The following is a 137,675-nucleotide window of genomic DNA, read 5'->3' on the forward strand; positions in this document are numbered from 1 at the left end:
TAGACTAAGCTTTAGCTTAGATTTGCTATCCATACATGTTTGTACACATACAAGATATCTTGAAACAATTACCTTCATATTATTAGTACTAGTAAAAAAAAAAAAGACATTTCATATTCTTAAGTTTTAAAAAATTAAAATAAAATAAAATAAAGATAATTGAATAGGTCATTGTCCATAGTTATCAAAATAAACATGAGAGGAGATTTTTTATTCTTTAACAATTGAAAGGTGTAATAATACACTAATAAATGAAGACAAAAAAAATAATTATACAATCTATTATTATTATATATTTTTTATATTAAGTGTAGATTAGTATTCCATGTTACTTTAGTTCCGCTACATCAAACATGGTGTTAGTTCTATTCTTTCTTCCCGAAACTCAATTTTTTATTTTTATTTTTTATTGTTCACTTTCCTCCGCGCGAATCACATGTGCAATAGTCCTTCAAACTTTGCTTCCACTTCTCAACATAACCACCACGTACTCTAGACTCTAGTTGGACTAGTTAATTCTTTTTAAATAAGAGAATTTTAAATACGAATCTTGTGCTAGTATTAGATAACTAACAATTAAAGTAATAGTTAATTGATAAACTTAATTAAAATTATTGTGTTGACTTTTTAGTTAAACTGAAGAATGATTAAGGATTGTATATATCTAACTCATATTTAATACAACAACCAAATTATGAGAGTTAGTTCTTTAAAGTTTAAAGCTTACTAGGCAGAAGAGGCTTATTTGAAGGAATCAAATTTATGTGCGGCATTTGTTTTATTCAACTAATTAAAAAGAAAACGAAGAGGGCTCAAATTGGCAATTGCGTGCTTGGATAACCTTTACATAAATCATTAAGAAATGCTAACATGTGTCTTTAAGATATTAATTAAAGAAATAAAAGTAAATTTACGATTAAAAACATAACAACACACTCCCATATGTTTTTAACGTAATTTTGAATTAAAAATTTGTATATAGTGATTACTCAAAGTGTTATAAAGACACCATTAACAAAATTCATTTTTTTTCATTAAATTAGTAATAAATTACATTTTTCCCTAACGATATTTATATTACCCTTCTTTCTTTTTGTTTTAAAATATACACTTCTTGTGTATTACATGAGTTTTTTTTTTAATTATAAATGATTTTGTTTTTAGTTTTTGTTCTCACAGTGATTCTTAATCCGATTAGCAAACAATTTTTAATATTTATTTTCAATGTTGTAACCATAGATGGTAAAATAAATATTTTAAACGAAATCTAAAAGACAATATTAAATATATTTAAAATAATATAATTTCCAAAATTAATTGTTGATGATACATAATATTTGTGTATATATATATATATCATAAAAAGCTGGAATTATAATTATTTACTATTATTAAGAGACTTATTATACTAAAAAGTATTAAAGTATAAGTAATTTTTATTTTACAAAAAGAAAAAAAATAAGAACAAGTAATTTACTCTTAAATAATTAAGAAATGTTGTGACGTGTTTCTGTGGGCACTAGTACTGACGCTTACCATTTTAGACTTTTAGGAAGTTAGCATGTGTCCTCTTAAGTCTTAACCGTCTTAGACTGGGCTTTTCCTATTATGCTTCATCGGATTCATAGCAAGGACCGTAAACACAATTTTCCCATTTCTTAATTCACTCTTAATTAGTTCAAGTAGAGAGTTTTATCGAACATAATAACTTAAGTAGAAATACCTATATATATTTTCCGATCACAAACTACCATTAAACTAGTTTAGTTTTACAAATAAATAACCAAATTCATGTGATTGTTAATTGATTAAAATATTAGTCATTAAACTCTTCTTTTATTGTAATCAATTTCAAAAAAGCAAGTGAAGTTTTACGGAGCAATCCTCGTTGAGATCTTGCATGCTTGCATAGCACTAGCCAAAACGAAGTAAGCAAAAAAACAGCACAAGTTGACCTTATCACCATGCACATGCTCACTGATGTTAAAGGAGTCATGAACATTACATACAAAATTAGTACATCCTGTTGAGTTGTACACTGAAATAGTCATCTGCAACTATACCATACCCCAAAACAAATCCACCGTCTCATTTCTTTTCCTATATTTCATTTAGCAATAGTAAAGTATACCATTAACCATTGAATATATTCCAAATCAAAAAGAATACTCTTCAGCCACTACACCATCAAGTTCCATTTTATCAACGACTTTGATCTTTCATTTGGTTAGATTTTCCATCACTCCATTGAGGCCGCAATGAGATTCTGTTACTAGCTACACCCCTACCTTGTCCCCGACCAAAAGGCAGTGTCTCATATTGTGAACCTTGATGATAATTAGGAGCATTTGTTGACTTATTCATGTAACCAGCAGCATTATTGTGTGGTTGAAATTGAGAACTGCCACCGTGCCTCGGCGAATGATTAGACTCTGATATTCTGAAATGTCTAAACTTATCCACTAAGTGCTGTGGTCTCGTGTCTCTTGTAGTAGTGACTTGATAAGAACCTGCATCCTTATGTTGTTCATGAAAAGGAGACAAGGGTGTTGTCTCATTTGCCATCGAATCAATTCTTTTCCCTCTACCTGAACCCCCCCATCCAACACCAGCTTCTTTGTAAATCAAGGGAGGTGCATTTGATGAAAAGCTTTTTGCATGTTGGCTAGTTGCATTTGAGGAGAACCTTGAAGCACCACTCTTGCTTTCACTTCTCCACTTCTCTTGACTTTGCGTCCTGAATTATCAAATTGGTAAATAAAATTCATGTTTGGAAACCCATTGAGAAATAAGAAAAAGACGAAATTTAGATTCAAGTAATGTGCATTGACATTTAATAGAATCTTTATTACAAATTATGAAGGAGAAACTCCAAATTTTGATTGGAGAATAATACTGACGCATTTATATCTAAGTTTTATCTATAAAAATGGACAGTGGTGTTTGACATGTAAAAGTTATAACTACAAGCTTCTCGATAAACGTGAAACCACATCTGGAATTTTGAACCAAACACGCTATAAGAATTTATAAACAAAACGGAAGAGTACCTCTCAAAGCGACTAAAATATTTCTGACGTTCATGCCAGAGTTCTGTTTCCATTATGTCACCTTCAGAGATGCTCTACAAAAATTTTGGAATGATTTTCAAGAACGAATTATGATACGGACAGTTAACGTAGTTTTCTTGATCAGAAACTTGTTTAAAGAAGCAACTGAGTTTTACCTTCTCTGGAAGGTTCACACCTGATAGTAAGCGAGGAATGTGATTAGTACTGGGGGGAAGCTCATAATACACACATCTGAAACACAAACCGATATCAAAGTTATAGGAAATTGTCTAAAGTTGAATGCTGATTATGAAAGTGATGCTAGTTTCATACAAGACTCGTTCTTCTTTGTTGTCAAAAATTTCCATCCCCAAACAGGTCTTCTCAACAAACTCGTGGCAAAGACTCACCACACCTCCGATGCCGTCACTGCTAAGACTAAAAAGTATAAGAACACAAAATAAAAGAAACAATTATTTAGCCACAACCATCCATCATTGACCAACCTTATTCTTGTATCTAATTTGCTCGTTAGAGAAAGAGAGCCAACTTTCTCTGCTAATTTGCTAGTGCTTCTAACAAACAAGCTATCAGCTTTGACAGAATTTCTCATGGCTTCATTTTCCTATTGAAGCACAGTTGGAGATTTAGAGGACATGCAGAAAACATTGACAATTCAAGTATTCAAAATATTTGTACGGTGTGCTAGGTACTAAGTAATTCATACTGATAATTCGTTTTTGAGCTCTCTGGTTTCAGCCACAAGCCGTTTATCATCTATCCATGGAAGCTTGCAGACTCCCTTGAATGAAAGACACAATTTGTTTCCATCAGTATATATTGTACTGCATTGAACAACAAAAAAGCATGCAATAATTACAAGAGATTTGAGTAAAATAACCTGCCACAAGAAGCGCTTTCCTTCGATGTCGACTTCAAAATCTACAAAACCAAAAATAGAGTAACTGGAAAACGAGTACATAGAACCAAAAATTGAATAAAATACTGCAAACAAGATAAAACAACTTACCTTTAGGATAAAAGTCAAGAATTCTGGACTGCTCATCTAGCATCAATTGCGCATAGGCTTTTGGAAGTGCATGAGCACTGCACAGGAGTAAAATCAGATAATTTATCATGGTGAAAGAAACCTATAGTGAATTCAAAGTTTAAGGTATAAAATGGGTTGTAAAATAGAAGAACATAAGAAAGTTACCTTGCTGGGGGCAGAACACTTAAAAGTTGATTAAATGGTAAGAATGGGACACCTTTTTCAAATTTTACTCTCACCTGACCCATACCCTTTAAGTCCGAAGCAAATGGACCATAGTGGAATGGATAAAACCTGTATATTGCAGTGTTCATGTCACATTTTATATACTTCTTTAGTTAATATATTACACATAAGAATTCAAGCTAGATATTCAATGATATTGGCTTACCATGTCCATGAAGCAACTCCTGAAAAATAGTACTGAAGAACCCACACCAATCCTTCCGTGTACTTCTGGACCTACAATTAAATGACAATCTATCACCAACACCAATGAAAGTTGACTAGCAAAAAGTACTCTGCTAGTGCAACTTAATTGAGAAGGGAAAAGAACAAAATCCAACAAGACAGCAGTTGGTAAAGTTGAGAGAAAACACATACTATTTCTTTCTTTTTGCACTCAATGTCAGCAGGGCCCTCTACAGAAAACTTTTCTTTATAATATCTTTCTTTGTAGCCAGGTGTTCCCAATTTTATCTGAAATGAATGGTAACAACACTTACTAATTACTAATCAACTATTCAATTTTAAAGTAAGAACTCATTTCCATTGATCACAGAAAAATGTCAAATTAATAAAATAAGCAAAGAATTAAAAATGGCTTTTTTGGGCAATAGTATGAGCTCAATTTTCATGTGCAGTGTCAGTAATGTATAAAGATTTACACACTGTTTACCAATAAAAAATCACGTTATGAGTGATTTTTAAAGCAATTATTATAAAAATCAACAAACTTACCAAACATATCAATCTGTAATTGGATTACTTTGAGTGCATTCTAATTAATTTTCATGGTGTATACCTTGTCGATTAGGAAATCCCCACTCTTAAACAAGTCAGATTTTTCTCTGATACATTTCTTCAATTCATCTTTTAAATCCTTGGTGTTCTGCTCAATCTGACAGAGCAAAAAGATTATTAACAATTCAGCATCATTAAGCTCCATCAAAACAAGTTGCTGCAAAAATTCACTAATCAAAGATGTCAACAAAGTAAAAAATATACAAGTGTAGACAAATTGATTGACAAAGAACCAACTTACCTCGGCACATGTAGCTGAAACATTATTGACCAAGCCAGACAAATATTTTGAATTTGGTGCCTTCTTAATCAGAAGAGTACAATCAGAGGTATTTTCATCGTCAAGATCTGAGTGGAATCTTGCATTATTTTCTTCCTGCTTCTGGATGGCAATCAGGTAAATCCATGAGTCCAATACCTCTGTAAAATATGAATGTATATTTTAATTTTTCAAATATATTTCAACTTACAGCTTCCTCATAATCTTGAATAAGCCTTCGCACTTTTCGTTCTCGTATTTCAGATCTTTTCTTAAAAATTTTCTCTTCATAAGAACCAACCATAAGTATAAATTTTTCAACTCTTGATAGCTTCATAAAGGCAGCATTTTTCTCTCCAATCTGCTTTCATAACAAAGGCACGGAAGGGTTACTCATAAAATAGATTACCAAATCAAATTGATAGAATATAGGGGTGAAAAAAAAAACAGATAAATACATGAATAAGACAGTAAAAGTGATACCCTGCTCATGTCCACAAGATATCCTCCAAGTTTATTGAATTCTTTCTTGTAAACAGTCATTAGCAAATCAATAGCCCCCTGACAAAATTTAGCCAAACAAATAAGGATAGCTGACCATGCATTTTATTTTATATTCAACATATCTAACAAAAAAATTCTTAATGACCTCATGAACTTCCAAAGATGGCATGTGCGGCAGAAAATCATTTCCAGCAAAAAAGCACATGAAGATGAAGTCATCAATTATCCTCTCCAACTCAATGCTGCAATTTTTGGGAGGATCTTCTATCTTCATGTCTAACTCAAGATACTCCCTCAATAACCAAATATGCAAAAACTGCAGATAGATAAAATTATAAGACTCATGATATCAACAACAAAGTTGTAGTTGTAGAAAATAAATCAGTTATTATACCTTGAAAGGCTTGGTAGCATCTTTTTGGTGTTGCTGCTGCGGAGAGACATCCTGTAAAAGCCCAGAACGTGAGGAGTTGATTTCTATACAAAAGTAAAGTAGTAAATTTCAAATCGGTAGCTATTGCTACATATTTAAATTAAAATATCACTTTATTACACGGTTCAGTGTATTTGGTTTTTCTAGTTAAGCTATACAAGATTATATTTATATCTTGTCAAATTCACCTCTCTTAATATTGAAAAGTGGGGCTCATGAGTTGCCATTGCAAGCATTATGAGATCAGCATCCTGCATTCCAATTTCAAAAGTTGTTCTATAAATTGAACATCAGAAGAAACAAGAACTCTGTCAAATCAACTTTATTTTTAATTATGATATACTTACGTTGCCATATATGCAGTGGCTGGTATTTGGATCATATTCCTCTAGACTACGCTGTTTGCGAATGAATTGCATAATCTTATGTTCCCCTTCCCCGGGAACATTAGCATCAGAGAGAATTACCTAAGTTCAAATTATCAAATTCAAGAAGGAAAAAATATTTACAACATAGCAATGATTTACAATACCAAATATAGAGTGAATGAAGCCACTTCAGGCACGCATGTCATACCATAATATTCCTCCATAACGAGTTGCTGCTTATCCTTGTAGAGATATAGCTTTTAATGGCATTTGAGAGTTCATGCATGAACTCAGTGCCCGGTGTTATAATATTTGAATCTGACACTTCAGATTCTTGTTTAGGAAGAACTTCCTTCCCTTCCATTTGGAATTGTTTCTTCAATCTCTCCTCCTCAGCTTCCTATAAATACAAGGGGAAAATAAATTAAAAAATTAAAGGCCTTAATTATATCATGATAATTATAATGACAAGGGCAAAGAGATAACATTACTAGACCACTTTTAATAAATGAAAAAAGAGAGATTAAAGAAAAGGATGAGTAATAACTTACTTGAATTTCATTGTCTTTAGCAGCTTGAAAACGCCTTGATCTTTGTTGGTTCATTTTCGCACGTGGGGCAACTCCGTCTATGTAAGAGAAACACAGACCCTCATTATTTGAACTAATCATTAAACAACAATCAAAGATATTGAGGCACTAACTAGCTATCTCAACATGGTTGGGCTGGTTTCACCTCTAGCACGTTTCAGATATGATTTTAAGAAGCTAAAAGTTATAGCTTCCTGTTGAGGAGGAGGGGGTTCCCACACATATACACATGTCTCCACAATGGTGAGATATTGTCCGCTTTAGGCATAAGCCTTCACGGTTTTGTTTTTGAACATCACTCAAAAGGTCTCTTTACCAATGAAAACAATTGTGTATATATAAACCCACGTACATCCTCTTGTTTGAACGATGTAGGACTTTACTTGCATCTCAATACTTCCACTGTCCAAACATAATTCCTTACACATGTAGAAGAAGGGTTTCTAAACATGCTACTCATACTATACTAGTAGTAAATATGCAATGAGAAAGCAACCAAAGCCATATTTGAGACAAAGTCGGTTTGGATATAAATTTAAAAGTATTTTTAAGAATTTCTCTTAAAAAAAAGACTATTTATTTTTCAGAGGGAAACTTTTAAAAACTTTTCTTTATCAAAATAAGCTTAACATTAATACACTTGCTAAGGCATTAAACTCAAGAAATAAAAAGTACAAAGCGGGGTTAATGATGAGTTAATAATGTAAGTCTCGTGTCTAACCAATAGCCATGTAAAGGAGCTTCCCAGGCCTAACAGAATCAACAAGCCGATCAACGTAGTCAAACACATTCTTGAACACATCTTCGAACGTTCTTGGAGGAACAATCTGAAAGACATAACACACTTCAGAAATAAAGCAGACTAAGCTTGCATGTTAGGGAAAGAAAAACAATAGAAAAGCCAATGGAAGAACGAAAAATACGTGACTGAGAGCAAACGAAAAGTGAGAAACTAACGTTGGCATGATCATCAGGGTGAAAGCAAGGGTGGATGATGGCGTTCATGTCAAGATACAAGTTATCAAAATTGAGTGAAAGGTTTTGCATGGTGGGGTCCACGTCTTGCACCACCTTCGGATATTTCTCAACCAACCATCTATAGAACGCAGGCACACCCATAACTCAGTGTTTCCAAGTTTCTGATGATTCAAAATCAAATCCCTTTCAGTTAGTGAAAATGGCATGCCCTTTTGATGAATCACTGTTGCACTAAACTTTCTAAATATGCTATAATCTTCCGAAACTTGATTCAAAGACAACGTTCTCAACAGTCAATAAAAGCCATGGAGATTTATAAAAATAAGCAACAATAAAAACAAAACAGATATGTTATAGAACAAGAAGATCAATGATATGAAAAAAAATATCGATGGTAGATACCTGAGTCGCAGTGAGAGGAAAAGTGAGCTATCTACGAAGTTAAGTAGCTTAAACAAGAAGTTAAGTGAGAAAACGAAGAGTTATGAAGGGAGGGTAAAACAGTATTTTCAAACCGAAATTAAAGTAATCATTAGTTGAGCTCACGCTGTACTTAATTACCATCTTCGAGAAAACAAATCATTAAGAACCACTAAATGTTTTTCTAAAAATAGAAAATTAAATAATAATACGGTGCCATTTTTATAATTTAGGGTTATACAACACTTTTTTTTATAATTTTTTTTAGTATTTAATCAAGATCTTTTAATATATAAAAACATGTGACATTCTATTAAAATAATAATTATTTATGATTTTATTAAAATTTGATGATATTTGATTAATAAAATATGTTTTATTTAAAAATATTAAATTTTTAATAAATTTTTTCTAATGATAAATTTTGTAAAAGTTTTTAATAAAATATATATATAATTTATTCATTAAGCAATCTCACAATAAGTCTTGAGATTTTATATGATTTTTCTTTTTTTTTTTCTCTCTCCTTATTCTTCTTTCCTACCTTTTTCGCTTCTTTATCTATTTTGCTTTCCCACTTCTCTTCTCTGTGTCTTTTTTTCTTCTCCTGTTTATGTTCATTTATCTCTTTTTATTCTTTTATTATTTTCTATTTTTCTCTTATTTTTTAATTTATCAAAATTGATGTATTAATATTTTTTAATTCATTATAAGAAATATTACATATAGTGACATAAAAAAAGTGTCACTACAGATATATTTCTATTTGACATATAGTTACACACAATTTTAATGTTGATTTTGAATGAGATTTAACAATATATTTTATATGTTATTATAACCTATACTTACTTTTTAATAATATACCAACGTATATTATAGTTATTGTATGAATAAAAGTAATTTTTAGTGACATATATAATGTCACTATAGGGTATGTGTTACTATATGATAATTTTCATGTAGTGATTATTAAATATTTAATTAATATTTATTTTCAATAAAGTTAAATATTGAAAATTTAAATTTGTAAACATATAAGAAAAAATAATTTTGTAAAAATAAGTATTTAAAACTTACAAAATTTGAATCAAATTGTCCAATCAAAATAATTAAAATTTCAACTGTATCAACTTTCGAATTTTCTCATCTAAATATAACATAGGAAATTTTTTTAAGTAATTTATAAAATTAGTGTGCCCATCTTTCGAAAAGATAAAGATAAATCATCGTGTATGAATATTAGAATAAAAGCTTACTTATTTAAGTTATATGTGATATTAACTTGAATATAGTTAATATATATATATATATATATAACTTAAAAATTTAATAATTTTACATATAATTTGAAAGAAATATATATTTTTTTTTACCAAATAGCCCTAATACTTTTTCCTTTAATTTTTTATTAACACAAATTGATTTGACTGACCCCTTGATTGGGTCAAATAGACTCAAAATTTTTTGGGACTTAAAAATAAAAAGTCTAATTTAGCTCAATTTAGTGTGCCAACAAGTCAACTTATAGGTAGAGTTAATTTTGATAATTTGACTAGTTAATTAATATTATAAATTTAAATTTATTGTTCAAATTCAACTACATGAACAAAAAAAAAATCAATACATGAAAGATTATATGTAGAAAAATAAATTTAGGAGGATATAAAGTTTGAATTAATTGTTTATTGAAAGATTGAAAAATTGTATTAATTTTATTTTTCTTTATTTAAATCTTATCATTTATGTTATTTTTTATTAATTGTATTATTTTTTATAAAAAAAATATATTTCCTTTTGAAATCTCATAAGATCCTTTTAAATCATATAAATTCTTACAATATAAAAACATTAAAATTCATATTATAAATTCTTTATTATAAGAATTTATTAAAAAATATCTTAAAACTAATTGCATTTCTACAAAGTCTTTTAAAAATGTTTTAAAAGTCAATATTTTCACAAAGTTTTTTAAAATTCAATAGACATTTTCATGCTAAAATAGTCTTATGAAATATCATTCCAATACAACTCATCTAATCATAAAAACATATTGTACATCAATTTGAATCCATATAAAGAAGTATTGATACATATTTGACAAATATACAAATTGTCATAGGTAATAAAAAGGACATAAGTCTGTGAGGCCCCATACTCTTTTGTTTTCTCCTCCGAACCCTCACTCACTTTCTTTGTCTATCCACTCAAAACTCTCTTCTCCTCAATCTTTTTTGGCTGATCATTTTCACTTGGAATCAAGGTGCTGATACCAGTGCTGGACTCAGCTGAGCCGTACGGAGTTCTCTTCAAGCTCAATCCTCTTCTTCTTCATCATTCTCTTCATCCCGAAGCTCGGAACCGTTGAACCGAGGTAAGGGAAGTTAGCTTTCTTGCTGTGTTTTGGTTGAAATGGGGTTGAGAACTCATTGAGTTGTTAAGAGTGTTGGATTTGTTGGCTGATTTTGGGTGTAACATGGAGTTCTTGGGGTTGTTGGGAGTTATGAGGGAAATTGGGGATTTTCTCATTCTGTTGTTGCATGTGTAAAAAGGTAGCATTTTTGGACTATTGGATGGAAATGTGATAACTTGAACTGATTGCATGTGGAGTTTTCTGATTTTTTTTGCAAATTCTTGAAGAGTTTTCGAAAATATGAGGTTTGCTGCTGAACTCGCGTTGGGCGCAGTTCTTCCCGCCGGGCGCGTGGCCATTTGAAGGCAGCATTTAGGCAAACTCGCCGGGCGCAAAGATGTGTGCGCCGGGCGTGCTTGAAAATGTTAGCCTCTGGATGGCCCATGCCGGGTGAGGGTTGAACCGCGCTGGTCGCGATGTCAGTTGTGACTTGTTTTTGGGCTTCTGGCATGGCGCTGAGCGGGATTTTGGCCACGCTGGGCGCGGGGACTCCTTGGAGTCTCTGCCATGGGAGGCGCCAGGCGCAATTCAAATTGCGCTGGGCGCAAGACCAAGGGAGGTTTCTGCCTGGCATGCGCTGGGCGCAATTATTTATTGCGCCAAGCGCGTGAGCGCTTTGGGTTCTCTGGTTGAGTCCCGCCGGGCGCGGGTATGCTTGCACCGGGCGCGCTGGCCCCCTGGTGCTCTCTGGTTGTACTGCGCTGGGCGCAACCATGAGTACGCCGGGCGCATAGCTGATAATTCCTTATATGTTGTATCATGTTGTTTTATGCTGAGTTGAATTGAGAGGGATGAATATGATGTGATGACTAGTAGATAATGCTGTTGCTGATGTTGAGTTGTATCAGTTGTATATGTTGAGCTTAGGAGAGCTGAAAAAGAGTTTTGATGATCACAACAGCCGGAGACAACAAGTGTGCAACAACAACATTGAACACAAAAACAAAGTCAAGAAAGTTCAAGAAAAATGTTTTGAAGTATAGCTATGTAATAGTGTTTAGGAAATAAAGTGTTAAAAGAATTGTTATATTTGTGCTTGTGTGTGTGCTTTGTGCATTAAGCAAATCTTGTCTAAAATCAAGTAGGGAGTAGATGATGATGAGTTGAGAACATTGGAAAATTATTTTGAGACTTAAAATGAAGTTTTAAGAACTGACTCAAAATAATCGATTATTGTTAAATATAATCGATTATTTCAGCAAATGGGTTAAGTGGAATGCCTTGCTGTAATAATCGATTATTTGCCAAAATAATCGATTATTTCAGAAACAACTCTATGGAATAATCGATTATCCAGCTAAATAATCGATTAAATTGTTCTTGGTTGATTTCCAGAAATCTGAAGAACAAAATAATCGATTATTCTTTAAAATAATCGATTATCTGGGTTTGAACTTTTATAAATAGACTTGAACTATTTTGAAACATAAGACAATTGAGTGAGAACTGATAATCAACTTCTAAAAGCACTTTAGAGAGTCTGTGTGACATCTTGGAAAGGTTTCTTTGTGAAATTCCAAGAAGAAAAACAGTTGTGAAAGAACTTGTGAAAATTATCATCATCATCATACTCTTGAAAGAGAAGGACAAAGAATTGTTCAAGAATTCCAGGTGAATTCGTTTCATTTTTGTTTCTTTGTGAATCTTTGTGGAAAATCTTGAGAAGGGTTTCTCAAGTGATTAAGGTTCTTGTAGTGGGATCTACAAGGGGTACTTTCTTGGGGTCAAGAAAGTGATTATCTTTTAGTAGTGAAGTATATGCATGCGTGTTTGCTTGTAAACCTTCTTGCTTAAAGATATTGGAAAAATCTTAATCAGGTGGTGATTAAGGACTGGATGTAGGTCACATGTGGAGTGGCTGAACCAGTATAAAAGACTTGTGCAATCTTCTTCAACCTTATCTCTTGTTTTGTAATTTCTTGATTGAGTTTTAAAGAAGATAAAATTTGATTAACAAGTGAATGTAATTCTTGATGTTTTAAATCTGTAAATTGAACATTGTTGATGAACCTCATGATGTTGTAATCAAGTTAGCATATTGCATTCATATTATCATAACAAGTCTTGAGAAGTGCTTCAAGTGAGAATTCTGTCATAGAAAAGTTTGTAATTGAAAGTGAAGATCCAAAAACTCTGATAAATTTTTAAAGGGTCATTGAATCCAATTCACCCCCCTCTTGGATTTGGCCATTCTTTTCTAACAGTATATTGTTGAAAGTTGTGTTGAGTTGTATGTTGATATTTGATGTTGTAGGTCGCAAGGCTGAGTTGTTGTAGGTCGCAAGGCTGAGTTGTTGTAGGAGATCTCCGAGTTGATGTGCGTGACGACGCATTGTATGCTTATGGATGATTATGCTGTAAGAATTGACGGGATGCATATTGATGAAGTGTTGATAATTGTAGTTGTTCTCATTACTTAAATCTTCCTATATGTGGTTTCTTTTTATGCTAGCTTACCCTCTTATTGTTTCCATGTGGTTGGACTGCAATGATCATACTGTGTATGGGAGCAGAGCAGGGATAGGTGGTGTATCTGTAGCTGGCAGGTGGAGCTGACTCCTTTTGATGCTTTGTTTGTTTCAGCCACTTGGCATAGTGGCTTCGGATGTATTTTTGTGTTGTACACCCTAACTCTAGTCGGATTGGGACCTTTGTATATATTTATATTCTAGATCCTATATTTATATACTCGTTCTATTCTGTCTAGTGTTTCCAGTGCGCTGTGGTCGTGAGTGTAGTGGCCAGCCAAGTCGTTACACTTTAGTGGTATCAGAGCAGGTCGAGTCTAGTGGACACTCTTTGGGGGTGGTTCCTTTAGGCTTTTGTTGTGTTAACTCTGTGTTGTGCTGTCTTGTTGTGTCGTTTGTTGTGCTGATTGATGTGATGAATTGTTGTGTTATTAATTGTTGTTGGGTTAAGTGATAGTATACTGAAGATGTTGTTATTTTTTATAGACGATGACTAGAACCAACGAACAGATAGCCCGTGCCATAGAGATGATGGCTATGGCTATGCAGCAGCAAAATGCTTTTTTTGCTAGGATGAAAGCTGAAAGAGCTGTAGCTGGTGCAGCGAGGCCCACGGGATCATAGGAGAGCCGGGACCTAGCTGAGTTCCGGAAGTGTCATCCTCCACAGTTTACGGGAGATGCAGATCCAGAGGTAGCTGACCGCTGGATATGTGAGTTAGAGAAGATTTTTGCCGTTCTGGGATGTTCCCCAGAGAAGAGGTTGGCATATGCAGTGTATATGCTTGTGGAAGAGGTCGAGCATTGGTGGAGGGGCGCATATCAGATGCTTGTGGCGAGAGGAGTTACAGTTGATTGGGATTGCTTTCGGATGGTGTTCATGGAGAAGTATTTCCCGGAGAGCGTGAGGCACGCCAAGGAGGCTGAGTTCATGTGGTTACACCAGGGAGGCCTATCTGTATCGGAGTATGCGATGAGGTTCGAGCACTTGGCTCATTTTTATTCACAGGCTATTTCTGAGGCCTGGAAGTGCAAAAAGTTTGCCGAGGGTCTGAAGTATGAGTTGAAGAAGGTGGTGGTGCTTATGGCCATCACCGAGTTTCCAATCTTAGTAGAGAAGGCAAAGATTGTGGAGAGGTTAGAAGGGGGTAACCGTGTGATCAGAGCTGCTGAGGGACCAGCTGGGTCCAAGAGAGGAAGTGAAAGTCAGAGGAAGCCGTATGATAGGCCCCAGCCCAGCAAGGGGGTCCTGTCATTAGGCAACCTGCTGAGACTACCAGAGGAGGAGGACAGGGTGGAGGTGCTGCCCTTAGGTGTTACAGGTGTGGTGGATCCCATTTGATCAGGGATTGTCCACACACTGAGAGTAGATGTTTCAGATGTCAGCAGATGGGCCATGTGTCTTTTAACTGTCCCACCAGGAGTAGACCGGAGAGGAGTACTCAGAGGAGTGATGCGCATAGAGCTGATACCCAGAGGAGTAGTGTGCAGAGGACTGAGACTCAGAGGGGTGACAGACCCACTACAGCTGGTAGGGTATTCGCTTTGACGGGTGCTGAGGCTTCGACTTCTTCTGACCTAATGAAAGGGAAGGGCAAGGCTGCTGGTAAGGATGTGATGCTTTTGTTTGATTCTGGGGCTTCCCATTCTTTTATTTCCTATGCCTGTGTTGCTATGTTGGGAGTGTCTGTGTGTGATTTGGGGTTGAGACTGCTAGTGTCGACGCCCGCTTCTGCTTTAGTAGTCGCTTCTGAACTGTGTGTTGGCTGCCCTATTGTTGTGAATGAGAAGAAGTACAAGGTAAACTTGATTTGTTTGCCTTTGGTTGATATTGACATAATCTTAGGGATGAATTGGTTATCTGCCAATCGTATCCTTATAGATTGTGCCAATAGACGGTTGATCTTTCCACAGGAGGAAGATGAGTTATTGATTTCAGCTAGCCAAGCTGAATCATGGTTGAGGGATGGAGCAGAGTGTTATCTTCTACTTGCTATGATGAGTGTGGAGATTGAGAGGGTCATTTCTGAGATAGATGTGGTGAGAGACTTTGCTGAAGTGTTCCCTGATGAGATGCCTGGGTTGCCTCCTGTTAGGGAGATGAAGTTTAGCATTGATCTGGTTCCAAGTGCGGGACCAGTGTCGGTGGCTCCCTATAGGATGGCGCCTGCCGAGCTGATTGAGTTGAAGGGTCAGTTGGAGGACCTATTGGAGAAGCAATTGGTGCGGCCGAGCGTTTCGTCGTGGGGTGCTCCTGTGCTATTGGTGAAGAAGAAGGATGGGGGTAGTCGACTTTGTGTGGATTACCGGCAGTTGAATAAGTTGACCATTAAGAACAAATTTCCTCTTCCCCGGATAGATGACTTGATGGATCAGTTGAGGGGAGCATCAGTGTTTTCTAAGATCGATTTGAGGTCGGGCTATCACCAGATGAGGGTGAAGGAGGGTGACATACCGAAGACTGTTTTCAGGACTAGGTATGGTCACTATGAGTATGTCGTGATGCCGTTTGGTGTGACCAATGCCCCTGCAGTGTTCATGGATTACATGAACAGGATCTTCCGGCCGTTCTTGGATAAATTCGTGGTGGTGTTCATTGATGATTGTAGACACCCAATTTCGTCCGGGGGCACACAAACAAGGAAATGGACCTCTGTTGTGAAGGAAAGGAGCTCCCGAAGCATGGAAACAACAAGAGATGACAGCCCAGAACGGGCTGTTCCAAGACCAGAACGAGCTGTTCCCAAAAACGGAACGGGCCGTTCCAAAACAAGTTGATATATGCAAGATTTGAACCCAAAACGGGTCGTTCCGCTTTTGGAACGGGCCGTTCCAGGTTCTTATTTTACCTATAATAAACTTGCCCAGAACGGGACGTTCTAAAACTGGAACGGGTCGTTCCCCTGGTTTGGAACGGGCCGTTCCACATTTAGAACGGGACGTTCCAGTGTCTTATTTTACCCATAACGGATTAGCCCAGAACGGGCCGTTCCGAATCTGGAACGGGCCGTTCTGGTCCCCTTCTGATTCCTATAAATAGGAGCCTTGGGCACAGTTTTCCGGGCGGCCAAAGAAATTTCGAATAAGACTCCTTTGAGCACGAAAATTCTCTATCTCTCTCCCTTCTATTATATTTTTTGAGATTTGTGTCGCATCTCTATATTCTCTCTCCCTCCTATTGTATTTCTTGAGATTTGTGAGGCATACTGTAGTGTGAAAGGTCGCCACAAAGCACCTTTTCCATATTTGAAGATTCAATAAAGCTTGTTCAAGAGGTATTTCAGCTAATCTTATTCTCTTCCTTTTATTTCTTATCTTTATCTCTTTTTTTGTTATAATAAACGTCATAATGTAGATATTTTAGGGTTAATCGCTTAATTTATATTTTAAGCATGATTTATATTTTAAGCATATAAATAAATATTAATAAAAGGGATTCAATATTTAATTTATTAATTCTTATAATGTTAACTTCATCATAGGGTACCAATTGAGGGCGTTGTAGGGGTGCTTAATACCTTCCCTACACGTAACCAACCCCCGAACCCAATTCTGGTTATCAAGGCCATAGTTGGATTTTCAAAAAAACCTTTACTTTTTCCAATGTTTTGAGTAAAATATTGGTGGCGACTCCATGAACCTATTTTCAAAAACCATTAATTAAGGAGTAGTCTGGTGTCCGGGCATTCCTTAATTAATGAGACTTTTAAAAGGATGTCTAAACCATACGTCGCAAGATCGGAAATTTTTGGGTTGCGACAATGATATCTTGATTTATTCAAGAACCCGGGAAGAGCATGGAGAGCACTTGAAGATGGTGCTGGAGATTTTTGAAGGCGAAGCAGCTATATGCTAAACTTTCAAAATGTGAGTTCTGGTTGGATGAAGTGAAGTTCTTGGGCCACGTGATTTCAGCTGAGGGGATTGCTGTTGATCCGGCTAAGGTGGAGTCGGTGTTGCAGTGGGAGCGTCCGAGGACTGTCACTGATATTCGAAGCTTTGTGGGTTTGGCGGGCTACTGTTGTCGGTTCATTGAAGGATTCTCTAAGATAGTAGCACCTCTGACCCAGCTGACGAGGAAGGAGCAGCCATTCATTTGGACAGATGCCTGCGAGCGGAGTTTTCAGGAGTTGAAGAGAAGGTTGACTACTTCTCCTGTGATGGTGTTGCCGGATTCTGGTGAGCCCTTTGATGTGTATTGTGATGCTTCTCACCAGGGTTTTGGGTGTGTGCTGATGCAACACGGGAAAGTGGTGGCCTATGCTTCAAGGCAACTGAAGAACCATGAGAGGAATCACTACAAGAAAACTTGTCTTTAGAGACAAAATTTTTAGTCTCTAAATTAATAAAATTAGTTACTAAATCAATAAGTGACTAAATTAGATACCAACTATAGAAAGTAGCTAAATCACTAGTTGCTAATTTTAGCTACTAATCTAAAGTCTGATTTAAAAACTAATTTAATGACTAATTTTTTTATGACCAATTTTGCGACTAATTTTATAATGACCAACTTAGTAACTTATTCTATAATGACCAATTTATTGACCAATTTTTAATGACCATCTCATTGACCAATTTTATAGCAACTATTTTAACTACCAATATTATAGTAACCAATTTAAATACCAATTTTGATAACAACTAATTTAGTAACCTATTTTATAAATGACTAACTTAGCAACTTATTTTATAATAATCAACTTAGTGACTGATATAATAACTAATTCTAAAATAACCATTTTAGTGACCAAATTTTAAAATAATTGAATTAGTGACCCATTTTTCAATGACTCAAAGTGACTGATATAATATTAAAAAAAAAGTAGTCGCTAAAATTTTTCCTTATTCATCTTTCTTATTTATGCCATTTTCTTTCATATTTATTATCTTCTTTATTCAAATTCACCACATACCTAACTTCAATTATTTTTCTACTAAAACATAATAATTATTTAAGTATAATATTAATTATTTATTTACTTCACATATTTATTCTATGTTAAACTATTATGCAAAAAGTCATCATACACTATATAATAACATGAAAATTAAGTAATTAAATTTTTTAATTTTTTAAAACTACACATAATATCCACCAAACATACAATCCTCACTATCTATTTGAGAATGCGATGTTTAAGACGATAACCATCTAGCATTCGAACAACAATAGTAATTGTTTCATTACATAAAGATGGTTCCTTAGAAAGCCTAACTTCTTTCTTGTCAAGCATTTTCCCCATTTCCTGCAATCATGAGGCACACAAAATTCAGTACAAGAATTTGAATAGTCATACAGCAATAAGAGTCATGCACCCACACAATGGACACAACAAGCTTCCCTGTTTCTTCATTAAATTCATAGTTTGTGGCGTCACGAGGAAATATTCCTATGGGTAGATCGAATTCCTTTAGCAACTCCGTTAATGGCTTTTGCATCTTCCCTGTGAAGCAATTGTTTAGAGTTAGAGAGTAATAGTAATAAAAAAGGGGGGAGTGACTGTGATTGAGGGGTATCTTATTTATTTTGATTTGATTTGCTAATGGGAGGTGTGAGATGAGAATAACTGGGGAAAGCAATGGGTGGAGAAGAATGCATAAATCATCTTTGAGAGGACATAGCAGATTTCTAAGATTCATAAAAGTGAGATGCTAGTAAATTCAATGTGTAATTTGTATGTACTAAAGATCAAATATAAATATCCTACTTCCACTTGCATTGCCTAAGGAATGATCAAATATTAAAATTCAAAAGATTTATTGTACAAGATCACTTGGTCATGACGATGCATACCTTACAATGCATGTTTTTACATTAATTCTATTTCAGATTTCAGAATGTTATATAAAGTCTTCTCAGTGTATCCAATTGTTCTTCAGAAAAGAACTGCAAATATATATTTTCCTATTTACAAGACTTACCCCTGCCTGCACCCTCAACTAATATATGTAAAGTTATAAACACAGTTGACAGTGATTCATATCTCAAAATACTAAATTTCCAAATGTTAGTCCAATCCACTCATCATGGAGGATTAGATCTCTTAAATTCTGGTCAAATGAAAATCAATTACATATAAGATTGGTTCAAATATGTATTAATGGCCTTGGCTATAATGCAAGGATTTTGAAATTTCAACACACTTATTTATTAGGGATTGATTTAAATTAAAAGAAACCCCCGACTACAGCACATATTTCATAGCGTATATTTGTACAAATGTTTGAGCAATACATATAAATATTGTAGATACAAACCTTTTAATTTGTTGACCAGCCATTTGGTTCCCCCTTCAATACTAGTTGACAGTGACTAATCAACAATGGCAAAGTTGTTAATATAAACATAAGCAATGAAATGTCTTCTCAACATTTGTTGTAATCTATCGAAAACATTACAACCCCAAGATGCACAAATGAATAAAGTGATTTATTTCATTAGCATGAGCATAAATCATTCTTGAGCATTGCAGTAAAGAGAAATGAACACCAGACAACACCAAAACTAACTTGTAAGCATGAATTGAGATAATTACATACTTTCTGTTAACAGTAACATATTGAATCATGAAATGATCAAAGTAACTCTAATATTTATAAAAAGGCCAAGTAAAATGCATAATAAATGAAATTACGCGTTGATAAAGTAACCAGCATCTGAGAGGCATTTCACTCTAGCCCCTGTAGGTAATAAAGCTCGGAATCGATCATAATGTAGTACTGAAGTTAATCCTCCAGCTGAACATCCAGAGATAATAGCATGTGGTTACAAGTTCTGGTGAGTGAAGGAAAAAACAATAAAAACAGTGGCACATCATCAATGTCTCTTACATTTTGAGCATTTTTCATTCCTTTTGCTAGTAAATCCTCCATGACAGCAGCGAAAATCCTTGCTCCTCTGAAGTGCATCTTCCTTACCTGATTTACACATCAAAATATTAAAGTTTAATCAGAAAGACTAATGAGTAATACTAATAACAAATATTTTAAATTTAGATTTCGAAATTCCTATGAACTTTGCTAAACTTACTGGATTCAACTCCTATCCCTTAATCTTCTTCGTCCCAGAAAGTGAGGCTTATGGAGGACGCTTGCGTGGCGTTCTTCTTGACGGAGAGGCGGGTCCACGCCACCACCTTGCCGGAGGGGAGGTGTTTGAGTTCGACAGCCGCGGCCACCACACCGATGAGGCTGACAGAGTTGCAGAGCTCCTTCTTCCACAGAATCTCCGAGGGTTTGGGGTATGTCGTTGTCATCGAGCACTTCAATTTCACGTTCCCTTTAATGAACACTCCACTCAACTCCACTCACCACCCAACAACGGCCTCCATCAAAAAACCTGTCTTCATGAACACTCCACACGTGGATAAGAAAAAATCGTGGAGGCTCTTCGTCTCCACACGTAAATGTTTCATTTTTTTTATTTTTTTTTTTAAATTTACTTTTATTAATTATTATTAAGTAGTTCTTAAAATCTATTTCTTGCGTGGCATATATTTGATACTTTAAGTGTTTCTAATTTAAATATTATATACATAATATTAATATTTTAATTTTTATTAATTTTAATTATATACTTAAATAATTTCTAAAATAACTTAACAGTAATTACAAAAGTAATCTTTATTATTTCTAAAATAAATTAGTATTAATTAAAAGAATCAGTTCTATATTATATTTCTATCATAGATCGATATATTGGTATCTAATATAGCATAATTAGATACTAAAAAAGTATTTAAAATGAGTTAATAGTGACTAAAAAATTAATTATTATTTACTTGTGTATTTTAATTAGAGATCAAATATTTTTGTGTCAAATAATTTAACGGTGACTAAAATATTAGTTTCTTGTTATATTTTTATTAGAGACTAATACATTAGTTTCTAATATAGAACAATTAGATACTAAAAAATATGGTATCTAAATTAAGTTAATGGTGACCAAAATAGTCCCTCTCTAGTAATATTTAAATTAGAAACTGGGAAATTTAGTCTCTAATTTTAGTGCATCTTGAGACTAAAATATTGGTTTTTAAAGTGTTTTAATAGTGACAAAAAATTTTGTCTCAAATAATATTTTAATTAAAGACTAAAAAAGTTGTATCTAATTAAATAAATAATATTTTTTAAACTATTAGTTACTAAAAATTTAGTCTCTAAATACATTAACAATATTAATGACAATAGAGATTAAATTAGGGACCAACTATAATCAATTTGGTCTCTAAATAAGTCTTTATTTAATGAATTTCTTGTAGTGAATTATCCCACTCATGACTTGGAGTTGGCAGCTGTTGTTTTTGCCTTGAAGATATGGCGACACTATTTGTATGGTGCTCGGTTCAGCGTCTTTAGTGATCATAAGAGTCTGAAGTATCTGTTTGATCAGAAGGAGCTGAACATGAGGCAGAGACGGTGGATAGAGTTTCTGAAGGACTATGATTTCTAGTTGATGTATCATCCTGGTAAAGTCAATGTTGTGGCAGACGCACTGAGTAGGAAATCCATCCATAGGTCGAGTATGATGGTGAGGGAGTTGGAACTGATTGAGAAATTCAGAGACTTGAACCTCAGTGTGGAGTTAGCTCAGGATCACATTAGTTGTGGGACAGTCACCATAACTAATGAGTTCTTGAGGCAGGTTGGACTTAAGCAGTTGCAAGATGTTGAGTTGGTGAAGCTTCTTGGTTTGCTGGGTACCGAGAAAGCTGTTGGTTTCGAATTGGGAGAAGATGGAATCTTGAGGTTCATGGGCAGAGTCTGCCTACCACAGGATGTTGAGCTGAAGAAAGCTGTGATGGAGGAAGGCCACAAGAGTAGACTTAGCATACATCCGGGTATGACTAAGATGTACCAAGACCTCATGAAGACTTTATGGTGGCCGGGCATGAAGAGGGAGATAGCTGAGTATGTGGCGGCCTGTCTGACTTGTCAGAAGGCAAAGGTGGAGCACCAGAAGCCGAGTGGGTTGATGCAGCAGATTGAGATTCCAGAGTGGAAGTGGGATAACATTACTATGGATTTCATTGTGGGGTTGCCTAGGTCAGCTAGGAATAGTGATGTTATCTCGGTAGTTGTTGATTGGTTGACCAAGTGTGCACATTTCTTGCCTGTCAACATCAAGTGGTCCTTGGAGAAGCTGACACAGTTGTATGTGAGGGAGATAGTACGTCTGCATGGGGTACCTTCCAGTATTATTTCTGATAGAGATCCAAGGTTCACTTCCAGATTTTGGCAGAGTCTACACCAAGCCTTAGGCACGAAGTTGAAGTTGAGCTCTGCTTATCATCCACAGACGGATGGTCAGTCAGAAAGGACAATCCAATCCTTGGAAGATCTGCTTAGGGCTTGTGTGTTAGACCACTTGGGTAACTAGGAGGAGGTTCTACTGTTGGTTGAGTTCACCTACAACAACAATTTTCATGCTAGCATTGGGATGACACTATTTGAAGCGTTGTATCGCAGAAAATGTAGGACTCCTCTGTGCTGGTATCAGGATGGTGAGTCAGTGGTGGTAGGTCCGGAGCTAATCTTACAGACCACGAAGAAAGTGAAGATGATTTAGGAAAGGATGAAGACTGCTCAGAGTAGGCAGATGTTGTATGCTGACAAGAGGCGGAAGCCTTTGGAGTTTGCCGAAGGAGAGCATGTGTTTCTGAAGGTGACTCCGACTTGTGGTGTGGGTAGAGCACTGAAGGCAAGGAAGTTGACACCGAGGTTCGTGGGTCCCTATCAGATCATGCAGCGTGTGGGTCCGGTTGCTTATCAGTTGGCCTTGCCACTGTCTCTTTCAAACCTGCACGATGTGTTTCATGTCTCCCAGCTGAGGAAGTACGTTTATGACCCGAGTCATGTGGTGGAGCTAGATGATGTGCAGGTGAAGGAGAACCTGACTTTTGAGAAGTTGCCGGTAACTGTAACTGATCGAAAACTAAAGGAGCTGAGGGGCAAGTCTATTGCTCTGGTAAAAGTATTGTGGGATGCAGCTACTGGTGAGGCTACTTGGGAGGTGGAGCAGTAGTTCAGGGAGTGTTACCCGTCTCTTTTCCCAAGTAAGTCTATTTTCGGGGACGAAAACTTTTGTTGTTGGGGAGGTTGTGAGGCCCCATACTCTTTTGTTTTCTCCTCCGAACCCTCACTCACTTTCTTTGTCTATCCACTCAAAACTCTATTCTCCTCAATCTTCTTTGGCTGATCATTTTCACTTGGAATCAAGGTACTAATACCAGTGCTAGACTCAGCTGAGCCGTACGGAGTTCTCTTCAAGCTCATTCCTCTTCTTCTTCATCATTCTCTTCCTCCCGAAGCTCGGAACCGTTGAACCGAGGTAAGGGAAGTTAGCTTTCTTGCTGTGTTTTGGTTGAAATGGGGTTGAGAACTCATTAAGTTGTTAAGAGTGTTGGATTTGTTGGCTGATTTGGGTGTAACATGGAGTTTTTGGGGTTGTTGGGAGTTATGAGGGAAATTGGGGATTTTCTCTTTCTGTTGTTGCATGTGTAAAAAGGTAGCATTTTTGGACTATTGGATGGAAATGTGATAATTTGAACCGATTGCATGTGGAGTTTTCTGATTTTTTTTACAGATTCTTGAAGAGATTTCGAAAATATGAGGTTTGCTGCTGAACTCGCGCTGGGCGCAGTTCTTCGCGCCGGGCGCGTGGCCATTTGAAGGCAGCATTTAGGCAAACTCGTCGGGCGCAAAGATGTGTGCGCCGGGTGTGCCTGAAAATGTTAGCCTCTAGATGGCCCACGCCGGGCGAGGGTTGAACCGCGCTGGGCACGATGTCAGTTGTGACTTGTTTTTGGGCTTCTGGCATGGCACTGAGCGGGATTTTGGACGCGTTGGGCGCGGGGACTCCTCGGAGTCTCTGCCATGGGAGGCGCCAAGCGCAATTCAAATTGCGTTGGGCGCAAGACCAAAGGAGGTTTCTGCCTGGCATGTGCTGGGCGCAATTATTTATTGCGCCAAGCACGTGAGAGCTTTGGGTTCTCTGGTTGAGTCCCGCCGGGCGCGGGTATGCTTGCGCCGGGCGTGCTGGCCCCCTGGTGCTCTCTGGTTGTACTGCGCTGGGCGCAACCATGAGTGTGTCGGGCGCATAGCTGATAATTCCTTATATGCTGTATCATGTTGTTTTATGCTGAGTTGAATTGAGAGGGATGAATATGATGTGATGACTAGTAGATAATGTTGTTGCTGATGTTGAGTTGTATCAGTTGTATATTGTTGAAAGTTGTGTTGAGTTGTATGTTGATATTTGATGTTGTAGGCCGCAAGGCTGAGTTGTTGTAGGTCGTAAGGCTGAGTTGTTGTAGGCCGAAAGGCTGAGTTGTTGTAGGAGATCTCCGAGTTGATGTGCGTGACGACGCATTGTATGCTTATGGATGATTATGCTGTAAGAATTGACGGGATGCATATTGATGAAGTGTTGATAATTGTAGTTGTTCTTATTACTCAAATCTTCCTATATGTGGTTTCTTTTTATGCTAGCTTACCCTTTTGTTGTTTCCATGTGGTTGGACTGCAATGATCATATTGTGTATGGGAGCAGAGCAGGGATAGGTGGTGTATCTGTAGCTGGCAGGTGGAGCTGACTCCTTTTGATGCTTTGTTTGTTTCAGCCACTTGGCATAGTGGCTTTGGATGTATTTTTGTGTTGTACACCCTAACTCTAGTCGGATTGGGACCTTTGTATATATTTATATTCTAGATCCTATATTTATATACTTGTTCTATTCTGTCTAGTATTTCCAGTGCGCTGTGGTCGTGAGTGTAGTGGCCAGTCGGGTCGTTACAAAGTCCAAGTATCAACTCCACATGAACTTAAGTTTTATAGTTGTTTAAACAATTGTTAATAAAAAAAATTTAAATTGTTAAAAATCAAATACAAAAATTCATAGAAAAATATGTAACAAAGAAAATAAGAATTTGAATTTATATAATGATAATAGCAGTCAAATATTGATTTCATTAAGCTTTCATATGTAAATCCTTTCTAATTTTCATTCAACATTGTAATTATACAATTAATTTGACAGTTCACAATTATATTTAAGCCTTAATTTTTTAAGTGATAAATTTTATGTTGTTTGAGAGAAATTTCAATTCCTTGATAATTTTTGTTAAACAATCCTACATAGTTAAGGACCAAAAGTCGACTGATAAGGTTTATTATAATTTCTCGATAAAAAAACGTTATCAGATTTTTACTTAAATCGTGATTCAAAATGAACTTCCCAACCTCAATTAAAATTATAAAATCATGCATTGACCAAAGCATACATTAAGAACAAAGTAAAAGCGATTATCTACATAAAACAATATATTGAATGAGAATAGAAAATATTACACAAGTACAAAAACTATATCAAACTCCAATAGTAGAGAACTTAGTCATTTATAACTAAGGATTACAAAATAAAAGAAGAGCCTTTGAGTGGTCTATAATTACAGTTGTGTTTGTAAAAGTAAGAATGGATATAGAGGCCTCCTAGAGATTTTATTTTTATAATATTTTTTAATGGGCTTTTAGGTTATATATGCTAACTAAAAGCGCTCATGTGCCTCGCTCTGAGTGAGCATATTCATGATCTAATGATGTTCTTTGTTGTTGCTCATTTTAAGCGATGATTTGGTTGTTTTAAATGAATTTTGCTGGCTTAGATCGGTCTTTTATGTGGCTCGAAGCTATGATTCTCCTTTGAAATTTGAAGCTTTCAAAATATTTCTCCCTGTGTTACATCTCAACAAAGAAAAACATTAAAAATACCTAATATTTAAAAAATTAAATCCTATAATTGAAATTAGCTATTGACTAAGTACTTTGTGATTAAAAATGAGATTTATAAGCATAAAATATACTAATGATTACCTAAATTGAATAAAATATGTATGCATATTTGGAAATTATCAAGTATTAAACAATTTTTTATATTTTTTTTAAGTTATATACATGATTTATTCATTAAGAACTTATAATTCGATGGTTGGATTATTAAAATTCATTATAGACTATGAGTTATTAAGTAAAATAACTCCATCAAGAGTTACTCTTAGAGTAAGTAAATCCTTCCCCACATGGGTTATGCAATATCCATGACCAAATAATTAGGATTTTGCTTAGGGGTGTCGACAATGTGATTTGATTTTTGATTGAAAAGTCACTCGAACCAAATAAGAAAATTAGTATAGTATGATTTGAGTCAGTTTAAATGTAATATCAAATTTAAGTCAAACTAAATCAATTTTTTATAATTTGATTTTTTTATTTTAAAATATGTTATTAAGTATTAAAAATATGTTATTAAAAAAATCAAAATATTTATCAATTCAATGTAATGTTTTCACTATTTAGAGCATTGCTAAAAATTTTGTCGGTAAAGTCATTAATAATCAATATTAAAATTTGTTTTTCACGCATCAAATTTCATAAATGGATAATTGCAATTTACATAAAATAATTAAAATAGTTAATGAACTTAAAAGTAAAATAACCATTAAACTTAAGGTAAAAAATAATAAATGAAATTAAAGTAAAATAGTCATATATTGTCATACAATACATATTACTTATTGTTGGCCAATAAACTTAAAGTGAAATAGTGATTAAAAAAGATGAATGATCTACTTACTTTTACTTATACTTACTACACTTAATATAGACGGTTTTGATGAAAAACTTGTGAAAAAGGTTGATCTTCCTAATGAGGATGGTACGACGGAATTGTCAAATGAGTGGGAGGATGTCTTCATGGCCTCTACCATCTTAGGCTGGGAATTTCATCATTAGGTAAGGTGTAGATACTTTAACACATAGGATGTTGAGGGTAGATCCTCCAACTATGACATTGTATGAGGTGGTTGTGTTTACTAACAAATATTTCATGTTTAGTGATTTGACGTGTTTATTACTTTCGAACTTAGTCGAGGGTTCCACGAAGCCTCTTTTGTTGATTGCTTGGTTTGTGAATCCTAGTAGGGGTGTTGTTGTATGACTTGATGTTGTCTTCGGGCAATTACATCCAAAGGAAAGTGTTCCAATATAAGATGTCGGTCAAGCTACCTTAATTTACGAGGGTTTTTTGTACTTCCCAATTGGAGATTTGAACTAAGATGATCGTGGTATCGTTGTGATTTGGATGCATGGCCAGGAAATCGTTGTCAATAAAAGTATTGAGAGGTAGTGATCTAGGTGACTTACCCTATGTTGTGGTGGTACTGTGGTGGCAACTTACCGTCGTACATGTTATTGCTAGCAGCAATTCTACCAACTCATTATGCATTAGCATATTAACCATCTCCTAAAGGGAGTTTTAGGAATGGTATTGTCGCCAACATCGGTTATCCTCTTTTTTCATATGTACGATGGTTGTTCGGCGTTATATGGCAAGATGGGTGGAGTTGTAACAATTTGAGGTCATCTTTTACAATCGTGTCAAGGTTGTTGATTGTCATGGAGATCCTTAGTGCATCACTATCCATAATGTGATTCTAGTGAGAGATTGTGTGTGATTGGGGGATTGTTTCACTCTAGACCCTATAATGGGGCCAAATGTTCTTACCAAAATTTGTAAGTGCTCTAATGATGAGGTTGTCGTCTTGATTACTCCAATATTTGTGCTAGTGGTAGACATCTACAAAGATACTCTGATGCTCAAGTTAGAGGGATGTCTAGGTTAAAAATGAAATTGTGATAGAATGATACTTGATGTCTATATATGTGTGATTGATCTTATCTTTAGGTTTTTGATAATGTTGTATGATATCTTGGAAATATTGTTATTGATTGGAGGAGATAGTGCTTTTGATAAGTGAAGATATTATGGTAGGTGCTTGATTACCATTTTTTAGAAAATATTCATGTCAAGATATCCTATTAATCGCATGAGATTTTACTTTATGATGAGGCATTGGAGTAATCTCACAATATTATTAATACATATTTATAATTATATATAATTACATTTATTTATTTATAATTATTTATAAATAAAATTAAGCATGTATTTATGTATATAATTAAGCACAAATTCAAAGAAAGCATGCATATAATATTATTTATGCTATATACAATGTTCACTATAGTGACAAGACCTGGATTGGGTATAAATTGTTGGTGAAACACTGAAACAAGTGACAATGAAAGGAGGCAGGGCAGGTATTGCATTTAAAGGGAATGAAGAGTGCTTCAAAGTTCCAACCTCCACCATGGAACCAAAGACCTACCAGACCTTCAAGTTGGTGGAACCAGTTAATTCATCTTTCCTTTTAGAATCTCCTCAACTTACTTTTCATAAAGGTAAAAGATACCAACATCAATACTCCATCTCATGCATTTAATCATCTCTGTCTTAACGAATTGCTTACAAGTCTTTCCTAATGCCATGTGGTCCCGTCATAGGAAAAAAACAAAAGTTTTATCTTCAATCGTTTTTTCCAGAAAATATTATAAGATCACGAAATTAATGCATGTATTCTTAGATGTAGATTAAATTTATTTTTAAATGTTGGCTAAACCTTGATTTTAGAGTGCTTATGGGTTGATGAACACTCCTACTTAGTCTTGAGGTATTTTTAATAAAATTTCTCTAATAATCATATCTTATGATTTTTCGACTCGCATCTAGAGCAACAATACTTCTGTATATTGAAAGTGTTTATATATATACATTGATTCAAGATATTTGCTTTTACAGACAGCATAGTAAACAAAACGATATTTGGCTTTACTATGAATAGATGATGGAATCAATCGATAACAATAGCAAGAGAAAAAAAAAACAGCTAGACACGTGTTGTCGTTCTAGAATTAAATACGAGGTTATGGAATGTGAGATCAAATTTTATGCGTGTTGCGTAAACAGAAGACATGATCCTAAAGCTATGGGAGCATTGATGAAACTAATTCATGAAATCACAATTAAATATGTCAGAAAAATGGGTACCCCGTTGTTTTATTTTCAATGAAATTCTAATTGTGACACTTACGCGCCACATGATTAGTCTCAAGGTTCCTCTACTACTACTGGTTATTGACAAAAGAAAAAAAAAAGTTTATCTAGAAAACTTGGGTCAGACAAAACAAATAAATAAAATCGTATGGGCAAAGGATCCAAGATGCGATCTCCAAGACCAAAAGAGAAACCATGGTCAAGTGCACATATAGACAAATTATACCAAATTTCCATGGATTTCAAGTCAATTTAATTTATTTGTTTGTGAGCTCTACTCTAAAATTCTGAATTGAATAATTTTAGATTCGATTTTTATGTGTATTAAAATAATATTTGATTAGCAAAAATTATATTTTATAAATATAGATTTTAAAAATATTATTATATTATTCTATTTAATTAAAATTTGGAGAAAATTTAAAAATCCACATTAATTGATTAACTCTCATGACAGACTCAGCCTCCAAACGATAGGCAAACTTATAGGTCGTATTTTTGCCCTAAATATATAGAACTACACACATTGAGGAATAATCCATAAAAGCAACAAGTGAAAAATAAAAATTAAAGCTCCAACAATAAATACGGTCCGAAAACATGCATTAAAAGAACATAACTACCAAAATTTCAACATGAATCCATCCACCGAACCTTCCCTTTCATTCTCAAATTTATTACACCATTTTCCATGAAAGGTCCCCCCCTCCATGAAAAAAAGATTTATACATAACTAAGTCCATGGATATAGATTATTTCAAGATCAAAACACGTAGTAAAGTTTTATTTATTTTTTAAAAGTAAAAATTTAATTACGTGTTAAGTAAAAATTGACTAAAAATATAAGAGAAATACTTACCACATTCTTCTTACCATTGTTTTTCTAACACTCACTTCATTATAAGTTTAAATTTATTAAAAAGAATCACAAATTTGATAAATTTTACATCTCTTTCAGTGAAAAGTTTATTACACAGACTAGAATTATCATATAAATGTTCATAATCTTACAAATCACGACATTATATATATTTAAGTTTTTAATTTAATTATAAAAAATAATAATGCTACTTAATTATATATATCATTTGAAAACTAGTTAAAATTATATAATACAAGAGTAACTAACAACAAGATCTAATAATTTTTTCTCTTATCAAGATTCTACATTTAATAATGAATTTACTAAAATTTATTATTTTTAATAAATTTTGGTTAGTAATAATTTTTTAAAAAAAAATTAGATAAAATGTTAGTCATCATTCGTCAAAATATAGATACATGATTACCTAGACCATATAATAATATTTTCGACAATAATAAATGAAAATTCCCCTAGAATAACAAATTGACATAAAAGTTAATCATCCAATTAAACTCCCCTAAAAAATACTATTAAATACAAAACTAACAACAGAAGAAAAGAAAAGAAAAAAAAGACAAAAGAGTTGCGAAGAAGAGAAGCACGATGGAGCTAGCAAGAGGAGCAAAACCTAGACATCGACACTGCAACTCTGCAAGAGCTGAAGCTTGAGCGGCGCAGCCACGACCCCGACGGCGGTGGCGCGGTCTCCGTCGAGGCTGATGAAGGCGGGGCAGTTAACATAAAGATGGTAGCGTCCGGAGACCCAAGAGCCGACCTTCCACTTGAGGGCGCCGGTGAGCCTGACGTTGAGCATGAGGGCGGCGGCGCGCTGGTCCTGGCGGAGGGCTTCGAGGAGGAAGGGCGCGACGGGGACGGCGGCGGCGTAGAGGAAGGGGGACCAGAGGGTGAAGTCGTGGTGGCCCTGGTAGGCGTCGGGGAGGGCGGTGGGGAGGGAGATCTGCTGGCTCCGGTAGGCGGCGTGGAGGCGGAGGTGTTGGTAGTAGACGCCGATGCGGGCGTTGGGGTTGTGGCTGGAGAGGGTCACTTGCATGGTGAGGGAGAGCGTGTTGGGCGTGGCACTGGAGAGGTTGAAGCTGTAGAGGGTCGCGTCTTGGAGGATGACGTGGGGCTTCGTGGGCCTGAGGATCAGGAAGATGAGGAGGATCGTCAGGAGGATCACCACCAGGAAGGAGGTGCCGCCGATCAGAATCAGCCGCAGCACGTGCCGGCGCTCCGCCTCGTGGTGCCCGCATTCCTTGATGGACATGGTTGGAGGGTATGAGTGAGTCAGGAAGTGGAGTGTGTACGTATATATGCAAGGATGAACTATGATAATGCAAAATCTTTCTACGTGTTGCTTCTCTTCTACACCTTGAAAAAGAAAATGAAATAGTAACAGAAAAACAAGTATAATATAATGTCTCATAAAAAAAAAAATCCAAATTTAGAATATAAAATTTAAACCTAACTCAATCCTATATAATTTATAAGACAAGGGTCACTCTTCGCTTAGAATAGTAAAAAATAATATATCTAGATAGATCTGATATTATTTTAAAATAGTAAAATTGAGTCTAATTCAATTTTATAAAATTAATTTTTAAAATAAAGATTACTTCATTTATATATTCTTTAATATTATGTTAGTATAGTAATTTTGTATCTAACTTTATACAGTAATAATTACTCTTCATTTATATAATCAATGTTGGGTTCATTTATTTGATTTTTTTTTTGTTTCGTTTTATTTTAGTTTTAATTTCCATATTAGCGGTGTGAATTCAATTAAGTAGGTTACAGGATCACATGTTTTCTATGGCATAAATTAATGACAATGTCAATTATATATATTAATGTAGGTATTACCTATGCTAGAAGCCTCGCAGATTTGGGAAGTATGGTTAAATTGTTATGAAGTTGAATTAACTAAAATGAGTTGCAGTTGCACAGTACGTCCTTTACTGTTGAAACATTAATGGGTAAATGGTTGTCGATCCTTGTCTGTGGCATGGTATGATATATTATATAAGGCAGTTAGATGGTTTCATTAACTATTATACTACTATATGTTAAGTTGATGTTAATTAGTACAGGACTACAGGTACTGTAGTTAGAAATTTCGAGAACAGTGAAGAAGATTGCTACTTGCTACCTAGACTTCGGAAAAGACGAGACACCATTCGTCACTTGATATCAACTATTCAGTCGGTGATCTAATTAATTGTAATTTGTAAGAAGACAATTTTTATGATCTAAATTTGGGTTTCCCTGAAATCGATTTTTACTATAAATGCAGAAAATTTAATTTGAGATGAGGTATTTATCTATTTAGTATCTATAAATTCTTGAGAGAAGTTATTTCGTGTTCGATAAAGATATTCTTCGGTAATAAATAAAAAAGAAAAACCTTGCAATATAAGGAAAATAAGATCTGCTAGATAATAGACTAGAGTGCAAATAGATCCGGATTTTCTGACTTTAAAATATCAAAGTTATAGTAACTTAACGCATCTCAATCGTTGGATTTGTAATAATAGATCAGATTATAACACGTGTACAAAATATATTTTAATTTAAATGTACACGTGTCACATTCTAATCTATTATTACAAATCTAATGGTTTAAATATGTAAAGTTTCCCTCAAAAACTGAGGGATCTATTTCCGAGTGCAAATGCAGATTTTCATTGTTTCATTTTGCAGAAGAAGTCAGAAAAGTGAATGCTTGTTTTGATAATTCCACAACCTTATGCCAAGGAGTGATGAGGATATCATGTGCCTTTTAATTTTTCTAAGAGTTCGAGGTCAAATCAAATTCAAATAAAAAATAATGAAATTGTGACAGGGAGAAGAAAACACATCAACAAAACAGCACGCACTTGTCTTTATGACAATACTTTCTAACATGATGTTACTATTTAATTATGGCGTTACATGTTCAGAGCATTTATTATAGCGTGGAACGCGCGTTTTATTTATTTAAAAATTAAGTTCGTTAAAAAAGTAAGACTATCTCATTTCTCTCTTTTTAAATATGTTTTCAAGTTTTTTAAATTTAGAATAATTTTTTTAATTTATAATTATTATTTTTAATTTTTAAAATTTTAAAAATATTATTTTAATTCTTTAAGTCATAAATAACATATCTAAAAGTGATAGATTAAGATAATTAGATAGTATCAACCAAATTTAATGTAATATTTTTTATACGATAATATTTAACAAATTTTCTAAAAGATTTGAATATAAGAATTAATATAAGATTTTTTTTTTTAATTATTGGAACTAAAAAAATTAATTTTAAAATTTAAAGACTAAAAATAAATTTACCTTCAATTTGAGAGATTAAAAATATATTTAAGTCTTTTTAATTTTTTTAATATACATTTTGGTCTCTCAAGTATATTTGATTTTGTCTTTCAAGTATCCTAATTGTGTAATTTTTGGTTTCTCAATTTTTAATTAAACGATTTTAGTCCTTAAAGTACCACATTCATATGATTTTAGTCTCTAAAGTATCTCAATAATATAATTTTTTACTTATTTAATTAAGTTACATGTATTAGTAATTTAATGATATATATATCATTTAATACACAAATAAAATTTGTATTATATAAAATTTAAATAAGTCAAAAATTGTATAATTGTGATGTTTAAGTCACTAAAATCATATAATTGTAATAATTGAGAGATTAAAATTACTTAATTAAAATTTAAGGACTAAACTCGCTCATTACAATACTTGAAGAATTAAAATTATTCAATTATAACCTTCTTTTTAATGTTACTATAATTTTTTTCGTCTATTACATTAAAGACTAATCTCACTTATAGTATTGTGATTGTCACTGGTTTGACAAATGTTTACATGTGAAGAATATTAAATATAGATTTTCCACTACATATATTATCTCCACAATATAGTACAAGATGCCTAATCATTAAGTCAACACATCAAATTTATAATGTTTAATATTTAAATACACAAATTAAAAAATATAATTAATACTTTTAGAAAAATAATATAATTAATACTTTTAGAAAAATAGTAACTTTTAATATATTTTGTCATTTATGTCAATTAAATTTTCTTCCATTTATATTTTTATTTTTCATTTCATAATAAATATCTCATCTCATTTTGTTTTATTTTTTTTTTGGTCATGCGACATGTTTTCTCTGACTTATTTGATTAGAAATTAATCTCGTTCATAATACTATGATTGTCACTAGTCTGACAAAATTTCACGCAATAAAAAACAAATCCAAATTTTTTTGCTATATAAATAGTCCCCACAAAAAAGTGAGTGTAGGGTGCTTAATCATACTAAGTCAACCCATTAGATTTATAATATTTAGGATAAATTATATTTTTAGTTTCTTTATTTATGTTTAATATTCAATGTAGTCCCAATATTTTTAAAAGGTTCAATTTGATCATTTTATTAAAAAAAATCTTCAATTTGATCTTTTTATTTTTTAAAATCTTCAATTTGATCATTTATAAAATTTCTTTATGCATATTTTATCTTATAGAAAAATTTGTTATATTTCATTTTATTTTAAAAATATTTATAAAAGAATTTATTCAAACAATGAAATCAATGTTGTTTTACTTAATTAAATAATGGATGTATCGATTTTAGAAAAAGAAAAGAAAATTAATGAAGGATTTGGTCCCCCAAAATTCTGTTAGGTGGCTGAGACATTGTGGGGTCTTGATTTCCAAAGATCAGTCACCATATATTAGATTCATAGCTTGTAGCTTTATAGTAGTCGGAAGCAAGTGCTTTACTACATATGTATGTGATTACTTATTGTATACACCCACCTCCAAGTCCTATTCAATATAGTCTTTCAAGTTTTAACTTCATGATTTCAAAAGCATTAAAATAAGAGAGTTTTTTGGCCCACACAAGCTATCAAGCAAGGTTCAATAGTTTGAGATTTGCATCGTATTTATCTTCGCCTGTGTCTATTTTCATTTCCTCTACGGTGACATTGAATCTTACAAATAAACAAAAGGGGTAGTGGCATTTTCTTGGAACCTACACTTTGTATATCCCATAACACTATCTTTTTATCTTCAGAAAACGATTCAAAATTAAAGGGAACGGACAAAATACAAAAGCTATTTAGGAATAAAGCAATACAGAGTCACATGATATCCCTACGTACACTGATGTAAGATTCAAATGAGAACAAAAATCGTAAATTAAAGGGAAGGAAAAGCATATGATAAAACTTAAAAGGGCGAAGGAAAGGAATCATTTTCAATCCAAAAACTTTACCATTGTAAGATAATTGCATTTGTTTGCAATATTGGATGTATGATTGAGAGCAACGTAAAGGAACCAAAGTTGTAATAAGAGCGAATGACGAAAAGGGAATAGATAATCAACTAAAGTTCTTGCTTGTGACGAACGGGTTTACAAAATATGTATTATTTTTATTTTCCTATTATCGTTCATTAACAATTTACAATAATCTGTCATGATTATTATACTTACGGATCATCTACTACTAGTTAGTGGTGAAAAGACAACTAACCACTTAAGATTATATACTCGTGATATATGGATATGTACAATATAATATGTATATAAACATAGTGTAACTCTACAAGTATATACAATGTATGTACAATCATCTAGTAAGTACAATATAAATAATTTTAAGTTATCGATCAAGTAACGTTTATACAAGACCTCTTAAAATAGTTAGAAGCTACAAGCCATCAGCATGGCTCCACAACTCTTATCAAGCTCTTATTATCCCTATCATGCTTCCATAATCTAACCACCAGAAAACATGTAAGCGTAAACTATATTTAAAAGAATACAAGTATAAGAATGAAACATCTATACTACTTGTCAATATGCAAACCATCAAATCAACAACTCATGGCTCACGCATCATACTACAATCACCAAATTCACCAACATGTTTGAAAGTTAAACACACAAGCAATTCAAACATTCACCACAATCACATCATACAACAAGGTATTCACACTATGCATATGAACAATAATCAACTCACACCACATCATATACATACACTATCACTAATAACTATCACTAATGTGTCGTCACACATTTACCTACTAAAATCTCCTAACACACTTGAGCAATTTAAGTAGTTTGATCTTATTGAACCAACTTGATCGTTTTCACACTCAATACACCCGCTATATTGACAACTAAAATGGGATACCTGTAACCCCCTCTCCAAATTACATATGCTAATCATAACTAATTATTTATGGTTACTAATATTTATATTATTAGTATAATATGTAGAAAAGATGCTTAAACAAATGAAGATATTTATATTAAAAATAAATTTATTAAATACAAGTCACTAGATATTACAAACCATTTTATAACAACTTAGTAAAATAAAACCCCCCATCGTATGCTCTGGATTTTTGCATCTGACCTTCTAACTGCACATCCAATTTTCCTACATTATGAGATCTCCAATATCTGGGTTTAAAAATATTTATGGGGTTAGACATTTAATTTCATTCACATCTCACACAAACAAATCAGACAAGTGCATAATAAGTTCATACAATCATCAATAATACACATAACAAATTGATAAGATTTTTCATTAATAATAGTCCAAATAATGCAATGTGATTATGAGAATGAGATGCAGATTTTGACTGAAAATATACTTTTAAAAATCATTTTGACTCAATACTCCATGGAGATTTTCCCTTTTGAGTGTTTAGTGAAGCTAGAGCTTAACATCACTCTATCCAGTGATTCGGCAATGCCCCACTAAACGCGAACAAGTAGACAGTAGTCAGAGTGTTAGTGCACCCGGCAGACTACCACGACACAGAATCAATAAAGACTGGCCATCTATGGGATTGCCCATGCCCAAACACTCCCTAGACCAAAGGTCTATCCCCCAGACCAGAGGTCCCGTCTTACCCATTCTACTCATACCCCGTTTACTATCTTCTGACATTGGTAACATAAAACAAATACCTCAGTCAGACTTTCACAACTATATCAAGCTCTCTCTCACTTTATCTTTTTCTTTATCCATCTCGTACTGCCAACTGTCCTTGACAGTACCCACTATCATAATCAATCTCTTGCCACCAATGTCTCAGATAGTAAACATAAAGAAAAGAATTCACGTAAAAAGTATCATTTCAAAATTACAAAACTTGTTATTTTTCTATCAAATATCCTTAGTACAAAATTCATTTATCAAATATTTATTTTTTTGAAATTCTTTTCTTTTCCCCCCAAAAATCTTTTGACTCAAAAATGACATTATGCAATATGCAATATGCATCACTATTAATCTATCACTTCAAAAATTATTCTCAATCAAACTCTTCAAATACAATTCAAACAATTTATTATATCCTTTTGAACATTTTTCCGTAATTTTATAGCTTAAGGTTTTAGTAGAATAATTTTTTTCTTGTTAAATCCTTAGAGAATTTTTATAAATTTTAATTTAGAGATTTTCTCTCTTAACTATATTTATTCTTAATCTACACTCAATAAATTATTATTTAAGTTATTGATTACTTAAATTTTCTTAAATTGAGTTCCTCATATTTTACAACATTCTCTCAACGCTGTCCGAGAAACAGTTAAATTAGATAATAAAATACATGTTATTGAATTTAGAAAATTTAGTTAAATAATGCTACATAAATTTCATTCATAGTAACTTACGTAATATTTAATATATATAATAATTTGCAGAAACTTATAGATAAATAGTTACAAAATTTAGGATGTTACAATACCAATCCCTCCTCTGATTTCTTGAGTGTCTTTACTTATACTAGGAAAGTCCAGTTCCACAATTAGGATTAGTATAGTTGGGTATAGACATACCACGACCTTAGCATGCATTACCAAGTCATTTGTGAAATTAGCTCACTAACTATTCTCAAGGAACCATGCAACCTTTCCAATACCCAGTTAAGGGTTGTAGCCTTCGATTTCATACTTTACTCCAACATTGACTAAAGACTTAGAGGAGACTCAACAAAATCCACTCCAAGAGTTTCATATCTACTCAAGAAGGGTTTTTCAGTCATTGGCCTCCTAGAGCGCCACAACAAGATTCTTTACATTAGATCTTCAACTATCAAAAACATATTTCCTTTAGTCTTAAATCAATCAACATACTTTAATACCCACACCATTCTTAGTATCAACATCACAACATACATCATCTATATATATTACCCTAGGTTAATACATATAGAGTTCAAATCAGATAATTCCAGTATAGCACACCAATGCTTACCAACTCATTCAAAAATAACATACCAATGCTCAACATCTCAATCAAGTGTAGCATATCAATGTTTATTCAACACTCTAACCATGTAACTATAGCATATCAATCTACATAGCATATCAATGTTCATCACTAATTTTAATTATACAATTATAGCATACCAATGCTCATCAACACCATACATCATACAACATTCAATAGACTCACATGTTCTATTCATGTTCACCAAATCATTCACGAGGAAATGTGCAAATCATAACACAACCCACCCTCGACACAACTTACCTCACGCTTGACACCATTGGGGCAAGAAGTTCTCTGCCTCGCCCATGTCTGGTGCTACTCAACTACGCCTAGCGTGATTGAGGTAGGAAACCCTTAGGACCTTACATCTGATGTAGTAAAATCCCATGCTCAGTCTCATGTCAACTAGAGAGGATTCTCTCTTCTCACGTCTTGAGTCACTCCTTTGGCGCTTGACACTAATACAAACAGAGACATTCTTTCACCTAATGCTCGACACTATTCAAATCACGCTCGACATTACCAAGCAAAGACTTCTCCTAACCCACATCCGAGGCCACCAATCTTGTCCCCAACATGAATGAGGCAAAGAGCTTCTAACATGATTCTTGCTTGGCGCCATGAAGGTGTGCCTAGCGCGACACTAGAGTTTTACAATTGAAGACCCCAAAAATTGTCTCAATCCACCTAAAAAACAACCAAACCATACATGAAATACACCAAAACATATATATGCATCATAAGTGACTCAAATCCACACATGCAACCACATATGGGATCAATTCACCAAGTTCATCTTCATAATCAAAAACATCAAAATGCACTCCCTTCCATCCAAGCATCCAAAAATCTCAATCATATAACCACACACTAGTGGAAAAAAGACTTTTAAAATTGGTTATTTTTAACTTTTAAAATCGGTTCCATAACCGATTTTGAAAGAGCCGATTTTAAAAGTTAGACTTTTAAAATCGGTTAAAAGCCTGGCAGTGGAAAATAAATTAAACTGGAACGGACCGTTCCAGTCTGTCCAAAATGCCTAAAAAATAACTTTAATACGGGGCGTTCTCATTTGGAGAACGACCTGTTCTCCTTGTAGAACGGGGCGTTCTCCTTGGAGAACGGCCCGTTCTACATGGAGAACGGCCTATTCTCCTTGCAGAATGGCCCGTTCTGCAATGAGAACAACCCGTTCTCCTTGCAGAATGGCCCGTTCTCCTTGGAGAACGCCCCGTTCTAGGTTTGACATTTACCAAATCTGAACCTACAATGAAAATAGACGAGAAAAACATGAGAAAACGAAAAGAGACACAAGAAGAACATGAGAAGACGAAAATGAAAACAAAAACGACAATGAAATTTACCTTATTGGAGACTTTAGAAAATGAGAGCGTCAGATATTAATAAAAGGAATGGAGGGAAAGATTAAAGAGAATGAGAATGGAGGGGAATATAAAAGATTTCTGACGATACTTTTAAAATCGATTATTGAAGAACCGATTTTGTATACTACATACAAAATCGGTTATTGAAATAACTAATTTTAAAAGTAGTACTTTTAAAATCGGTTCTTAAATAACCGATCTTAAAAGTAACACTTTTAAAATTGGTCATAAAATTAACCGATCTTAAAAGTGTTCATGTTATTTACAAAATTGCCTTCGCGTCACTTTTAAGATTGGTTACCTTGTAACCGATCTTAAAACTCCGATTTTAAATCCAATTTTTGCACTAGTGACATCAGATGAAAAAACATCATGCAATCACCAAATCACATATCAAGAACTACTCCCAACTTTTCTTACCTCTACTCCAAGCCAACCAAGAAGTAGAAGAGGAAGAAGGTGAACTCTAAAAACCATGAAGAACACTCTATGCCACCACTGATCCTTGACTTTGAGAAGCTTTGAATCCTAACTAGCTACAAGGAAAATGCAGCTCAAGACTCATGTGAATCTAAGAGAAGAAGAAGAATGTTTAGACACTAAAGTTACTCACTCTATTCTCATTTTAAGGTCAAGTTAAGTTTATGAGTCTTAGTTCTTAAAAGAAATCCTATATATTTTTTCCACTTAAGATTAACTGGACCTTAGGCCAAAGAACCTTCAACACACCACAACACATACAACACTAACAAACGGTACAATATTAAACGATTTATTGACAATAATATTAAATAAGTTTTTATTTATTTATTTACATTAGTATATATTTCAAAAAGTACATTTTTATTGTCTGAAAGTATATGTTTTAATCTTTCAAAAATATTTTTTTTACAAAGAATAAAATTAAAAAATATCTTTTCAAAAAAATCCTAAATCCTATATATATATATTATAACAAAACACGATAATTGAGTCCGTCTAGTACATTGTTACAATAAAATTTTTTTTTGCTATAATATAAATTATTTATAAAAATCTAAAATATAATTTTTATTTTAAATATTTATTTATATAAAATTTAAATATAATTAAAATTTTCAAATATAATATTTATTTATATATAATTTATTATAAATTTTAATTATATGTATATAAGAATTTAACATGAACATTGCAAACATCTCAAAATACTAATTATTACGATTTACGTATAACTTTAAAAGTTAACGCAGTTCGAATTTTAAATTCACGAAACTGATTTTTAAGAACATTATAAATCCACGTATTTAAAAGTTATTAAACAAATGTTAGATTAAAAAATAAAAACTTCGATAAAAACTTTAGTTTTGTATGCAAATTTTATATTTCATAAATGTATTGTTGAGATATAATTGAATTCTCACATGATTAAAATAAGAAAATAAGCATAAATTTATAGATACATAAAATTTCTGTTAATAAAAAGTCTTTTGAATAATAATAAAAAATAAAATCATAAAAATTTATACTTAAAATAAATAATATCATACTAAAGGAGATATGTGTGAACCCGTGCACAATATTAGTACTGATAAAAAAATTTCCATTTAAATTTAGGTTTTTTTTCCCTATATCCAATAGCTAATTAATAACCTTATTATTACTTTAAAGTATAAATTGATTGAACGCTTTTCATAAGTACGGGACTTCCTCCCTCATTGGTAGCGGCCGAGCATTAAATCGATACCCGAACCGAATTCGAAAAATTTGATAAAAAATATTGTTTTTGGGTGGGTTTAGGCGAGTTTTATGGATAAATCGGGTTAAAATTTTGATTTTATACGGGTTTAGTTGAGCGTGTTCGATATTGAGCGTATAACTAAACAACAATGATCCAAACTTAAAAGTCTTTATTTCAAGTATAATATAGTCATCAATTTGTAACTTATTTTTTTCATTTTTCTCATAACGTAGATATTTATTTTGTCTTCTCCTTCCTCATTCAACTTCTCAACACACTAGTCCATTTTTAGAGTTATCTTTTTACTTCTTTCTTTATCTTTCTTTTCCATCTTCTTATCTTCATTTTGAGTACAACTTGTGCGACTGTGATTTCTTATGTGTTTGTAATCTAACTTTAGATTTCTTTTACATGTAACAACTATGAATTTTGTTATCTTTTATTTTTGCTTCTTTAGTTTGTAAATGTTTCAACTAGGAATCTACTTACACCATATACTGTCACCTTCGTTCTATTTTTATACACTATTTTAAAAATATTTTTTTATCATTTTAAGCTTCATCTTCATTAAGATAAATTGGTCTACAAAAAAATTCAAACCTGATTGTACCCACCTGCTCAAATCCGAATCCGTTTTAACCCGAACCGCCTCAAATTGAAAGCTCAGTCGATCGGATATGGGTCATATTTTTTCAAAATTAATTTACAACGGGTTAGACATTTTTCATCCAAACCCGACCAAACTCATCCATTGCTCACCCCTACTCATCGGTAACCATATTCAGTCAGACCATAAGAAAAGAGACTACTATATATGGTGGGAATGTATCTACAGTTCCAACCCATCTTTTGTGATATATAATTGAAATTTTAAACTTTGGAGAAGAAATAATAACATCTAAAAATGTATTGATTGAAACCATGATTACATTGAAACATGTCAGAATTTATGATATTTCATCAGAATAGACTAGACTTTCACTTCTGATACAAAGCAAATTGGTTCAATTGGCTGAGAAAAGTATCTCAATTGTACTAAATCACTTGCTATCAAGTATAATTCTTTTTAAAAAAAAAACTAAACTTTTGATAGGAGTAAATTCAGATCCTTTAAATAAAATCTTTTTAAACAAAATCTCGAATTAGTACTAGAATTAATCGATGGATGAATGAAAAATATGATTGAAAGAGAACATCGATCACTATTGAGATTTTACTCATTTGCAAACTAATAACAATTTAAAAAAAAAAAAGAACTTTAAATGATAGTTTAAGCATGGCCTTTAATGAAGATCTTAAGTGCTCCACACTAAGTAGTATATATATGATCAACTGAGTAATAGTCAAGGGGTAAGAAAAATCCCCACGAGCTCTTTAGCTTTCTCTTGATAATTGGTGTTTTCACTCGAGCCATTCTATACTCACTTTTCACTTCTTTCTAGTCTTTCTTCTTGCATGCAAAGTCATTTACTCATACAAAGCCATTTCGAGAACCACTTTCGTGCAGTTATCCACTCTTGTTTCATTCTTGCACCAAATCTTTCAACCATGGACGACCCCAAAAAGTTGTCATCACCTCTATACACTATCCACGATTACTCCACGTGGAACCGCACCTATGCTGCCATCACCACTTTCTTTGCATTTCTTGGAGAATGGATGATCTTGTTCATCACCTTTTCACTAGCCTTGTTCTTCGTCCCCCTCACCCCTTCCTTCACTCTCCACTCAACCACCACTTCCATGCTCAACGTCACATCTCATAACACCTTCAAAGCCAACTTGGGTGTGAGTTTCTTCGTCGAAAACACCAACCCTTTAGGTGGCACCATCAACTACGATTCCTTCAACTTCTCACTCTTCCAACGCCAAAAATCACTCTCAACTTTCTCTCTCCAACAAGACACAGCAACACTGCATGCAAAGTTCCCCAACGTGTCCGTGACCGTTGATGAATGGGGTCATCAACATCAGGGAACATCATCGTGTGGATTTGCCTACTTGGACTTGTGGTTCAGCGTTGATGCTGCGAGGGACACGCTTCAAGGCCATTGTGGTGAGGTGAGGTTTGAACTGTGTGGTTCGTCTGATGCAAACAATGTTGAACCATCGTTTCTTGCATCGTGTGATGTTTATAGTGCCTTGGTGCACAAGGTTAGGCTTGGCGTGTTGCTCTTGTTGATCCTTCTTCTTGTTGGTGCTGCGCCAGTTCCAATCCTCGTTGAGCAATTCTTTTGATTTTGAATCTTGATTCTCGTTTTCTGCTTTTTCTTGAAGCTGCATGTGAATTTGGTTTTGTATATAGTCATGGATTTCCATTCCATGTCATGTCACTACTTTTATCTTGAACAATGAACACCGACAGATTTGTATATACTCCATTCTTGGGGTACCCCTTGAATATTCAATCCCACGTGTAAATAGCTGTATCAAAGTTTAGTTTCTTTGTACATTTATTTTTTCCTGATTCAGTTAATCGATAAAATTCTTTCATGGTTGAGTCCCATTTGTGTAATTAATAAATTTCAGAGGTGTGAGAATGAGTCAAATTTGGTGGATTAACCGGCCTCGGCATCCCTCTCAATCGGATTCAATTAACTCGTGAGTTAATCAGATTTAAGTTTAAGTGAATTTAGTTAATGTGGTTAATCTATTATAATTATATATATATGTTTATGTTGTTATTATTTAAAATTTAATTTGATTGAAATTTTTTTATACATTCATATTTGAATCAATAATAGATTTAATTTTTTATATAAAAAATTATAATTCTTTATTTTATTTAGTTAAAATAACAACATATAATTAATTTTTTAATTTTTTAAAAATTTAGTAAATCAATCCATCTATCAATAGCCAAACCCGAATTGAAAATTTTCTAATTTACTAAAAAAGTGAGTCAAGTTAAATTAACTTTGTTTAAATCATTAATCTATAATGAAGTAACTCGTATGAATCAGATTGATTCACATTCACACCTCTTATAATTTTACTTGCATTTCCATCTTAATGCAAATCACAAGAATTAAAATTGTACCTCAAAGAGGCACGACACCAAACTAAAGTCTTACATGCTCAAGACAAAATCTATAATAGTAATATTGAATTTGCTTGAATATAAATTTAAAAGTGTTTTATTTTTTTTAAATCTATTTAAATGCAAGTAAAAAATATTTAAAGAGCTTTTTTATTGAAAATAAAGAATATTTAATATTTTTAATAACTTTTTTTCAAAAGTATTTCTTAGTTTATATTCAAATAGGCTTCTGGCAGAAGAAAAACTCTTCTAAAATTGTAGTCAACATGAATAAATTGTAGTCAAAATGAATAATTAATCGATGAAGTTAATTAACTTTTTATTATGTTGAACACTTGAGCTCAATGGTTTCCTGAAGCTTCTTTTTCCATGAAACTAAACACCGATTCTATAGATGATGTTGAGGTTGATTTCCTCGTGCTGTCAACGAGTTTGAACCATTGGCTTCCGGGGTCGCACGTGTTATCTTTGCTCAGGCATTTGCAAGGGTTGGTGACAATGATGTTCTTGGTGTCTACATCAAGGCACACATCAGAAGCATTGTTGATTTGACTTGAGAGGTGCATCTTTGAATCAGAGATCATTTCCCATATTGAATTGGAACCTGAACATGTATTTCCAAGTTTTGCTTGCTTCCCTTCTCCCTCTGCTTGTAAACAGAAATAGGTACCCTTTATTGATAGAATCTTCTGGTCACTGTATTCCCATCCATCAGAACTAGAACAAGGTCCCAAACTCAACGGATGAATCAGTGACTTTCTTAAGATACAAAGACCAGTTAATGGGTGAAAAATCACTTTGTATGGTTCAGCTTCTGATAGTCCTGGCCCTGCAATATGTCAAGAGAAATCCAATAATTACATTGATCATGATAATAATATACATTAGTATGTGATATGAAATAATGACATCTTATACCTTGATCCTTTCTAATAATTACAATGTAAAGTGGGGTGTTAAGTAAATGAGGTGTGAGTCACTAATTAATTAATGCTTTTTTTAATTATTATATGACACAAGATCACTACGAATGTGGATCAATCTTCATATGATATGTTACTAAGATTTTTAATTTATAAAAAAAATTAATAATAGGACTCAATCATATGTCATGTACATATTGGTTAAGGCCATACAGTATCATAGATCATGCAATAATTACGAGCATACTTTCTTACCGATAAACTCTTTCTAGCTAATTAATTAAAAATTCATGCAGGTCTCACTAATTTGAAAATAAAACCTTTCGTAAGAGCGTCTCTCAGAAAAGAAGTATGTTTGTGTTGTTAGTAATTTTTTTTTAGTAAGAAAAATTACAACCATAATTAATTAAGATTGAACCCAAGTGTAATACATCTATCTTAGGTTCTTAACTTCCAACCACCAAGCTCATCTTAGTAGTTTTGATAACATTTATATAAGAAACTAACATATGAAATATTATTATCATTATGATTTGTTATTTATTATACCTCGAAAAGGAAGTTGAATAGCTGAGATCCTCTGCAAGAAGCTTGTGTTCCTAACCTGAGTCCAATCCGAACTGAGAACACCAAAATACTCAATCATTCTAACAACTCCTTGTCTAATGTAATAGCTCCCACCCAGTGTCCACAAGGCCCAATCCAAGTCAAGCTGGGCCACAAGTGCCATGAAGCAGCTGAAATACCTATTGTCATTCACACTTGTGCCTCTCAAGTCCAACCCAAACTCACTAACAAACAAGGGCCACCCTTGGTCCAACAAGAAACCTGCCCTACTCATCACACTCCCTGTCACTTCCCCACACACCTGGTTTGGGTTCCCTGAGGCCCATGCTTGACCATCACTGAAGCTGTACCAGTGCACCTCAAACACTAGTTTTCCACTGAAGCTCAGTTTCACTCCCTCGTTTCTAATGAATGATAGATCAGTGTCGAAATTTATGCCAGATAGAATCACAAGAACATCTGGATTCGCTGCATGCACTGCTTCTGCTCCTTTTGACATGTACCTATGCATGATTCATAATATATAGTATAATTTGTCATCCCCATCAAGGGTGTGTTTCAATTAAAGTTATCATAACTTGAATAGCATAATCAAATTAAAGAAAAAAGATGGAGGTATGAGCAGAATAGGTTGCATCAAGTTATATCCTTAAATAATCTATTGATTCATACAAATATGAAGGGAAAAGAATGAAGTATGAGGGAGTAATAAAAAAATGGTATAGATCGTAAAATAAAATAAAATGGAATTCAATCTTTATTCTATTTCATTTTTTTCCTATTTTCTTGGTCTCTAAATATTTGGTTATAAAATCAATAATTTAATTTTTATATATAGTGTTATTAAACCAAGTTATATATTATTATAAGTTTAATTCCTATAGTATATAAATTTTATCAACCAATAAAAATTAATCAACATATTCATAGGAATAACCTTTAAATTAATTATGATAAAATTTAACAAATTTATTATACATGTTAAAAAAATTTAAAATCATTTACATCAATGCATACACTATTACTTTATTATTAATTAATTTAGTATGTTAAATAATAATATAGTAGTTGTATTATTTTGTTTCATTCCATTACACAATATTAAAAAAAGGTTTAATACATAAGTGAGTCTATGAACTATTTAGAAAGGTTTAATTAGATTCTTAAACTAAAAAAAATTTATAATTGGGCATTAATTAATTTTTCATATATTTTTTTAATTAAGTCTTCCAATTAATTTGTGACGGTTTCAAACTATTATAAAACTAACAATTTGTGATGATTTTACTCACTCTAAATCTAAGAACCCAATTTTTTTTTTTTTTTACAAGATCTAACGATACAATTAAAAATTAGACTTAATTATATTTGTACTTCTTTAAATTTAAAATTTATCTTTTTAGTCCATGTCATTTCAAAAACACCAAATATTGTTTTAATCTTTGTATATATTCTTTTGGTCCTCAAACTTAAAACATGTGTTTTTAGTCTTAAATAATATAAAAAATATTATTTTTAATTTCTTAAATTAAAAATTTGTCATTTTAGTCCTTATAATTTTAAAAAAATATTATTTTATTCTCTCATGATCATTAATAAAAATAATTGAAGTGACATATTAAAATAATTTTGTAGCATTAGTTTGTTTAATGTAATGTTTTTAATGGGATCTAAGGACCCAATTAAAAATTATTAAAAATCAAGGATTCAGTAACAAGTTCTTAAAAAAAATCAAGGATTCAATATCAATTTTTTTTAATTTAAAAATTCTTAAAATTTTCATAAACATAGTGATGTATTAAACCTTGATAATACTACAAAATAAATAGACACTTTTTGAGGGTCCCAAATTACCTGTACCAGTCATTGAGATTTTGTTTGGGACCTCTTAGCTCATTTCTGAGGCTCATGCCTACCACATTAGTGACCCCTTTGAAAAGGGTGGCCATCTTGGTAAGGCCCATAATCCAAAGGTCTGGATCAAAATACTGATCCCCAAAGAACCCATTGCCGTCCATGTAACTGCAACACCACCCTGGTTGGCTCACATGATTGTCCAAAATCACCATTACATTGTTGTCTCCCAAACTTTTCACCACTTCCTGGGGACAGATAATATTGCCTTATATATATATATGTATACTTTCTTTAAATAAAAACCTGAAGATGCCTGTTTGGGCACATGGGAGTTTGGATAGTAGTAATTCCAACTACTAAATACAGTATTCAATTTCATACACATTCATGGTAACTTGGCCACAAGGAAACTATATTTGAGAGCTAATTAATTAGGTCAACAAATAATTAATGAGACATCATTAACACAAATTAAGAGGATATATTAATTGCTTGGTTAAATATCAAATATATAGACGTATGCTATAAAAAGAGGAAGGAAAAAATAGTTGTTAGGTTTATTTTTATCAGTATACTTTTGTTCAATAAAAATAGAAAATTCAAATTTTTTTGACAACTGAAATTTCAATAGAAATATTCACTGTATAAGAAAATGACTTATACATACAGATGTTTTATTCATACAAACATGATGACTATGAGCAAAGGTGGAAGTAGAATTTTGGCTTGAAGGGGTCATTTTCTTTGACCCTTATATATAAACATTTTTATATCATAATTAGTTTATTAATATTTATACTTTTTTATATCTCTTTCTATCATATTATCTCTTTCTCCTTTTCTAAGTATAAATTAACAAGATAATTTTCATCTATTAATTTATAATAATATTTTATAAACTTTAGAGACATAAAAATATTTTTATAATAATTTTAATATATTTAAAAAAAAAAGGGACTATGATTCTTCTAGGTGCTTCCTCCCTCCCTCCAGCCACCCTTGACTCATTGATTATGAGTAAAACTAAAAAGTACGTCTACCTATAAATATTTATTATAAGTAAAATTAAAGTATTTATACTTATAACTGTTTTTTTAGATAAAACTTAAAAATCGATTGTTACACAACTCACTTAATAAGTAAAAATATCAAGTAAAAATATCATCCAGCAGTAAGTTAATGTAAAATTGATATTTACCTATAAATTTTAATTTTCTATAAATTAATTTATACGTGTATGTTTGTGTTTAATTATCTTAAAAATTAAATTATGACGCCCTAGCAACATATTTATTTTCTAACCAGAGTTATTTCTTAATGTTATACTTATTAGTGTACAATTATATAGTTTTATTTCGAAAGGATAAAGTCTATACCAATTAGACTAAACCCAATGATTAATATATATTTTTTAGTGTGATACTTTTAAATGGTATTAATATTGTCGATTTAAAATATCAGTTTTTTTTTTTAAATTAATTCTTTTTGACTAAAGTACTCTCAAACTTTATTTATATTTTATCTTATTTCACTTAATAAAATAAAAAAATGAATATTTTTAATTAGTTGTCTAAATCATTCTAAAATAATCAATATATTAATTAAAACGGAGAAAAGAATTGATTGAATCATCGTTTTCTTTCAACTTTTTAAGACAAATAATCAATTAAAAATAATTGATTGGCAAAAAAAAAGACAATTAATTAAAAAATTACTAGCACGAGACACTTCTAAATTTAAAAGAACTAACCAACACAAAAAATCATTCAACAAACATCAACAAAAGGCATGATATATAGTCTAAGTTACCTTTAATAATTCCATATATGTTTAAAGTTAATCAAATAGTATGATATAAGAAGAACTAATCAATTAGGTAAGAGTGAGTAAATGTTTTGATCAGTGAAGAGTAAATGCACTTGGACTTAGGTAGTCGTACCTGGTAAGCTTTGATGAGTGGAAGATCGATGATGGAGGGGTTCATGGCTTGGACTCCATCCATGGCTTGAAGCAACCCAAGATTTTGGAAAGAGTTTGTGACAGTGAGAGAAGCAATAGAGTGATTGGTGAGCAACAAAATTGGCCATGTGAGTCTCACACAGTTGAATCCCATGGATTTGATTCTCTTTGATATCACATCCAAAGGTTGTTCGCTTAAGCCCTCAGCCACCACAGCATCCAAATGCGACACCCAATTCACACATGCTAGCTTCACTCTCTCACCACTTTCCTTCACTATCCATCGACCACTCGTGCCAAGTGGAAAAGGGTTCACAAGGCTGAAACCTAAGACTATCAGAAACACCACTGTTAACAGCTTGTTCTTAGATATCATCATCATGTTCCATCAGTGTGATCTTCCAAACTCATGAGTCACTCTTTTTTCTTCTGCAAATGTGTGTCATATGTTGACACATAACATGTCTCGTGACTCGCTTTCATAGGTTGCCGCAATTTCGTTTTTTAAGTAAGCTAGACAGCTCTATCAATTACTGTTTTATTTTTGTCTTGTTTTATCTTGTGTATGCCAAAACATATATTTATGCCTTTAATTTATTGTTGCAATGTGCATACTTGCACAATGAGTACAGTCAATTTTATAGAGTCTTGGTGTTGTGTCGTGGAAATTTTACTATTATTGTTTATAGGTTAAATTGGAATTTTGTTCATCCAATTTTTTTTATTCACAATTCTTGTATTTAAAATAAAAATAATAGTTTATTTAATTGAAAAAATATATTTTTCTCGTTAAATTGATGTCTATTAATTATTAAATTTTAATGTTTATTTATATTTATGTAATATAATATTTAATAACATAATATTTGAAAATAAAAAAATTTAAGAAAATATATAAAAAATTAATTAATAAAATAAATATTGACCGCTTATTAAAATAGATAAAAATGATAATATTTTACACGTTAACTTTTAAATTTTTTTTCTATATATGTTGTGTTATTTAATTAAATGATGATAAGTCATCAATTAATATCAAAATTTAATAATTAACAGATATCAAATTGACACTAAAATTAAAGTTTTATATTTTTAAAAATAAATAAAATAAATATTTCTATTTTAAAATAGGAGAAATAAAATTATGGATTAAAAAAATAAAAATAAAAAATAAAAAATACAATTTAGCCTTATTTATAATGTGAAGGATACTTGAAGCATCTTAAAAAAGTTTTAATTTCTTTTTTCAGTTCTAAGAACTTTATTTTTTTTAATTACTATAATTAAAAATATTTTATTTTAGTCTCTCTATATATATATATTTTCTTTTTAGTCCTTATAATTAATAAATTTTACTTTTTAATTCTTATATAACAATAGAAAATAGAGAGTGAAAAAAATGATATGTACGATGAATAAAATAAAATATTTTTATTTATAAAAACTAAAATATGAAATATGTGAAATTATAAGGTCCAAAATATTAATTAAAAATATACATTGTTTGAATACATTACTTCTCGCGTTTTATAATAAATGTCATATAAAAAGTTTCAAAATATGTATTATTTTTGCTTTTAGTATTAATTACTTTATTATTATTTATATCCCTAATAATATTTTTTTTAAAAATAATTGCACTGTATCGTTTTCAGGAAAAAAAATATTAATTTTATAATTTATTATTTGCATACACTACTTCTCCCGTTTCATAATAAATATCATATAAAAAAGTTTTCAAATATATATTATTTTTACTTTTAGTATTAATTACTTCATTTCTGTTTATATCCCTAATAATATTTTTTAAAAATTATTGTATTGTATATTTTTAGGAAAAAAATTATTAATAACAAGACTAATTTCATAAAATTACTACTACACAATATCTGTTATTTATTTACTAACTTTTATTGGTACTCCGATTTTAAATATGAGAAAAAGAAAACTCCTTAATTTGTTAGTTTCAAATATAAGGAAATTATACTCTATATATTTAATGATGTCATTTTTAAAATATCTCTGTATTTAATTGAGATTATATTTTTAATATTTTTTATTCTTGTATCCAATTTATAAAAAAAAGGAGAATTTAGGAATAATATTTTTTTAGATAAGATTAATAAAATTAAATTATATAAATAATTTTTCCTAACTATTGCGATTTTTTTTTTTAAATATTCGGAAGTAGAGGATTACTCATTATGGAAATGAAGCAGTGGTTTCCTAGTCTAGCAACCTAAATTGTTAATTAATTATACTACTCCACTATCTTTTGTTTGATGAGCTTTCATTTACTTTCCAACTACTTCGATGTAATTACCAGTAATCATATTAAACATGCACAAATGTCATTGTCATGTTAATTACATTAATTTCAAAATATTCATGGAATCGTGTGGGTTGATGTCATGATCAGACCTTCAATTTTTTTTCTCTATCCCTATATTAAAGGGTAGGTCTATGGTGTAAGACAAGTGTTACTATATCTATGCTTATACGTAGCCACTAATATCAACAACTTTCTAGATATATAGTGAATGTGATTAGAATCTTGATCATTATAAATTATACTCATATATACTTTAGCTATTCACTAATTCACTATTGTTTTTAGTTTACTTTTGAAATTAGGAATACTCACTACAAAGAAAATGAGTATATTCGTTGAATTGAATCAATGAGTTAAAAGAAAGGAATAAAAACAAAATGAAGGTTGATTTCTCATCATCAAACATCAAACTCAATGCCACGCGTAAACGAGGTCTTTGTGGAAACTGTGTTTGCATTACAATTTGCAACCGCGTGAGAGTATTCAAAGACAAAATGAAATTTATAATATGTGAATTATTCTAAGCTTCTTTATTGTTCCAAAGGTTGAGTGTGGCACCAACGCTTCTCTTTGTCTAAGGCATGTGTGGTGTGTTCATATGTTGATAAGAAACCAGTGGATGAAATTAGAGAGGACACAAATGGAGAAGAGGGTTTCTTTTATTTATTTGAATCAGTTGAGAAAAAGGTAACTTAATTTCACTGTTTTCAATTTTTTAATTTATTAATTTTTATAATATAAATATTGAAAGATGACTTCAAATATTGTATGTGGAAGACTAAAAGATGATACAGTTTTATAAATAAATATTATTTCAATATACATTTTTATTCAAGATCAATACATATATGATAATTTATTCTATAATTTGATAAAAATTAATGTATTTTAATTGGTATTATTTAAATATTTATAAAAATAATAGTTGAAAGAATTATCAAAAAATTAAAACCTAAAAGGTTAGAAACACGAAAAGTCAATAATTCATGTTCTATATCAAATTTTAACAATCAAACCATTGAATTTAAAGTTTTTAATGCATAGGTCAAATCTGTAAATTTTTAAAAAATTTGAAAATCATTTGATACTTCATTTCATTAATTCAAATCAATGTATAAAATGATTTTATGATTATCAGTTAATTTGAATTAATGAAACGAAGTATCAAATGATTTTCATTCTACATCAAATTTCAACGATCTAACCGTTCAATTTAAAGTTCTTAATGCATAGATCAAATCTGTAAATTTTTAGAAAATTTGAAAATCATTTGATACTTCGTTTCATTAATTCAAATTAACTGATAATCATAAAATCATTTTATACATTGATTCGAATTAATGAAATGAAGTATCAAATAATTTTTAAATTTTCTAAAAATTTGTAGATTTGATCTATATATTAAGAACTTTAAATTGAACGGTTGAATCGTTGAAACTTGATGTAGAACATGAGTTATTAAAAGAATAAATTTAAGTAGACTTACTCCTGAAGTAAATGATCCTCTCTCTCTCTATATATATATATATATATATATATATTATATACACTCACGTCGATTCGTTCCATGACCTCGATATGCCCTATGCCCTCTTATAAAAGTTTATTTATTTTAATTTCACTTGAGTTTAAAGTCTCCAACCCACACAACACAAAATAAAAAGAGGCTGGGATTAGAGATAAGTAGAGCTTGCCCTCCAGTTGCTATATTAAAAGAAACATTAGTATATGTTCTCAGAATAAAATATAAAATATATTTATTTTAAAGTTAATATATATATTTTTTTTTAATGAAAGATATCAAGAGAAGTTCTTGTTAACTTATTTTATTTATTTATTTATTTTATATAATAATTTAATTCTATGTATGAAATTTTATAAATTATATATGATGTTATATAATTTTTCGACTATGAATTAATATAATTTTTTTTGCAATTTTTTTTTTCAAAATCAGGTCAATCTAAATATCGATTCAAGATTCAATAATTTAATCGTTATTAAACTATAATCAAATTAATATTAATAAAATAATAATAGTTATTTTTATAATTAAAAAATTATATTAAATAAGTATAATATCATAATTTTATAATACTAAAATTTTGATATATAAATACTATATATTCAAATTTATAGTATATAATTAAAATTTATAACAAATTATATATAAATAATACTATATTTGAATATATAAATTATATTTAAAATTTATATAAATAAATATTTTTAAACATATAAATTATAGTTTATATTTATGATAAATAATTTATATTATAACAAAAAAATTATTTTTATTTACTGATAATTTATTTTAAAATATTAATATTTAATTAAAAAATAATTATGATAAATAAAAATCAAATTAGATAAGAAATTCTTAAAAACACTTTTGTACAAAGTAGATGTTTATATTCCATATATAGGAGTTGGTTTTAAACTATTAAAATTTGTTTTATAATTATATTATATATGAAGAAAATTTAATTTAAAATAATAAAACTCACTTATATTTTATTTTATTTATTTTAAGAAGAGATTAATTTTCAACTATAGAATATTTACTATATATAGCCAAAAAACCTTAATTTTAGGAAACTATAAATTAAAGAATTTGTTTCAATATAAAATAAATTTCTATTTTGAAACAAGTTTATCTTAATTTAAAGATTTATTTTAAAAAATAAAATTGAAAGTTAGTTTATAGTTAATTAATGCATTAAATAAGTTTATATCATGGACTATGATAATTAATTAATATATAGATTTATTATTTTTATAATAAAAAATTGGTCATGGGCTGACCCTAGTCCATAGGGTTTTATGAGCTCTTTTATCTCGTGGACTTCTTGGTTTTGTCGACTTTTTAGCTTTAACCCATGTTGGTTAAGGTTGACAAGTTTAACTCCCAAGACTACAGGCAGGAGTCAATTATATGTTGGAGATCCTCAAATTAAATACTTCCGTCTACATACAATATATTTGGTTTATCGTTTAAGAGCTTTTAAACAGGAGTTTGCGTGTTCTAATGGATAAAACGGAGAAATACAATAAGATATTTGTTTTAGTTTGAACATAGATTACATTTAATCAAACTTTTTTTCAAACATATACTTAGTAATTAGCCAAAATTTAGTAGTGTTCGATTAAACATATGACTTTATTTGTTAAAATTGAAGCCAGTAGAGAGATTTACTAGAAAAATTTCAACCCTAATATCAAAAAGTCTCCTTAAATAAATATGTTTATCAAAGTAAGATTTTAATAATCACAAAAGCCAAAAAGGTTTTGAATCCTCATCATAAAAAATGTAAACTCATCGGATCCTAGGCCATTTGCCAACCAACAACTTATAAAATTACATACCTACAAAGAAAGAGTACGATTTTCTAATGGCGGGGTATATCATGTTACTAGCTTTGAAAAAAAATGTTTCCAAAGCAACTTGTATTTTAGATAGATTCTCCAAACTCCTCAATATTATGTTGAGTTAATAACCAACCAGGAAACTTCAAAGATTCATTGCATAGTCCTTAACACCCTAGTAAGAAAGCAATATATTATAATAACAAAGTAAAATAGTCACATATATTCGTAAAACGGAACAACATACTTTTTCATTCAAAGTAAAAAGTTTCATCTCATGGCCTCACACATAATACATAGATATATAAAACAATCCTCTCTCTCTCTCTCAAGTTTGCTATACTATATTTAACAGCTATACAATTTAAACAGCCATATAGCAACATACATGTGCACTAAATTAAAGATCAGAAATAAAAAGAAAAAAAAGAAAAAGAAAAGGACAGTCCAGTGCTAGCGTTTCTTCATAAGTGACCCCACACTCGTCTTTCTTTCTTTTTTTCCAACTTAACACGTTGAAGTTAACAAGTAGGAAGAAGCATTCATTTGCCTTCTCTTCTTCCTCTCGTTAGATGAATAAATTGTTGAGTTAGATTTTTTAAAATTTCTAAATACAAGAAATTGATTTAGAATGATTTTTATATATATTTCTTATTCAAGTTTAGTTTAAATTAGGATACCGTAAATTATAAATAATTTTTAAATATCTGAGAATCAATAACTCTACTTTTTCTTATATTAGTATTGAGACCAGATACTATTGTTATAAAAAAAATTTCAATAAATTTCTAGTCACATCCCCATGTATTCATATGGTGCTAACCACTTTCTACGTGATATGCAATCAATTTTTTCTATTTACAAGATATCATTGAATATACTATCCTAAATCCTAAATCCTAAATTTAAAACTCTAAAATCCTAATAATTTTAGATAAAACTTATAGGGTGATAGTTATTGTTGATCCTGTTACCGATATAATACTTAGATTCTAATCGGAAAACAATGCTAACAATAACGCACAGAAACTGTAAGTTTTGACCGATAATTTCTAATATCTCCTAATCATGCCCCACTTTATTCTCAGTGTTGCAGTGCTTTCCTATGCCCAAAAGCTTGCCAGTGTCTTTTGTTGGAGAGAAGAACTCCACATCAAGATCCTTACACCGAACTTCCAACAACTTATCCTTGCTTGGCCATATTCCAGCTTGGAATCTAACCATAACATTCAACACCACGTTAAAGTTAACCACCCCTTTGTTCCAGTCCTTAACCAGAACCTCAGGCACCACTTTCTCGTGCGGATCCTTCACTTCCAAGTCAACCTTCACACTCTTGTTGGTCAACTTCTCGACGAACACGCTTTGTTGTTGCACTTCGGCCACTGAGTTCCACTCTTGACCATAAAGCATGGCTGCACGGTGAAGCACCACTTCGGTTTTGATCTTGCTCGGGTTTGTTACGGTTAGCACCACCTCGTACCTACCTCGTACCTGCGAATCCGAGACGTTGAAGTTGGTCACAGAAAGTGACGTCACCCCAAAACCAGGATCACGCGGATGCATGACGAGCCATGCTATGCTGATGATGGCCATCACGATGACAAAGATGATAACCACCACCAACCGGAGGCTGCGGATAAAGGAGTTGTCATGGCCAGTTCTTGTCGCGGTGTTATTGTTGGTTGGAGGCATTAGTTTTGGTTTTGGAAGAAGGGTTTGTCTTATCAATGATGCTAGCTAGTGTAGGCAAGTGCAATTTTGGCGCGGTGCGTTGTTATGTGCCTTTAACAGCACCACACAGTTTTTGTTATGATGATGAAGCTGGTAGAATTGACAAATAGAAGATAAGTTATATGAGGAATGAAAAAAACATTAAAAAACACACATATATAACTAGCAAAAACGCGTGTAACGTTTGCTTGTTATAGCACCTATGGTATAGGAAGGTTCCACGATGCTTCTAGGAAAGTAGGGAATCTAGGAAACTAAGCGGAAATAAGGTAACTACCTGTATCCACTGACGTAGTTTTCGACAATGACATTTCAAATTCTCTCTAGAATATAAGGAATCTTTATCTTATTCAGTCGAAAATTATAGTGTTGAGAAAACATTGCTATCTGATTACTAGTGGAAGCACGGTTTCTGTTTCTGGTAAATTAATAAGTAAACCCTTTTATGTTTTTTGGTTAGCTCCATTTAATCATAGCAACTCTTGTACAATAATATTTAACAACTATGCCGGGACACAGAATGTCCATACAATTAATCGTAAGCTGATGTTATTAATTTGTATGGTCACTATTTACAACAGCATAAAAGCACTGAAAGAATTACAATAATGAAAGAAGGGACAAACCCAATTTGTTCTCTTATGAATTCAAGTGGTACTTGAATAGCTATGAACTATTTAAGGGCAAATTTTAAACATCAAGTACAAATGAACTTATCATACCTCATGATGAGCGTCCACCACTTTCCTCAGACATCATTCCTTTGAGACTCTTGGCTAACCAAATGGCTGTCTCCCTGGGAGACACCTTGTCTTTCCCAAAGGGCTTCAGAACAACTTGAAGTTCCTCCAATCTGTTTTGCTGCAGCAACTCTGCAGACAACTCCAAGAGCTCTTCAAGTGCCTCTGCTCTCTGCCTGAAAGATTTCACATCCAATGTTTCCTTTGCTGGTAGTTTGTCTTCATTCATAGGTGTGGTGCATTTACTGAGCTCAGCAGAATCAGGTTCTGAAACTGAAGAAGGAGGGATACTCACATCTTGTTCCTTGTAACCAGGATGATCAGAAATGCTTGATTTCAAGCTAGAAGTATCAGAGAAACTTGAAGATTTAAGGACGGGAGGAGTGTTCAAGTTGTTCATTTCCATCTGATCAGAAATATTTGATTTCAAGGTTGTAACATCAGAGCAACTTGAAGATTTGAGGGTCAAAGGTGAGGTTATGTTCCTCATTTCTAGATCATCCCTCACAACATTGATAAACTTGCCAACATCTACATTTTGAACTCCCATCTCGACAGATTCCTTTACTGGCTGCTCACTTCCAACGCGGTAACTACTGTGGCGTATGACATGGATAACATCATCAAAGGCTGGAGGAAGATGGCCGGTATCAGGCCTTTCTGATGCTGGATTCTGCAACACAGTTCCTGTATCTTGCAAAACTTTCTGTCCTGATAATTTAGTGGTGGTAACCACAGGAACAGTTTCAGCCACCGGTGACAGATGCTCCCTCACTGTGAATTTGTCATCACCAGGAGATTTGCATCCAAGTCTTGGCTGGCTAACTATATCAGGCTCACTAACTGGACTAACTTCTACATGAACAGACTTTTCTCCAGAACTTGGGGGTGCTTGTTTGGGAGACTTGGTTAAAGGCATTTCCTTGGAAATATCTTGAAAATCATTGATTTCTTTGTTGGCTTCAGCAGATAGGTCTGCAGATCTATTATCACAAGTAGATATAGTTGTCTGGTTTATAACAAGACCACCTTCTGAAGCAAGTGTTAGCTTGGAATCTTCAACATGGTGATCTCGAGTTAAACTGGAACTCACTTTCTCATTACTACTACTAGTATTCTGAAAATTCATGGTAACCCCACAGGTTTCTTTAGGAACTTTTTCAACCATCTTACAATGTGCACAAGTTGTTGGTGGCACACTGTCAGGACATGATTCCACACCTACAATATGGTTTACATTCTCATGATCAGGAAGTGTCTGCTGTTCTCTCATGTCAATAAAAGTTGTTGCATCATCAGCAAGTTCACATCCTTGTATAGAAACTGAAGATGAGGCAGAATTGCTGCTGTCTGTCTGCATTCCTTTGGAACTTCTTTCAAAAGCCTTATGAGGCTCTCTAGTAACCTGTCTAGAAATATGTGGTAAATTGCCATTGGCCAATTGATAATGGCTCATCTCAGGTTCCAGGGATACTTTATTTGTGCCTAGCTTCCCAGTATCATTTGCTACATTTGGAACATCTATTCCAGCCAGCCTCATTCTTCCAGAAAATGAAGGTCTTCTAAGTAAGCTTGGGGGAGTCCTTTGCCTTGGTTTGGGAGGAACTCCATCTCCTTCTACTTGTTTGACATGTCCAGATGGTGGAGTCAAATCATGTCTAGGTTTAACTTTTGGTGAGGCTTCTGTCATCAGCAACTGTCAGCATACAGAAATAAAATACCATTAATGAATGTCAATGTCATGAGGAACTCTTTAGGTAGTGCTGGTAACATAGATAATTTCAAATGATGATACCTGATGCTTTGAATGATGTGATCCCTGCATTCTTTTTGCAGAGTCGGGGGTTGCCCTTGCAAGTGCAACAGTTGGTGAATCTAAATTAGGCTTCACACTTGGAGCAATAAAATTAGGTTTAGGCAATTTAGACAATGTTTCTGTGCTTATTTTCTGTGTTGGTACACCGCCAGGCTTTATGCGATTGCCTCTCATTGGAGAAGTTGCTTCTCTAACTTTTCCTTCTTTCAATGCCATCATTATGTTTCTAATTGTTTTTGGCTGCTTAGATTCAACATTAGAGTGGTGTTCATTATGAGATGGTTTCATCACCTCTTGCTCAGCTGTTTTGGTATTGGCAATGGCATTACTAGAGCCATTTTCTTCGTCTGAGCCATCATCATCAATTGATATTTGATCTGTCTCAGTGGCTTTGTTATCACACTTAGGTACTGCTGTTGCAATGTTTTTCTCATTTGACATCAAACTATCTTTGTCACTACTTGAACTATTGCTGTTTTGGCTTTCAGCCATATTTTTTCGAGGATCATTGACAGCAGAAATTGGTTTTTCAGGAGAACAGGTTGTTGGAGGACTGAAAGATGGACGATATTGGTCAACATAAGGCTGCAAATAGGGGTGCTTTAACACCTCAGATGCCTGTGAAAAATATGAAGTGAAGATATTTAGAAAAAGCAATAATATTTAACCATTTCCACATTGGAAATTAATGATTCTCAAAAAAAGGCTTACTGTTGGCCGATGCTCAGGATTTTTTCTTAGCATGCCCTTTATCAATGTTTTCCTGTAGTTACAGTAGTCAACAACTTAGATTCTTGAAGAGAAAAATAACAAATTGAACTAGTAAGTAAACAAAACTTGATCTTTCTCATCAACTGCTAGAAGATGCTTTAAATTTTTCCTAATTCCAATGCAAGCCTTCATATTTCACAGACATTGTCCTATATGGTCCTTTCTATATGAATAGCAGAAACATCTTAAGATGCATGGTTTCACAAACATTGTTTTTTTTAATCTTAAGTAGCTTTGCTAGACCTACAGCTCATATTCGACGGTGATTATAAAAAAAAACAATGGAGAATAAACAAAGTTGGAGTTGCACAGCAAAATGCACTCTATGGCCTTAACACGGGTAAATGTGTGCACAGTAGCAAGTAACAACTATATCTCACTGTCTTAAACCGGCTTTCATCATGAAGGGTAGTGACAAAAGAATATTAATCTCCCCAAAAGCAGATGGAAACTTACAACGAAGGGGAATAACATGGAGGCAAAGGGCCAATGGAAGAACGGTTTATCTTGCTTATCAATCCTGCCATATCCTGAAACATGATTTACCATGCCATTGTTAAAACCCAAGAAATAAACCATGGTGAGATACCTCCACATACATAAAACATAATTGTCTATATATACCGCAGAGAATCACATGAAACATATTCTACCAACAAGAAAACATCACTCAACAACTCTAATCAACAAAGTTCAAGAAAAATATTAGGAAACTATATGTTGAGTAGAACATATCTTGTAGGTGGTAGCTTTTCAAACTCTGATAAAAACTTAGCATGCAATCTACTTCTTCAATTAAACGAATTACATCCTAACTATAACTATTTTAAAGTAAAAAATCAAAAGAAATCTTACAAAAGCTTTAAAAGCAGGGCGATGAGCAGCCATCTCGTATATACAGCACCCTGAGCAAGAAAAATGCCTTTTAGCTGCGGCAAAACCAAATCTGCAAGTATTAGATACTAGGTTGTAAAATACATACCTAGTGACCAAATATCAGATTTGAATCCATACGGAATATCAGCAAGCAGTTCAGGGCACATGTAATTAGGAGTTCCTACCACCTGTACAGAAACATTTACAGCAATTATTAATTCAATATGTGGTTACTATGAATTTGTATATAAGCGTAACACTAATCATATGGAATTAAAAGTTGGTAGCATTGTCATATTTCAAACCTCTAGAAGTTGAACATTATTAAAATATGAATTTTGTCCACACAAAATATGAGATAATAAACAAGTTTGCAACAGCAAGGTCTCTCAGCTGAAAGAGCCCGAATTCTAGAAAAGATCTTGTCCTATTATCAATAAGAGCAATAACACTTTTCTTATCTATCAAATTTCAAGCAAGCAAGCAAATTCAGTTCACTCAAACAACACTCAATTCCTATTTCCACTATTTTCTTTGTCTGAAATATAGTTTGTAACTTAAAAGGATCAGGAAAATAACGCTTGCTCACTAGAGGGAAAGGTATGGGGCTGAAAATTTATGTTTTGCATGAAGCAAACATTATTGTTCCCCTTTTTTTGAAGAAAAGGGAACTGATTAAACAAATTAATTCCGACGGCCATACTTTCTGTTACTTTAAAATGAAAAATGTTTTGGTGAACGTCTAGTTTCACTATAAAAAATAAATGAGATGTAAGGTGTGAAGGAACAAATAAATTTAACAATAGGATAATTTTAACTAAACATAGTTCAGATGATATTATTAGTCCTTGGCTGGCTTGGCCAATAGATGAAAAGCTCAGTAACAATTAAAAATGTTGAAGCTTCTGGTTCTCATAAACAAATCAAGTATTATGGAGCAAAAATTAGATGTCCAAATAACTATGCATGCCTATTTGACAATTAGAATTGATGTCTTCTTAGTATATCTCTATAAGTCTACACAAGACCTAGAAAGAAAAGGTTATGATTTAAAGATGAAAAACTCTAAAATCGTAAATGGAAACTTGATAGGAAAAATGTTTTGCATGAATCTTAGAGATCTTTTTTGAGCAAAAAGAGAAGATAAAGAAGAAAGCAACATGTTCCCAGTGTTACACATACCGAAGATGCCAAATCATCTGCTTTTAGTGTCTTAGCAAGCCCAAAATCCCCTGCATGACAGAAAAATAAGGACAAATTCAGATGAGGACTTAAAAACCTATCTCCAATATAATCAAAGATGGGTAGGTAGGTGAACTCACCTAGGCGAACATCCTGATCCTTGGTAAGAAAGATGTTGGAACACTGTCAACAGAGTCAACAAAATCAGACTTAATACATTTAAAATGAAAGACAAGAATCATAGACCATATAGTCTGTTTCATAAAAGTATACCTTTAGGTCACGATGTAAAACAAAATTTGAATGCAGGTATTCCACTGCCAACAGTAATTGAGTGAACCATTTGCAGAGTTTCTGAGCAATTTCAACAACATTCAAAGTAAGCCATGGGAAAAGAATACACGCATAAAAAAACACAAACTCACAAACTTGGGACAACAATACCTCCTCAGGAAAGTAAGCACCGTTTAATTTTTTCATCAATTCAGCCCTGTTACAGATTTGAAGAGAAAATAAGCATAAAAAACTTTTAAATAACTGGAGAGAACAAGTATAGTAAACTTTAAGAGATTGAGCATATAAAATATGAACTTCCACTGTTCCACATGACACTGCTAGTTCATAGGTATATATACTCACATGTCTCCACCTTCACAGTATCCAGTCACAATGCAGACATAGCAACCCTACAGCAGAAGTAGAATGTGCTTAGCTGAAAAGTAAATGGTCATAATTCTCACACTTCTAGTTTACAACAGAGAGTGCAATAGTGTAATTGTCAACAATTAGTTGAAAGAAACCAGGACTATGATTACATTACACAAAAACTTAAAGGATCTCTCACCTTCTCAACCCATGCCTCCTTGAATTCCACAATGTAAGGATGCTGGATTCGAGCAATAAGAGCCATCTACAATTCCAACAAGCAACAACAGTCAAATCCCCTCCACAAACAGAAGCAGATTCCAGATACATGAAATAAATCAACAAGCAGCGATAACCAAAAAGCGTGCACACGTGCGCAAGAACTCACTTCTTGATGAGCAGATCTTCTGCATCGTTCAGTCTGCCTTGCAAGCCTGATTTTTTTCAACACATATCTGCAACAGAATAAAATGAAGCTTCAGTTTCAGTTATCAAACTTACAAACCTACTCATCAACGAATTTCTCATGAAGAAACAAACAAATATAACCCCATCAATGAAATGCAAAAGTGGTGACAATTACTTCTTCTTCTCAGCCTTGTGATTAACAAGAATAGCAGCTCCAAATGCTCCTCGACCGATCTGCTCCATGATCTCATACTGATCCATCCGAGACTCCATTGCGCTCGATCCACCAACACTCAATTCCTCAACCCCCGAAACAACACAAGCAAAAAGAAGAAAACCAACAAAAACCAATAACTAGCAAGCAGCAACCAATCTCACACCATTCCCCACTTCCCACGTCTCAAATTGAAACCATTTTCTAAGCCTCAAAAACTAGTAGTCCTAGCCATAGTTCTTTTCCACCCAGTGTTGCAACAACCTTGTTCTACATTGCTTCCTCAATAGATTAGAATCATTTGCAACTCAAATACCGTGTGGATTTCTTCTCATCCTCCTCTACACTCTGCTATAGTTTCGTTCCACTGTCCCTCATTAGTCCCTTGACAGCAACAATGGGCAATAATAGCATACCCATGATGATTTTCTCAGAATTTGCAAAGAAGATGATTGAAAGCTTCAACCTTTGTTCACAAGTTGAAGGAAAAAAACAAAGTACTAGTACAACACAAACCCACGCACTCTCTCTCTCTAACTATGTCACAACTGAATTGAAGAGCTTGAACTTTGAAGACACTCTCTCTCTCTAACTATGTCACTACTGAATTGAAAAGTTTGAAGAGAGAGAAAGAGCTAAGAGGGTGCTTATGGGTGTGCTTGGTTATTCGCCGACAGACACAGCTGGTCTACCTGGTTCCAAGCTTTCATTTTTTGTTAGTTTATTTCGATTTTTTTATTTTTATTTTAACTTATTATTATTTTTTTTTCCATCTTCTTCTTCTTCCTTCCAAATTTAGTGTCCATTAATGGATATACAAAGGGTGTCACCTTCGTGGGTGGAAAGCCATTGCCATAACAAGACACATTTCGATTAATTGGAGAAAAAAATATGTGCCACTATATTTAGTATTAATATTATGATACTGATATTTAACCATTTTGATTTTGTTGGATGTAAGAAATAAGTCTAATCCTGAAATACAAGTCATGCTGATTAAATTTGATGCATTTAAAAAAGAATTGTTTGGTCTTAATGATAGGGAAAATAAGTAGTATGATCAAATTTTACAGATACTTATAACATGTGGTATTTTTTAGAATAGTATTTTTGTAATCGCTTAAAACATTATTCATATATATGATGGAGTATTATAAGAACCGTTTATTTAAAATAAAATTGAAGAGAACAAACAGTTGAATCACTGAACATGTACAATGACAATAAACTAAAGCATCCCTTCACAGCTTTAATCTTTATTGGAAAGTGGATATATTTTCAATAATATCACAGGATAGGTTGGTGTCTTTATTTAACCGAAAAAGAAAACACATGATAGGAGAAAATTATGTTTATCAAGAATTTTGTACTTTTCAACATTTCCTTTTAACAAAAGGACATATGGAAGTAAACAAAAAGAAAGAACTTTTATAGATTATGAAAAAAAAATGATGGTCTAAATTGAAAGTGACCGTACGAATTAGCAATATATAAAATGTCATTTCTTTTGCTAGACACTGTCAATACTATTAACTATTAGACGATTGTTAAAGAAATTTCAAGCCATAATAATCATGATAATAATAATAGTAACATAATAATAAAGAAAGTATAAGATGCATTATGTTAAAATAATGTATGTTAAACGAAAATCACGATTTCCAAACATAATTAATTTTTAATTATTAATTTTAAGATACTAATGTTCTTAAATATATATATATACAAAATAATCTTTCATAGTTACTTACTTTAATGAAAATAAAGTTAAAAGAAAAAAGATGTATCTAGTTACAGTACTTAAAATTATTTGTTGTTTAATATGTGTCAAGTTACAGTTAGAATTATCTATTGTTTCACACTGATTAATAAAAGTTTAATAATGTGTTTAATGAATAAATATTATATTTAATTATTATATTATAAAACTTAACTTGAGAAAAAATAATTTGTATTTATAAAAAGATTGAATATAATTTTTAGAAAACAAGAAAACATAAAAAAGAAAAACTAAGAAGAGGAAGTTAAGATAATTCAGGTCTTCTCTTTTTTAATTTATATAATAATAACACGATATGATGAATTATGATTTCTATTATATCTTATTTTTTTTATAAAATCATATCATATTTTATTTTGACACTATTTTATTGATATGAAATATTTATTAATTTTGTTAATAATTAATTTTTAAATAAAAGTTTAATTGACCACTTTTACCATAGTTTTCTCTTCTAATAATTATGTACGATTCTCAAAATTAAAGACATATTTTAAGAAATCTAGGCTTAATCCCACCAGAGCTAACAACATCATCTTTTTAGTTTTGTTTTAGTGTAACTAACTACATGGTTGATTCTTAATTTCTTACTAAGTTTGTTCTTTTTTAATTATCGATTAGGAAAAAATTGTTTCTATTTATCTATCATTTTCAAAGTTTAAAATTCCATTAATTATTGTTTTGTCAATTTATAATTAACGTACATTTATTACTAAATAAAAATGAATGCAAACATACTAGAAAAGTTAAAATTATTATATGAAAAACAGAAGAAAAAAAAAAGTATTTCTTGGTTTGTGTATAAAAGCCGTAAATGACTGTTAAAAATAAATAAAGGTAGTATTATTAATAATACAATAGTATATTTGATACTTTAATTATGTTTTCTTTTATCAAAGATATAATTTTTAATTAAATTAATTATGTTTAAATTTTTATAAATAATACTATTTTTTATCTTAATTATAAATAACATAGGACACATTATTTAGACCAAAAAAAGTAATGACATTAGTTATTTTTAATTAATGTTATCATAAATTTCAATTTTATTCTAAAGATACTCTTTATTTTAAGTGGTTGTTATATTTAATGTTAGTTATAAGTAAATACATAGAAAATAAAGTTAATAATTAATTAATGATATAAAATAAATTTATCCTTGATTAATATATAAAAATCATTGTTGTTTATAATTAAGTTAAAAAAATTCAATTTATTGCTTTACGATGAGAGATATGATGATTTTTTTTTTAGAAATAAAATTAAAAATAATAACTTAAAATTGTCATATTACAGTAACATTATTTTTTTAGATCAAACAAATCACAAATATGTTTAACAAAATATCTCTTACCCATATGATTTATCATTTAAAAAAAAATTAAATCAATAACATGACTAATTGCAGCTGGTTGAACTGAAACACTAATATCAATGAGATATTTTCTAAATTTCACGCACAATCAAATAAAATTGTGAGTTAAATTTTTCAAAAACATATATATATATATATATATATATATATATATATATATATGAGGAGGGTTCAAACGACACCGGTATAACTTTAACTAAGTGTTACACCGCTTAGTAACTTTATATTAAATGTAAATTTTGAAAATCCAACCGTTAGATTGAAAGTTCATATATCTTAGATTATATATGTTAAATTTTATATTAATCTAAGATGATTTGATATTTCATTCTCATAAAACAAAATTGACGTAATATATACATTTCAAAATATACTAAAATATGAACACTTTGATTACCTTCAAGTTGTTGTTCAATTTTAACAAAATTTGACATATATGATCTAAGAGATATAAACTTTCAATCTAACGGTTGGATGTTCAAAATTTACATTTAATATAAAGTTATTAAGCGTGTAACACTTAGTAAAAGTTACACCGGTGTCTTTTGAACCCTCCTCTATATATATATATATATATATATATATATATATATATATATATATATATATATATATATATAATACTTACACATAATTTGAAAAACTAGTTATTAAGAAGTATTCAAGTTATACATTGTCAAAGAGTTAAAGTATGCCATACGCTTACTACTAATATTAAAAACAAACTACACACTTATACATAAGAAACAAACTATATTAAAACATTCAACATTTAAAATTTAAAAACAAGATCTATCAAGTACAAATGTAGAGCGTCTACTGAAGTATTACAATGTTAATAATTAGTAAAAAGTCGCGTTAAACTTTTAGTTCAAATCTTAAACCTTTTTATTTTAGTGATTAACTCTAAACCTATAATAAAAATATAAAAATAATAATATATAATAATTAATCAATTAAACTAAATAAAATTAAATTTTCAACATCAAAATTTATAATATAGTCCTAACTTACTAGATTATTTTCTATCCATTTGAACTAATGATCAAAATCAATAAAAAAAAATAATTTAAATTGTTTCATATTCATCAAATTTTCGAATTGATTCGGATTTGTTATCATCTCTATCAAATATAGCTAACTTAATCCAACTAACTGAGTGATGGGATCAGAATTATTGATAATTTAGGATTCCTCTCATGAGTGGGTTAACACTTAAGATGAACAATTGATGATGCCAAAACCCACTATCTTAATAATGGAGAGAGGGAAAAGTGCAGCAAGTTCTAGGCAAGTCTTTTATCCGAAGAGTGATATTTTTAACTCATTGTTGGATGGAATTAACGAGAAATGGCCATATTGGACCCACCATTTACACGTAGCCCAATGAGTTGGCAATGAAATTAAAACAATGATTAGAGTATGATATTATTGGAATAGGGTCAAAGAGAAGGAAACAGAGGTAATATGAATAAGAGTGCCATGGTTTCAGTGCCTTGTCTCACTACACAACACTAGCATGTCCATGTGCATGTGCTGCTACGTCGAGCATTGGTGGATTATTCAATTGACAAGCATATGCACATGCCATGCACATTATCACCATATGAACTTGGGAAACGACGCAGACACCTGAGAAATAGGGGGTCCTAGGTCTCTCCCTTTATCTAGCCTCCTCCAATCAAATTTACTGCCACTATACCCTCACCATTGGCTCCTATTCACTAGCTCTAGGGTTCTTCCTCCATTTTACTACATTTGTCAAAAAAATATAAGTTGGTGGGACAATATTTGAATAGTTTACACTATCTTTCAAATATAAATCACTACGTATCTAAGTTTATTAAAATATTTTAAAAGGTATACCAACAATCATTTTTGTCAATTATAAATTATTATATGTATATAAGTTTATTAAAATATTCTAAAAGTTATACCAACAATCACCTTTTTTAATTGGTTCACCATATTAAAATTTTTACACTAACAATATGTATATGATGATCATTAACTCATGATATTTAAAATAAATTATATTAATCATATTTTAAGGTTTAATAATAAAATTAATTTCTTAACTTTTTATACGGTTAACATGTTAGAAATCGTAATTGATATTACACTAACTTTTATGTTAATTATTATAAAAACTAAACACTACTGTAATTTCTCTTATTACATGCGATTTTTCCTACGAATTTTTATGAAAAATTTGCAGGAAATGTTGTTCTTACAAATTTTTCTGTGAAATTTTATCTGCAGATAATACCTTCGTGAATAATATATTTTTGCGAAGTTTAAAATTTGCAGGAAATTTTCCTGCGAAAAAAATTTGCAAGGAAAGTTTCTTGCAAAAAAAAAATTCGCAAGAAAATTCACAGAAAAGTTTTGTACGAATTTCTTCGCAAAAAATTCTGCAGGAATATTTTTTACGAAAAAAATTAAAGAAATTACTATAAATTCTATCAATAATTCTTCAACTTTCAAATGCTCATAATGAATTCATCCGAAATATTTGTTTTCATGCCTCCAACATGTAATACATAATCTTTTAAATTCTATGATTCTAGATTATAAGTCTAACACTCAACCATATAAATCAACTTGTAAGGTAAATGATGCCTCAACTTATATACTTTTTAATTATTTTATTTTCAATCGATGTAGGACTTGAAGTTTTTTTAAAATATTAAACTTATAAATTTAAATATATTTTTTTATTTTTCCTGCAGATTAAAATTTGTCGGAAAATCCATAGGAAAAGTTAATTGCAAAATTTTTCTACCATTTAGTAAACATTACTTGCAAATTTATTTTTGCAAGAAAATGTGCAAGAAATAAAATAAAATCCTTACAATATTTTGTACAAATTTTTACCATGAAAAAAAAATTTTCTATGATCATTAAAATTGTAGCAAAATTTACAAAAATTTCTTGTAAATTATTTTTCGTAAAAAAATTTGTAAGAAATATCTGTAAATTATTTTTCGCAACTAAATTTGTAAAAAAAAAAAATTTGCAAAGTTATTATTACAAGAAAATTCGCAAAAAATTTCTGCGAATATTTTTTGTAAAAAAATTCGTAAGAAAATGACATTTTTCTAGTAGTGAAATTTTAAGAAAGATGAAACTTGATAATATGTTTGTTTAATATTTTATTTTAATCAATTAAAAAATTATAATAAGAACAATAATTGAATATAAATTTTATAGTTCTATTTTAACTTCTAAGTTACTAGGCTAGGGCGACCTTAGCCGATTGTTTAATATTTAGTTTAAACCTAAGTTGTCCATCAAGTAACAACTACCGAAAGGAATACTACTCAAGGGTAATACAAAAATAACACTGTCATCTTCCAGCATGACCTATAAACACTCCTCCTCCAAGCCTAGTCTATCCATGCCCTACTCCTATATAAATATGATCATCACAATCCAACCACAAGAAAACATACAAGGGCAAGCTAGTATTCAAAAAGAACAAGACATATAAGTATTAAACTAGCTATACAACAACTTCAACAAATCCACATTCAACAACTACTGAAGTTAATAGCTTAACAACATAATATCATCCTCAAATGACTACATTGTCATGCAATGATCAACATTTCAACACTACATGTGAACAACACAACCCAATATTCAACTTGAACAACAAAACCACACCATAACTTATCCACACTACATCATAACATATGCACAACATAATTCATCAACTCAACATCATATGCACAACACAACAACTAAATGTGTCTTCATGTATTTAAATCAAGAGATCTATTCTAATACAGGTAAACAGTCTAAGTGGCTTGATCTTACCAAAGCAACTAACAATGCAATCTTTTTAGGCTAACTAGATCAACAGCTAAGTTGGATAAAAATCCACAACATCATGATTTCTCAAATTTTGCCATTTAAATTAGGAAAATATAGTATACTTGTTAGGGTAGAATAACTTGTATGTGAGACTATCACGATCTTAGCATGCATAACTAAGTCTCTTATGGGGTTAACTCGCAAATTACCTCCAAATACTACGCCCATTCCAATACTTAGTAAGGGATTACAACCCCCATCCTTGTAGCTTACTCCATTTGGTTGCTTTGTACATGTATGGTTCAACCTAACTCATATACGGATAAACATTTGGTCGCTTTATAATCAATATAGACAATATGACTCAACCTTGCACCCATACCACATCAACTAAGGTATTAGGGGAGACTCAACAATCTACTTTAAGAATTAATTTCTCAAGAAAGATTTTCAACAACTAGACTCATAGAGCATCACAACACAATATCCTCACAATAGGATATTTAACTTTTAAAATAATCTCTCATTTAGTTCTAAGTCAATCAACACAAGTCAACATAATGTCTTAAGCATTCTCAACCACCTCAACATTTGAACATACAACTCAACTTACAACTCTCAACATTTTAATCAGCATACATTATCCTAGATCAATATATAAAGAATTAACATCATACATCAATATACAACATAAGAGAGGTTCAACAAGCATATACATGTTCAACACAGTCAAGAAAATTAACAGAATTTCATTAAGCAACCCACGTCTGATGCCAAACTACTCGCAATCGGGGTGAATGAAGTAGAGAGTCCCTAGGCCAATCACATTCAGCCTTGTTCAAGCAGAGAACCTCTGCTTGAATCACACCTAATGTCACTACACTAGCGCTTGGTGTCATCTTGGCAAAAAGCGTTTGTTTTGATCACGCCTAATTAATGCCACTCAACTAAGACTCGACTTCACCAAGTCAAAGAGCTCCAAAGGCATCCACACTTGTTACCATTAATTCAACCTATGCTCAATGTGACCAAGTAAGTCAACTCCACACATGGAACTGCCAAGTCTCAAGCTTTGATCCTTGACTCTGAAGCTTTGAATCACAACTATGCTACTTAGCCATACTCTGGAGGAATCTGAACAGTTAAGGGAATCAATAGGAGAAGAAAGAAACTCTCAAGTTTCATAGTGCTTCTATCTAACTTTTTTCTAACTTTTTTAAGAAAATGAACTTATGAGGTCCATTTTTAAGAAAGACCTTATATACTATTTCATATTAACTAGTCAACTTGACTTTTGCTCAAAATTACTCTCTAAACAACTTATAACTCATTAGAATTTTTAAATTCTTAAAATTATGCAACAATTAATCAATTAAGCACAATAATATAAAATTTAATAAAACAACCATTATGCACAAAATCATACTATTACAATATAAACTATAAATTTTATTATTTAATGTAATAATCCATCATTTGATAATTTATTTACATATATGAAGATAAAATTAAAAAAGAAACAATTTAATTATTTAATATAAATATTAAGATAACTATGGTATTTTACCATCAATTTTTAAAAAAAATACTGTATTATTATTATTATTATGTTATTATTTCGATGAGACCTTTATCTAATTGTCCTTGATAAGTTGATTAATCAAAATTATAGTACACAGTAAAAGAAAACGCGAGGAATATTTTCTGGATTCATGCAAGGTTGATCACAAAGTTGATAATGAGGGCAGCTAGAAAAAGGTTGTGGCTTTAATATCCGTGCCACTTTTTAATTTAGGTTTATTTAATGAGCGTGATTTGACAACACCATAGCAACTAATTAACGAATTTCCTTTTTTAAGTGTGAACTTTGAACAGTTGTCGTTGCTTAATCAAGCACCACACATAAAGTAGGCTAAATCCAGTTGGCACATAAATGAGGAGTGCATGTTTGTTAGGAATTAGTATATATATCTCAAATCCAATTTCGTCTAAAATAGTGTTATTTTCTATTAAAGCCTACAATTAACATTCTCTCGTTGAATCTTTGCCTATGCTGTTCTGTTATTATTTTCATTTAGCTTAAGACAATGACAAACAACCAATCTTCACCTAAAAGGACTATCATAATTTGTGTGTGGAGCAATTATGCTTTTACACTCTTAAAACTGTTATATCCACTATTAATACAATAAGAGATAACCAAAACTTCTGAAGAAATAAAATAAAATGTGAAAGGCATATGAAAAATTGTGTGAAACAGAAATTCATATATGCTTAGAGTTAATCAATTATACATTGTTAGTGTAAAGTTTTTTTACACTGGCAATCAATTATATCTTTTAATTGTGTCATACCACTGTAAATACATTTACTTTTAACAGTGACATGACACAATTAAAAGATATAATTGGTTATCAGTGTAAAAAAAATTTATACTGATGACAGTATATAGATAATTAACTCATATAGTTATAGACAACTTCTGAACAAAAATTCCACTATGATAAATAATCTCGGATAAAGTGATAATGATATAAAGACATTTTGGTACATCAAACACTTAGTTAATAACTTTCTTTCTATTTTTTTTAATTGATATTACATGATATCAACTTTTATATGTACATTTTTTTCCTCTTTTCCCCTTTAGGTACTTGATATATACCAAACAAATACAGTTTGGTGTCCATCTGTCCATCTTGTATACCCAAGAGACCTCTCTAAATTTTGAACCAATTTAAAACAAATTTTAAAATAAGATCCTTTCTACATATAAATTAAATTTTAATTTTCTTAAATGAGAGCGCTTAAAGATTATTTCTTCAATGAAAATATTTTAAAGAATTTTCTTTAATGAAAGTTTTAAGTTTTAGAGATTTTTCTTAATCTTTTTTATCTCTTTTTTTTATAAATAAATTATTAACAATTAAAAATTACCTTTTGTTTCACAACATAAATAGTTTGTGATAAATCTAAAATATAATTTATATATATTTAAAAGTATTTATTATTACAAAATTTAGCTATAATATGATCCATATATATATTAAAAAAATAGTTATTTATTATAAAAGTTATTTACATGAATAAATATTTATCATGTGTATTGCATATGCTAAAATTAAATATATTAGTAATTTACATACAAAATAAATTTGGAATTGAAAGTTCAATCATAATAAATTATTTTTAAACCAAACCATTTGTTAAGATCAGATTCAAATTTTTTAACTACAGTTTAGTTTAATTTAAGATTTGATTCTATTTAATATTGGTATCTTTCACATCCTTATCGTCGAGACCAAGCCAAAAATGGCTACTTTTTTTTCTCTTCAATTATTTTAAGAGGGTTTTGTTTGAGCTGTTCATCTCACAAACTATAGCAACATGTACGGTCCATTTGAAAGTAGAAGCTTGTGGCAGTTTGTGTGTATTAAATTCCCTAAGAGTATTTGAATTAGGAAAATATATGACAATGACTAAGGGATTACAAATTTTGACCATTACGTGCCATGATGAGATAAGTGTTTTGATGGTGATTAAATCTTTGTTGACTAGTCTTGCTATGTGTGGTTTGTATATGTGAACTATTTTTACAATTGGTCGTACAAGGAATTCAACATTGATTTTTTTTTTTTTTTTGTGGGGAGGATGTTAAGAAAGTAGTGTGGGAGGATTCTTCAGTTTGGCTTCGTTTTTAGTGAATATGATTAACTTGTAATTTATATTTTTTTAAAGTCAGATTAGTTCTGCTTCAAAAAAAAAAGTCAGATTAGTTCTAGCAAGAATGATGTATTAGAATAATCTTTTCATTCTCTTGTATATGGGGTTAAGGTATTCCATTTTACTTTTCTATTTAACTCTTGTTTGCCGATAAAAGAAAAAATCTATAGCAACATGTAGAACGGTTTGTGTTGGGAACAAAAGGTCTCTCTCTTATTTTCTTTTTTCTTTTTTTATGCACAAATGAGAAATACATTAAAGTAATACCATAAAAGAGATAGAAAAAGATCAAACAATTTTATTTAACTTGGTTCAACCCCTCATACTTGTTTCCATAAGGATGTTTATAATCTATTTCAAAATATTATATATATATATATATATATATATATATATATATATATATATATATCATGAAAATTCTCCCTTCAAATTTTGTAGATAAAACTTAAAAATTTATTTCTTACAAGTTTTAAGGATAAAATTTGGAAATTCCTTCCTCACAAGTTTTATAAGTAAAACTTGAAAATCTCTCTCTCACAAGTTTTCTAGTGAAACTTAAAAACCTTCATTCACAAGTTTTTTGATGAAACTTGAAAAACTTCATTCATATGACCTTCTTTCTCATTTCAGACAATGATTTTTTTTACAAATTGGGTGATACTTCTCATTTTAAGAATTTTTATTTATTAACCTTACATCATATATAATCTTAAAAGAGAAAATAAATATAATATATTTGATTTTTAAATAATATCTATAAAAAATCAATATCTTTTAAAATCTAAACAACATTTTAAAAATTTGAATTATTTTCTCAATAATTATATCGAAGGCCAAAAATAAATAAATAAAAACACGTGAGAGAGGGCGAGAATAATATGAAAGTATAAGTTGAAAACATTAGGAAGGACAAGATGGCAGCAAAAAAAGATGAACATGCACATGCACATACTCGTGTTGCATTTAAGCTCATTATGATACTAGCTGAATATTCCGGCACATTGCATTTACTTTTCTCTCTTTCTTTTGGACTCTAGCTAAACTCTCTTTCTAATATTTTTTAACATTTTATTCTGACACTCTTTATCATATGTTAGTACCAAATAATGTCTTGGGAGGGAAAAAAATCGCTTGAAAATAAAATATATGACATAGGAAATTCCAAAGAACAATCCTTGTCCTATAACCTAATTTTATATAATTAAGTTAGATTTAAAATAAATTAAAATGGTCAGTTTTAGCTTAGTATTAGTCACTATTTTTTTCTTCTTCAGGTAAATATACTTTGTACTTGTACAATTATCCATCAAACTTCAAAATAATCTCGTGAATTATCTTACAAACAAATCTTCATATATCTTAGGTAAGTTCCTGTCCTTTATTCAAAAGCTATTATGGCCACTTCCCATCCATCGTGATGTAGAAATAATTGCTTGCCTCATCATTCTTGATCACGTTCAGTTTCTTATATTTCTCTCACGTGTCATAGCTGTCATTTTAAGATGCACCTTTCTTTTATTTATTTATCTTTTTCTGTTAATGCACTTTCGCATCATTTTGTGATGCAAGGAATTGTAATTTCAAAATTAGTTTTAGTTAAAAACTGGTGATAGACCTTCTATATCATGGTAGTGTATGATCTATAGTTGATTTCTTCCATGTTGTTCCCTACTAGGACTATATATGCATGTCATCAACTTACATTAGGAGGGTGGTGAATAAATTCCCGAAGTGGTTAGTGAACAAATTAAGAGTGATGAACAACTGATTGAACAAATTGTTGAGAAAAATAGCATGTGACAGTTTTGAAGACCATGTATTGTCTATTATCTTGCTTCAACTTAAAAGGGATTTGTGTGTCTAGCATGCTTCAGAAAGACTGGAAGTAGCATGACCATGAGGAGGAATCATATAAACTTCATGAAGATCACCATCTAGAAAAGTGTTATTGTCATCAAATTGCTCAAGAAACCACTTTGTAGTTGTTGCTACCCCGCCAATATAATTTTGAAAGTTGTGATCTTTGGCACTAGAGAGAATGTATCAAAATAATAATGCACTCTTTCTATTTGGGTTAGCCCTTAGCAACTAATTAAGTGAACCATATACTTTTCTATAGGCCCAACAATCTTGTATTTAATTAATTTTGTAGACCCATTTGGGTTGCTTTCCTAGGTGAAGGTCAATATAATAATGACCCAAGTTTATGTAGTTTAGTTCCAAAGCATTCAAGTCAACTTCCATAACATGCTGCCAACATGCATGTTGAAATTAAAGCCTTTGCTGATAGGATGAGGTTAGATTAAGAATTTTAAACAATTTGGAGAACATTTAGAGTAAGATGATATATGCACAAGATAAAGGGTATGGACTATGGAGCAGTAATATTTATTATTTAATTAGATATTGATCCATGCACTGCACGAGTAATAAAATACATATAACATATTTTGAAAAAATTAAATTTTATATTTAATAAATTTGTAAAGTATTTGAAATAATAATTATTTTAAAAATATTAATAACAAAAAATGGAAATTATATGTCAATGATTGATAATAGACCCTAAGAGTTAAGAAACATTACATATATTTATTGTTAAATTGTGACACGTACAATATGTAGGTATGTAAATAAAATTATTGGAAACTTTATTTATTATTAAAAATATTACCTTAATATTATAAATAAATACATGAAATTATTATATATATATATATATATATATATATATATATATATTTTAAATATGTATTGTGTTAATTTTTTAAACAATAATTATATTGATAATAATTACATTGAATCTTTAGTAAAATATTTAGTTATATATTTAGTTTTTAAATTTAAATTGAGTGTAATTTTGGCATTTATGTTTTTAAAGCCATATTAAGTAAATTTGGATACATAATTATTTTTTCCTAAAATTCTTAAATTATCATTTTTTTAATATTTTTTCTCATAAATAAGTGATTAAAGAATTTTAAAATTTTTACTCAAAAGTCACTAATCAAAATATCTATTTTTTTTTTCTAATGCCAATGCCACAAATGTGTAGAGAAAATGTCAAAAATGTATTATCAAAATGAAAAAGAATTGTGCAACATATGAATTGATATAAAAAAAAATTTATGTCAAAATAAATTAAAAATAATAATCAATATCTATTCATAATTGTAATTTATAAATTATAAATTGAATTTTTCATTAATACAAAAATAAATTTTTTTCTACCAAAATAAATTAAAAATATTAGTTTTTTTTTTTTGAAAATCTGTTAGATTTTTCTTCTACTTTCCAAGTAATTTTTATTCTATGTGAAAAAAATATAAATATGATGGAAATATTTTTGAATTTTACATGACAGGTTGGTGTCATTATTATATTTCAAATGTAGGACAATATAACAGCTAATTCAATGTAAATTTAAATGATTATACATAAATTATAATAAATGAACAAAATTAATGCACAATAATAAATACAATAAATTATGAATAAAATTATTTAAATTATAAATCAAATCATACAAATTGATTTGATTTTATATTATAAAAAAATTAAGCATAATACAAATATTGATAAAAAAAAATAATCTTTATCAACTTTAAAAATGTTTTTTTTTATATAATTTGCGTATTTTAGCTCTACTATTCTAATTAAGTTTCTCTATAGTTTGGCTAATTTTTATAGCATTATAAAAATAAAAAAAATAAAAATAAAAATAAACTATAATCCAAAGTTAACAACAACTTTATTTCAACAGAATTGTATGCATGTGCGAACATTTTCTATTATACACAAATATATATATATATATATATATATATATATATATATATATATATATAATATTTGTTATGATTACCAACTACAAAATTTACTTGATACATTGTAATTCCTTTTTGAGAGGAGTGATATTTGTTACTTATTAATTAATCTAAAAAAATGGGGAAAAAAATAAAAATAATCATGAACAACTAAACAGAGAAATCAACAAATACTCATTTGATCAACGGGACCTCTAAATACATTGTAAGTTAGACTCGTATCGATAAATAACTAACTTACATCAAATGTAAAGGGACTAGAAAAAGAAAGAAATAATTTTAGAGAAAATGTCACAAATGTGTTATGAAAATGGAGAAAATAGAAATCAAACCATAGTTGACAATCACCATCTACAAACATGAAGTCTCTTTATTTCATGATTCTAAGGATCTGTTGAGCATGGTGAGGAGGTCGTAGGTGACGATGTTAGGGCAAGCATGCCCAGGTTCAACATAGGTGAGGTAGTGGAGGAGAGGAGGATGGAAGTGTCGTAGCCCTTTGGGAGGAGGCAATCATGAAGGTAGAGGCAAAGTTTGGCGGTGACCATGTCATGGTGATATTTTGGAAAGTGAGAAACACACACACACAGACATAAAGAGATAGAAAGATGGAGAGAGAAAGATATGAAGAGGAAGAGTGAAAGACATTGTGGATTGAGGCTTTTAAGTTCTATAGATAGAGAAATAGTAAAATAAGGAAGAGTGAGAAACACACACACACAGAGAGAGAGAGAGAGAGAGAAAAGAGTGAGTGACATTGTGAATTGAGGCTTTTAGGTTTTGTGGCTTTTAGTTTCTATGGTAGAATAAGGAAGAGACTACAAAATGGCATATAAGCTTTTTTGCTGACTTGGCAATGCGTAAGATTCATTTTAAAGTGATATTTTGGCGTAATACAGAATAATTTGACTTCTATATTATAAATAAATAGATAGATGATGAAGTGTGGGAAAGGTTACAATGAAAGTAAAAAAATATAATCATTACACTAATGTAAAAAAAATATAATCATTACACTAATGTGGTAGAGACTTTTTATATATGTTAGGTAGGTGTTTTGAACATTTTATGTCAAACTTAGATGCGACATAGATCTCGATGATATAAAACTTCAACACATTCTATGATGGATCAACACACAATATAAAAAGTACACTTTTTATGTTAAATGGTCAATGCCTGTTATAATATGGATACTAAATGTGATATTTTAATCACATTGGTACCTATGTTCTATGACAAGTGTGATTACACGTGACATAGATAGTGCACATTTTATGTCACGTGTGATCACACACACATCATAGAATGTGCCACATTCTATGGAAGATGTAATCTTACCAGTCATAAAATGTTATAGTTGCTAATAGAAACCTATATAAAATGTTACACATTCTATGCTAGGTAAGACCACACCGGCTAATAGAATGTGCACTTTCTATTACAAGTATAGCCACACCTATCGTAAAAAGTATCTTTTTTAATATTCTTTTCATTTTTCGTATTTTTTCAAACATGTACATAAAAAAATACATTTTAGACAATTCAATACAACATATTCTTGTCTAATTCAATACAAACCTATATAAAATACATATCTATCATTTAAATTGAAATAACGTACGAAGTAAACTAGTTAGGAATAAAAAAGAGTTAACAATAAAGTTAAATTTAAAACTAACTAGCATTAATTAAGAATAATGAAAAATTAGTATAAGAATGTACCAATGTTATCAATTATTAGTGAATCTAAAGTAAACTAGCCAATGTAAACAAAGAAAACTAAAACAATGTATAAAAACATAAATCAACTATCAAAATGACTCAAGAAAAGTTGATGCCCACCTTTTATAGGTATCTTTCAACTCTTCATCGATAAATGGAGTGAGAATTTTTTAATACCTACAATTAATTCAAAACAGAGATAAGTTAAACATTAGTCAATTATTAAACAAATAAATAATCATATGATGTATTATCGACACCTTATAATGGGTAAGTCAACACTCATTATAGAAGGTTGAAGTATAGAAAGTGACGTAGTGACATATTAATAAATATGCTTAAACATTATATGATGAGCATTGATTTATCCATCATAGAAAGAATATTATATGATGGGTAAGTTAACACTTGTCATAAAATAAAATATATTTACAAATATGTCATTACGTCAATTTCTATGCCACGTGAATAACACTTGACATAAAAAATGTGTCAATAAATCATATTTTTGCACTAGTGTTACTAGAAAATAAATTAAAGTATTAGACTAAAAACACCTTAAAATGGTAAAAGTTATTTAAAAAAAGATTTTATCCAAATGATCTGTTTTTACTTTTTAATAAATTCTAAAAATAAAATAATTTTTTTACAATAATTATTACGTAATATTATAAGAATAATAAGTAATCAATAAAAGTAAAATTAACAAATTTTTACTCAATTTATCTTCTTTCTTCTTAATAGAAAAAATAAGCATCATCAAGGGTGTCTAATAACTGTATCCAACCTATGCACAAACAATGTTTGATACTTTTAAATATAAATAATGTCATGCAACAATTGCATTAGATCGGACAAGTGATATTCAAAGAAAGGAAGCAAAAAAATATTAATCGAAATGGAAAAAGAAGGGAAGAAAGTGGTGATCATAGGAGGTGGTATTGCAGGTTCCCTCGTCGCCAAAAATCTACAATCGCATGCCCATGTCACCCTCATTGATCCGTAATTAAATCATTATCTGCAACATTTTATTTCTCTTAATTTCTCATGAGTAATTATTCAAGCTATTTTTTTTAATTTGAATTATATAGCTAATTGAGACTTCCATTGTATTTAATCCATAAGGATAATGGATTGAAGTTTTCATCTTGTGTTTTTGGGTTTTGTTATGTTCTCTCTCTCTCTCTTAATGCATAGTTTCCATTTTCTACCCATGTCAGTTTTTGAAATATTTATCATGTTTTGCAACTTCCCAAATTTCCAAGTTCCAATTTTGTGATTGAGAAGTTTGTTTTTGGAAGTGTTTGTCATTATAATTTTATGGGGAGTTGAAGTGGGGGTGAGCATCACAATGCACTGACATTTAAGTGTTTAACTTTTCATGCACATATGGTTGTTGTAGTTGTTTGTCATCAACTTGTCATGTTTTTTTTCTCTCTCATGAATGATGTGGTTTAATGTAGGAAGGAATATTTTGAGATTACATGGGCAAGTTTGAGGTCAATGGTTCAACCATCTTTTGCAGAGAGGTCTTTGATCAATCATAGAGATTACCTTACCCATGGTGACATTGTCACATCCTATGCTGTCAATATTACAGAAACAGAAGTGTGGACTGCAGAGGGTCGTCGAATAAACTATGACTATCTTATCATCGCAACTGGCCATGCAGATCATGTTCCTAAAAGCAGACCTGAAAGACTTGATCAATTCAAAGAAGGTGAGTTTGTACATTGTCAATTTAAATTACCTACAAAGGAAAAAAATGTTATAAATTTAATTTTACGTTGATGCATAATAAGTTAAGCCTTATCTTGTAACAAAAATTGGATTTTAATGTTTCATTATGATATTAAGTTAACCTTACATTGGTTGCAATGTATTTCTCACATTACATGAAATGAAATATTATATGGTTTAAATGTTAAATTAATCATGTCAGTCTAATGGTGAAGAGTTGAAACAATATGCATAAGATTTAAGTTTAAACTCTAGTGCTATTATTGTATTTTTGATGGATAAAAAGAAAAATATGGATTAAGTGTTTGTTAAGATAAATATCTAGCACAATCGTGACAGAAATAATATAACACATAATAATTGATTAAGTTTTGTGTATGTTATTCTCTGTCATTGGAGATGTTTCAAGTTATTGGGGATTGTTTAGTATTATTTTAATTAGTACAATGTTTCATGATTTTTTTTATATATAATAAGTTCAATCATGTAATGAATTGTTGTGGTCAATATTTAAGCAATAAAGTTCATTTTCTTTGGTAGAGAATGAAAAGATAAAATCGGCTGATTCTATTCTAATTGTTGGAGGAGGTCCAACTGGCGTGGAACTTGCTGGAGAAATAGCTATTGATTTTCCAGACAAGAAGATTACACTAGTGCACAAAGGACCAAGGTTGTTGGATTTCGTAGGAACAAATGCTGCAGACAAGACTCTAAAATGGTTGGAATCAAAGAATGTCGTTGTGAAATTAGAGCAATCAGTTGACTTAAACGCATTTAGAGATGGATTGAAGATATATCAAACATCAAATGGAGAGAACATTGTCGCAGATTGTCATTTCTTATGTTTAGGGAAACCACTTGGTTCAACATGGCTTAATGAAACTGTGTTGAAGAATGACTTGGATTTTCTAGGAAGGATTAAGGTAGATGAACAATTGAGAGTCAAGGGTTGGAGCAACATTTTTGCAATTGGAGATATTACAGATGTTCCAGTAAGTGCTAGCTAGCCATCAATAACTTGTTTAGTTTTTTTCTTCACAATTATATAACTTTATTTGTAATTACCTTCTCTAATAACAAACTAAACAAATAACCAAGTCTTCTGTTATTCACATGATGTTTTGTATGTTTCTCTTGAGCTAGAATAATAGATCATCCTTTTATTGCTAGTGTCTTAAATCCTTGATTCATATGCATGACTTCCTATAGAGTTATGTGATTGTATTACTTTGGTTAAGTGCTATAAATGTGCGGCATTTTAATCTCTGTAAAAGCCATTTATTATGAGGTTTAATTTCTGATGAAAATCCATACAACAGGAAATCAAGCAAGGGTTTGCAGCACAACAACATGCTGAAGTGGTTGCAAGGAACTTGAAGGTGATGATTGAGGGTGGCAAAAAACAATGTAATCGATGTGGGACGGAAACTTACAAGCCACAATTAGAAATGGCAATAGTTTCACTTGGGAGGAAAGAAGCAGTGGCACAGTTCCCATTCTTGACAATAATTGGAAGATTTCCTGGATACATCAAATCGGGAGATTTGTTTGTAGGTAGAACAAGAAAACAAATGGGACTCAACCCTAATATTTGATATTGTATTGACTCAATTTTATGCATAGTATTCATGCAAATTAATTACAGAATCAATTTTTTCAATAGTTTGTGTGCATTATTTCAATTAGTTCTTTCATTAAAGAACCATGACATTATTAATGGTTGTTGGTACACAACGGAAAAAGAAATGGACTAAACATGTATTAGATAATGAAATTTAAAGCCTATGGTGTTTCATGTTATTTGAACCTTTTACTTTTAATCACTACTTTCAAAGACAATATAGTTTGAAGATCAATAAATATTTTTATATTTCAAACTACATGGGAGAAGAAAAAAGGTTGAATCAATCAATCGATTTGCTTTCAAGAGTATCACTTCATTGAGCACTTCATCATCAAAAGATTTTCCATAAAGTATCACTATTAGCAACAAACATAATCAACTATTTAGTATATAAAGTTTTAGTTCAATTAACAAACAAGCCAATTAATTAATTAATAATTATCAACTTTTTAGCAATGAAGTGGTTCAACATAGATTGTAAGTTAAAATGAACCCTATCTAACTAGTTAATTCTTTCATATTTTTTTCACCAAAAATATTGTTCAACATTTGAATTTTTTTAATTAACAATAAGCAATTGTATAAGAACAATTCTTATACCGTAAAAAAAAAAAAAGCACGATCATGGTTTGACACATGATGTTCTTCTATAGTAACATTTACAAGAACATAATTTTATTTGTAAAAACTAGTCAAACATCTTGTTATAGTGCTCTTAATATGCAATAGTGCGAATATGTTAAATGTATTTAATTTACACTTTATTAAAATTTTAAATTATTTAAAGCATAATCAATACATACAAGAATTTTTTTTTCTTGAAAACATAAGAAATTATCAAGTTAAAGGGTAAGAAACTAAAAAAAACACTACTAGAAATATCTTTATTGCATGTGAAATTTCTTACAATTTTTACAAAAGAATTTGCAAGAAATATGTTTCATGCAAACTTTCTTGCAAATTAAAATCCTCATATAATTCTCTTATGAATAATAAGTGCTTCTGGATTTTGAAAATCACATGAAAGTTTCTTACAGATTTTCTTACAATTTTATCTCCAAATATTTTTTTGTGAAAACAATTCACAAGAAACTTTTTTGAAAAAAGATACATGAAAAAAGTTGTATTAAAATTCTTGTAGATATAAAATTCGCATGAAGATATCAAAATATATTTCCTGCAAATTTTGAAATTCGGAGTTACATTTCTTGCAAATTGTAAAATTTGCAAATAAGATTCTTGCGAATTCTTACCTGTAAAAATATTTGCAACTAATTTACTTGCAAATTTTAAAAAAATATATTAACATTCTACTTGGTCATATAGAGTCCTAATATTTCAATTTAAATGGTTTAATGCCTTTTTTTCATCCTCACCTTCTCAAGCACCGTCACGCTCTCACACAGTGTCAACTGCGACAAATCCATCAGATCCATCGACTTTGCGAAAAAAGGAATTATAGTGTTTAGTTTTGAAAATGAAAATGTGAATAAATAATGTATATAATGAATTGAAAAACGATTTGAAATTGCGAGTGTGGAAATGTGGAATCATCGCCTTGACCAATTGGCTCATGACGTAGATGATTTGTGGAAATTATATAACTCATTAAGTTTGAATGATTTTTACACAATATATACTTTACATTTATATTTGCATTGTAGTTCTAACAGACCCAATAGGTCATGTAGCAATGGAAAGGGAAGGATTATCCAAGTAGGACTTAATCCAAATCAAAAATAAAAAAAGTATATCACATAAATCACAAATTTATGTATGCTCAAATGATAATTTTTGAATGTGAATTCAAAATATTTGAACTCTTATTTTAATTCTCTTCATATATCAACAGATTTTAGAGGAGATTTAAAGTATTTTAAGTATAATATATATATAAAATACTCTTACTTATATTTTGAAATTGAAAATTTTAAGGGTATAGGTAAATTAGTTTTTTTTTTTTATAAAAAAAATCCTCTCCTTATAAATCAAACAAGAAAAAATCATCTATTCTCTTCCAATAAAATCTCTCTCATTCCCTCTTTGGAACAAAATTTTTAACTCTTTCCTTCAATTCTTTTATCTTCCTTTGAAACAAAAAGTTGCTAAGTTTTACAAATATGTTTTCAAATTCATTGTTCGTAAGGGTTAATAGTATAATTCAATGTGTGTGGTAGCATCGGAGTGGATGCAACGCATTGTGTGTTATCTCTTCGATTGTGTCATCGTCATCACTTTTAATGTCTGATTCTCGATGATATATGGCAATCGGAGTTACTTCTACAGCCTCTGATTTGACAACTACAACCTCCTCTACTAGGATGCCCTCATTGGCAAGCTTCAAAGCAAAAGGCTTTACAACAATGACACTGTGATGAGGAAAATGAAGGGTTAGTTTGGGAAAGTGTCTATGGTGAGTTTTGTAGCTGGGGAATTGCATGTTTATGGGTTGAATTCAAATGGGTATTTGGTTTACAAAGGAGGTAACGATTTTGATCAAATTGATGTTCATGAAGGAGGGGCTTTGGAGTTTTCTCGATCAATGTTATAAAATGTGTTTCTTTTGAGGTTATTGTTTTTGGCTCTAATTTTACTTGTGGACTTACTATAATGAGTGAATTAATCCATATTGACTTAACATAAAAAAGTTTTTATTTCTTTACACCTATCAATGTAGTTGTACACCACTACTATCAACATCATTATCAATAGTAAGCATCACTAACATACTCTTAAACTAATTTTTCAAAACAAATTTATTTTAAAACTAAAAATAGAAGAATAACTAAAAATTGATTGTAATTTTTAGTTTTTTGAAACTTAAAACTAAAATATCACCTTTAGTTAGCATAGTAAATAACGTTAATATAAAAATTTAATTTCTAATTAAATTTGATTAGATTTCATTATCAACTATTGCTACTACTATTATCTTATATATATATATATATAGTTAATCACCAATATATTGTCAGTGTAAAATTTTTTTACACTGGTAACCAATTATATCTCTTAATTGTGTCATGTCACTGTTAAAAATAAATGTGTTTACAGTGACATGGCACAATTAAGAAATATAATTGGTTGCCAGTGTAAAAAAACTTTACACTGACAATGTATAGGTGATTAAAACTTTACACTGACAATGTATAGGTGATTAACTCATATATATATATATATATATATATATATATATATATATATATATATATATATATATATATATAGTGAAGAAGTCTTCTAACTTCTTTTTTTTTTTTTCTCCAACTGAAACTTAAATTTTTTTATTCAATAACTTGTTATCTTATAAACTACATGTTTATTGATTGAATTTGAATTTTGAAATATATATTTGACTTACACCCATTAACATTCTCTTTTTCAATATGCATTTAACTCACATTCATTCATATTTTATATTTTTCTATGTTCTCATTCACCTTTGTTTGTGTTCCCAATGAAACAACCGGTTACCAAAAATGGGAAGGTTAAATGTAGGTTGCATATTCAACTCCCAAACTTATTATCCTTTCACATTTTTTTCTTTCCAATCAAACTATATACATTTCCCAATCATGAAAAATACAAAGTTATCTTCGTATAACCCCTCTTCATTTTCATTGAAATTATCTCTATTACTTTAGATTTTCATTTTTATTTCATCGTATATTATTTGAGCGTAGATTTATGTAAATAAAATATGGCATGTCATTGACTTTGAAGAGTTTTGTGAGAATGAGTTGTTTGTTGTGCTACGTGTTTATAATAGGATGTCATTGATTTTGATCGCTAAAAGTCGTCATTTCTTAAACTCAAAAGACTAATGGAAGGTGATTGTTTTTTTGTGAATGAAATCAAAAGGGGTAGAGGATGAAGAAGATAACAAATGATGAAAAAAACAAGCATGGAAGAAGATAGTGTAAATCAAATTGTATTTTGTTATTACCATTTTAAAGATTTTTGAGGCACGTTTTGCTGAATTTGAAGTTGTAAACTATTTGATCAGATTATTGTGATTTATGTATTGGATATTTGAGATCACATTAGAGATTATATAATATTGGATTAGTGTGATAATTATTCTTAATTTATATGTTCATATTTTGTTTCTCTTATAATATTCTATTTGTGTTATTTTTAAATCATCTTTATTCATTACAACTTAAATGTCAAATTCAAAAACTAATTTATATATTTAAAAATAAATTTATATTAACTAATATATTGATATAATATGTGCATCATACGGGTCTATCAACTAATTAATAATAATAACAATAATAATAATAATAATATAATAATAATAATAATTTCAAGTTCTGTCACCACGTATTTCCTATAATAAATAATATTAATGTGAGTAAATTAAGTTTCATTAATATAATAGGTCCATTTATATTTATATTTTTCAAAACAATGACGGGTAGAAATATTGAAACATAATAAATCTACATAAAGTCTCATACTTAAAAAAATAAAAATACACTTGATTCATGAAATATATTTTGAATATTATTAACGATAAAACCCAAATTAAAATAAAAATTATATAAATTAATATTTAATAATCTAATTTGTATAGTAAGTAACGTTAATATAAGAAATTTTATTTTTTATTAAATATAATTAACCACATTAAATTTGATTAAAATCAATTAATTTTTTTTTTTGAAAAATTCAATCATTTTCTTTTAAAAAGTTTAAGTTTCTATCAACCACCAACGACTATGTATTTCTTAATTTTTATCTTTAATTATCAATTAAAATAAAAATTATGAATAATTATTTATAAGATTATTAATTTTAGTTAAAATTTTAAAATATTTTAAAATAACTATTTAAAAATAATAATAAATAAAATTGAGCATAAACAATAACATAACATTTTTTATAAGGAGGTATAATAATATAACATTTAATACTAATACTTAATATCAATATTTGTAAAATTAATATTTAGTTGTAAAAATATATAGTAAAAAAAATGATAGGAGAAATTATTCTTTTATTAAATTTAATTTGGTACGTTAAATTTTATTAAATTTGATCAATAACTATTGGCATTGATCGAATCTAATCAAAGACGACGACATTGTTAGTAAAGCTCAAGTTTTGATCTACGTTTTTTTTTTCCAAATTTTTTTTTATAAAAATGATCTACTATTATGTATTTCATAATTTTTTTAGTTTAACTATTAATTTTTTTTATCTATTAGAATTTCAACCTTATCATTAAGAAGCAAGTTTTATTTATTTCCTCTTTTTTTTTAAAAAAAAAATATTTTTATTAAATTTAAACAAACTGATTCCTAAGTTCGAACTTGTTAATTGTTGTTATGAAAAAAAAAATCAATTCATCCCAAAATTATAATTTGAAAATAGAAGTTTAAGAAGAAACAATTTTTTTTCTAAATTTAATTTTGTTTCTGCCCCCAAATCAAAAAGGAGAGCATAAGGATTAAGGAAAGTTGTTTAGCCAGCGAATCCAAGCTACACAGGCATCTATTTTTTCACTTCTAAATTATTTTTAATTAAATAGTAATAATAATAATGCCACTTAGCAATTCAAGTAGAAAATGGGATCTGCAGACACAGAAACAAAGCAAAGAATCGAAATGGAAAAGAATGGGAAGAGAGTGGTGATCCTAGGAGGCGGCATTGCGGGTTCCCTCGTCGCCAAAAATCTCCAATTTCATGCGCATGTCACCCTCGTTGATCCGTAATTATAACTTTTCTCTGCAAGTTCTCTCTCTTTTTTTAGAATTTTTTTTTCATGTTTGGTTATTAAAGTAGAAGTTTTTTAAGTTTAATTTTGCTAATTGAGACACCCTTTTGTTGTATGTAATCCATAAGGTTAATGGGTTGAAGTTTGTCTTTGGGTTCTGCTTTGGTTCTCTCCCTCTTGGTGGGTTGGTAAAGAGAACGTTTAATGCATGGTGCCCATTTTCTGCCCATGTCAATTTTTGGAACCTTTATGGCTTTTTGCAGCTTCTCAAATTCCCAAGTTTCAATTTTGTGGTTGAGAAGTGTGGTTTTGGAAGTGTTTGCCATTGAGAAATATTTTGGGGGGTTGAAGTGGTGGTGAGCAAAACACTGAATTGACATTGAAGTGTTTAACTTTTGATGCACATGGTTGTTGCTGTTGTTGGAAACTTGTCATTTATATGTTTTTTTTCCCTGATTGAGTGTGGTTGAATGCAGGAAGGAATATTTTGAGATTACATGGGCATGTTTGAGGTCAATGGTTGAGCCACCTTTTGCTGAGAGGACGGTGATCAACCATGGAGATTACCTTACCAATGGTGACATTGTTATATCACACGCGGTCGATGTCACGGAAACTGAAGTTTTGACTGCAGATGGCCATCGAATTGGCTATGACTATCTTGTTATTGCCACTGGCCATGCAGATCGTGTCCCAAAAAGCAGAAGTGATAGACTTAAACAGTTCAGAGAAGGTGAGTTTGAACATATGTCTTTGCCTGTGATAATCTGTTCAAATTGACTAGAAGGGGAACAAAAATATTCTGTATTTAATTTTAAAGTGATGTAGAATAAGTTTGAGCCTGATAAAAATAGGCTTTCAGTGTTTTTGATATTAGAATCGTTAAGTTAAACTTTGAGAGCAGGTTACTGCCATTGGACTCAAATAAGCCTGGTTATTATATGGTTGAATTGTTCATTAAAAGAACAAAAGCACCATGGAGCTCTTGGAAAACCATGGAAGAAATATTAGGAACACATAATGATTTATTAAGTTCTGAGTGTGTTGTTATCTATATCATTGGACTTGTTTAAAGCTATTGAGGCTTATTTTGTATAATTGTTTTTGAATCATGGATTGACAATTTGACATTGATCATTTTACCATAATGTTTTTGTGCATGCTTTTTGGTAGTATAGGAACCCATAATGATTTATTAGAAACTTCAAATGTTTTTTGACATTGATCAACCGTGTAATGAATTGTCATAGTCAGTATTTGAGATTTTGAGTTCTGAAGTTCATTTTCTCTGGCAGACAATCAAAAGATAAAAGCTGCTCATTCCATTCTGATTGTTGGAGGAGGTCCCACTGGTGTGGAACTTGCTGCAGAGATAGCTGTTGATTTTCCGGATAAGATAGTTACACTAGTGCACAGAGGATCAAGGCTGCTGGAGTTCATAGGGACAAAAGCTGCGGACAAGACTCTAAATTGGTTGAAATCAAAGAATGTTAGAGTGAAATTTCAGCAATCAGTTGACTTGAGTGCATTCACTGATGGACAGAAGATGTATCAAACTTCAAATGGAGAAACGATTGAGGCTGATTGTCATTTCTTATGCATAGGGAAACCACTTGCTTCGGCATGGCTTAAGGAAACTGTGTTGAAGAATGACTTGGATGCTCAAGGAAGGATTAAAGTAGATGAAAAATTGAGAGTCAAGGGTCGGAGCAATATCTTTGCAATTGGAGATATTACAGATATTCCAGTAAGTTCTTGCCATTAGTAAATTTTATTCAGCTTTTCACAATAATAAAATTTGATATGTAATTACCCGTTATAACAAACTCAACAAGCTGTTAAATCTTTTGCTGTTCACAAAATGTTCTGTCTGATTCTCTTAACTGAGAGATCATGCTTTACTGCCGGGGTTTTGGCCAGAATTTAGTTTCCTCTTACTAGTAATGAAAACTTGATGCAAAGTGAATGAGTATATTGCTCATAAATAAGTTAATGAAACTAGTATTCCTCCAATTCAAATTCAATTTGTCTTGGCAGTTGAGTGGAGGAGGCTTTTCTGCCTGTCCATATTTTACACGATTGTTCTTTAGGTCTTTTCAGTGACTTTGTTGGGGAAAGTGTCCTAAATCCTTGAATTCAGAGACTAAAGTTAGTGTGTGATAACAAATTTTAAAAGTTGACTTATATGCATAATGTCCTATACATTTATGTGATTGCATTACTTGGGCTTGTCGTATAGGAATCTCTTTGATTTTTTCCCATATAAATGGGATACATGCTATACATCTGTAGCATTTTAATCTCTTTACAAACCAGCTTTTAATAGAAATCCATACAACAGGAAATCAAGCAAGGGTTTTTGGCACAGCAGCAGGCTGATGTGGTTGTCAAGAACTTGAAGGTGATGATAGAGGGAGGAAGAGAATGTAGATTGGATACTTACAAGCCACATTCAACAGTGGCAATAGTTTCACTTGGGAGGAAAGACGCAGTGGCACAGTTCCCATTCTTGACAATTATAGGAAGAATTCCTGGATTAATCAAGTCTGGAGATTTGTTTGTTGGTAAAACAAGAAAACAAATGGGACTCAATCCTGATATTGTACATGCTTGACTCGATACTGTGCATATATAAATTACAAAATCAACCTGTTTCATAGTTTGTGTGGTATATTGGTGTATTTTCAGTTGGTTCTTCCTATAAAGAATACGTTTGTACCATATATATAATATCTTTATGCTTAAGTGGTGTTTCTTGAAATCATGAAATGTAATTGTGATTTAGAAGCAGGATACTGATGTTACCATGGGAACATTGTATCATTGACTTATATGGTTTGATAGAATTGATTGGATGCTTTGTTGGTTTGTCTGCAGAATGTTTACTATCAGAAAGTTTCTTTCCTGCATCATTTATTTTCTCAAGTTTTTTTGCACCAAATAATATCTATGAAAATTTGGTCTTTAACTAAGATGAATGACATCGAATGATTCATGTAGCTAACCTCACCTAATGGAATAAGACTATTGTTGTTGCTGTTACACGATTTGGATGGATCCAGCCATGTTTCCCTCTTTTGTTCTGGGACCAACCTTACCTAACCAAACTCAGATGGTAGGTACAAAACTGTATTTTGTTCAACTCGTTGGCTTCCCTGGCGTAGGGGATTGTCTATGCTATAATGAATTATAAATATTTAGAAAGAGTCATTAGCTAATAGGTTGTGGTATTAAAAGAAGGAATAGTATTTCTATTAATAATTGTGGTATTGACAGAAACATGAAATATACAAAGACAAGTAGGAAGGAAATATTGTTGTAGTTTCTTCAAGTATTAGCTTTGACATATTCAAAATCCAAAGACTGAAGAGGCCTAGGTGAATTGACTAACAAGTCTCATGTAATGCACGAAAACATCATATTCTGCCTTTATTGGTGGCTTAAAAACGAAAGTGCGTTTACTACAAGGGGAAAACGAATGTTCAACATGAATAAATCCTACCCAGAACAAGGACACCCAAAACTAAATTTGACAATCATTTTATCTTGTCATATTTTTGTTCATCACATCACCAACTCCTTATAAGTTAGCCCTGTTCACTTCTCATGAGTGCATTTCAAGTGGGGATTGTTTTTTCCTTTGACATGTTGGCGAAGATAGGACAAGAAATTTTTTAGGTGAGACTATTTAAAAGTAATTATATCTTAATAGAATCAGATTCTTGCTTCATGACATAAAACTAGTGTTGTTCAATCCATGTACCCTATGTCACTTAAGTATAGGTTAATGGTTGTTGGCACATATATAGTATAGAAAAGAAATAGACTATGCACATATTAGAGAATAAAATTTGAATCTGATAAGATGGTGCTTCGCCGGTAAATCTTGTACCAAAATGCTAGCCGGTTGTTTCACACTATTTCACCCCTTTTAAAATTTCATCACTATGTGAAAAGACAGTATCATTTTAAATATCAATCAATGGTTTTACATTTCGAAATAGTGGGAGAAGAAAGAAGGATCAAGAAAGCATTTTCCATGAAGCGAAAAATGTTACATTCAAAAGATTATTCCTCCCTTCAATTATACCAGAATCCTTATCTGGAGTGGAAGCAATATCCCACTCGCCATAACAAAATCTTAATAACAAGATTATTATCCCTTCAATTATATTGTAAGTTCAGGTTAAAAGATGCACTTGGTAAAAATCAATGGAAGAGAAAAGTCACTAAGAGGATAAGAATCCAAAGCCGAACCCATCTAAATGGAAGAGAAAAGTCAAAATTGTACCCAATTAGTCAAAAGCTGATAAAAGCAATGAATAATAATCTTATCTTAAATTAAACGAATGAAGACTATATCAAACGCTTAATTCTTAATCTATTATTATGCTAAGAAGGTCCCAGAAACTTGACGCCAGCATGCAATCACACTGTGCTAAATATGCAGTTGCCACTTGTATAGTTGTATTTCCAACTCATTGTCCCCAACTCCGTGACACCTTTCAGCCAAAAGAAAATATCTATGAAATAAAATAAAAAAGAATAAATATTCTATTACGATGTTTTCTTAATACGTTATGTTTGAATAATTTCCTCAAAGAATTCTGAATTAGCAAGCAACATCTTATGCAGGCTGGCACCTTTCTAAATACCTTTTTTTAACAGGCCATCTTAGTCATGAGTCACGAATATCATATCAATTATATTATGAGTTCGATTTTTTATGTGTTGTAAAGATTTTTAAATTTTTAATTAATTAATTGGAAATTATTTGACATAGTTATAATATATTTTTAATAATACTTTATGTAATAGTATTTTTAATTAATCAATCTTCTTATTTCATAACAAATACTTAAATCAATTGTTAAAAAGTGTTTCAGCTTAATTAATAATTTGGTCTAAAATTCAAGTTTTAAATATGTAACTATATTAAATGTTTAGAAAGAAAATTTTATTGTCTATAATAATCTTTTCTTACTGTGTTGTCTCCTATGAATAATGTCTATGTTTTTTTTTTTTTTTACCAAAAATCTTCTTATTTCATATATATTTTTTTTCCTTTTTATTTCTTTTAATCGTAGAATAATCTGTGCACGTTTGTTACATAATTATAACTTTTGATATTATAGTGGGGTCTTTTTATTTCTTAAATAATATTTTCCTTAAGAAAACTATACGTAGAGAAGTTGGAACACCCCTTTCATGTTGTGAACTAGGAGGCTGGCAAGTTGACTGCAGCAACAGCTTCCATTCGGCTTTGGTCTATTTTATGTCCAAATACAAAATTTGACATTCCACATTGATGATTCATGCAATGACGCAACGACTTCTATTTATGTTGTTGCCTTATCTTGTGAGAACATAACACTCATTACAAAGTCTAATCAAGGTTGAGCAAATTGCAAGCACTAAAAATGGCGGAGAAGAAAGTGGTCATCGTAGGAGGTGGTGTTGCCGGTGCCATCCTCGCAAAAACTATACAACATCAAGCCAACGTCACCCTTATTGATCCGTGAGTTCTCTCTTTCTATATGTAGCCACTTCCTGGTCTCTTTGTTGTTTAATTCATGCTTTTTTCTATGTTTAATTGAATTTTCAATGCCGTATTACTTCTATACAAGTATTTATGGATGATTTATGTTTAGGTGTAAGTATGAACGAAAGCCTCATATTAGATAGAATATTGAGTATATTAATTAGTATATAAAGGACAAAAACTCATAAATTTGATGCATAAAGATTTTAGATTAGGATATAATGTCCGATTTCCTTGTTTGGTGTGCTTATAATTATTAATAAAGTTCCTAATATTTAATTTTATTCTTAACAATTTCAAGTAGTACTTAACTGTTTGATACCTAAGAACTTAATTGCTAAGTTTATCGAAATATGTTATTTTAGGGTTTGTTTAGATAAATTTATCTAAAAGTATTTTTAGGAAAGAAAAATAAGATAAGAAAAAATAAGTTTTTTTTATAAGATAAAATTAAGTTATAAATAAACTAATTTATAGAAATTTTCTCTTATTAGTTTCTCTAAAATCTTATTTTCAAGTTAGGCATAACCGCATAAGCTAGTTTTAGATTATGAAAAAACTTATATTAATTTTCCTTCATATTTTTCCTTTTTAGAAGTGTATTCAGAAAAAACTTATCCAAACTTGATAAGTTAGCTCAATATGTTTATCAAAAGAAGTGTAAAAAAACTTATATTGCTATGATAAGTTCAAATGAGTTTATAACCACTTTCAAACACACCCAAAATTTGAGAGAGAAGGATTTATCATGTTTCATGTAGTAGAGTGATAATTTGTTTGGAAATATTTGCTGTTCTGTTACTGATATATGAGTCACTGCACACATAGAGATAGAGCTTGTTGTGTTAATGGTTGCACTGACTTGGAGCTGTTGAACACAGGAAGGAATATTTTGAGATTCCATGGGCAAGTTTGAGAGGATTGGTGGAGCCATCTTTTGCTGAAAGGATAGTGGTCAACCATAGAGACTACTTCAAAAAAGGTTACCTTGTTGTGTCCTCTGCTGTCAACATAACTGAAACTGAAGTGTTGACTGCAGATGGCCAACAGATTGCCTATGACTATCTTGTTATTGCCACTGGCCACATAGAACCTATCCCTATTACCAGGAGTGAAAGACTTGACCAATACAAATCAGGTAATACCAGAAGTTTAGGATAACACTTCAATCTTCATGTAGAGATGAAAAATAAAAGGAAAGGAAACAAAGAAATATCATTCTGACTAATGGAATATCAATGATTATTGATCTTTCATGATTCATCTACTGTGAATCTGAGATGATTGCACTTTGTAGCTTTGAATATAATAGTTCTAAGCTAGATTATATTGAGTAGTACTGTATTTGGATAAATTTTTCTATAAGCACTTAAAGGAGAAGAAAATAAGAAGATAAAAGGTATTTATCTTCTCTCATAAGTTGAATTGAACCTCTAGGAAAATTTCAATTAATTTTACCTTTTTTGCACCTTAATATAAGTATTTATGAAGAAGTGTATCCAAACAAACCTGTTCGAGCATTTCTAGTCAAAGTTCCAATGTATAATAAATTGCTATAGCCTGTTTTGGATTCTTTTGTGTTAGTGATTTTCAATGTATTTATTTCATTTGATTGATGATGAGCCTTTTCCATGGCAGAAAATGAAAAGATCAAATCTGCAAGTTCAGTTTTGATTGTTGGGGGAGGTCCAACTGGTGTTGAGCTTGCAGCCGAGATTGCTGTTGATTTTCCTGATAAGAAGGTAACTATAGTGCATAAAGGAACAAGGTTGTTGGAATACATTGGCCCAAAAGCTTCAAGGAAGACTTTGAAGTGGCTCAAATCAAAGAAAGTTGATGTGAAACTAGAGCAATCAGTTGAGTTGAACTCCTCCTCCACAGAAGGAAATAAGACATATCAAACTTCAGGTGGAGAGACTATAGAAGCAGATACTCATTTTCTATGCATAGGGAAACCACTTGGCTCAGCATGGCTTCGAGAAACTCTTCTAAAGGATGACTTGGATGCTGATGGAAGGATCAAGGTGGATGAACACTTGAGAGTAAAGGGCAGGAGCAACATTTTTGCAATTGGAGATATTATAGATGTTCAAGTAAGTTCTAACCAAAACCAAGTCACTTTGGCTTTTAGTAGTATCTTTATATCCCTTTTCCCCTTGCTAATAGATATTTCTACCTAATCAAACCATTTATAACAAATTCAACAAGACACCCTATTAATATTTTCTTAGTTTTCCCTCCAAATACCGTCATACACATTATACACATGCCACATGTGCTGCAAACAACTATTATCAATTGGTTATGAAATAGGCTAGTGAATCATGTTGTGTGATTTGTGATTTGTGGTTTGTTCAGGTGAGGTTACATAAGTTTTACTTTGCCAGTAATAACAACAAAGTTAATCAAATGATAATATTAATAAATGATAATAGAAGAAACAAATGATAATATAAGAAGTTATTGGTTGTTTCCTATAAAAATGATTGCAGCAGTATAAGAAATTATTTTACCAATTTACTTATAAACAGACCTAAACTCTTTGTTAACATAATTTGAGTATGAATCTTAATTATTCTTAAATTCTATTTTGACACATTTAAATAGGACATTATTGAATTTTTAGTACTTTTGTCACCATGTCACTTGCTATGATGAGTGAAAAATAATCAACATAGTAATTTGTCATAGTATTACTGTTTTACACCAATGACACCAAATGTGTGGCATTTCACACCCTTATTAATGCAATATTGTTGGATTTGACAGGAAATCAAACAAGGGGTGTATGCACAAGGTCATGCTCAATTGGTTGCCAAGAACCTGAAGCTATTGATAGAGGGAGGAGGCAAAAAGTTGGGAACATACAAGGCACAACCACCAATTTCTATAGTTTCACTTGGAAGAAAACATGGAGTTGCACAGTTCCCATTCATAACTGTGCTCGGAAGGTTTCCTGGCATGATCAAGTCAGGAGATTTGTTTGTGGGGAAAACGAGGAAGGATTTAGGACTCGAACCTAATGTTAAAAAATCTTAATTTGGTATAGTGAGTATATAGTTCTTCAACTCTTCTTTTCATAGTCATTGTTGTGCATGGATAAGTTGATTGTATGTGTTTATATTATTTTCTTATTGTATTCATCGAGTTCTAATGTAAATGTACCATTTCTTAATGTATGGAGTCAGATATAAAAGTGTTACAATGTATTCGTTTGAGAATTGACTTTGGGTTTTTTTGAAGTTTATTGATTTTATAAATGCTTCATTTGAGTCTTCGTTTTATTTTCTCCATAATGAATTACACATTGGTTTAACCGTACTATAAATTGGACATTGCCATTGGCCAACACTTTAGGCAGCTTTTGCCTTGAAAGAATTGGATTTCGCTCCACCTGAATCAAGCAAAAAGCTTCTTCTTTTTTTTTTTAATTTTATTTTATTAGGCTAAATATCCAAGTAGACTTTTAAAATTGATAATGTTGAATAGGTGATCTCAAACCTTACGATTCTTATCCTATGAAAAAATAATTTTGAGACTTTTTATGTATAAAAAATTTACTTGTTATTAATATAATGTGATTCAAATTCTTCTTTAGATCCATATTTTTTTTTAACTATGATAATATAAAAAATCGAATAAACACAGAAAAATGAATACAATTTTATACTATATAAGTTTAGTGAAATACATCAGATATAATTCATATTATATCACATCACTTATTTTACTGGATCTTACAGAATGTGCTCATCTAAAATAAAATTGAATATGATCATAGGAAAGATTCTCTACAAATTAGCCTATCCTCTCCTATATAGGAACTTTTGTTGGTGGTTAGAAAAAAGATGTATTTAATTATAAATTTAAATATGATAAATGAATATATATATGTGTGACTGAATCAATAATTTAAGTCACACACTCCCCTAATCTATTTTTCTTTAAAGAGTTCCCTTCAACTATTCGTATGTATAAAAAAATAAAAATTTAATTATTGTTAAGTTGAAGGTACATGCCTTGTTCTTTTAAATAATTCATATTTATTGTAGTGAAATTTATTCTTCCACAAAATCAAAAATGATTTTGATTACAAATATTTATGATTCATCTTGATTATAAAGGACCTAAAATGTCTTGCATATAATTGAAAAATGCATTATCATAAATACAGTAAAAAAAAGTAATATCAAAGTATACAAACTATAAAAAGAAGTAAAGGTGAATTATTCTACACTAGATGTCCAATAATCAATTTGATCCCAACATAACAAATAATCAATTACAGCAAAATATGTGATTAATATAGTGAAAACTACACCCGTAAGACAAGTTAATTCGTGAGGGCTTTTGAAATCACGAATGAGATAGAGGAGTTATCTCCTAACCAATACTTTCTCAAGAGAATTAGTCCCATGAGGTCAAACTGTGGGGGAAATTCCAGGCCAATTCCATATTAAGGCCTGTCACATTGTTAGAAGAGGTGCTCATATTTAATGTTTGACTATTTTTGAATAGTATTATCTCAAAAGGAAAATAATCAAGAAAGATTGAATTTGAATCTGAAAATATTTTTTGTCAGATAAATATTTGTTTTGATTTCTAAATTTATAATGCGTTGCTATATTAGTCTTCAAATTGAAAGAAATATTAAATAAGTCCTTAAAGTAAAAACTGAAAATTATATTAATCTAAATTTAAAAAATAAAATATATAACTAAAATAATAATATTGATATATATTTAAGAACTAAAATGATAATAAATAATTTAATTTTAGAATTTATATAACATTCTAAACATTTAATTTAGTATTTTTTTTAGTTTTGAAAATTAATGTGACAACGCTAACTATTTTTAATGATAAAAGTAATCATTTATTCAAAAAAAAAAAATCATTTTTTAATTATTTTAGTTTACAATAAATCTTCTTAACTTTTATACTTATAATTTTTTAATCTTTTATTTTCTATCATTGATTTTTTTGTAACATTATCTCTTTCGTGTTGACATGACAAAAATATTAATTCATTGTGTCTCGTATCAAATTTATTTTATTGAAATTATTCTAAATTAAATTTCTTAATGTTTCGTGTCTCTTCTGTACTCTCATTTGTAACATTCATTGTTGAGATACATTTTTTATCCTCACAAAATTGAAGACATCTATTATGTCAACACAAAATAGGTAATGTTATAAAAAAATTAATATAGAAACTAAAATAATTAAAAAATTACAAATATATGAATTAAAAAAATATTTTAAATCATAAGGATTAAAAAAAATTGAAAAAGATAAATATAGAAATTAAAAACATTTATTTTAAATTATAAAGATTAAAAAATAAAGTAAATAAAATTATTAAAAAAAAATTGTATATGGGCTTCCACGATTTCTCTCGGTACATGGGTTGGTCGTGTTGGGTATGCAATGTTATGAAAGTTGACCCGTTTTCATATGATCTATCGAGAAAGGTTGTGAAGCCCAAGAAAATCAACAAACTAACTGAACATTGTTGAGTTGACATAATAATTATCTTATTTTGATCCATAAGGTGAAAATATTCCATGGCAGCAACTGTTTTTTGTTTTTCGACCCACTTCACTTACAATGCCTCAATTCACCACTCTGCCAATCCTCACTATTTCACTGTGTGTTATCTTAAAATATAAGTCTTGATAAATTTATATCTTAAAATATTTAGTTTCTAAATTTTTACATGATTTAAAAATTAATTATTATTTCTCTGTATTATTTTAACTTTTAAAACATAATATACTATTTAAAATATTATTAAATAATGTTTATAAATGTTTGGGTTGTTTAAAATTTAATTACATAGTCATATGAATAATTTCATACTATTTAATAATTTGATTGATAATATATTTATATATCTATACATGATTAGAGGTAAAAATAAAAATAAAAGTTATTAAGTGTTAACTTGATTATCTAAAAACTTAAATAATTTTATCTATCAATTTTAACCATTTATTGATCTCATTTTAAAAATATAAAAACTATAAACTTGGATCACAATCATAAATAAATAGTGAAAATTTAAAAATAGTTAATTTTTAAGTGAATACTAAAACTCTCTTATTTATTTATCTAAGTGACACATATTATAAGATAATATCATTTGTGTATGATTAAGAAAGAACAAATTATTAATATAAGTGTCAATAATTGAATAAAACTTCATCTCTTACTCAATTTTAACTTTCAAATTATATCTTAAATATCAAGCATGTAGTGATTTAAAAAGTATATCAACTTCAAAAAATAACTTCAAAGAATAGACTGACAAATTATTATTTTTAAAATTAAAAAATAATGAAAATTCTCATAAAAATGACACCATTTTATGTCATTTAAAAAAAATAGTCACTTATATAAATTATTTTTATTTTTTCTTATTTTCTCATTTTAACTAATGACCATATGTTAAGGGAAGCGGGTGACTTTTAAAAATTAGAGGAAAAATTTGTATCATTTAAACTGACCTTGGGGAAGTCAATGCAATTTTTCTTTAATTTAATGATGTCAATAACATAAATCAAAATAGCTTTTGACTAAAAAATTATTATACCTTGTTTAAATTTTAAACAAATTTTTTAGTAAGGTTACGTTAGCAAATTAACTTTATTTTTAAAATAAACAAAAATCATATTTCTCTCTCCTCTCACTCTTCTCTCAAGTTTTTCTCTATCTATCAAAACTGTTTTATCTTTCCAAAATTCTACTGATATGGATCCTTCCTTCCTCCTCACTAACGGTAGATGGAGTGTAAGGGATAAGACATAATTTTGGTATCTCAATTAGAAACTCCTATGACCAAGAATAGATACATGGTTTGAACTAAAAAAGTTATAAAAAAAAATAACAGAAAAAAACAACAAAAGGATAAAAAAAAAGTTGAAAACTTAAATGTTTAAACTTGATTTTTTTCTTTAATTTTAATACTATTTTAGTCTATACAATATATATGCATGTTTATTATATATAAATAAAATTTATAATAAATTATATAAATAAATATTATGTTTGAATATATAATTATATTAAAAATTTGTATAAATAAATATTTTTAAACATATAAATTATATTTTAGATTTATGACAAATAATTTATATTCTTAAAAAAATTATTTTATATATTGATATTTTAAAATATTAATATTTAATTTATAAAATAATTATGATAAATAAAAATTAAAATAGATAAGAAGTTAAAATAATCCCGAACCTTCTCGTTAAACAAAAGTCCCTAAAAATAATCTCTCTTAAGATAATAATTTGTGTTTATATATAGAAATTGATTATTCAGTACTAAAATTTAGAGAGAGAAAAAAAAAACTCAAATTGACCTAACTTACCATATTTAATCCACAGGTTAGGTGAACTAGTTAAAAAGTTAAGGATAGTTCATTTTGTACACATATGGTAGTTGTCGCAACCGAGATCGCAACAGGACGGCTAAAAATAAATTAAAAAAGAGGGAGTCGCCACCAATGTTGTTTTTAAGGAAAAACATTGGAAAAATCATAAAATAGAAAATAATCTACGAAAACCAGATTTTTGAGTTCGAGAGTCGATTACGTGTGAGGAAGGTATTAGTACCTCACAACGTTCGTCTTAAGACGATTATCTTTAATTAATTAAACAAATTATTTATAATTTATAAAACATTTATCTCACTAAAATAATCAAATATATTTTATTTAACTAATGCATTAAAAAAAGGTTAAAATTATTATTGTTATATAAAAAGGAAGAATATTTTTTTATTTTTTGGCTCGACAAGATTTATTTCTTCCTCCTACGTATCTCCATGTGTAATGAAGAATCAGAGTCACGTAGTTCTTTGTAGAAAATATTTGTGTGTTGATATTTTTAAATTAAATTTTATTTTTGTTAAATATAGGATTCTTGAACTGTCTCAGCTCATTCACCCTAAAAATATAAAATTGACTAAGGTGTACACCAAAGTTAATTCAATAAAATTTTAATTATAATTATTACTAGAGATGTTATGATATTAAAAAAATTATTGGTTGGACATTTTTGTTTTTGGAAAAAAAATTTAAAGATAAGCTGTCACAACTTGTAATTTAAATTCAAAGGTTAAAAAAATGTCACATCTAATTAACCATTCCTCCAAATAAAATTTTTGATACAATAATTTTAAATATTTATATTGAATATTGTAACACTATATTTTGATATTTAATCACATTTTGAATTTAAATAAGACTTTAAGATGATAAATAAACTTTTTAAAATAACAGATATTACTAATAAAAAAATAAAATAAAAATAAATAAATAAAAAGAAAGTGAGTTCGATATACTCACTATTCTTTGCTCAAGAAGTGGTAACTTGTTGGTTTCTCCTTCTGAGCTCTCTCTGGTCCAAGGTGGAGATGTGTGTGTGTGGGTGCCCTTTGAGAAGGACAAGGGCCGCTATTTATAGACTTTCAGGAGGGACCGGAACGGCCCGTTCTGAATCTGGAATGGCCCGTTCCGGAACCGAGATCGCGACGGGACGGCGACTGTAATCAAGTTAAATTGAAGTTCAAATACCAAAAATTGTTCATTCAAATAGTCTGACACTTGTGCTTTTTAACCAAAGGTCATGGTTGAATTTCTAGCTTGACATGGAGTTGCAACTAGAGATACTACTTTATCCTTATAGGAGTCAAGTCGATGAAAAAGAGTTATACCTTTTTAATAAAATAAAATAAAAAAGTTGAAGTTCAAATTTAAAAACTAAACATCTTAGTTTAGTAATTCATGCACAGTTCTGTTTATTAACTGATTGCAAATATTTTTCCACTATTTAAATTAGAGTTATCGTATATATTGCACACACTAAATACTACTACTCTACTATAGTTATAAAAGAACACCACTTCAACACGTCTTGAGTCCTACAAGTAATGACCCCAAATCTACCTCATCTGGCTTCAAAGGCACAGTCTCTTTCATATTGAATGCCTCTTCTAGAGGACCACATCTAGCGTACACGGTATATATGATATCAACGAGCACAATGCTCATTAACACATGGTTCATACGTTATACCCCATCACTCCTCTTGGTGAATTGTCTCACCTTCAAATCCTTGTATTCATTCTAAAAAGGACCTTACAAGGAGCCATTTGAAGACTAATCAAACCTAAAGTTGAGGTTTTTAATTCTAAACTAACCTTCGTACCTTTCAAGTCCCACACCATGAGTTAAAGGATCTAAATTTGGAGACAGTCTCTTTGATAATGGGGTAGTACCTTAAATATGATCATGAAAGTTTGGTGGTGAGTTTGAATTTCAATGCTATTTAGAACCCCATGGAAAAGAAGGTTATTTTGTCCATATATATGGCCATGTTGGGTTGCCCTCGATCCACCAACTCCAGTCTTCAACCAATTAAATAGGGTGGTCCAACACAAGATAGTTTCACACATCACAAGCTTGCACCGAAAAGAGTGTATGTGCATGTGACATTCTCATGCTTTGCACCTTTATAGCAAAATAGGCTGATGGTTTCAATCTTCAATTCTTCTAATATGTTTGGATTGGCGTCCATAAATCACACCCACTAGAAAAATCACGTCAGATAGTTTGAAATACGCAAAAAGTTATAATGATTTGTTTCTTTAAGACGTGAATCAATATTGACGTGATGCTAAAGCAAACATGCACTTGTATGTGTTTAGAACCAAATTTGGAATCTGAATCATCACTCTTTCCACATTTAATAAAAATAACAGAATAATTTCTCCATCAATTGATGTGATTCTTATTTGAATGTAGATTCCTGAGGTGCATCCGAACATGCCCTTAATCTATGTCCAAGAGCAAAAATTCAAAAAACAAATTACAACCTTTTCGTAACACCTCGTTGGCCATATCTCATCAAGTGCTATTCATTCATGTTGTGATAGTAGTTAACTCATGCAGAACTTTTGACAAGAAATTCTAAATCCGTAGTACATTTGTAACTTGAAAGCTATGCTGCAATTGCCAAATGAATAGCACATGTACCGTTATTGAAGAATATTATGTACCTTGTAGCAAATATTCGTTTCTTATATAGATTTTGAAATTCTTTATAGACACCCAAACATGAAAAGAATAAAAATATTTGTTTATCTACATCTCCATGCCTGTATTCTCTAAAAGTCCAAAGACAACGACTTGAAAACAAATAAATTATACATTTTTGGTGCCAAAACATACACAGTCAAAATAAAGAGAATTTTATTGTTTAAGACAAAGTAACAAAACCCACAAATTGAATTGGAGTTACCTCAAAATCATCTTGCATCAGAAGAAGTAAAAGAGTCTGCAAAACCAGAAGGTTTGGCTGGTATGCTTCCTTCACTGTGTTCACTTGCATAGCTTGAATCTTTGCCTTCTGATTCCTTCCAAACTTTCAGCAACTGAGGAAGTGGATGACTGAAGTCGATGCCGGAGTTGTAATCAGGTTCTTCGTCCATCGGTCGCCATTTCTCTACTAACGTGGATAGCACATTGACTACGTGGCTCATATCAGGCCTGTGACTTGCTTCCCTGGAAGTGCAATGTCCAGCAAGTTCAGCTACAATGGAAATGCTCTCAAAAGTCTCTTCACTTACTTCAAGAGTTGGATCAATGGCAGCCTTGAGCGCTTCTTTGCACGATTTAATTTGCCAAAACCATTCAACTAGGTATCGGCTTTCCTCCGGCCGGCTCTCGTCAAGGGCCATTAGTCCAGTTAGAAGTTCTACCAACACCACACCGTAGCTGAACACATCAACTTTAGTGGTGATTTTCCCCATAACTACAAATCACATAAACTTTTAGTTGGTGTGGAAAGCTAGATGCATCAAATTATACCAAAGATTTCAACAAGTAATCAGATGCAATCACAACTATATTTAGTCAAGAATTTGACGATCATTTTACTTATAGTGTCTGCAGTATTGAACCCACCGAAGACAAATATAATTAGATATCATTTTCTTGTTAACTGCTTAAAAAAAATGTGTGCAAACACTACTTGCAGAATAGATAAATATAAAACAGAATATTTTAAGTAATTAGGTGCTTTAGGGCTTGATAAAAATAGTTTTATGCTTTTAGCAACTGAAGGAACAGAGCATGCTTAACGACATAGAATATACTATACACGTTACTACAGTACTTATGTACTATTAAATTAATGTGCATATTCCTAAGAAAAGAAAACTTGACCTCTTATACTCGGAAGTCTTTTATTTTAAGAACACCCTAACTGAAACAAACAAACAAACAACTACCGAGAAATCAACATGGTTATACCACTAAAACATGCTTACATGGTCAATTTCAACAACTATTTCAAGGTTAGATGGAATGTACAACAAAAGGCATACCTGCATACTCAGGGGCAAGGTATCCAAATGTTCCAGCAAGCTTTGTTGCCACAGACTTGTCGCCATCTGGTGCAAGTTTCACCAGACCAAAATCAGAAACTTTCGCACGAAAATCATCCCCCAGTAGAATATTAGAAGACTTGAGGTCTCGGTGGATGAAGGTTTGGCGTGCAAGATTATGAAGGTATTCCATTGCTCTAGCAACATCAAGTGCTATTGTAAACCTCTGCGACAAAGACAAAGGCTCCAATTTCAAGTTTTTCCAATGAAAAAGATGCCGGCTTAGAGCACCCAGAGGCATATATTCATAAACCAAAAGCCTTTCATTTCCTTCAATGCAATAGCCTAGCAGGGATACCAAATGTCGGTGTCGGACCTTGGAAAGAACAGCTATTTCAGCTTGAAACTCATCCAATGCTCTACTGCTAGGAGCTCCACACTCCATTCTCTTCACTGCTATTTTGGTAGTATGTTCTATTTCACCCTTGTAAACAGTTCCAAACCCACCACGGCCTAGCTCATTTTCTGAAGCAAAATTGTTGGTGACCTTGCGTAGAACCTGAATAGAGATGGCAATATTGCCAGCCTCAATTACATGAGATCTCTCATTTTCACCACTATTGTTAGTCAGAGAACTTATCCCCGTCTTTGATGATGAGCTTCCAGTGGTGCTATCTGAAACTAAAAATTTAGTCATCTTTTCTGGATAAGATGGATCTTTAGTGTGAACCACAACAGAGCTAGGAGCATCCAAGGAGGCTTTTTCCTTCTTCAAGCAACATATGAAGAGAGAAGCAATCATAAGTGCTACAAGTGTAAAGATAGCAGCTCCAGCCACTATTGCTACTGTTTTGAATCTTTTGAATACATTTGGTTGGGGATTTAACTGAACAGAACTTGACTGATTCATGCTTGAACTATGAGTTGAGGAGGGTGGTTGCATATGTGAGGATGGAGGGGGCAGTGACGGGTTTTGCGGTGAAGGCTCTGCACTTGAAGGTGGTGATGGACTTGCAATAGGCATGGGATTAGGACTACTTACAGGTTGATTGACAAGTAGAGGGTTACCCTCAATAACAACCTTTACATTACCGCGAAAGTATGGCATTGGTGGCTCAACATTGTTATCACTTAAATCCAACAACCTCAAAAAATTCAAATCAGTGAAATTACTCGGAACATTGCCAGTAATATCATTTCCTGCAAGCCTAATTTCAAGGAGTGAATCTAACTTAGCAAGTGAGGGACTTAGTGTGCCATTTAACTTTTGCCTCGGTAAATTGATTATAGATACCTTTGAATTGCGATCGCAGCTTAATCCAAACCATGACCCTCCACACGGATCATTTCCTGACCATTTAGTAGCAAGAGCTGAAGGGTAATTCAGATGATGGAGAAAATCCAGCAGTGCAGTAACTTGAGGAGCACATTCAAGCCCAGGCTTAGATTGACAAAACAAATTGGAATCATAAGATACTTTGGCAGCATTAAACTTTGGTACTGGACCCATGAACATGTTATTATTCAACACAAGTATCTGAAGGTCCATATTTGACAAGGAATCTGGAATCAAACCAACAAGTTGATTGCTATTGAGGTTGAGCTCCTTCAAGGAAGTTAGGTTTCCAATGTTTTGTGGAATTGCCCCAGTGAACTGGTTTCCATGTAGCCAAACCTGATTCAGAAAAGTCATTGAAGCAATCACATCAATAGGACCTGTCATCCCAACTGCTTGATCATTCAACCACAAAACCTGGATTGAAGACTGAGCAAAACTAGCTGGAATTCCACCACTCAATTTGTTGTCTGAAAGCCACAGATTTGTGAGAGAAGGCAATGTGCCTAGGAAATCAGGCAATGGTCCAACCAAATTACAATGCACTAGAGAAAGATTTGTCAATTGCACTGAATATTTCAAGTCCATGGGAAACGACCACCCAGAGGTTGCATTCAAAGGGTTTTCCTCCAAAGACAAAACCCTAAGGTTGGTGAGTCCATTGAAGAAATCAGATGGGATTGAATCAAAATCATTGTAATCCAAAAACGCATATTGCAATTTGGACAATCCACTGAAACTTGGCAACGCTCCACTAAGGTTGTTGCGTTGAAGACCCAAATTTTGAAGCTCTGTGAGTTGGTTAAAGTTTGGAGGCAATGATCCTTTAAGACCTAGATTCTTAGTCTGAATCTGAGTGATTCTCCCTCCAGAACAGAACACATAAGGCCACGAAGGAGGGCCACAAGGGTCATTTCCATTTTCTGGCCATTTGAGAACCTCTGGATTCTTCAGTCTTTTTCTGAAATCATTCAAAATTTGGAGATCATTTGGGTTAGTGTCACCATAACAACCCATTGTGATCATCACGGTGAAAAACATAAAGATGCAAATTTTCACACACCCCATCATGGTCACCTTAACCCTAGAGACAAAACAATAATCAAGGCAGAAACTTCCCCAGAAAACTCACAACCCCATTTGTGTCCAAGATCAACATGTAAGTCCTAGGAACAAAATGAGACATGAACAACAGACTTAGAGGCAAAAGACCAGAACATGTGTGAGAGTGAACATGTCTTTGTGCGAGTGTGAGTGTTTCTTAGTCTTAACGAGAAATGGAAAATTTTAATCTAGGGAAAAAAAAAATGTTGAATGAGCATAGGCTTGAGAAGGGAATGAAAAAACGCCGAAATTTTGAGGTGAGTGAGAATGTGAGATTTAAGAGTATATTAAACTCTTTTTAATCAAAGAAGAAAGGCATAAAAGCGAGTTTCTCTCTCAGTTTGATCAAGTCCACCATTACAGTCACTGTCCATAACTTCCACTCCTTTCGTTTTTTTGCCTCCTTTTATGTAACTTAATTTCATTTCCATGTCATTTGTATTTCTAGCAACGTATTATCCCAAACATATTCTTATAAAATAATCTATAATATATGAGATTAATAAAGGTTATCTTATTTTAGTGTATTTTTTATTTTTATTTTATCTTTTAACTAATTTATTTAAATAATTCATTATTTTAAAATTAGTTTCACATTTATTTTATTTTATTTTTTCATTTTTTTTATGATGAGATACGGAGTGAGTTATTTTCACTAATAATAATAATCTACATTTATATTTATATTTATATAGAGATGATTCTTTATTTTTGTGTATATTTTATTTTAAATAATATTAACTTTTATGATTACTAGTAGATAAGAAAAAGAATGAGAAGTTATTCATAAAAAAGATAGTTATTAAAAAATAAACAAAAAATAAAATAATTTATATAAAAATAAAAATTAAAAAGTAGTTATTAGAAGTGATATTCCTTTATATATTAGTATAGATATAATAATAATTAACAAAATTTTAAAAAATTATATATTAATTTTTTTCTTTAAATATTTTAATAATTATTTATTATGTGTGTTACTACATAAAAGTACAAAGTGACTTTTGACTTTTATCTATTAGTAATAGTAATAATAATAAAATAATAATAATTTTTATTTATAGTCAAACTATTGATTTTCAAATCTAATAAATGCAGTAATTTATAATCGAATAATAATGAAAATACAATATTTTATAATATAATAAGAAAAATTTATAAATAAATAAATAAATTTATATATTGCATTTGACTCTTTTAGAATAAAGATATTTTATTATAAAAGAATAAAAATGTAATAATAATTATTGATTAAAAATTAATAATAAATATTATATTATTTTCGTTCTTTTATATATATAATTTAATTATTTAATTCATTAGTCTATAATAATAAATTTGTTCTATTTATATATATATTTTTAAAGCTATTTTCTAATTAATATTCATATATAATTAATATTTTTTCTAATTAATACTTTTTTTCTCATGACCAATTAGATATAGAGTTAATCACTCATACATTGTCAGGGTAAAATTTTTTTTACACTGGCAACCAATTAGATCTTTTAATTGTGTCATGTCACTGTTAAAAGTAAATATGTTTATAGTGACATGACACAATTAAAAGATCTAATTGGTTGTCGGTGCAAAACTTTTACTGATAGTGTATAGGTGATTAACTCTTAGATATATTCTTTAAAATATTTATAATTAATATATTTTATCATATTAAAAATACATTTTAATTAAGAATATTTTAATCTAAAAATACTTAATATATAAGAAACTATGAATTATATCATAAATAAAAGAACAAGTAATTATTTTAAGTTAAGTTTTATAGATAAAAATGAAATAATAATTATTTATAAATTTTATTATATATATATATATATATAAATTTAATATTATTATAATTTTTAATTATAGAATTTTAATCAACTGTTATAAGTATATTTCATTGTGCCAAATTCAACATTTGAGGAGCCAACGATTATTAATTTATTACGTTAGTTTATATTCTATTTTTCCACTTTGAGATACACGTTTAAGAAGATGCTTAAAAATTAAAAAATAAAATAAAATAAAATAAAAAGACGTTTAAGAAGATGCTACTCTTACGAGTTACGAAGGATTGATGTTGAAAGGAAAGAACACTAAATTCAAACACGCTCCAATTTGTTTGTAAAAATAAAATAACAGTAACAAATCCTTTCTTTATAGGTCCTTAATTAACAATTAATCCAGGGGGAATTTTTTTATATCTTCATTAGAGTATAAGTTTTTTTTTTCTATTATTTAATCTACATGTATTTTTTTTTACTAAAATCAATCTTCTCCAAATAAGTTAAAATTGTTATCAACAGTAAAAACTTTCGTTTTTTAATATTTAATGTAAGTGTATATTCAGAATTCTAACTTAAAAATTATTGATTAAGCAAGAATACAAGTTAATATTTAGAGTATAAGATTAGCAGTGGTGTTAATATACTTTCTCGCATGTTGAAATTTCTAATATCATAAAATGCTTGACGAAAAAAGTGTAAAATGATTTTGTGAACAACACGTGTAACAATTATGCCACATCATCCTTCCCATGGATTTTTCTTTTAATTTTAAAAATGTATATTTAAACAATGACATCCTCGACAATTTTCTTGTTGGTGGGGCAATATAAATATTGAATAAAATAGGAAAAATTAATAAATTTTTAGTATATACTCAATTTCATTCTTTGAAAGGCAACACTTGTTCACTTTTAATCCCTCACCCTCTGTTTAAATAGAGAGAGAGAATCTTGTTTTAGTCAAAATTAATGAAAGAAAAGTTGACTTTAAATAGAAAATAAATTAATTTTTTATCCGAATTTTCTTTCTATTTTTTTTCGATTCTTTTTCCCTATATTTCCTTTCAGGCTCATCCAAGCAATAGATTGTTGATATGTACTGCTTAAATGTATTTTAGTTTATGTACAATTTCATCCTTCCATTGATGGCCATTAATAAAGTGTAATGAAGTATCTACCTAAAGAAAAAGTGTAATGGATTTGTAGATGTGGTGCATCAACTACGAGATTTAATGTCAACTATCAACTATCATGTAGGGATCGCAAATATACTCTTATATGTAAGTAATACTCGAATTCGTTCTAATTTTTGACAGGGAATATTCAGTATGATCGGATACAGATATGGATAAAACTCGATATATTAAATCAGATACGGGTACGAGTATGTATTTATACTCGTACATGTATCTGTCATCGTTCTCATTTTTAATTTAATACTCGCTTTCAATTTAATTATATTAAAGAATTTTAATATTTTTTTATATGTACTTATTTATTATAATATGATATAGAAAAATAACCTAATTATAATTATAATATAATAAAAAAATAATTAAAAAATATCATATATTTTTTATAAAAAAAAAAAATTGACGGGCACAGGTACAGGTACGAGTACGGATATACCCAATATCCACAGAGATGTGATGAAAATCATATACTCGACGGGTATATGTACAAGAACGAAAATGGGTTTGACTCTCGAGAACGGGAACGGATATCATGAAACCCGTACCCACCCCGTCCCGTTGTCATCCCTAATCACATGTTCAAAAAAGGTATCCAAAAGCAATACTTATATGAATTTACTTTATAAAAAATATTAGTATATACAAATAAGTTTCTAAACTCTAGGTCGTGACTTTTGTTAATTTAAATTTTTGTAATAAAAAAGTCTTTAAATCTATTAGTTAATTTAAACTTTAATAATTTACTTAAATTTAAATGTACTTTTTATAACAATTACGTAAATTTAATTATAGAAAGAGATATAATATGTATGATTTTAGTGGAAAGTAGAGATAACAGTAAAGTGTGACAGAATGAAAATTTCATTATTTTTGTTTTTTAGTTTGTATTTTATATTTATTTTTATCTTCATATTTAATATTTGACAAGTATGAAATTTTTGTCCTTATCTTTGTCTTTGTTGGATATCGATTATACTCGTATTCATCTCATATTTATTCAAAAATTAATTAAATATTTTTTTGTATAAAATATATTTTTAAAAAATAAGAATTCTAATATAGAGTAACAGTTATAAAATCATATTAATTAAGTTTCACCTTATATAAATTTTAAAATAAATTAAGAATTATATAAATATCAAATAAATTATAAAAAAATTTCTAAATTTTTTTAAAAAAGTACAAGTATAAGGCAAGTAACTATTTACTCATTCTCATGTTCTTACCCAATTTAATAAATTAAGTATTACTTATATTCATGTCCAATCAAATCAAATATTTCTTGTTAAAGTCGATAGATTTAAATATTATTCATAATTAAGAATTTATTTATCATATTTCATGAAAAGTAAGTTATCATATTATAATGTTGATGTTTTAATATTGTATTTAATAGAAAGGGAAAAAAAAGAAAGATAGATATGAAATTATATCATATCATATTCGTATATATAAATATATTTACGAATCTACAATTAAGTTAAAATGACACATGTCACGTTCACAGAAATTTAAATATAATATATCACATTCATAGAAATTCGAATATCACGTGTGATATTCAAAGGAATTTGGTGTGATAACATATGCTACTATAATTTTCAATTACATTTGTCATTTTATAATACAATAAAAGAAAATAAAAATCATATCAAGAAAAAATAAATCATATTTCATGAAAAATATCATTCATGGAATACAAATCATTCTCATTTTTATTTTTTGATTATAATTAAATTTATTATAATAATTATATGATTAAAATACATAATATATATAAATAATTATAATTAATATATATACTGAATAAAATAATTAAAGTGATTTTGATTAACATCGTACAAATCATATTACGAATCAATTAACAATATTCATTATATTTCATAAAAATCAATATTTATAATATATAAAACATTGTTATTTTCATTCATGTTTTATGATAATGTTTTTTTTATTTTTTTAGTGGGCCTAACTTTTCCGACAATTGTAATGGTTTATTTATTTCTTCATGATAAAAAAAAAACAAGATTCTTTTAGATACAGTAATTTTCAGATTATAAAATATATTTCGTGATAAATACTTAAAAAATTATTCTGAATTATTAAAAACATCCATTTAAAAATGTTATTAAGTAATAAATAAAGTTTGAAAAAGAATATTATTTAAGTTAATTATTAAGTAATCAACCGTGAAGAGATCACGTGACCTTATTTTAATAACAAATTTTATTTTTAAAATATTTTTGTAATTTATTTAAAACCAAATTCTAATATATTAGACCATTTCGTACACGACCTTAGAGTATAAAAAATAAATAATAACTATAAATTTTTTTTAGCAAAATTATAGATGACGAAATATAATTTCAAATATCCTAATATAATATTTAATAAAAAATTTGGAAACTTTTTAATTAGATCATTAATTGGCATGTAATTACAGAAATTTTAAAATTTAAAATTTTTTATTACGACTATTATGCAATTAAAATTTAACTTCATTGATAGGTGTAATATCCATTTTTTTTCCTTTAGCAATAGCTGTCTAAAGAATATTTTTTTAGTCTTTCTGTATATCTAATTAAAGTGTTATATTTTCATCTCATTTTAGAATTTGCATTAAAAAAACAGGTTCAACAAACTTCTTTAAACAAGTTTTCATTTTCAGGACATAAAACATTTGAAAATTTGAAAATTAAGTCAGCATGATGATGGAATACAGGCTCAACTAAAACTTAATTATCCCTATATATTGTCAGTGTAAAATTTCTAAACTAATTATATCTTTTAATTGTGTCATGTCACTATAAACACATTTACTTTTAACAGTGACATGACACAATTAAAAAATATAATTGGTTATCAGTGAAAAAAACTTTACATTAATAGTGTATAGATGATTAACTCCTCGACTAAAGAAAATGAAGTGTGAAAGTTAAAGTAATCAAGTTTTAAAATTCAATTCTTCATATTTTTATTTTAAATTATAACAATTCTCTTTAATGATATGTAATTTATTTCTGATTAGATATTTTATTTTTAAATTGTAATTACTTCTCATCAGATTTGTAATATAAACAATTAATTTTAAGATTTTATATTTTATTATAGATGACAATATTTTTATGTTGTGAAATTAATTGAATTTAATATAATAAAATTTAATTATGTGATATTAAATTTGATATCAAGATCATAAATTAAGGAGATTGAATCTAGATCTTCTCACTTTTATCCTACTTCCACCTCCCAATTATTAAGCTAATTCTAGTAATCAGATATATTTATTTTATCTAAACTTAAAGATTATTGATAAATTTATATTATTAAATTTTGAATATTTAATTAATGTGTGATATTCTTTATCATTTGAGTAGTTTAATCATTAACATAAATTTTTTGAGATTTTATGTATTTACATCTAATTGGAGCAATTAGCATCACAACATCACATTTTAGAGTTTATTTTTTAAGGGAGAAGATAAAACAATACTATATTTCTTTCTAATTATAAAATCCTTTCAACTAAATCACTTCATCCTTTAAAAAAAATAGTTAATTTAATTAAAAACATTAAACTTCTCAATAATCTAAATAACTTTTTTAAAATTAACATTTTTTTTCACTTAATCATTTATCACCTAATTAATTAATATTTAGAAGAGATAAATTTATGTGTCTATTTATCTTCTCCAATCTTATTAAGAGAGAGTTTTATCCAATTAATCTTAAATATTTATTATCTTTTTTTAAATTACAGGATTAAAAAGATTAATTTTAAATTTGAAGGATTAAAAATAAATTTACTTTAAATTTGAGAAGTAAAAAACTTATTTAAATTTTATTATTTTATGATAATTATTATTGTTTAATTTTTAATTTTTATTATTGAAATAATAGAAGGGAGAATTTAATATTGTTTTAATTATTGGAAGGGATATAATGAGTAGTAGTAAAGTTCTAATCGAAAATGTGAGTGGGTTGTGTATGTACAGAGTGAGTTAAAAATTTTTTATAACATAGTCGGTTATTTTCATGTATTTTTCCTGTACTAAGCAAGGTCAACAGTATTTTCTATTCTCTTCGACTTCATGTGCATCAAACACAAAAGTAAATTTATGAGATTTTAAATATTTTATATTTTATTATTAATTATTTTCATTAGTTTTCAATTGTTCAGAATAAGAAATCATGAACATAGTCACGAAAATGGGTTATAATTTCTGAAATCTTAAAGTCTGATGATGAAATTTTAAATTTGATAAAAGAAAATTGAACTTCTTTAATGACATTGGTGTGTGTGCCTCTTTAATGGCCTTGCATTGCAACGGCAAGCAAGTTAGGTTAGCGGAAAATAAAATAAAATTATTGTGAGTGGTGTGAGGACGGATCTGGATTCTCTGACTTTGGGGAAAGAAAATTATGGTAATTTAATACATCTTAACCGTTGAATGTATAAAAATAAATCAGATTGTGACACGTGTACAATATATATTTTAACTTAAATGTACACGTGTCACAATCTGATCCTTTATTACAAATCTAACGGTTAAAATGTATTAAGTTACCCTAACTTTCCCTCCACAAGGTCAGGGGATCCATTTCCGTGTGAGGACGTGGTTCAATGAGATTTTGGATTAAATGAAGTGTATTTTAGAACGATCTCAATTGTGGAATCCATTAAGAAGTTATTTATGTTTTAGAGAACTTATATGATTAATATTTGAAACCAAAGAGAGTAAGAGGCATAAACCATAATAATAAAAAATGCCAAAATATAGGAATTTAAAACACAATAAGCAGACCAAAAATTGGCAACAAAATTAATTATGTCGGAGGAAAATCAAGAAAAAAACACAAATCATAAAAAAATGGCAGTAAATCAATAAGCACATTAAAATATACGAAGTCAAAACATACTTTTTTTTTTAAGTCAAAACATACTTAAATACTATATTTAAATATGTATAGATGAATTTTAATTTTAATCCTTATAAAAAAATGTTTAAACATGTTTTTTAATTAATATGAAGTATTTTTATTTTTATTTTTTGCTTTTTTAAATTTGAAATTAATTTTTTTAGTTTGAATTTTTATTTATTTTAATTCTCATGTTCAAATATTGTTATTGAATATGTTAAATAATATTTTTATAAAATTCACTTATTAGAATCATCGTCAATAAAAATATCCTTTCAAATTCAATTAATATTTTATAATTGATTCAATTTATCATTGATAAATATGTTATTGTTTTACTAGTGTTTTAAACAACTAAAATAATATGTTTTCTTAGATTACATGCTAAAAAAATTACTTTTAAATTTAATAAACAAAATAAATTTATCTTAAATTCAGGAGTTTAAACCATATTTAAGTCTTAAAATTAAAATATTTATTTTTAATTTATACTATCACGTGATAGTCATTAATTGCTTACATATTTTATGGAAAGTTAAGTTAAGTAATTATCTTAATTGATATTTATTAGTAATTATAATTATATAAATACGGTATCAACATGTGATATTTATAGGTGTAAAAGAATTGTGATATTTGTAATTTATAAAAATAAGTATTATTTATCTATTTTAGAAAGAGTGTTAGAAAATTAAAATTTATTATATTTAAAACATAAAAATAAAAAATATTTTACAAAAATTAAAATTTAGTCATTTTATAGAAACTAAAAATAGTAACTTTAATTTTAAAAAGATGAAAAAAAAGTATATATTCTTACCGTAAGTTCGCTGTCATCGTTAGGGTCACCGCATCCGAGGTATTGTCCGCTTTGACACTCGTTAGACCGTCACGGTTTTATCCTTTAAAAGACGTCTCGGTAGATTAAGGAGGGAGGGTGTTTATAAACTACACTTAACTTCAGCTCCTAAACGATGTGAGACTTTTAGGCATACTGGAACAAGCCGTCAGTCGATGCTATGGGGCAAGAGTGACCTAGACCCTCCTTCTAGCATCAAATGTTCCTACTATAAGTCTGCTATCATCGTTAGGGTCATCGCATTCGAGATATTATTTGCTTTGGCACTCATTGGATCGTCACGATTTTGTCCTTTAAAAGGTGTCTCAGTGGATTAAGGGGGGAGGGTGTTTATATAAACTACTCTTAGTCTCGACTCTTAAGCGATGTGAGACTTTTAGGCATACCATTATATTTTATAAAGATCAAGATCCAAATTGTTTATTTTTTAAGAGTTGAAAATTATTTTTATATATATAGAAACTAATTAAAGAGTTTTCTATTATGGAAACTAAGTGTATGAATTACCTATATAAAGTTTTGGAATTGGTCAAAAGATTATGGTGTGACACCCTTACTACCCCCCAACACATATATTGTAATAATGTAAATAAATTAAGGAAATAAATTTTCCAACATCAGTAAAAGGGTTCACATAAAAACCTTCAGAAACATTCTTCAATATCCAAAATATTTTGAAAATGAAACTTGGAAAGTAAAACATAAGAGGTTACAAAATGTTTTCAAAATAATAAGTATAACTCCATATACAAATAAAATCCATGTCCTAGAAATCCTCTGCCCCGATGTCACAATATCAGAGCATACCCATAATTTAACTGTTGGCAGTCTAGATGCCACTCATAGCCAAATCTTCCTCGCTTAAAACATCCACAAATTGTACGATGAGAAAAGAAAACATCTATATGCAAAACATAGTAGTCAATCCCGGATAGCGGAGCGGAGCGGTCGACCCTAAAAATGGGATAGCGGGATGACGCGGAGCAAGATAACTGCTATTTTAATATTAATTTATATATATTAAATAATTAATAATATATATATAAAAGCTAAAAAAAAATAACTCTAATCTGCTGAATTAAATTAAAAAATTATTCTAATCAGAAATTTAAAAAAAAATGGTGAATTAAATTTAATCAAAAATTAAAAAAAAATCTGCTGAATTAAATTTAATTAGAAATTTAAAAAAAAAAATCTGCTAAATTAAATTTAATCAGAAATAAAAGAAAAATTGTTGAATTAAATTTAATCAAAAATTAAAAAAAAAAATCTGCTGAATTAATTAATTATTTTTTTGCTGAATTAAATTTAATAAAAAATTTAAAAAAAATCTCCTGAATTAAATTTAATCAAAAATTAAAAAAAAAACTGCTGAATTAAATTTAATCACAAATTAAAAATAAAAATATGTTGAATTATAAAATAGAAGATGCGAAGCCAAACAAAGAAGACAGACGACGTCGGAACCGGAGGAGCAGCGTCGGAACTAAAGGAGCGTCGGTCAGAACTGACGAAGTGCGTCAGAACTAGAGGAGCGTCTGACAGAGACGCCTGAAGAAGACGACTGGAGTGCGCCGACGGTCATCCTCGAGAGAGAAAGAATCGAGTCCGAGAGAGAGAAAGAGAGGAGAGGGAGCGCGAGACGTTCAGAAACCAACAACAATGGTTCCGCGAGAGGGAGAGGAAGATTTAGGGCAAGAAAAACCCAACAGAAATGACAGACTTACCCTTAATGAAGGGTCTGTCCAAGACGCGGCGCGATTCCGCCATTTTTGGCTGCTCCGCTCTGCGACCGATGCGGCCGCTCCAGCCGCGACAGAAATCCGAGACGCGACAACATCACCATTGTGGTGTCGGGTCGCTCCGCTCCAGAGCGTCGCGATAGCGGCCGCTCCGGCCGCGATTGACTACTATGATGCAAAGGACATACAAACACACCACAATGTAATCTCATCATAACTCATTACATAATGAAATATTCACAACCATTTCTAATTCTATAAATCATGCATCATATTCACATCACAATTCACAATCATACCAATCCATTACAAATCTTGCAATTAACACTATGCCAAGGTCACGCCACCCTTGTAGCAGTCCAAGGTCGTGCTCACCCCTGATATAACACTGTGCCAAGGTCACGTCACCTATGTAGCATTTCTTGTCCAAGGTCGTGCCATCACTAACATAAGTAATACGTATTAATTGTCTTACACATCCCACACTATGTCAAGGTCACGTCACTCGTGTAGCATCACTTACCCAAGGTTGTGCCACCCGTGGTCATAAGTGTAAGGAACCACAATCACAATCACATTCACATTTACACAACACATACATTAAATCCACACAAAACAAGGGTTTACATATCTCTCAAACAATTCACCATGAATCCACATCTAGATCATCAATTGTTATCATATAATATAACAATAATATTTATAAATTAATATAAAACCCAATTGATTCACCAATTTAATATAATATTAAATCAAATAATAAAACCCTCAACTTTTTCCAAAACCTAACTCATAGACACTTTTCTACAATTTTGTTCTCTCTCCCAGATCATCATTTTTACAAATTAATTATATATTCATAATCCTAAACACATATAGAATCTCATAATACCAATAATTCTCCAAACAGAAACGATTATAAAATTATTAAAAATTTCACAGGAACTCTTCTCCACCCATTCCCTCATGTAACTCTACACATAAATCTTCCATTTTCCCCCATACCTCGATAAGCAGTAGTTGAAACTAAAGCAGGATTTGGTTGGTCTCCTCCTCTAGGTTTCCCTCGGTCTTCAAAGAATGTAGAAGGAAAAGAAGTCAGAATTGAAAAGTGTACTTTTTGAGAGTGTTAGAGCGCTCTATTTATAGGTATCAGGAGTGACCAGAACGACCCGTTTCAAATCCGGAATGACCCGTTCTGGGTTTACATTTTAACCCATAACGACTATGTTTGGAATGACCCATTCCCAACTTTGGAATGACCCGTTCCTAACTAGGGTTATAGGTCATGTTGGTGATTTGGAATGACCTGTTCCAATTTGGGAACGACCCCTTCTGGGATACCAAAAAATAAGTCTTTTTAGTAGTTTGGAACAGGCCGTTCTGGATTACTAAATCACTCATATTAAACTTTTGAACCCTCGTACAATTTGTGAAAATCGGGCTGTTACATATGGTGGTTCTCTCTCAAGTCTCACCTAACCTAAGAATGAATGTGGGGTCCACTTCACCCCGTGATGGTGACCTTGCTTGCGGATTCATGATGCTTAGATTCACCTCGTTATTACTATTCATGCTTTTCCAAGGATCCTCAAATTTAATCATCCATTCAACATTCAACGCCCCTAAAGTTGTTTTTAATCGTATTATACACTCCTCAATTATTTTAAGCAAAAAGTATATATGTAATCAAAAGAAGATATCGTTAATTGATTTTTTTATTTTAAAGTCACACTGTATAATATCATTTTTATTTTAAATTCTAAATTAATATCTTTAAATGGAACTGTTAGTGTTCTTCATCATAATATAAAAAAGAAATATCTATATTTTTAAATAAAATTTTAAATACATAAATACTACTACATGAGTGAGGAGAGGCTAGGCTACCATAATAGTATTAGTAGTCGTTTTCTTGGATGATGGTGGCTTTTTGTCTATGCTTGATGTTCTCCACTTCTGAGGTTAAGGAGTCATATTAAGTTTTTTGGTCTCTATAATACACTTGTTTTTCACTATTGGTTTCTAAAATTTTGATTATATTTTTACTTTGTAATTTTTTTTTAATTTTATTTTTGCTCCTTCTGTTATTTTTTCACTGTTTATACATTATGTAACATACACGTCATTTTTAAACAATAAAAATGTAATGATAGGAAAAAAATTAAAAGAATGAAAATTAAAGAAAAAATATATGTGAGCTAAAAACGTAGAACAAATATATTACATGGATGAAAAATGTTTAAGTTTTTTTTTTATTACCATCATTTTCACTCTCACACATGTTCGTGATATTAGTAATATTTGTAACTCGTATTATACAACATTTTTTTAACCCCTGTGATGAATAAGCTAATTAACATATTATTGTTTTTTTTTACTTTACAAATTCTTTGTATACAAATATGGATAAAATATGGATCGATATTATATTCATTCTTATTTAAAATTCCATCTATTAAAACATCTCTTGTATTTAAATGGGTAAGCAAGAAGAAAAATAATAATTATTTAACATTAATTTAAGTTGAAGAAATTACATAAGTGTTTTCACAAGAACTAAGTGGGCTTGATTTTGTTATATATTTCGAAGAAATGTTTATTTTTATTAGTACATTAAGAAACTTTAGAAAAGAAAACAATTATTCTTTTTAAATTGGACCATTATTAAGCATGTACGGTTTTAATGTTTTTTTTTTCTCTTAGAAGAATAAGTCTCAGTCTAATGGTGATGATTAATAAAAAAACATATGCTTTAAAATATGTATAAAAAAAGTGACAATAAATAAGAGCTAGTATATACATTTGGTATTTTAGAAATTTTCAATAATTTATTATTTAAAAATTAAAATGATTTAATAAAGGAGTAGTAAGCTTTTTTTAATCTGTAACTTATGTTTTAGCTTTAGGAGTATATAAGAGTGAAAACTGGGTAAGTGAGAGTGCAATAGTGTTGGTTCCTAGGCTGAAAGAGTATTCAAGCAAATTTAATTTACTATGGATAAAAAAAACAAGGTGAAAGAGCATTCATTCAATATAAATAGAAATGATAGTGAAGCTTTTTCTAATACTTTTTTTCTGTTACTTTTATTATTATTAGTTAAAATTTAAAATTTTTGATAAATCCTATCACTAATTAGGAGAAACTCATTAAATAAATTGTGAGATTTATAAAATTTATAATTTTCAATATATTTTTGCAAATATTTAAATGTTAACAAAAATATACTAGAAAGTATATTGTTAACATTTCTCTTCACAATATTATAGTATTTATAATTTCATAAATTGAGTTGAATGGTCTCACTCTTGAAGATGTTTATTTATTTATTTTTTATTTTCTATCTTTTTTTTTTTTCCAATGAGAGTATAAGATGTACCCACACAAAATATTAAAAATTCAAACATCACGTAGCACAAACTACATAATTTTTTTTTTCTCTTAACGTGAGGGTGTGTGACATGTCACTGTACAAGGGTTGCTTGTTTGCATGTTGACACACTCTACCAAAGGCCATTAAACTCCCTTTGGGTTCTGGTTTTTGTCCAACCAAATTTGATCAGCAACCATAGATGATAATAACATTTCAATGTATAGAAGGATATGATTTGGTCCACTAAAATGAATATAAGACGTAGACAGAGAAACAGAAATGGAAAATAAAAAAAATATATATAATGGGTTGATTGAAAAGTGTCTCTGTTATTTTCAGCTCATCACTCAATGGGCACTCCAAGCCAAAAAGTGTCACCAATGCCACCCAAAAAGCTGAGCCAAGTCCCCTTCATTAGTGTTGTTAGACTTATGATTATTGGAACTTTTTTTTGACCAATTTTTTGTGAAATGACAAACATCAAAGTGATAACCTTTTGCCTTTCTTCCCCAACTCCCATAGAACCCAAAGAGAAAAACTTAGACCTAATTCGAAGATAAAGGGACAAAACCAGAAGCAGTATATATTCCCTCTCTACTTCTTGCTTTAACTTGCCACTTTGGAATCACACAAGAGAAAACGGGGTTAATTCATCGAATTCAAGTCAATCAACAAACTATTCATTATAATTTTCCTATTTTTAATTTTTTATTTATTAAAATAGTACCATTAACACTAAAATAGTACTAATCAAACCACTTTGAAATCCCATTTTTTATTTTATTTTTATTTAGCAGTGTCGGCAAGGCATTTTCGATAACATATGTGTATATATATTTGTTTAGAATATAGCGGTGGAGCCATCTGAAGTGACCGTTGGGTTGGTAGGTAGATATGATGTTTAAGTATTGATTTTAAACATCTCTTATGGTTTAGAAACCTTATGATAACAAGCATGCCTTGTGAAAACATAGCATAATATATATACTCACGGGGTGAGGAAGCATGCACAAGTTACTCATATCCACCCCTGACAAAGTGCACTCAGACGTAAACACCAACACTAAAAAAAAACATATAATCACATAAAAAAATAGATATATTATATATAAATATAAATCTATTTAATATTTAATTATACATAATTTTAGTGTTAATTTTAAATATATTTTTTAAATAATATATATATATATATATATTTATTTATATATATTGTGTGTTATTATGATATATATTTATACCGTTTAACAATATATTAACATATAATATATTTATAGTGTAGGTAAAAATAATTTTTAATAATAAATATTATGTATAAAATATATGTTATTATATGATAATTTTTTTTAGTGCTAACTTAAATAACTTGAAATATATATGTACAATTATATGTTTAAAGTTAATTTTTTTTATAAAAATAACATAAGAAAATTTCTCCAAATTAATTTATGAAACAAAAATTTAATTCATTTTTTAGTCTTATTTTTTCTCTTGGAAAAAACTCTTATATATGAGAAATGAAATATTTCTTTCCCACAAATAGCAAGAAAGGGTTTCTTTATATAGTTTCTTCCATAAGATAGAATGACTATACTTTTTCCCTATTGAATAATAATACTTGCATGGAAGGCGAGTTTATACAACTTATGACCAAATCATAGATAAGAAATAAAGTGAAATTTAAAATGTTTGATTTAAAAAAATAAGAAAAAAAAGAAAAAAATAATATTATGTATAATTAATAAGATGGAAAGAAATAAGTGAAAAATAAAAATGAATTAAAAAAATCAAAATTTTAAATTCATATTTTAAATAAAAATAACTGATTTTTTTTCATAATAATTAGTGAAGTAATAAAAAAAATCCTTTTTAAATATAATTAATTAAATAATAAAAATGTATTCTTTCTTTAGAAAAAAAAAAAATCGATTAGGAGAAATAAAACTCGCGACTTCAGTCAATTGTGGTTGCTGCAAGTCTTCAAAAGTCATGCTTTAATCTATTGAATTAAATATTAATTGATTAAATTTAAACTCAGTATTTTTTTTAATTTATAAATAAGTGTTGATAATTGATTATTACCATTTACTTGTAATCAATTATTAATACCTTTTCAAGTGTGTATTATTGAATTTTTGTGCTAAAGAAATAAACAAATACGGAATTCATATTTTTATTTTTTCGTGAACTATTTCTTCAATACCAATGAACAACTTTTTTTTTTTTATATTTAATTTCTCATCTATTTCACTGCACTAATTTTTTTTTTTTTTTTTTAAATTTTGGTGATATCAAATAGAGAGTAATGTTTTGTTTGAGAGGGAAGATAAGTGATAATAAAAGATAATATGTGATAATTGATTTAATAAAAAATAATGTGAAATTTATAATTGTTTGATAGAATGAAATTATATGAAAAATATAAAAAGAAATTGATATTTTACAAATATATTTTATATGATTAGATTTTTATGTAAAAATATATTATGTAAATAATAATTATCTTTTTTTAATCTTTTTTAACTAACTATTTAGATAATAGTATAGGAGTAGTCTATTCTATACATTTTTTTAAAAAGAAAATTCACACAAATTCATCCCTAAAATAGTAAAATTAAATTCGCATGAGTTCAACTATAATTTTTTCATAAATTTACTTAAATTATTTCCTCTAAATATATATATATATATATATATATATACATAATTTTTTTTTTTATAATCCTCCCACTTAGTTCTTCATTCCCTATGAAATCAAGTATATATAATTCTATAATAAGCTTTTTCTATATCAACTTTTATAGCTTCAAAGCCTTTCTTGCATTTCTTTATATGCATTGTGCAGAAAAATTTCTGGACAATAACAATGTTATTTATGTCTTTCCAAAACAAATCTGCATTGAGCAGGTGAAATTAAGTAATCCATAACCTTCTTGAGAAGAGAGGTTATTAGCTTAGTGGTAGTCTAGTACAAAACATTATAGATTGACAAGCAAATATATACTAGGACAAGCTTGTCGTATTAGAAATTTTCAAGATCATTATCAGTACATACTAGGATGATTCTATTGATGTTTTTTGATTTTAGACTTAGCCTCAAAGAAGCCTTTGTCAAGATGACAGAAAAAGATGGATTGAGTTGCTAGCCAAGAAGCTTTGAAATGACCTACACTGTATGGTGAAAATAGCTTCCCTTGATTTCGTTGTCAATGAAATAGCTTCAACGGGGTACTTTATCATTTTGATGATTTTCAATGACTTCTCTAACTTAAACAGAAAATGTTAGGTTAATACTGTTGCATGTAGAAATTATGTTGAATATAGGACATATTAAATATAAGTTAAAAATATTTTTGAAATTTTCTTTATTAAAAATAAAATATATTTTTTATATAAAAAATTCTTAAAAATACTTCTAAATTTGTATTTATTAAATATATTAATGATGACAAAACCATGAAATATTACTAAATTATTATTGCCAAGCTTCAGCTTCCGTTTTATTTGGTTACGTATTCCTTCCAATTGAATATGTGACAATAACGATTAATAAGCAAATACAGAGTCAATTAATTAATCCAATGCAACAACAGAATATGCATATATATGGTTGATGCGACAGAGGTTTTAGCTAATGTTTAATTTGGAAAAGTTATAAGCTAGATTAAGGCTTCCATTAAGGAAGATATACACTTCTCTGATATCAATATCTTGTTTGAATGATTGGAAGGAGTACACTATTTTGATTTTTTTTTTCTTTTTTAAATGCCATAATAGTAAATTTTGGACTGCCATGTCTTTCTCACATATTCAGCTTCTATATTTTTACATTACTTGCTACATAAACATGATAGAGACCTCGAGATAATCCTTTTCTGAAACAAAAGAGTCCAAAAGACCATTATCAGACATGATTAATTATTGAAACATATGGTACATCTTAGATCATTCAAATGGACAAATCATGTCTACTTTGCACTAGATAAATTGTGGCCGTTAACTAGGTTCGTTGTATAATATATATTTTACATTTTAGGACATTTGTTATTTATTTATATTTATATATTTTTAAAGTTTTTTACTGATGCTTTTTAAAATTTTATTTCTTTTAATTATTTTAATTTCCAACATTTTAGATTTTTTCTATAGTTATTAATTTTTCTAAATAATTGTCAACAAATAGTGTATTATTTTTAATAAATTACAAAAATATATATTAAATCAAGAAAAAATAAAATATACATGGTATTATACTCTTTGAATAATATTTTTACAAAATTGTGTATAAATTTTATGATCCTTTTGTTGTATACTAGGGGCTTTCATATACACACTTGTCTCTACATTGATAAGATATTGTTAACTTTAGATTCATCACTCAAAAACCTCCTAACAATGAAGACTTTGTATGAATATAAGTCTATGTCCATTTTTTTGTTTGAATAATGTGTGACTTTGATCGTATGCCAACACTTTTAATTTTATTCTTGCAAATGAAAGTTATAAATTTATTTTTAACTATAATTTTAATTTTATTTATTTTTAAAATTGTTACAATAAAGGGCCTCAAATTTTTTAACATGTAAGAATGTACATTAAACATAGATCTTGCTTACATCTTAGACATGACAACATGATTTTAATTTATATTTTAAAATTGTTAAAGCTTACATTATTTTTTTTATATGGAAAAATAATTTGTCTATATAATGAAATAAATAAAAAATAGTAATTTTTTGGGGTTAAAAATTAATTAATTAAATATAATAATAATAATAATAATAATAATAATAATAATAATAATAATAAATGATTAATAACAATGTGATGTCGTTTGAAAACATAGGCAAGTCAAGTAAATTAGAAGACAAAATCATATTGACTTTGTTCAAATTTAAACTCATATTTTCATCTCTCTAACTCATCTATATATATATTTATCTATGTCGGTGGGAGATTTTGGGAGACAAAATCATATTAGCAGCCCGCCCATTTGAAGGCAACGTTGGTGGGAGATTTTGGGCTTTACATTGGGCCTTTTTCTTGAGAGGTATAGAGCTCACAAAGAGGATGCAGTACTTCTCCTACACTCAAATTACAAGCAAATAATTAATTATGTATAGTGTTTCAAAATATAAATATGTTAGATTAAGACACTTCTCTGATTCATCTACAGGGTAGTTTTTTTTTTTTGGATTTTGTCCTAAATTATGTGCACTTTGGACTTTTTTGTACTGTTTAAGAAATCAGGCCGATCGAATAAAAGCCCAGTAATTTTGGTTTAAATAAACCGCGGGTTCGATCTATAAAAAAACAAGAATAAATCGATTCATAACATACTAATAATGAAAACTGCTTATACAATTGAAAAACCAAATTAAAGTATTTTTCAATTTCTCTTTATTTTAGATATAAACTTGTTTCTAATGAACAATATCATATTATTGAAACCTAAACTTAAGTATTATAATATATTTTATTTAAACTTTTTATATGCTTTGAAGATTAAAAGCATATAATATTATGTTTTACTTTTAATTTTAATGATTTAAAGTTGTAATATTATTTTATATGTTATTTAATAAATATTATTTTATTAATATCAGTTCAACCGCTGATTAATTTAACTGACGAGTATAATTTTAAAACTTTTTTTTTTTGTCTTTGTTGTGTTTGATTTGAGGTCAATATTTTTTGTCTCTCTAATTGGGTAGTATTGTACCATCGTTTGAGTTGGGTCAAAATAGTGTTGTTGTTTCTTGTCATTGGACTTGAATTTGGGCCCTTTTTTTTTTTTTTTTTTTTTTTTATCTCATTGAGAAGCTATTTTGGCTTGGTTCATGATATATACACCTCCTTTTTTCTAGAAGTACACCTCCTTTTTAAAAGAAATTTATTAAATTTTTACAATATTCTTAATTTTTTTAATTTTTTTTTATAATTTTAATTTTACATCTACAATATTTAATTTGGTACTTTTTTTTCACACATCTTCCCTCCTTTTTTTAATTTTTACATGCACTCCCTTACCTTTCTTTCACCACACCTATTTTAATAGTATGTGAAAATTAAAAGATAAAAAAAAGTGCAAAAAAAAAGAAAGTAGCAAATTGAAAGTTGAAGATATAAAATTACAAAATAAAAAAAAAATACAATATTTTATAAATTTAAAAATAAAATAAAGGAAATGTACTCTAAAACTCAATACAAACTCAAAAAAAAAAAAATTAAACCAATAAGCTTCTACTATATATATAACATGACATGATCTCATATTTCATATAATTTTGTCTCTTTCAAAAATTGTACTTCTAATGGTTTCCGCCATTTTTTGTAGGGTAGTGTGAATGATACTTTTATTATGTGTGAGGGAGAAATGGTATTGTGAATGATGCTCATTCACATGTGATGAGGAAGGATTTAAAATCTCATTTTGCCATGTTCAAAAGTTTAACGTTCAAATTACCCACTAAATACATGTTTGATTACACATTCTTTATGTGATTTACATCTAAAGTGAAACTATATATGAGATAACCTTTAAATCAATGACATAATTTTGATCCTCAACATGAATTTTTTATGTGTAATCAAACACGCATCAACTTTCTAAGATCTCAAAATCATTTTATTATAATTCAATTGTGTAAAATAATTAATTAATTGTATAACTTATTTAGTGACACAATTCACTAAAGTAAAATGTGTCGGTTGATTCACACACTTAATAATTTTTATTTTATTTTTGGTAAGTGATATATATAATAGTTCTTACTTTAAAGAAAAAAAAATAATGTTTTCACAAATAAACGGTAACTCAAATGCTTTATGTTAATCTTTCTATGCATGTTTTTTTTTTTATCAGCAAATAAATATTTGTATTTATATATAGAGGTACAAGGGGTACCAAAACCCATATACATAGGATAAATAGAATGTTATAATACCCTTGATTAAAACTAATTTGAGTTTGTGGTATCAAATTATATTTTAACCCGGGGCTCCAAAAAACAAATAACAGTTTAGGTAACCTATCAAATTATGTTTTCTTCCTATGCATGTTGCATGCTTGTATCGTAACTGTTGTTATTTGGTCGTCGCACATAACAATTTCGTGTTAGGAAATACTTGCACCGTTGTTTTTGCGTCACAAGTCATGAACCCCCACTCTGCTTATTTAATTTAATTTATAATTGGTGCTTAATCATGTTATGTTGTTGACTAGTTACCATGCTTGATTAATTATTATAATTTTTTTCTGTCAAAGCTGATCAACTTAAAGTCAACTTCACGAAACTAACTTTTTTTGTAGAAAACAGTTTATATTATTACTTAAACACAAGCACAAAATGTATACATAAGACTAAAGTGAACTATAAGGTACTTTAAATGGTTAATATCAATTAAAAATTATTTTAAAAGTTTTAAAGTTTTTTTTAAGACATAAAGGATTCATTTTTTATGTAAAGAGTCTTAATGAGTTGTCGAATCTATTTTTTTTAAAAAAAAGATATTTACTTTTGATTCCACCAATTAAAAATTAGAAACTTTTAAAATTATTTTTTTTATAGGAAGAGAATTAATATATTTAAGTTTAATTGCACTCTTTACTTTCTATATTTCAATATTTTACAAAATTTATCATTTAACTTTTAAAATTACATGTTTTGTCACCTAAATTTTAAAATTTCACACATTTGATCATTTCATTTTTAATAATCGTTAGCATAGTATGTTAATCACTGGTGTAATATATAGATGATAACATAAATTTTGATATGACAATTGGTGTAGTGACTATCGTGGAGAAAAATTAAATTGCATAATTTGTTGATAACCTTTTAATTCCAAGCATTTTCTCACTTGAATTAAATTTTAAGTTTATATATTTTATCATTTAACTTTTAATTTTTCACATTTTTTCATTTGACTTTTGAGTGGTGTCTTCTAAAAATGAAAAAACTTCAAGGCCGTATCTAGAATTTCCGAGGCCTTTAATAATAAAATTTTGGAACAATAAAATTGTCGATTAATATTTAATAAATAATTAAATAAAGTAATTTCTTATTTTGACTTTATTTAAGAGAGTCAAGAATAACAAAATGATTTGATATGTACGCAAAATAATAAAAGTTAAGATAATTAATTATATTTTATTAGATCTAAATGAAATAATTTTTAATTAAACGTGTGATTTCATTACTTTTATTTTTACTATTTTTTTTATTGATCATATATTTTCTTAGAGAAATTTAAATTTTATACTTAATTCAAATAAGTGTAAACATTTTTTCTATAACTTTTTAAATGAATAATAATATTTCTAACATGATTTACAACAATATTTTTTATACATACATATACATACATACATACATACACACACATATATATATATATATATATATATATATATATATATATATATATATATATATATATATATATATATATTTAGATGAGGGTTCAAATGACATTGGTGTAACTTTTACTAAATGTTACACCGCTCAATAACTTTATATTAAATGTGAATTTTGAAAATTCAACTGTTAGATTGAAAGTTCATATCTCTTAGATCATATATACCAAATTTTGTTAAAATTGAACAACAACTTGAAGGTAATCAAAGTGTTCATATTTTAGTATATTTTGAAATGTATATATTACGTCAATTTTGTTTTATGAGCATGAAGTATTAAATCATCTTAGATTAATATTAAATTTGATATATATGATCTAAGAGATATGAACTTTCAATTTAACGGTTGGATTTTCAAAATTCACATTTAATATAAAGTTATTGAGTGGTGTAACACTTAGTAAAAGTTACACCGATGTCGTTTGAACCCTCCTCATATATTTATATTGTATCATACGAATAAATTAATTATAAATAATATATTAAAAATAGATCATTTAATAATTTTGATTAAGATAATTTTTAATAATATAAAAAAATTAGAAGTTTTAATAGGAGCATAAGGCGAAAGCCTTATTTCTTCGCGTTGCCTTAGACACAACCTTAATTAACTTTTGAATTTTCACATTTTTCTATTTAACTTTTAAATTTGTACATTTTATAAAAAAATTTTGCACATTTGTCACCCAATTAATTAATAAAATTGTGTTGTACGATATGAAAAAATATTTATTTATAAAAAATGTAACACTAACATTAAATTTTACATTATTATTTCTTTTTGTGAAACATGAGTGAAAAAAATGAAATTAAACCTTTTTTTTTCTTGTTGTTATTATTACTAGAGAGAAAGAGATACATGTCTCCATATATTTAATTAAAAAATAAAATTAAATAAAAGGAGTTCATTTTACAGTTGAATGACTAAGGAATAATACAAAAATAGTTACAACTTACATTTTCTGTGAGGGGGTTATGTTTTATAGTTCATTATTGAAAGGTATAATTATCTTGAGAAAATGAAAATCATAAGAGGAAATATTTATTGTTATAAATATTTTTTTAAATAAAAATAAAGGAAGATGATCGACATGGTAAATTAACCATTTTTGACTTTGAAATGTGTAAAAGTTCATATTATATTTGGCATCTAATGTGGTATGACGCCCTTTTAAAGTATGTCATTCATCATGCTTAGTTTAGGTGATGTAGATGCTCCTTACAAATCTCAAAGTCAAAATACAATATTGAGGTAATTATTCTTGCACGTTGGTTTGCATTTAATATGATTAAAAATTATTAAAATTCTCTTTAATGAAATGAAATGAAGTTAGGTTAGGGTTGAGAAGGGTGGGTTACAAGTTATAATGGGGGACAACATGTCAACATCCATGATGCAACACGCAACAAGCTAGCAAGGTACAAACGCATTACGTTTACTCTTGTGTTCTTGTTTTTATTTTTATCAAATTAATCACTTACTAGATACAATAGGTGGGTGGAGTTTTTAATTGCATGAAATTGAAAAAGTATGACTCTTTATGTTGCTCGAGTAAAGTAATCAATTATATTACAGTCTTCTAGAATTTAGATATGATAAGTGGAGGAGATTATTTATGAACTAAAGTGATATATGGTATAACAAATCAAAGCTCATAATGTCAGTTGCAAATAAAGCACTTTTGTTTTTCAGTTTTCAAAACTAGTAGAAGTACAGTGGAAGACACCTCAAACCCCACTTTTTGTCTAAGACTTTAGCATTTTCAATCTGTGGTTACTATAAAGTCTGAACGCACTTGCATTAAAAAATAGAATTGAAAATTGTTAGTCATAATAACATCAATACCTCACTCATCTTTATCGATCAATTATCACAAAACAACTATGCCCAGCTAGACTAGTGATCACTAAAGTCACCAGTTATATTTTGTTTCTTTATAACTTATTAGGCATGATGAATTTAGTTCTAATTTGATGAGGAATTAATTTTCGGGTAAGTTTTGAGTTTTTTTTTTCTTCTCTTTTTTCGCTCCAAGAGAGAGAGATCTTAATGGCTGAGTTACTCAGTTAACTAACTAATCACAAATTAGATTATGTATGATTTTTATAAAAAAATAATGTATTATAAAAAATAATTTCAAATAAAATGTAAGGATGTAAAAAAAATCCGTTTTCGTGGATAAAATTCACTATGAATAGAAAATGAATATTGTAAATAAATATATGCAAATAATGGGTATGAGTATTCTCTATATCTATATGTTAACAGAGTGAGTGTAAGCATCATAGTATCTGTACTCGCTAATATTCGATTACATAATTACATGTTAATTTTTTTAAAAATTTTAAAAATAAAATATTTTAACAATTAAATTAAATTTTTAAAATAATAAGATAATGTATAATATTTGAATAATTTAAGTTTTAACTTTTAAATAATTATTTTTTAAAGAAATTATTGGAATAAATAAAAATTATTATTAAAATATTTTTGAATTTTTTATAAAATAAATATTTAAAAATACTTGTGGACATTTAAAAAAATTCATGAATATCCACTTAACAAATACCTGCACAAATATGAGTAATGAAAACATGATTAATATTAATCCATAGGACAGATCACAAGAGGTTACTATCTGAATCTGCCCTGCCTAACTAGTTCACATCCCTAATTAGATGAGAGTATGTAAAAGTTTTACATAGTAAACATATAGATTATTTTATAATTTAAATCTGATTTAATATTTTTGAGATATTTAAAAGTTAATCAAACTAATAACATAAATCTTTGAGTTTTCCTGGCCATTTCAGAAATGATCATGCTTGAGATATTAAATAATATAAAAATGTCATATAAATTGTAAAATAAATTTATACTAGCTTTATTTAATCTATGAATCATGTTCCATTTAAACTATATTTTAAATTTATATACAAAATTACCTTAATATAAAACATTTTAAGAAAAATTATACCTATATAAGATAGTTTTAATTGAAATTATAATATAAAATTCATATTCTGATGAATTAAAATAATACTTAAGTTAAAGTATTTTAATAGGCAAATAAAGAATAATTAAATAGAAATTTTATGTTATAAGAAAACCACACAATATATCAACATAAATTATAATTTTATACAAAGTTGATAAATACATAAAAATGATATCTTATACAATTAAAATTCAAATCATCAAAACATTTAACATGTCAAAGTAAACATAAATATTTATGATTATAAAGTTAAAAAGTACATCCAATGACAATTAAATAAGATAAAATAAAATAATTATTAAATTTAGATATAAATATCCGTGTTACATTTTAAAATATTATCAATATATTTATCTTTAAAAATGAAACAATGATTATTTTGAATATTCAATTATATATTTTTATTAAAATACTAATTTTAATATGCAATAAATATTTAGCTATCAAATAAAATACCCATTATTATTAATTATAAATTTTGAAAAAACTATGGAAATTATAAATATCCATATGTATGATGGTCAAAGGTGAAGAACGCTATATTACCTGTTTACTTGTGACATGTGTGTGCCTATTAGTTCATTTGACAAGTTTTTTTTTTTCATCTTAATGTATATATATATTTTTTGATGAATAGCAGAGAAAAGAAATTCTTAATGTACATATCTGTACTCTTTTAGTGTCTAATTAATATTTTTTTACATTTATTGTTGAGAATTTTGTCTCCTATTTAAATGTTATTGAGATACCGAATAAAAAGGGTAAAAAATTGGGTGATCTAGTTATAAGAATTATAGAGAGTTGGAGAATAATCGACCTATATTACCAGAAGAAAAAAATCATATGTGCAAGTAGTATTTTTTAAGTACAGGTTATCTCAAATTCTCAATTGATAGAAGCATACAGCCAAAAATATTTGTAGAAGCTTTTATATTTTATATTTGTAATCGTTGGAAAAATTTGCCACGCATATTTTTGAAGACTCTAGAATATTTCCCCTTTTATGATGCACCAATGTAGAGATTGGGTAATGTTGCATGAATAATGGCCACAACTATGCAGGTAATGAAAAAATCATCACCAACATAACTAATGGACTAGATAATTAATCACCTCTGTGCATGTGGTATGTATAAGAAGAATAAATATTGAGGAGTTTATATTTTGTACGGAAATTTAAGAGAACAAGTATTGCCATAACCACACAGTATAATACATATGATATGACACTATTGGTTGGTGAAAGCAAATTATCTTTTCATTCAATTAATGGGGTGGTGAAAAGCATCAACCCACTAAGGTGACTCCACTTTCTTTCATCCTGAGAGGAAGTAACATGACATGTGCCATAGATACTCATGACCATACCTAGTATGTCCATGTAGGCAGAATTAAAATAATCACCCTGGGTTTCAGAGAGAATAACCATGATAAGTGCTTAATTAATGAAATCAAGTTTTTATTTATGATAACTTGACCCAAAAGGGGTTTCCATGGTTTTCACCTTCCGTACTTTGCACTTGTGTGTTTATAGTTGATACTCACAACATTAGTTTATTTACACATTATTTTTTTAATTTATTTGATATCTTTGATGTTGTTAGAGATAGGAAGAACATAGAAAAGAAAAACTAGTCAAAAGAGTCATGGAGATATTAGAGCAATTGTTTGGAGGTGATTTGAAAGCTTGGTTAAGCAAGGTAGTTTGACTGCGTAAGTGAGTGAAGGTCGAAAAAGTCTAAGATGTGACATCATAAAGACATAAAAGAACTAAAAGTTTATAATAGAGATATAATTTCGTATAAAAAGGAAAAATGTTATGTTTTAGAGAGAGAAAGAGTGACACAAAACTCATCATAATGGATCCTTCAAAGGTTTAATGGTCAAACACTGTCAATATAAATAGTTTTACATAGTTAACAAATTAAAAATTACTATTAGTATAACTTTTAAGGTATATAGTCATTATTTTTATTTGATACATCAAAATGGTAGGTAAGGATGTGTTGGGATAGTCTCATATATTATCATAATCATGTATATAATATTATGATATTTAGGCTCGATATATATATATATATATATATATATATATATATATATATATATATATATATATATATATATATATATATATATATATATATATATATATCAAGCCTAAATATCATAATATTATATACATGATGATAATATATGGTAGTACATGAGAATATCCTAATAACCCCTCCAGTTGGAGCATGTGGATCAAGGATGTCCAACTTGAATAGAAAGAACTCAAATTCTCGTATACCCAAGAAATTGGTAAAAATGTGTTGGTCAATTGAACTGTAATAGGAACACAAGAAGGAAGAATGGTATCATCTTGGATAACTTCATGAACAAAATGACAATTTACTTTAATGTGTCTTGTTTGTTCATGAAAAATAGGATTATATGCAATATGTAAAGCCAACTAACTATCTCAATATAGACCAATAGTAACGGTGGTGTTGAATGCCTAATTAGGAAAAGACCCTTCAATCATTTCAACTCGCAAGTAATAGAAGTTATAAAGCAATATTCAACCTCTACTAATTAAAGAACGAGCTATTGTTTGTTGTTTCTTGGTTTTCAAGGAAGTTGGAGAATGACCAAGGAACACAAGCCAACCCGTGAGAGAACGATGAGTTAGAGGACATACGACCCAATCTAAATCACACTAACCTATTAAAGAGAGAGTTATTAGCTCGTAGTAAGATGTCCTGTCCAAAAGAGCCCTTAAAAAAAAGAACCACATGCAAGGTTGTCTCCAAATGTTCTTGCCTTAGTTTTTTTAGAAACAGTGATAAGATATGAAAGAGTATGCCAAATTAGGACGAGTGACAAACAAGTAAATTAGACAACCAATTAAGTGCCTATAAGATTTTGATTTAGACAAAGGAACCTTAGAAGCATGTACTAGTCGATGATTTTGTTCAATGAGAAAGGAGATAGGCTTGGCACCCAAAAGCCTAGTCTTAGAGATGATGTCAAGAGAATATTTTTATTGATAAAGAAAATTTTCCTTGGGAATACATACCACCTCGTTACCAAGAAAATATTAAGTACCCTGAGATCCTTCATATGGAAACAAGTGTTGATATAGGTCTTAAAATTTGTTAAAGCAATGACGTCATTCCCAGAAATAATTAAATCGTCAACATACATAAAGACATTTATTTGAATTGCACTCTTAGAAAAAGTAAAGAATGAATAATCAACACATGATTGTAAGAAACCATACTCTTTCAAAGCAATGACAAGCTTGGCAAACCAAAATTGAGGTGCTTGCTACAAATCGTATAATGATTTTCGAAGACGACACACCATATTAGGATTAGATGATTGAAAACTATGAGGAATTTTCATATACTAATAAATATTGTATCTATAGTATAGATAAAAGTA

The 137,675-nt window shown here is 29.8% G+C and overlaps 11 protein-coding genes across 17 annotated transcripts; 4 read left to right on the top strand and 7 right to left on the bottom strand.

The window, feature by feature from the left end:
• Window positions 1-1,950: 1,950 nt before the first annotated feature.
• LOC109798409 (5'-3' exoribonuclease 3) lies at window positions 1,951-8,773 on the bottom strand. Of its 3 annotated transcripts, none has more exons than XM_020358668.2 (24): window positions 8,659-8,773; window positions 8,236-8,417; window positions 8,000-8,105; window positions 7,240-7,316; window positions 6,897-7,088; window positions 6,668-6,787; window positions 6,509-6,571; window positions 6,282-6,332; window positions 6,033-6,203; window positions 5,867-5,944; window positions 5,595-5,744; window positions 5,366-5,503; window positions 5,126-5,221; window positions 4,705-4,800; window positions 4,493-4,563; window positions 4,267-4,395; window positions 4,081-4,157; window positions 3,952-3,992; window positions 3,778-3,852; window positions 3,557-3,675; window positions 3,384-3,479; window positions 3,227-3,302; window positions 3,051-3,124; window positions 1,951-2,737 (listed from the first exon to the last, which is right to left on the bottom strand). In XM_020358668.2, the coding sequence occupies exons 2-24, from the start codon at window positions 8,395-8,397 to the stop codon at window positions 2,203-2,205; spliced, it is 2,793 nt and encodes a 930-aa protein (XP_020214257.1). In that variant the 5' UTR covers window positions 8,398-8,417; window positions 8,659-8,773; the 3' UTR covers window positions 1,951-2,202. The 3 variants fall into 3 exon arrangements, with proteins under 3 accessions (XP_020214257.1, XP_020214256.1, XP_082918790.1); XM_020358667.2 differs by having other exon boundaries at window positions 5,366-5,506; XM_083062664.1 differs by lacking the exon at window positions 8,659-8,773 and having other exon boundaries at window positions 5,366-5,506; window positions 8,236-8,633.
• A 5,273-nt stretch (window positions 8,774-14,046) lies between these two features.
• LOC145950237 (uncharacterized) lies at window positions 14,047-14,898 on the top strand. The gene is made up of 2 exons (XM_083061297.1): window positions 14,047-14,155; window positions 14,243-14,898. Exons 1-2 carry the CDS (start codon window positions 14,047-14,049, stop codon window positions 14,896-14,898), a joined length of 765 nt encoding a protein of 254 aa, XP_082917423.1.
• Window positions 14,899-18,596: 3,698 nt separating this feature from the next.
• On the bottom strand, window positions 18,597-20,931 carry LOC109798758 (uncharacterized protein At5g01610). Of its 2 annotated transcripts, none has more exons than XM_083062343.1 (5): window positions 20,590-20,931; window positions 20,391-20,477; window positions 19,818-19,872; window positions 18,880-19,003; window positions 18,597-18,805 (listed from the first exon to the last, which is right to left on the bottom strand). In XM_083062343.1, exons 2-5 carry the CDS (start codon window positions 20,466-20,468, stop codon window positions 18,712-18,714), a joined length of 351 nt encoding a protein of 116 aa, XP_082918469.1. In that variant the 5' UTR covers window positions 20,469-20,477; window positions 20,590-20,931; the 3' UTR covers window positions 18,597-18,711. The 2 variants fall into 2 exon arrangements, with proteins under 2 accessions (XP_082918469.1, XP_082918470.1); XM_083062344.1 differs by adding an exon at window positions 20,195-20,297 and having other exon boundaries at window positions 18,597-19,003; window positions 20,590-20,926.
• Window positions 20,932-30,857: 9,926 nt separating this feature from the next.
• On the bottom strand, window positions 30,858-31,754 carry LOC109799062 (NDR1/HIN1-like protein 1). Its single transcript, XM_020359550.3, has one exon. It carries the CDS (start codon window positions 31,639-31,641, stop codon window positions 31,003-31,005), a length of 639 nt encoding a protein of 212 aa, XP_020215139.1. The 5' UTR covers window positions 31,642-31,754; the 3' UTR covers window positions 30,858-31,002.
• A 13,356-nt stretch (window positions 31,755-45,110) lies between these two features.
• Window positions 45,111-50,643, bottom strand: LOC109798315 (glycosyl hydrolase 5 family protein). The gene is made up of 4 exons (XM_020358534.3): window positions 50,122-50,643; window positions 48,180-48,427; window positions 46,308-46,828; window positions 45,111-45,664 (listed from the first exon to the last, which is right to left on the bottom strand). The coding sequence occupies exons 1-4, from the start codon at window positions 50,521-50,523 to the stop codon at window positions 45,177-45,179; spliced, it is 1,659 nt and encodes a 552-aa protein (XP_020214123.1). The 5' UTR covers window positions 50,524-50,643; the 3' UTR covers window positions 45,111-45,176.
• A 5,956-nt stretch (window positions 50,644-56,599) lies between these two features.
• LOC109798501 (serine/threonine-protein kinase Nek5-like) lies at window positions 56,600-64,970 on the bottom strand. Its single transcript, XM_020358817.3, has 15 exons — window positions 64,187-64,970; window positions 63,992-64,058; window positions 63,803-63,868; window positions 63,598-63,644; window positions 63,403-63,448; window positions 63,232-63,312; window positions 63,099-63,141; window positions 62,959-63,008; window positions 61,883-61,964; window positions 61,756-61,805; window positions 61,357-61,430; window positions 60,841-60,892; window positions 60,109-60,747; window positions 58,296-60,009; window positions 56,600-57,663 (listed from the first exon to the last, which is right to left on the bottom strand). The coding sequence occupies exons 1-14, from the start codon at window positions 64,282-64,284 to the stop codon at window positions 58,297-58,299; spliced, it is 3,108 nt and encodes a 1,035-aa protein (XP_020214406.2). The 5' UTR covers window positions 64,285-64,970; the 3' UTR covers window positions 56,600-57,663; window position 58,296.
• Window positions 56,902-57,534, bottom strand: LOC109799218 (uncharacterized). Its single transcript, XM_020359771.1, has one exon. The coding sequence runs from the start codon at window positions 57,532-57,534 to the stop codon at window positions 56,902-56,904; it is 633 nt and encodes a 210-aa protein (XP_020215360.1).
• A 16,259-nt stretch (window positions 64,971-81,229) lies between the features above and the next one.
• Window positions 81,230-83,880, top strand: LOC109798270 (uncharacterized). The gene is made up of 4 exons (XM_020358478.3): window positions 81,230-81,482; window positions 81,944-82,200; window positions 82,761-83,212; window positions 83,540-83,880. The coding sequence occupies exons 1-4, from the start codon at window positions 81,379-81,381 to the stop codon at window positions 83,813-83,815; spliced, it is 1,089 nt and encodes a 362-aa protein (XP_020214067.2). The 5' UTR covers window positions 81,230-81,378; the 3' UTR covers window positions 83,816-83,880.
• Window positions 83,881-89,366: 5,486 nt separating this feature from the next.
• Window positions 89,367-92,441, top strand: LOC109798703 (uncharacterized). Of its 2 annotated transcripts, none has more exons than XM_020359065.2 (4): window positions 89,367-89,563; window positions 90,046-90,302; window positions 90,865-91,316; window positions 91,911-92,441. In XM_020359065.2, the coding sequence occupies exons 1-4, from the start codon at window positions 89,421-89,423 to the stop codon at window positions 92,181-92,183; spliced, it is 1,125 nt and encodes a 374-aa protein (XP_020214654.1). In that variant the 5' UTR covers window positions 89,367-89,420; the 3' UTR covers window positions 92,184-92,441. The 2 variants fall into 2 exon arrangements, with proteins under 2 accessions (XP_020214654.1, XP_082917994.1); XM_083061868.1 differs by lacking the exon at window positions 89,367-89,563 and adding an exon at window positions 89,733-89,925.
• Window positions 92,442-94,782: 2,341 nt separating this feature from the next.
• On the top strand, window positions 94,783-98,332 carry LOC109798804 (uncharacterized). The gene is made up of 4 exons (XM_020359202.3): window positions 94,783-95,087; window positions 95,993-96,249; window positions 96,750-97,204; window positions 97,881-98,332. The coding sequence occupies exons 1-4, from the start codon at window positions 94,990-94,992 to the stop codon at window positions 98,148-98,150; spliced, it is 1,080 nt and encodes a 359-aa protein (XP_020214791.1). The 5' UTR covers window positions 94,783-94,989; the 3' UTR covers window positions 98,151-98,332.
• Window positions 98,333-103,416: 5,084 nt separating this feature from the next.
• On the bottom strand, window positions 103,417-109,346 carry LOC109799095 (receptor protein kinase TMK1). Of its 3 annotated transcripts, none has more exons than XM_083062313.1 (3): window positions 106,512-109,346; window positions 105,425-105,937; window positions 103,417-103,667 (listed from the first exon to the last, which is right to left on the bottom strand). In XM_083062313.1, the coding sequence occupies exons 1-2, from the start codon at window positions 108,916-108,918 to the stop codon at window positions 105,432-105,434; spliced, it is 2,913 nt and encodes a 970-aa protein (XP_082918439.1). In that variant the 5' UTR covers window positions 108,919-109,346; the 3' UTR covers window positions 103,417-103,667; window positions 105,425-105,431. The 3 variants fall into 3 exon arrangements, with proteins under 3 accessions (XP_082918439.1, XP_020215183.1, XP_020215182.1); XM_020359594.3 differs by lacking the exon at window positions 103,417-103,667 and adding an exon at window positions 104,858-105,129 and having other exon boundaries at window positions 106,512-109,345; XM_020359593.3 differs by lacking the exon at window positions 103,417-103,667 and having other exon boundaries at window positions 105,213-105,937; window positions 106,512-109,345.
• Window positions 109,347-137,675: the final 28,329 nt, after the last annotated feature.

This window comes from Cajanus cajan, chromosome 8 (assembly GCF_000230855.2).
Source record: "Cajanus cajan strain Asha chromosome 8, NIPB_CcT2T_4, whole genome shotgun sequence".
NCBI classification, from domain to species: domain Eukaryota; kingdom Viridiplantae; phylum Streptophyta; class Magnoliopsida; order Fabales; family Fabaceae; genus Cajanus; species Cajanus cajan.

Excerpts from the sequence above, each read along its gene's own strand:
- LOC109799218 (XM_020359771.1), bottom strand. The coding sequence starts at position 57,534 with ATGCCTCCAACCAACAATAACACCGCGACAAGAACTGGCCATGACAAC.
- LOC109799095 (XM_083062313.1), bottom strand. The coding sequence starts at position 108,918 with ATGATGGGGTGTGTGAAAATTTGCATCTTTATGTTTTTCACCGTGATG. Across the intron at positions 105,938-106,511 it reads CCTTGCCCCTGAGTATGCAG|TTATGGGGAAAATCACCACT; the intron begins GTATGCCTTTTG and ends TGTGATTTGTAG.
- LOC109798501 (XM_020358817.3), bottom strand. The coding sequence starts at position 64,284 with ATGGAGTCTCGGATGGATCAGTATGAGATCATGGAGCAGATCGGTCGA. Across the intron at positions 63,449-63,597 it reads TACTGTGAAGGTGGAGACAT|GGCTGAATTGATGAAAAAAT; the intron begins GTGAGTATATAT and ends AATCTGTAACAG. Across the intron at positions 63,009-63,098 it reads GGATCAGGATGTTCGCCTAG|GGGATTTTGGGCTTGCTAAG; the intron begins GTGAGTTCACCT and ends TCTGTCATGCAG.
- LOC109799062 (XM_020359550.3), bottom strand. The coding sequence starts at position 31,641 with ATGTCCATCAAGGAATGCGGGCACCACGAGGCGGAGCGCCGGCACGTG.
- LOC145950237 (XM_083061297.1), top strand. The coding sequence starts at position 14,047 with ATGACTAGAACCAACGAACAGATAGCCCGTGCCATAGAGATGATGGCT. Across the intron at positions 14,156-14,242 it reads AGCTGAAAGAGCTGTAGCTG|ATCCAGAGGTAGCTGACCGC; the intron begins GTGCAGCGAGGC and ends CGGGAGATGCAG.
- LOC109798703 (XM_083061868.1), top strand. The coding sequence starts at position 89,774 with ATGCATGGTGCCCATTTTCTGCCCATGTCAATTTTTGGAACCTTTATG. Across the intron at positions 90,303-90,864 it reads ACTTAAACAGTTCAGAGAAG|ACAATCAAAAGATAAAAGCT; the intron begins GTGAGTTTGAAC and ends TTTCTCTGGCAG. Across the intron at positions 91,317-91,910 it reads GAGATATTACAGATATTCCA|GAAATCAAGCAAGGGTTTTT; the intron begins GTAAGTTCTTGC and ends TCCATACAACAG.
- LOC109798804 (XM_020359202.3), top strand. The coding sequence starts at position 94,990 with ATGGCGGAGAAGAAAGTGGTCATCGTAGGAGGTGGTGTTGCCGGTGCC. Across the intron at positions 95,088-95,992 it reads AACGTCACCCTTATTGATCC|GAAGGAATATTTTGAGATTC; the intron begins GTGAGTTCTCTC and ends TGTTGAACACAG. Across the intron at positions 97,205-97,880 it reads GAGATATTATAGATGTTCAA|GAAATCAAACAAGGGGTGTA; the intron begins GTAAGTTCTAAC and ends TGGATTTGACAG.
- LOC109798758 (XM_083062343.1), bottom strand. The coding sequence starts at position 20,468 with ATGCACTTCAGAGGAGCAAGGATTTTCGCTGCTGTCATGGAGGATTTA. Across the intron at positions 19,873-20,390 it reads GAATGAAAAATGCTCAAAAT|TCACTGTCAACTAGTATTGA; the intron begins GTAAGAGACATT and ends ATTGTTGATTAG. Across the intron at positions 19,004-19,817 it reads GCTGGTCAACAAATTAAAAG|GGAAGATGCAAAAGCCATTA; the intron begins GTTTGTATCTAC and ends ATTGCTTCACAG.
- LOC109798270 (XM_020358478.3), top strand. The coding sequence starts at position 81,379 with ATGGAAAAAGAAGGGAAGAAAGTGGTGATCATAGGAGGTGGTATTGCA. Across the intron at positions 82,201-82,760 it reads ACTTGATCAATTCAAAGAAG|AGAATGAAAAGATAAAATCG; the intron begins GTGAGTTTGTAC and ends TTTCTTTGGTAG. Across the intron at positions 83,213-83,539 it reads GAGATATTACAGATGTTCCA|GAAATCAAGCAAGGGTTTGC; the intron begins GTAAGTGCTAGC and ends TCCATACAACAG.
- LOC109798315 (XM_020358534.3), bottom strand. The coding sequence starts at position 50,523 with ATGATGATGATATCTAAGAACAAGCTGTTAACAGTGGTGTTTCTGATA. Across the intron at positions 48,428-50,121 it reads CACTCATCAAAGCTTACCAG|GAAGTGGTGAAAAGTTTGGG; the intron begins GTACGACTACCT and ends ATCTGTCCCCAG. Across the intron at positions 45,665-46,307 it reads TATTCAACTTCCTTTTCGAG|GGCCAGGACTATCAGAAGCT; the intron begins GTATAATAAATA and ends GACATATTGCAG.
- LOC109798409 (XM_020358667.2), bottom strand. The coding sequence starts at position 8,397 with ATGGGTGTGCCTGCGTTCTATAGATGGTTGGTTGAGAAATATCCGAAG. Across the intron at positions 8,106-8,235 it reads ACCCTGATGATCATGCCAAC|ATTGTTCCTCCAAGAACGTT; the intron begins GTTAGTTTCTCA and ends TATGTCTTTCAG. Across the intron at positions 2,738-3,050 it reads TATTTTAGTCGCTTTGAGAG|GACGCAAAGTCAAGAGAAGT; the intron begins GTACTCTTCCGT and ends TTGATAATTCAG.